Source organism: Anabas testudineus, chromosome 12 (genome assembly GCF_900324465.2).
Source record: "Anabas testudineus chromosome 12, fAnaTes1.2, whole genome shotgun sequence".
Classification (NCBI taxonomy): domain Eukaryota; kingdom Metazoa; phylum Chordata; class Actinopteri; order Anabantiformes; family Anabantidae; genus Anabas; species Anabas testudineus.
In genome coordinates this window covers 13,445,841-13,568,410 of record NC_046621.1, presented here as the reverse complement: position 1 = coordinate 13,568,410, position 122,570 = coordinate 13,445,841, and the positions used below count along the sequence as shown (strand labels likewise).

At 42.0% G+C, this 122,570-nt stretch overlaps 16 protein-coding genes across 26 annotated transcripts; 8 read left to right on the top strand and 8 right to left on the bottom strand.

Annotated features, from left to right (window-relative positions):
* Positions 1-13,151: 13,151 nt before the first annotated feature.
* Positions 13,152-28,039, bottom strand: clic4 (chloride intracellular channel 4). The gene is made up of 6 exons (XM_026355475.1): positions 27,654-28,039; positions 18,061-18,170; positions 16,130-16,255; positions 15,736-15,842; positions 14,616-14,797; positions 13,152-13,834 (listed from the first exon to the last, which is right to left on the bottom strand). The coding sequence occupies exons 1-6, from the start codon at positions 27,720-27,722 to the stop codon at positions 13,670-13,672; spliced, it is 759 nt and encodes a 252-aa protein (XP_026211260.1). The 5' UTR covers positions 27,723-28,039; the 3' UTR covers positions 13,152-13,669.
* Positions 28,040-28,508: 469 nt separating this feature from the next.
* On the bottom strand, positions 28,509-38,161 carry srrm1 (serine/arginine repetitive matrix 1). 2 transcript variants are annotated; one of them, XM_026354923.1, is made up of 17 exons: positions 38,057-38,161; positions 37,049-37,138; positions 36,734-36,856; positions 34,309-34,479; positions 33,998-34,098; positions 33,695-33,919; positions 33,306-33,491; positions 33,048-33,167; positions 32,715-32,923; positions 32,438-32,518; positions 31,653-31,739; positions 31,295-31,430; positions 31,080-31,166; positions 30,508-30,981; positions 30,212-30,398; positions 29,537-29,710; positions 28,509-29,325 (listed from the first exon to the last, which is right to left on the bottom strand). In XM_026354923.1, the coding sequence occupies exons 1-17, from the start codon at positions 38,075-38,077 to the stop codon at positions 29,215-29,217; spliced, it is 2,583 nt and encodes an 860-aa protein (XP_026210708.1). In that variant the 5' UTR covers positions 38,078-38,161; the 3' UTR covers positions 28,509-29,214. The 2 variants fall into 2 exon arrangements, with proteins under 2 accessions (XP_026210708.1, XP_026210709.1); XM_026354924.1 differs by lacking the exons at positions 36,734-36,856; positions 37,049-37,138; positions 38,057-38,161 and adding an exon at positions 36,362-36,636.
* Positions 38,162-38,771: 610 nt separating this feature from the next.
* Positions 38,772-42,482, bottom strand: tdh2 (L-threonine dehydrogenase 2). The gene is made up of 8 exons (XM_026355764.1): positions 41,748-42,482; positions 41,118-41,160; positions 40,964-41,034; positions 40,713-40,862; positions 40,460-40,632; positions 40,245-40,335; positions 39,887-40,156; positions 38,772-39,793 (listed from the first exon to the last, which is right to left on the bottom strand). The coding sequence occupies exons 1-8, from the start codon at positions 41,938-41,940 to the stop codon at positions 39,648-39,650; spliced, it is 1,137 nt and encodes a 378-aa protein (XP_026211549.1). The 5' UTR covers positions 41,941-42,482; the 3' UTR covers positions 38,772-39,647.
* Positions 42,483-42,616: 134 nt separating this feature from the next.
* zgc:154055 (PH-GRAM_MTMR9 and Myotub-related domain-containing protein) lies at positions 42,617-47,537 on the bottom strand. 2 transcript variants are annotated; one of them, XM_026355762.1, is made up of 11 exons: positions 47,035-47,537; positions 46,711-46,767; positions 46,177-46,285; positions 45,934-46,059; positions 45,088-45,261; positions 44,788-45,005; positions 44,505-44,666; positions 44,119-44,260; positions 43,230-43,450; positions 42,968-43,119; positions 42,617-42,835 (listed from the first exon to the last, which is right to left on the bottom strand). In XM_026355762.1, exons 1-11 carry the CDS (start codon positions 47,226-47,228, stop codon positions 42,735-42,737), a joined length of 1,656 nt encoding a protein of 551 aa, XP_026211547.1. In that variant the 5' UTR covers positions 47,229-47,537; the 3' UTR covers positions 42,617-42,734. The 2 variants fall into 2 exon arrangements, with proteins under 2 accessions (XP_026211547.1, XP_026211548.1); XM_026355763.1 differs by lacking the exon at positions 46,711-46,767 and having other exon boundaries at positions 47,035-47,536.
* A 1,320-nt stretch (positions 47,538-48,857) lies between these two features.
* fam167b (family with sequence similarity 167 member B) lies at positions 48,858-50,928 on the top strand. Its single transcript, XM_026353702.1, has 2 exons — positions 48,858-49,220; positions 49,595-50,928. The coding sequence occupies exons 1-2, from the start codon at positions 48,918-48,920 to the stop codon at positions 49,856-49,858; spliced, it is 567 nt and encodes a 188-aa protein (XP_026209487.1). The 5' UTR covers positions 48,858-48,917; the 3' UTR covers positions 49,859-50,928.
* A 2,169-nt stretch (positions 50,929-53,097) lies between these two features.
* On the top strand, positions 53,098-65,340 carry lck (LCK proto-oncogene, Src family tyrosine kinase). The gene is made up of 13 exons (XM_026354160.1): positions 53,098-53,331; positions 55,171-55,283; positions 55,736-55,796; positions 56,548-56,638; positions 57,422-57,520; positions 57,672-57,775; positions 58,307-58,456; positions 58,545-58,697; positions 59,850-60,029; positions 61,951-62,027; positions 64,082-64,235; positions 64,485-64,616; positions 64,741-65,340. The coding sequence occupies exons 2-13, from the start codon at positions 55,176-55,178 to the stop codon at positions 64,935-64,937; spliced, it is 1,506 nt and encodes a 501-aa protein (XP_026209945.1). The 5' UTR covers positions 53,098-53,331; positions 55,171-55,175; the 3' UTR covers positions 64,938-65,340.
* Positions 65,341-65,489: 149 nt separating this feature from the next.
* On the top strand, positions 65,490-69,613 carry LOC113158329 (probable histone deacetylase 1-B). Of its 3 annotated transcripts, none has more exons than XM_026354158.1 (13): positions 65,494-65,736; positions 66,362-66,474; positions 66,571-66,688; positions 66,779-66,853; positions 66,973-67,111; positions 67,292-67,433; positions 67,506-67,598; positions 67,681-67,789; positions 67,886-68,026; positions 68,582-68,690; positions 68,824-68,954; positions 69,052-69,204; positions 69,337-69,613. In XM_026354158.1, the coding sequence occupies exons 1-13, from the start codon at positions 65,565-65,567 to the stop codon at positions 69,390-69,392; spliced, it is 1,551 nt and encodes a 516-aa protein (XP_026209943.1). In that variant the 5' UTR covers positions 65,494-65,564; the 3' UTR covers positions 69,393-69,613. The 3 variants fall into 3 exon arrangements, with proteins under 3 accessions (XP_026209944.1, XP_026209943.1, XP_026209942.1); XM_026354157.1 differs by having other exon boundaries at positions 69,052-69,219; XM_026354159.1 differs by lacking the exon at positions 69,337-69,613 and having other exon boundaries at positions 65,490-65,736; positions 68,828-68,954; positions 69,052-69,164.
* Positions 69,614-69,737: 124 nt separating this feature from the next.
* Positions 69,738-74,292, bottom strand: tmem54a (transmembrane protein 54a). Its single transcript, XM_026354161.1, has 6 exons — positions 74,140-74,292; positions 72,697-72,893; positions 72,427-72,486; positions 71,921-72,106; positions 71,674-71,811; positions 69,738-70,714 (listed from the first exon to the last, which is right to left on the bottom strand). The coding sequence occupies exons 1-6, from the start codon at positions 74,150-74,152 to the stop codon at positions 70,580-70,582; spliced, it is 729 nt and encodes a 242-aa protein (XP_026209946.1). The 5' UTR covers positions 74,153-74,292; the 3' UTR covers positions 69,738-70,579.
* A 1,098-nt stretch (positions 74,293-75,390) lies between these two features.
* Positions 75,391-78,236, top strand: zpcx (zona pellucida protein C). The gene is made up of 9 exons (XM_026356346.1): positions 75,391-75,857; positions 75,937-76,049; positions 76,123-76,202; positions 76,319-76,490; positions 76,574-76,676; positions 76,774-76,859; positions 76,942-77,027; positions 77,103-77,955; positions 78,052-78,236. Exons 1-9 carry the CDS (start codon positions 75,438-75,440, stop codon positions 78,071-78,073), a joined length of 1,935 nt encoding a protein of 644 aa, XP_026212131.1. The 5' UTR covers positions 75,391-75,437; the 3' UTR covers positions 78,074-78,236.
* Positions 78,237-78,396: 160 nt separating this feature from the next.
* Positions 78,397-85,880, top strand: pabpc4 (poly(A) binding protein, cytoplasmic 4 (inducible form)). 2 transcript variants are annotated; one of them, XM_026356348.1, is made up of 15 exons: positions 78,397-79,020; positions 81,273-81,466; positions 81,699-81,814; positions 82,762-82,901; positions 82,991-83,085; positions 83,160-83,297; positions 83,386-83,481; positions 83,609-83,878; positions 84,211-84,301; positions 84,390-84,482; positions 84,622-84,752; positions 84,856-84,946; positions 85,027-85,157; positions 85,261-85,385; positions 85,477-85,880. In XM_026356348.1, the coding sequence occupies exons 1-14, from the start codon at positions 78,828-78,830 to the stop codon at positions 85,360-85,362; spliced, it is 1,881 nt and encodes a 626-aa protein (XP_026212133.1). In that variant the 5' UTR covers positions 78,397-78,827; the 3' UTR covers positions 85,363-85,385; positions 85,477-85,880. The 2 variants fall into 2 exon arrangements, with proteins under 2 accessions (XP_026212133.1, XP_026212132.1); XM_026356347.1 differs by having other exon boundaries at positions 78,399-79,020; positions 84,208-84,301.
* Positions 85,881-86,690: 810 nt separating this feature from the next.
* ppie (peptidylprolyl isomerase E (cyclophilin E)) lies at positions 86,691-90,161 on the top strand. The gene is made up of 10 exons (XM_026355829.1): positions 86,691-86,745; positions 87,188-87,286; positions 87,407-87,450; positions 88,280-88,306; positions 88,779-88,860; positions 88,944-89,044; positions 89,132-89,255; positions 89,381-89,566; positions 89,658-89,800; positions 89,984-90,161. Exons 1-10 carry the CDS (start codon positions 86,715-86,717, stop codon positions 90,050-90,052), a joined length of 906 nt encoding a protein of 301 aa, XP_026211614.1. The 5' UTR covers positions 86,691-86,714; the 3' UTR covers positions 90,053-90,161.
* Positions 90,162-90,480: 319 nt separating this feature from the next.
* Positions 90,481-92,680, top strand: LOC113159237 (gap junction beta-4 protein-like). 5 transcript variants are annotated; one of them, XM_026355835.1, is made up of 2 exons: positions 90,481-90,655; positions 91,144-92,680. In XM_026355835.1, exon 2 carries the CDS (start codon positions 91,174-91,176, stop codon positions 91,957-91,959), a length of 786 nt encoding a protein of 261 aa, XP_026211620.1. In that variant the 5' UTR covers positions 90,481-90,655; positions 91,144-91,173; the 3' UTR covers positions 91,960-92,680. The 5 variants fall into 5 exon arrangements, with proteins under 5 accessions (XP_026211620.1, XP_026211619.1, XP_026211618.1 ...); XM_026355834.1 differs by having other exon boundaries at positions 91,141-92,680; XM_026355833.1 differs by having other exon boundaries at positions 90,481-90,810.
* A 2,478-nt stretch (positions 92,681-95,158) lies between these two features.
* Positions 95,159-98,119, top strand: cx35.4 (connexin 35.4). Its single transcript, XM_026354781.1, has 2 exons — positions 95,159-95,466; positions 96,164-98,119. The coding sequence occupies exon 2, from the start codon at positions 96,234-96,236 to the stop codon at positions 97,095-97,097; it is 864 nt and encodes a 287-aa protein (XP_026210566.1). The 5' UTR covers positions 95,159-95,466; positions 96,164-96,233; the 3' UTR covers positions 97,098-98,119.
* A 1,481-nt stretch (positions 98,120-99,600) lies between these two features.
* Positions 99,601-102,721, bottom strand: hmgcl (3-hydroxy-3-methylglutaryl-CoA lyase). Its single transcript, XM_026354780.1, has 9 exons — positions 102,598-102,721; positions 102,265-102,348; positions 101,947-102,054; positions 101,702-101,797; positions 101,419-101,567; positions 101,253-101,316; positions 100,981-101,169; positions 100,774-100,899; positions 99,601-100,366 (listed from the first exon to the last, which is right to left on the bottom strand). The coding sequence occupies exons 1-9, from the start codon at positions 102,691-102,693 to the stop codon at positions 100,265-100,267; spliced, it is 1,014 nt and encodes a 337-aa protein (XP_026210565.1). The 5' UTR covers positions 102,694-102,721; the 3' UTR covers positions 99,601-100,264.
* Positions 102,722-103,516: 795 nt separating this feature from the next.
* zbtb8a (zinc finger and BTB domain containing 8A) lies at positions 103,517-107,059 on the bottom strand. Its single transcript, XM_026354776.1, has 4 exons — positions 106,926-107,059; positions 104,827-105,698; positions 104,456-104,625; positions 103,517-104,361 (listed from the first exon to the last, which is right to left on the bottom strand). The coding sequence occupies exons 1-4, from the start codon at positions 106,988-106,990 to the stop codon at positions 104,044-104,046; spliced, it is 1,425 nt and encodes a 474-aa protein (XP_026210561.1). The 5' UTR covers positions 106,991-107,059; the 3' UTR covers positions 103,517-104,043.
* Positions 107,060-107,647: 588 nt separating this feature from the next.
* On the bottom strand, positions 107,648-111,196 carry gale (UDP-galactose-4-epimerase). 2 transcript variants are annotated; one of them, XM_026354777.1, is made up of 11 exons: positions 111,035-111,196; positions 110,208-110,344; positions 109,952-110,067; positions 109,649-109,762; positions 109,221-109,397; positions 108,820-108,933; positions 108,660-108,726; positions 108,477-108,562; positions 108,293-108,370; positions 107,947-108,061; positions 107,648-107,849 (listed from the first exon to the last, which is right to left on the bottom strand). In XM_026354777.1, the coding sequence occupies exons 2-11, from the start codon at positions 110,326-110,328 to the stop codon at positions 107,785-107,787; spliced, it is 1,053 nt and encodes a 350-aa protein (XP_026210562.1). In that variant the 5' UTR covers positions 110,329-110,344; positions 111,035-111,196; the 3' UTR covers positions 107,648-107,784. The 2 variants fall into 2 exon arrangements, with proteins under 2 accessions (XP_026210562.1, XP_026210563.1); XM_026354778.1 differs by having other exon boundaries at positions 109,952-110,064.
* Positions 111,197-122,570: the final 11,374 nt, after the last annotated feature.

The following is a 122,570-nucleotide window of genomic DNA, read 5'->3' as shown; positions in this document are numbered from 1 at the left end:
TCTTTTGATTTTTCTTCTAACAAAGTCTTGTCCCCTCACACAAATTTATCTTCAATTAGTCAGAAAGATGAGAAAGATTAAAGCACTATTTATACATTTAAATGAGAGACAGACGTGGACAAAGGGACGCAGGAGACAGAGAGAAAAACAGAAGGAGAGAGAGGGAGTGTTTTGGAAAGAGCACAGAATTGTTAAAGCCCTCTCGTTTCTCATGAACACAGTATCCCGTGTCGCTTCTGCGGTACCTGCATACGAAACTCATTAAGGTCTCTTCTGCAGTCGCTGACCTCTCCTCCCCTGACCCCGTGAGAAGGAGCGGGCTAGTACTGGCTTGATTTGGGTGCCTGGTACAAGACCAGAAGTCTATTTTCTAACCAGACTGTTGGTGGGAACAGAGGCTGCCGTCCAAAATCAAGGTTCCCACAGATTGACCGAGAAACACAGGGGCCAGGGGCTAAGAAACCGCGAGAGCTGTGATGCAACTGTTCTCACACTGCTGACTAGTGCTGCTACACTGACACAGAGCTGGATGCGGATGGAGAGATGCAGAAAAAGAGAGAAAAAGGGCTCACTCAGTTCAGAGGGATCCCAATGAAGGTAGTTTCTCATCCATGCCGGGTCTACAGAGACCTCACTGTGTTACGATACGCCAGGCCGCTTCCAGTTCCCACAGTGGAGCGTAGCACTCCATGGGGCTAGGACTCGGTTTCTGCTCGGACCCTGAGGATCACTGACATCTTCCAAAAGGCACTTGCAGAAACAGTAGAATTGCAGAATTGCCACCATAAAATAAAGGTCACCATTGTGCATGAGACTGAGACCTGCTGCGTGACCTCTACACGCCAATAATATTAATACTCAGCATCTCTGCAGTTTGTTTTCAGCAGCACTCCAGCACCCCTCTAAAACATTAAAGGGGCTACAAGGCTATACAGCAACAATGTCAAGGTTTAAGAATACATATTAAATCTTGGGTCTCTCGCTGCTTCGTCGAGGTGAGAGTGCAGTTAGGAGTAAATCCATATCGTCTTCTTCACTGACTCTGGAGCTTGAGGTTAGCCCTGGTGTCGTCGTAACCAGTTTAGTGTTTCTGCCATAGCTCGGCCTGCCAGTGGGGAGCAGGAGCTAAGAGTAAGCGGTTTCTGACCGAGGGTCAGAAGAAGTACCGCATAAAGGCCTTTTGTTCTTTGAATTTGAAATCACCCAAAACTATTTCAGTAGAGGCCTAAAATAAGAACCTGAAATTATGCATAATGTGGCCGCTTTAAATATAAATAGAGGTGAACCGATTAGACTGTCCATTTTTTAATATGTGATTAATGGTCAGAATTATTCTTCATGCAGACCCTCTCTTGACCCAGCTTCTCAGTTGTGAGGATTTGTGAATTCTCTTTGCCTTTTCTTGCCAGTTGACTGAAGATATTTACACATTTTTAAAAACACCACCCGGGGCTCTGGATGATTAATTGAATAATCAGCGCGATAGCAGATGAACTAATAAAGAATTTGAATTCTACTGTATGCAATACAAACGTAATGATTAATTTCAATAATCATGAAAAATAATTTATCAAAGGCGAGAGGGTGGAGAGAAGGTTCCCCTGTGCTCACCTTACACTGGGGTTAAAGATGCATATGCACAAGCGTAGAGCAAGATATGTGACGTGGTGATAAGTGTAGTTCAGCAGACAAACTTACACAAGGGTGATGTGGCAACTTGAAGCCTCCAGTGCAGTGAGAATGACCTTTTTAGAGAAGTAAAAGATAACACTGACAATAAACAATATTTGCATAGGTTCTAGATCTTTAAATCAGGAGGAGACAAGTTTTTTTTTTTTTTAATGGGTGAAGATTTTAGTGGCGATAAATGTCCTCTGCCAAGAACAGTATTTATCTATGTATTAAAACATTTGTGTTGAGATCATTTCACACTATGTTGTGAAACATTTCTTTTTCCTTTTTTTTTTTTTTTTTCTCTTCTTCTTTGCAGCTGCAATTCAAAGAATTTCACAAGAGCTCTTACTCAGTAGCACTAATGCAAAAATCGGTTTGATAGTGCTGATAAGGAGAGTGTGATGTTCTGAATCTTCTGACTGGACTACGTCATCCTTCCTCACTCATCTCGCCGTAAGAATCCAAGACATGTAAATAAGTCAAAGCCGAACACAGGGCCTTTACAGAAACCCAACAGACCACTGCATGGAGGACCTGTGGCCTAGACCATGGTTAAATGGTATTCTGGCTAAGACCACAGCAGCTAACTTTCATTTACTGTAGATATCCTAATAGCCTGGATTTAGATTCTTGTCATTGTAATGGCCACACATAATTCAATTACTTCATTAGGGAAAGAGAGTAGAGCATATGATATGAACATACAAAAGCCTGTAGTGTTTTAGGGGTTTTTGTTGACTGGGATAATAACATGACATGCTTTTTAACGTTTGATTTAAGCTGCACATTTGCACTTTACCAGTGCACCAAAATATGTTTTTACTGAGAGAGTAGGGCAGCTTCCCAGAAACAATACTAGTTGTTTCCCATACAGATTCATGAGAATTGACACAATCTTTTTTTTTTTTTCTATCCTTCTTTTCTCACAGAAAAAAAAAATCTGAATAATGATCTCTACATGCGAACACTGTTTCCTCTATAAAACAGGAAATTAACACACACACACACACACACACACATACACACACACACACACACACACCATACGCTGCCAGGCTCTCCCCCATAACGGTGGGGTCCTGAGCGGGGAGGGGCCAGAGGAGGCGAGAAGGGGAAACGGGGATCCCTGTGGACCAGGTCTCTGTTCACTTCCTGCTCAAGCGAGGGGAACGCGCTCAATCGGCGGTTCACATACACACGTTCTATCTTTCTATCTGCCTTACTTTTTTCATCCATGTGCGCAAGCAGTGAGTAAAATGAGGATGATTGCTCAAGTCTGTTTTGGATCACGTGGGAGGCTCGCAGCCCGCAGGCCTTTTGGTTCCCACTATCGACTTTGAAAGCAGTAAAGTCAGATGCATTTCATGCCTTCAGTTGCCTAATTTCTTCGTCTCTGTCTCTCTAATAGTAAATGTCATCCTGGCTTTGACCACCAAACGAAATGACTACTATCTTTTAACCAGCGAGGACTTTTGTGGCTATAAAGAAATCAGTGTAAACAGCTGAAGCACCACAGACGTACAGCCTCCTCTGACTCATAAAGTGACAACAACATTGAAAACATCTTTTCCCCCATCCAAGTGTCACTGAACACAAGGGCTTCACAAAATGTCTGCATGTGGTCTGTCCTCTTTCTGCAACAGTCGGTCTTATTGTTGTTGCTAGTTTGGCACTTTGATCATCAGACTTTCTTGTCCAGACAATCAAAGCCTGGATAAATCAAGCTACCGCTGACACCCAATAAAGTGTCGGCTATTGTTCTTGTTAGACAGGTAAGGTGACAAAAAGCCATCACTTTGGTATTTCTGTCTGTAGTCTGTGTGTGTGTGTGAGTGTGTATATGTGTTACACACCCCCGTGTCTGGCCATGGCCGCCCCACAGGCCTCTACAAACCAGTTCCCATGGTTCCATGGTTCCACTATAGCGACTTTGGACGTCCTCGGGGGACACCTCCCACTCACTGGTTTGTTTTGATCCTTAATGGGAGATCATCTTACGCTCTGTACGGTGTGTGCGTGTGAAGTAAACAGTTTGTGTCTGTTTTTCTTGTTGTCTGCATGTGCACCTGCACGGACAAAGGCATTTCACTGGGTACGAGTGCGTCTGTGAATGTGAGTTTTACACACAACGATCCAGCAAAGCGTTGTGTGTGTTGGCCCTGCAGACACCAGACACCTTGATTTCTCCTCCTTTTGTTTTTGCCCATGAGGCAGAGAAGGAGATGAAGGAAGAAAAATATCTTTTGAGAGTCTGGAGACGTCTGTTAGGGAGCATTCATATTTAGGAATAATTGCTTTTAAGTACTGAGATATAAAAGCCAAATGGGCCGTGGAACAAAGAGGGTTTGTGGAGGGAGGGTGGAAAATGAAGCATTTACAGTACATTCTGGGTCTGGTAATGAGGGGGTTTTCCTGAGAGATGACAGTGAGGAGGAGGATCAGAGAGCGAGAGAGGTAAGACACAGAGACTGCATCAGATCAGGGGGTGGCAATTACAACCCTGGCTGTAAAGGCAGCTTCAGAGTGTGAAGCACTCTGGCCAAAAGATCATGCAAAAGCATATGACCCCCCCCCCCACACACACACACACACACACACACACACTCCACTAACCCCCCTCATGAAGCCTACAGGTGTTTGCGCTTTACGAGAGACCCTATACTTTACCTCAGCAGGCACTGAAACGGAACGGTGAGCCAAGCAGGATTTGGGGCTCTGGGACGTCTCGGAGGATTCGGCCACATCGTGAGGTGTGGCCCTCTGGCAGGCCACTCGCAGCAGGGCACAGCAGACCTGAACATAAACACAGTCGGTGCTTTAAAACCATCCATCAAACAGCTCCACCAGGGAGCAAAAATCCATCAATCTCTCTCACTGAGATTGACACAGACAAAGATTACTGAGGACATCACAGGGTATTATAGTATTTTGGTAGACGGGCTGCTCCATATGTAATATATATATAAAGAAGTTATTTATTGCTTTTACAATAACACATCTAACAATATATTTCTCCTTGTATTTTCCTGAGAAGTGCCATTCCACTCAGCCCCACAGTCACCCTGTATATTGCCAGAGTGGCCCTGCAGTTTACTTTTTGTGGTTTTTGGAAATGCCCCCACTTTTCCGGCCCTGCTCCAATTTTCTTTAAATACAACCGTAATTGGTTTGATTTCCTACCTCCGGCCTCGTGATGAGGGAGGCAGTAACAAGCAGTGGTGGGAGCTAGCGAGGACCAGGAAAAGGGGACCCAGCCCACAGCAGAAGAGCCGCATGCTTGGGTGGCAACCAAGTTGGACTACAGTGACAGCATGACTATTCCCGTGTTTAAAGGCTGTTTATGTGCAGATCCTGGAAGGCTATCAGTGGAAACTGACATAAATCAGCAGAGAAAAACACACCAGTGCTACACAGCCACACTGTATTCAGAAATGTAATTTCTAATACCTGAATGTGTCTGAATCGTGAGCCTTAACACCTCATAACTCCCCTCCGCAACGTTTCGCCTTTTGTCTCACACACATCTATCACACTCCTGCCAACGAATCTTGCGACATTATCACAAAGGCATTCCAGCCTCCAAATCAAAACCAGTCTTCTACAAAAAGTCTATTCTTTGTGACTTCTCTCATGGGCAGGCAGACAGAGAGGAGTGTGAGTGTGCTGCTCATCAGGCAGGCATGAGTAATCAAAAAGGAAATAAGACATAGCGTCTGGGAGAGGCCAAGTGGGCCCCTACTGATCTACAGCCAGCTCATTGTTCTGGCGTTCTATTGTTTCCTCTTTAGTGGCAGATCAGACGGGAACCGGCCAACAAGCAGCCAGCCAAGATCTGTCCTTGTCTTGAAGCTCTAGGGTATGCCTCAAGTGGCACTGATGGCAAGGGAAGAAAACCAGGAAGGGAAACCACTCGAAACCAATGTACTAGTCTAAGGACAGAGTGAAGATAAAAGGAGAGTGTGATGTCACGTAGCAGGTATCAGACCACAATAACATTTACTTTAATAGTGCAGAATGTCAAATGGCATCTATCCTACCAACCATGTCACTGACACTAAAGCCTAAAGATTTGAAGCTATCCATCTTTGTAGGCTAAAGACACTCAAGAAGGTAAGAGAGAGTTGAGCAGCACACACACACACACACACACACACACACCTCCTGATGACTGAGTAGACCAAGTGTGCAGAGGGAAACTGGATCTGCACACTGAAAAGTCTCAGTCTGGAATAGAGGAGGTGTTGATTTTTACTGTATCCAGCGGTAACCCATAGAGGACCTGTTATAGTGAGTCCAGGGCCAAACACAGCCTGTTAATATAAGATGAGGAGACAGTGGAGGAGTTTGTCTTCTTTATGATGGCTGGAAAAAAACACACACATTTCCAAGCAAAGCAAGATTTGGGGCTGTGTGGTCAAGCCTCAGAAGAAATGGACCCAGGAGGCTTCCGTAACTCGGTCGCTGATGCAGAGAGAACACAGGGACTCTTCCAAAAATGGCACAAAAGTGGCATGCACATATGCACAATGTGCAGCCTTCCCGGCAAGCGACAGTCATCTTGGTGGAAAAATATGGTAACCGATGCATTAAAGCCCAGGACTTTGAGGGATTGCAGGGATGGAGTGGCATTAAAGACACACAGACTAGTGGGAAATGCAGCACACAATATACAGAAAGCAGAGGCGTTTGTTGGGCACTGTGGGCCAGTGCAGCAGCACACACCCACAAGTGAAGGAGATTCCCTTAAATATTATTTAAACTCACAACATACAGTGGGAGAAGTATTTAGATGCATTTGTGCATAAACCTACACACATATTAGACATGCCCTTTCTTCAGAGTGGCCGTATGAGCATCAAATGCAGATCTACCCAATAATTACAGTGATTTGAAACGGTGTAGGCCACAGTCCCTTTCTCCACAAAAGAGAGGGACCTTGCCCATAAAAAACAACTTTTATAAAAACAAGATGGTTTGAGAAGCAGAACCAGAAAACAGCTCAAGTACAAAAAAAAAAAAAAAAAAAAATTCCCCACATCCCAATCCTCTGCCTTTCATGCTGATTGAGGTCTGTGGTTCTTTTGCCATGTGACACCAAGCAATGCCCTTGTAGCCTCGTTCATGCTGACACCCTTTCCCGGTGTCAAGTCTTAGGTCCCTCCTTGTTAAATCAACCGTACATATGTTCAGAGCTTGGGGCACTTCCTCAAGTTTGTCAGCCAGAGACAGGACTTTCACTGCGTACAATTTCACAGACACAACAAGTTTACGGGGTTAGTGAGCCACAGCGTTCACTGCTCAGTCAAACCAACTCCCAAAAGACCCCCCCCTAAAAACGAATCCGGCTCGCAGCTGAGCAAGAACAGTGCAGCCCGAGAAACACTCAGGATGACGGCAGTAAACCAGCCTTTTGGCTCTGAGATCTCTACTGAGCTGACAAGACAGAGACGTAACACTGACCGTCTTATTAATTCTTAAAACATTCTGACAGAGGCTTTTGTTACTTACTTAAACCACGCTGACTGCAACAACCTAATGGAAGTCTAAAAGCCATTAGGCTAGAGGGCTTAGCCAACACAAACCATGCACACAGTCTATGAAGGAGCAGCTAAGGGCAATCGATATATCTCCTCCTCCTCCTGCTTTCCTCCTCCAGTGTTAAAGCTAAATTTCATAGCATCCTGTATGGCTGCTGGCGAGTAAAAGAGACACCTTGGCTTAGATCTGAAAGAAGCCAGGGACAGAGGGCCGGCACCTGCAGCGTGGGCAGATCAGATGCATCCATTAACGCTGACTGCTAGTTAATTACCACTTGCTCTAGGCCTCCCTGCTCAGTTCTCTCTGCTGTGCTCTAATTTCTAGCACCTTGGTCGTGCACTTCAGGTGCGTCTGACAACTGTCTGAGGGCAGCACAGAAACAAAGTCAAAGAGCAGCTTTACTGTCAGTAAAGGGCACGTGAGCGCAGTCTGTTGTCATTTTACCATGGTGACAAGGCGGGGAGGAGCCAGCTGGGGCGGTTCTCTTTAACAGCCTCTGCAGAGACTGGCATGAAAAGAAAGCCAGCAAGCTGGAGATGGATGGCAGAACCAGAACTTCAAAGACCTCCTCTCTCTTCCCGTAGATGCGCTTTACAGCACAGGGAACCTGCTAGTTCACTTTAGCACAAAGACACACACACACACACACACACACACACCTGTGATTATCAGCACACCCAACAGACATTTCCTGATTCCATTTAAAAGGACAGGAGTATGGTTTGGTTATGAAAATACACACGTATAGATACACAGTCTTATACACATGCACTGCTGCACAGACACAGCAACAGCCCGGCACATACCAGACAGATATTCGCCGCAGGCTTTGACACATTAACGTAACATAAACTGCAAGGTAAATCTTCCTGTGTGTGTAGCTAAGGTGGGGGTGTGGCCGCTGACAGAGCAAAGCCTTTCATGTCTAATAGTTTTTGTCCGAGACTAAATAAAAAGGCTACTATTGTAGTCTCATAAAGAGACTAAACAACCTGAACACAGGCTCCTGGAGGCATGAAATACAGTACAGCGCTTGATGTCAAAAGATGTCCTTAAAGGACACAGCTGACGAGTACTGTGTGTCTCTTTCTCTTTTAAAGTACTCACTTTAAGACCAAGCCTTTCACACACTCACCTTCTCCTCAAACACACACACACACACCACTTCACTCATGATTCCTGTGAAGTAGTGCTGACTACAGTATGCGAAGGAGATGAGAACAAAACCCCCAGAGAACAGCCGCAGCCAACTGTGCGAGTTCCCCCTCTTCTAGCTTACTGTGACTGAGTACCCTCTAGTGGTGCTGATGGTGAAGGACAGTTCTCCTGCTTGAATCCGTCTCCTTAAAACCCTCACTGTGCCTCTTTACCAGCCAACAGCCGCAGTTAACCGCAGCTCTGCCACAGGGTGTGACTGCAGGACCCAGATGGGGCGAGTGGCAAGCAAGGGAGAAGGGGTGAGGCGGTGGTGGGCCGCCCAAGGGGGTCCACCACAGTCCCCTATCTCACCACCACAGTAGCCACCGAGCCCCGGAGAGAGAAAGCCACCCCGCCACATTTTAATGAGGGCTAAAATAAACAATGTGAGTACACAGAACCCACCCTGACTGGTTGACTGCAGGCGCTGGAGTGGAGCAGATAAGCCGGGCTGTTAGTCGGTGGTCTGGGAGTTGATGGGGTGGCTAATGCCACAGTGAACTCCACTATGAACTCCAACTGCGTGGTAGCATTAGACATGACAGTGTTTGTCACAGAGGCACAGGCTGTTTGTCCTCTTTTACACGAAAAGTATAAAATAGAAAGAAGAAAAAACACATGGAAGGAAAAGTCATTGGACAGACTAAAACAACAAAATGCTACTTATATAATATAAGGTTTTACTTTACCAATTGATCATACTTAACTAATAATAGGATTTTTTTTTACAATAACATTATACACTGGAAATAAATTTCCTACTCAATCAGAGTTTGAACTTAAATGCTTCACAACTATCGTCCAGGTGTTAAAACATCTTAAGTTCATGTCCAGGAAACCAATAATTTGAGTTAATATTTTTTGGCTCTGACAGGCTGCAACTGGGTCCAATCAGGACAGACGACACAGTGGAAGGCCCAAGTGCACATCTGTCCAAGATGACAAATCCTCCTAGAGAAACAGATACCTCACTAATCCTGAACTGGCTGCATTGTTGAAAGAAATAAGAGAGAAAGGTACTGTGTGTAGGACACTTAGGTCAGTTGGCCTCTACTAGGGTTGGCTAATCATAAGAAAACAATGATCTTAATGACTAGAACCAAGTCTTGTAGACGGATGAGACCAAGTTTGAGGTGTTTGGATACAGCTCAGAGCTCATGAAAAGATGATAGATGCCTGCAAACACCATCAGTACAGCATGGAGGTGGAAATGTGATGATCCGGGGATGCTTCGGCAACGGGAGAATGGGCGATCTGTATCATACGCAAGAAAACCTTGATCAGCATGGACACTGCTCCATAATGAAGAGTCACATCTGAACAAAAACAGACAAGCGTTTGTCTTGGTTGTCTACTGCTGGGTGATGGCTCGGTCAGCTCAGTCACCAGATCTGAACCACATCAAGTCGGTGTGGGTTTTGGAAACACTGATCAATCAGCACAGCAGGTCTTCGAAAAGTGCTGCAGGAGGCCTGGGAGAAAATCTCACCTGAATATCTGCGAAAAGTGAGCAGTAGATTGTGAGATAAGTCCGACAGGTATTGCTGCTATGTTTATGTTGTTGTTGTTGTTGTTATTCTGTGCTCAAATATGCCTGAAAAATGAATTGGACAGAAAACACAAGTGTACAAGTGTTTCAAAACATTTCCCTGCTAGTGCATCAACAAACACAATAGTTTGTTGTAATTTGGGGGGAACTGACCCTCTAGTAACATTTATGTTACAGTATATGGCCGAACTATTGATATTCATTGCATCTGAAACCCATTTAAACACACAACATATTGAAGACTATTCCCGAGCTCGGGCTCTCCTCCAGGGTGCCACTCTGCATCACCCTGTGCAGACTGATGTGTTTTTCAGAGCTAACGCAGTATATGGGCCTATTTATGAGCAAATATACGACACCAGACAAAAACCCTCTGCTGCAGCCAAAAGACACATTCGCCATGATGGGTCAGTGACAACCTGTACGGCTTGTGCGGAGTGGGTTTGGCAAAGAAAAACACACCTTGCTGGAGGATCAGCGCTGCTGCAAACCAGCCGCAGACGACGACGACGCGCAATTGGAGGCGAACAGATCATTTCTCTGGATAAAGGCCAACGCCGCTGAAGATGTAAGGCGCAGATAAAGCGCACGGAGAGGATTGGGAAGGAGGTGGAGGTGAGGCCTGCAGTGCTGCAGCCGGCCTCACAGGGATGCCTGGACTCCAACGCGCTCCAACAACAACAAGGACGCGCCGCGTCACTGGTGCCATGTTTGAAAAACCCAAGGTCCAACATGTGAGACTGCAAATATGTTTGCTTATTTTTCATTAAAACGCCCATTCTTTATTATCTGATCCATCCAAACATGTCTAATGGGAATGGCAGACCCTGATCATGCCAACGAATGGAGTAAATCAAACGCGAGGCAACTTAACAGCTACATTCAACGTCAGGTGCGCAAAATCCATATGCAAAGAAGAGTTGCCACACACTGCAGGTCCAAAAACTCAGCTGGCATATGACTATGTACACTTGAACAAGCTACTTTACCTGTGTAAATATTTAGCCAGCTGTATAAATGAGTGCAAAACCTGGAGCTGCAGAGACAGACTCCTGCCAAAGAGAAAAGGCCCCAACCAAGAAGCGCAGGATCCAAACTCATTTGTTTGTGCTTTTCAGTCAAATCATAATGGCAAAAAAAAAAAGTTGAAAAGGGAATTGAATAAAATAACATGGTTGTACCCTGTGTGTTTAGAGTTTAGCTGACTTGTTGGCTCCCTCTCATGGTGTGCAATATAACCTCGCTCTCTCAACACACAGTCAACATGTTTATGAAACAACACTCAGCTCCTCCTAGCCTCACCTTCATTACCCAATTACACTAATACACTCACCCTGTCTTGTAATGAGTGTGTGGTCTGAATGATAGCCAGCTTTGTTATAGTCTCTTACCTCACACACACACACACACACACACACGCTCTCTGTTTGCATCTGGATGGATTTCCTCCCTGTGAATCACAAGTGGAGACCGTGTCTCAACGTTCACCAGCGAGGGAGTACACAGTGTCTCGGGCTGAAACATGACACTTTAATGATCTGGAGAGCATCCAAAAACTGCACTCCCCCACGTCTTTCTTTCTTTTTTCTTTTTTTTTTTTCCTGCTCTTGCGAAACTTTTGCTGCAGACAGCCCTGCAGAATAGGCTTGTTTGTGCTACAGAACAGTAGGGACTTGGCTGAAAAACATTGTCAAGTTGACTGCGAGAGGGTGTCTTCAGGGGGAGGTGGAGTCCACAGTGGGTGGACACCCACATGAGACATTCCTTGGAGAGACAGAGAAAGAGCAGTAAACAAACATGCCGTGGCCCAGGGGCTTCCAAACGTCTGTATTTCTGCGCCTGTGGCCTCCACAGAATCAGAATCTGAGACCTAAATCTCTTAGTGTCCAACGCACTCGTGGCCTTCTTCGGCTGATGGAGTTATTTAATCACAAATGACTGTGGAGGACCACAAGAAGTGGTTAAAAGGTTTGAAAACAACATGTAAGTTGGTCTAATAGAATTAGTTACAAGACTTAAAGGGCAACTTTTAATTTGCTTATTGTCCTTCAGGCTTGTGGAGAACATATGTTCTGTATATGAATACACAATGTATTCCACAGAGTAGAATATCTCTCTGCTTTGCACTGAAAAACGTCTCCAGATGACATTTGGAGAGTTTGAACTGGCCAACAGCTGAATGTCCTATACTACATCACGACAGATGTGTATTAGCAACACAGGGTTTATACAACTACAAAAGTCAGAGAGCCAATAAGAAGTTTATTTGAATTCAATTAATAGAAAAAAAAAAAGCCACAACACAGCTTGGATATTTTATTTGTACACCTTCACACTTCCGTAATGAAATGAACTTGGGAAAACCTTCCTGCAAAAAACAAACAAACAAAAAAAAAAAAACCCCTTTGCTCTTTAAATGAAATGCATAAAATTTACACATTGAATTCTGAGCAATCAAAACAAATATTTACAATTCATTTTTATCAAATTTTTTCATAACAAATATCTGTGGCGATATGGCAAAAGGATAACAGCCAAACAGGTTGTGCTTTATCCGCACTAAAGCACTTTTGGAGCTACTGTATCATAGCGTACATTCACTACATTAGAGATCAGTCTACATAACAAAGACAAATGTGTTTCACTGCTACTCATCTTGCCTTTCCTGGTGACTGAACCAGGAAGCATCCTTCATTCTGTATGCTACAGAGAGCGAGAGCGTGGTTACTTCATTTTTGAGTTTCACTAGTACAAATAGTCTGTAATAATGTGCTCCTTTTTGGTGCACAAAGCAGAGTCTTTCCTTCATGCTTCATGAGAGCCGGCTACTATCTGTATGGATATCGTTACGATGGCTGAATATCTGTAAGCTACATACACACGAATATGTCTTAGAACTCAGGTTTCATTTTTCCTGAGTTGTTACTGGAAATGTTACTGAGCTACAAGATTGTTGCCCATTTGAGGCAATGAGGAAATCAGAGAATGTATACCAGGTGGCTTTACAATTACTTTGATGTATAACAGCTCAACAGTAAATAAAGCCTTTTTACTTGATATGTCAACCACTCAGGGTTGGATTAGTTGTATTATGCACTTGAACCTGTGGAATACTGAAAACACTATATCTTCAACACTGTTTACTCCTTTGAAAAAGCCAAAAAACAGGAAAAAAATACAAAAAAAACTCATCTCTCTGCGCTTCTTTTTTATATATATGAAGTAAACCAAGAAAGAGCAACTTCAATATTAAACAAACCAGAGGAAATTAACAACAGATTGTGACCTTTCTGCTGTGTGCACAGAGAAGGTCAGCTTGAAGGTCACTTATCAAGGAGCGTGTGTGATGAGGCTCCCAACATTGATAAGCACTGATACACATGTCTGCCGGCTTCTCCATCACCTCACACCATTAATCAGCCAATAATAAACGAAAATCAAAAGCGATTAAAGATGGAACATTTGTGACATTCTTATGTATCAACAAAACATCTTCATAAAACAAAATGATCAGGAAAGGTTCATGCATGTCGGGACAGGGGGGTCTGTAGGGGAGAAAAGAAGGAAAAGAAGTCCAGAGTTTGTTGTTTTTTTTCTTCTTTCTTGTGAATGAGCACATCAGTGGTGAGGACGTGAGATGTGGGGAGGGACTGTAGAAAGGGGGAGCTCATGAGGGTGAGGAGTGGCAGGAGGAGAGCCGGACGGAGGGGCCTATTTGACCAGCCTCTTGGCGACGTCCGCATACGCAATCTCAATCTCCTTGTCACTGGGGCAGGTGTTGGTGAACTCTTCGCGAGTGTAGGCATTGTTCAGGTACTTCCAGATGGCCGTCATCTCTTTGGGGATGTCAAAACCTCTGTACTTCTTTGTCACCACCTGCAGGTAAAGTAAAGCATAGGTCTCACAAACCGACCCACACATGTTTTTAACTGTGTTTTTAAAAGTAATCAGTGTGTGTATTAAAAGTAATCAGTGTGTGTATTAAATCTTTGATGTAGTTTTCTATAGTATCACTATAGAAACTAAAAAACTTCTGTTAACTTACAATATCCCTGTGTTTATTCACACATGTTGTTACTCCAAAGAAAGAAAATGAATTTGAAAGTATTTTAATAATCAATAAACACAGTATAAAAAGATTAAAAGGACTATTTTGTGATACTATTAATATTAAAGCGCTAAAACTATACAGTTAGAATCTTTTAAAATCATCACACTCCTAAACGTGTGAGCCACGTGCTTACAATAACAACAATGTCATTTCCTCAAAATGTGCTTGGCTACAATTTGTTCTTCCAGTTTTGCTTCCTCATCGTCGTCATTCACTCGTCTCTTGTTTTTGTTCTCCTTGGTTTATTGTTACTGGACTGTGAGATGCAGAATCTGATTAATGACGACAAGCGAGACATTTAAACAAACAAAACAAACCAAACAATAAAATCAACAACGAAAAAGCTAATCCTATCAATCAGTGAGAGATTGGATTGGATTTAGGACCACATATGTAAGTGGCCCATCGGATTTGGGTTTGGGAATTATCTCAGCATATCAATAGTTAGGTTTGACAACAAGTAGAGTCTGTACAGACACATGGAGTCAACACAGAAGTTAAAACGACGATGACTGCCTTCGTGGCGTTTGTAATGCGCTTGCTCACCTTAACTATGTGCAGCTTGGGCAGCAGGTTGCAATCAGCCAGAGTCATCTCATCGCCGTCCAAGAACCTGCGGTTGGAGACCTTGACGTCCTCAATGCTGTTGTGGTCGATCTCATCGGGCAGCGGCGAGCGAAGATACTCATCCAGCTTCTGCAGTGTCTTAAGCAGCCCACGCTCCAGAGCTGCACAGAGATACAAGTATCATTAAAAAACACTAGTACTGCTAGTACTGCTACTACTGCTACTACTACTACTACTACATACTGAAGTATGTGCAAACAAACGTATCCTGAAACCACAGATGCTTCAGCCATTTGCCAGACTACCACATGAGGGCAGCATTTCATCAGCAGACAAAACCTTGTGTGCAAATTGTACATGGTATATATTAGGTGTGAATATTGTGAACACATGTAGAGACTGATCATTTATCACTATAGCATTGTAAACAAGTATTGTCCTCAGCCAATATCCACCGCCATACGGATTATTTGCTACTACCACCAATTAGTGTGTGCTAATTTGGGCATTTCAACAGTAGAGGTGACCTGACTTTGGAGAGCACTTATCACTGAACCATGAGATTCAGCCTCAAAATCTGTTGACATAGCCTTGGCTTTCACATTCACCTCACTATGGTTCAATATTTTCCCAGGGTGGAGAACAGCCAACCAAAACCTGATACAAAATCCTGGTATTTGTGAATACCATAAACATCCTTCCACAAATGGTTTCACCCAGGAAACAGAATCTGTAAAACTACATATTTTTCATATTATTCCAATAATCTTATCTGTAAAGCTGACGATAGCGTCTCTCTCTTAAAGCAGGGGCTGCAGGTGCGTAAATCAAAGACAGGAAGTTCAGCACTAGTTCATTCTGCTCTGTGGTTTTCCAGAGTGTTCCACCAGGTGAGACGGAGCATGTGGACAACAGGAGGAGGCAGCAGAACAAAGGCTCCGTGTTCCTGATTCAGGCTCTAATCCACCAATCAGGGCAGGGCTATGAATGTCGCTTAGCAACCAGAGAACTGTGCCTGCACAATAGGATGGTTTCTGGATCTGTGCTCTTAAAGTGTGCGTGTCTGTGTGTGCATGTGTCAAAGACAAAGGTAGCTTACCCTCATTTGCATCTGGTTTTGAGTTTTTAACATAAGCCGAAAACTTGGCAAAGATGTCCATGCCAGCTGTGTTTGACTCGGGGTGTCTTGCACCAAGCTTGACATACCTGCAAACAAACACGCATTGAAAAAAACGTGTATGAAGTATTCTGTAATTTTTTTTTGTATTTGGGAAACTTTACATAAATATACTGACTTTTTTTTTTGTTTCGTTTTTTTTTTTGTTGACAGTAAGACCAATTAAAATGTGCCCTTTTCATTTCAGTGAACTCCAACTCTTTCATTACATTGCAAGCATGCATTAAAAACCTCCCAGTGCACTCATGACAGCAGCACAGCATGTTTGCAGTTTAGGTGTGGCAAGCTGTGGCCACGAGGGTAAGAAAACACTCACTTGGGTGGGCAGAGGACATCCTCAAGGAACTCTTCGATCTTGTTGACGTCAGTTTTGACCTCACCGTTGAAGGTGATGAAGGGCGGATGTGTGCCGGGGGCCAGGTTCTGAAGGTCTGCTGGCTTCCTGGAAGATACAGAGTGGGGGCAACTTTAGTGGACTGCAGAAAACAAAACCTGAGCCACGCAACCAATTCAAATCCAATTATAAAATGTGTTTGTTTGAGCTACTGTGTACAAATTGTTAGGTTGTGAAAGAAGATTTTATCCTGATATCCAGTTAGCGTACTAATGCGGTGTACAGTAATAATCATTTCTTTACAACTCAAATGCTGTAGCTCAGTGACAGCCTGCTGCACTTTGAACCAATTTTTCTAGGGGACAGCAGTCCTCTAGAGACCTGCTCCTTATCCAACTTTAGCTGCTTTGGTTTCAGCTGTGCATGTGTGTGTTTATCTGTCTCTTCTCTCTCCGTCCTTCAAATCGCACATTTTGTACCAGATGTCTCTGGTAGGCAGATGACACGGACACACACAACAAACAAAAATGAGCATGTGTTGAATGAGTAGTGTGAACAAACAACCGACTTGTGAAATCCACGGAACGCAGGCATTTATATCGCTTCAGTGGATCAACAGAACAACACATAATGTTGTGACAGAGTCAACAACTGCTAGAGTCTGGTAGATAGACTTAAGCCAACAGACTGTGGGACTCCTCTGTCAAACGAGTATAATTTGCCATAACATCTAACCACTCAAGGTCCAGTGTTGCAGTGTACATAATAGGTAGCTGAGTCCTGGGACAAGGCATCTAAGGGCACAGAAATGGGAAGTGATTTCAACTCTGGCATGTAAAAAGGAAGTGGCAACTCCATCAAGGGTTTTCATTGCAGATAAAATGCTAGGCAGACAAAACCTTAACATAAGGAGATAAGACACGTTGACTTGTGGCAGTGACATGTGACATTCATGTCCTTCAACACCCTGACAACATGCACTTTTCTTCCATTTAAAAACTCCAATAAAAAGAGCCATAAATTTGCAGTATAGTTATGTTGACTCAAGATTACAGACACTATATAGCATCGTAGGATCGTCCATCTAGAAAGACACAGAGCTGAACAAAGGGTTGTTAAAGGAGCAAGAGATAAACATACTCCGCCAAGTAGGCTGATGTCTTTATGTTACACACCCTCTGCCTGGAGAAATATATGCACTAAGCAGTCATATTTGAATGTGCAGGCATGCACAGACACTGCTTTTAGCTTTATTTAAAAAAAAAAAAGAAAAAAAAGAAAAGGGGCACAGCGTTTATCAAGTGCATCTCTGCTGTGTTTCGCCAGCAAGCAGTAATTTCCATGTCCCACAGGAGGAGACGCCCAGTGAGGACCGAGCTACTGCTTGGATGAACCATGTCTTGGAAACAAAATATCAGACATCTTTCATCTCTGAGCCAAATGCACATGATAGACACTAGACATCCATCCAATTGTTAAAAAAATAGCCGAAAATAAACCGGCACTTTCCCCTCCTGGCTCAGCCAGAGGAAAAACATGTAGGGAGCATTTAGATGAATCATAGTGGGTTCGCATTTTCTTGAAGCTGGACTGGAGGCACTATTATATTCGGATACCACTGGTGACAGATAACATGTCACCCACCAAAATCTAGGCAGGAAGTGAGCAGAGTGTAGAACCTTAAATAGCCTCTCCAGAGTTGGTGTGTTTATTTATTTCAGATTTTCTCTGACATGTGAGGGGGTCATGGGAAAACCACATAAGCAGTGGGGAAGCAGTGAGCTTATCAGAGGTGGAGCTGGATCTAAGCTTTACAGAACCACAGAGCCATTGAAAATGCCCAGAAAATGGGTGAAAGGCTTTTATTGGATGAAAAAGGATCATTTTTATTGTGAAATGGGAGCAGGACTCACCTCTTGAGATCCACTGTGGTGACGTTGAAGACGACGCCTTTAAGCCAAAGGATCATGAAAAGCCTCTGGGAGAAGGGGCAATTCCCGATGCTTTCTCCATCACTTCCCGCCTTAAACAGACAGATATCAAGTTAGGACAGAAGCACATCAACTGCCATGAATAATGTTTTAATAGGCTGAAGGTGCCACTTGTGAGTACTCAATAGAAGGACAAGGTTGGAACACAACAGGATTGATTAGTGCAAGGATAAGACATGAGAGATCTTAAAAGCAGGTTTCAGCCACGGATAGCACTCGACTTATAGCAAAGCACAACCATTATGGCCCGGGGCATTTTACAATTACTCTTTAGTACACATTCCAGGCTGTCCTCTGTAAGTCTTAAGAAAGAAGGGAAGAGTTAAGAGCCAACCTTCTTATCTCAAAAGCTTCAGCACATTTCCCCTCCATTATTCTACACAACTACGAACTAAAGGGCACGAGGAAACTCCTCGAGTGATCAAGACTCATGGAGATATAAGAGGAGATTTTAACCTTCAATCAAACCTGATCTGAAAGCAGAGAAACAGCCACATTCGCAGTGATTTCTTTTTCCCTCTCATAGACAAAGCAGAAAGGCGATGGGAGATATCTCCCGTCTTCCCAGCAATCACTGATCACTTTGTCATGTGCTCTCCTTTCTTTATTGTCCTGTTTTTGCCGAACTCAGCAACATGTAGGCCGTGAGAAGGTGCAGGTGTAGAGAGGCATAAATATGGTTTGGATTGAACATCAAGTCAAAATTAAGAGCCCTTCACATCTAAAGTATCTAAAACCTAAAACATCCACTGTATGTCACAACCTTCTACAGACTTGGCACTAAGACATACTGCTCTGTGGAAACTAAGCCTGTTGAGGTATGCCATTCTCCAGGCAAGGCAGACCAAAAGAAAGAATGCACTCTATTCATCTATTCACAAGGACAAGCGTGGAGGTCATTCAAGTAACTGCACCGGAGAATGCACCTCTTCATTCAGCATATTACTGTAACAGAGGCTCTGTTAAACAGCTCAATATCAGTGTTTTGTCTGCTGCTAATGTCACCCCTCACTCACTGCAGCTCTCGCCTCTGCACCTTTTTTTTACTTTTTTGCAACTGCAGAGTTAATGTGCAGTGTGTCTGTGTGTGATGAAAAAGATCCATCTACACTTTACACTCCAATGATGGTAGATATGTTGCAGAGAGATTTGTCAAGGAACGAATAAGATTCAAATAGGTTTGAACTAAACAGCTATCTAAACTAGAGTATTTGTCTAATATTCACGATGCAGGTTCTAAACTGTCTTGAATAGAGGACTTTGTTTAGGAGCATTGAGCTAGCTGCTCCTAGCTGGTGAGGACAGCCTGGCTGCTGTTGTTCATGTGACGCCCAGTGGGATGGCTCTGTTTGATGTGCCTGCTGGCTCCCATTGTACTGCCGCTGTCCTCTCCCTCTCCCTCTCCCTCTTCTTCCCTCTGCATTCAATATCTGAAAAGCATGGATTAGATCACTGCCTTTGTTCAGCAAATGGAAGTCCCCTTTTCACCTTACACAATTCAATTCCAAAATAAAGCTTCGGCAGTGAAGTGATAAGTGTATTGTGGCTGATGGCCGTCGCTGACTGGACTGGCATTAGTGGATACTCAGGTGATCACACAGACATCAGTGGGATGTTCACTCCATTTTCCCCAAGGCGCTAGACTTACAGAGAACCACTGAAAACCATGTCACACTCTTCCAATTGCCATGGGAACAGTGTGACATAGAGGAAGATCACACAGCATGAAAGGGATTACTAAAGCACAGGTAAACTATTGAAATAGAGCTCTCTTTTTGTCGGACCACACGACACACAGTCATTTGTAAATCTAAACATGTCTAATTGCTCTAACACAGTGACCTACTTAAAAAAAAAAAAAAAAAAAGTTAATTTAAGGTCTAGGCCAAAAAGAAAAAACACATCACATTTTTCTCTTTGCACTGACATGGCAGTGCTCCCAACCTCTGGAGTCTACAGCGGAGCAGACTGCAGCTCAACCAAATACATGGACAGGAGAGATCTGCTGCAGAAACAGAGAGAGAGTGAAAGAGGTTTTCCAAGTAATGGGGAGGGAATTTAGGATCTACTTGACATGAAGGAATAACAAGCAGTAATGGATGCTTAAACAGAGAGCTTCAGAGACTGTGTGCCATTTGGCACGCTGTAAGTTTCTTACTCCTCCTTCTCCTCCCCCACTTTATTGCTTTCCCCTTATCCTAGGCCCCTTTTGTGGAGAAAGGGGGGGGGGCATTTGGGAGGAGGGAGAAACTATTCCAGAAATGTCCTGTTACTCCAGCCGAAGAGGTTACTTTGTTTAGTTTAAGTGATGATGCAGGCTGGGCTTCATTTCCGCCGCCTGTGACTTTTAAACCTCTGTGCTGTTAACAAGGGCTGTCGTACGTTTCACTGCATCGACTCGAGTGAGGGGAAGTTGTTGCAAGGTTGTGCTGAATAGCAGCAGAAAGTAGCTCCTGAATCAATCATTAGTGATGGAAACAGTGTATTTTTGATGCCCATGATCCACAACCGAGGTTGAAGAGGTTTAGGACCCCTCTTCAAAACACTCTCCCGAGGGCCACGGTTATAATGTGACATTCAGAAAAGAGCTTCTGGAAAATCTGCTATACAGCAACAACACAAAGTGCTTTTTGTTTGTTGAGTTTAAAGCATGTCACCAGTTAGCAAGGGGGGTGGGGGAGAACACACCCCAATAAAACACACAAGCGAGGCAAGAAATTATTTTGAAGCGGCCCCTTATAAGGCAAAGACCAGCGGTTAAACAGGATGCTTACGACTGCTGGACTCACTAACGGGAACTCTTGTGCCTGTGTCGAAGAGAACTCAAATCTTTCACCGTCTTTCACAGAGATTCATGCCAAGATTCCCCCCCGATGTGAAACTGCTTTAATAAAGTGTGTGCCACAGAAGGAGCAACAGCTGACAACTGCTAACTGACTCCCAGGTTTTATTTAGGCTCAATGGATGGGCCCTGAGTCAACAGATGCTTGTTTATTTAATGCCCAACACACACACAGCTGTCTAGTGGAGGGTGTGAGTCAAGTCGGATGTAATCTAGGAGTTGGCGTCACCCCTGCAGCAGCACAATGACACTCAGTCAGCCCGTGGAGGGGGTGGGTCATAATGTTTGAAACACACTGCATTTTCTGAAACATGGTGAGGTCATTCCTTTTACCACTTCCCCTATGACTTTGCTCATGGAGCTGCCGCTACACAATTGAAAGTGGGAAGACAAAAAGTTAGGACTTCACAAGTGCAGTCCCAGACATAAAAGACATAAAATGTAAAAGCCTTTTAACTCGACCTCCACCTCTTTTACTTGCCCATTTATTTGCTGACAAATCTACTCATTTCAAACACTGATATTAGTGCTCTCTCATTATCTAAGACAAAGGTCCTGTACTGGTGTTGTGGGATCACAGCTACAGTAGCCAGCAGCAGTCCAGGATAATGGATTCTGTTCACGGTTCTCAGTCTCTGCTCACAGCCTAATTTTAGTAACATGGCGGACTGAGCCTCTCCCTCCCCAGCGCACTTCAAATTCTAAATTGGGTGGGCTGCTGAGCAAGTTCAAGCCACACTTTGACCGAATAAGGAACGGACGGTGTAACAGGCGCAGCAGCTCTCCTCCTCCTGCTCCGACACACAGCAGGAATGTCTGTTTGAGAGCGGGCAGCTATGGCAACGTCATGGCAACGTCTCTCCATGTTTGCTGGACAACTATGCAGCCTGGCTTTGGGTTAGGACTGTGACTAGGCTGGCTGTTGTACACAGGGTTCTCAGATCACGATGATCTTAGTCAGCTTTGCAGAAGTGAACCAGGTTGCTTCAGTATTTTAGACAGACATGACACACACACACGACACACACACACACACACACGACCATACATTGCTGATGCTTTTCTCAAAGTGTGTCAAGGGGATAGACACTAGATATCAAGACAGATGTCAGGCAGCCAGGTGATGAACATGAGGTACTGATTGTTTATACAATACATCATAACATTGATTGAATTAACAGACTGAATAATAACAGATTCAAGCCAGTGACATATTTTCAGCATTTACATGTCTGAACCATCAAGATAAGCATTTCAGGTGTGGCAAACTGAGTATCTTTAGGGGGCAAAACACTTGATATAATGAGCTTAACTTAGGTGTTTTGAAGCATTTTATAGATCATGTGAGAAAATAATCTCCAGACAATCTGCAATTTCAGTGATTACTTATTATAAAAATAAATGTTATTGCCAGTATGATAACCAGTTTTAGTACTGATATGAAACAACTTTTTCTGAAATCCTACATTTTCTAAGAAATCTTTTTGTTTTGCAGAAACAGATGGCAAACTTCTCAAATTGTCACCGTCGGAACACATCCAAAACATACAAGGGGCATGATTTGAATCAGAAACCAGATATAATGGATTCTAGTTGATAACTCAGTGCTAAGGGCAGATTTCGAGCATCACCAAGTTTGGCCTGCTGAGCTTGGCCTGTCTGAATGACTAGAGCTGGACTGTGTGGGTGATGAGTGTCTGATCACAGTCAGGAGATATGAATGTGAACAGGACTCAGATCATGCAGGTCCATGGAAACTGCATCACATCCTTGGTGTGGCTCTGACTCAGTGGAAATCATAATACTTCCAGTCAGACACAGGGCTACTGTACTAGAGCACATGAGCACTGTCTAAGAACCCTCACTTTGAGCGGAAAGTTGGAAGCTTAAATCTATGGGAGGCTTATGTAAGCTAAGTCAGTAATGTTATAACCACTGGGTTTAGCCTCAGTGCAGAAGAGATAAGACAAACAGCCAGTTTAAATATCTGGAGACACGAAATGAGTGTTTGGTGATGAGTAATACAAATGCTAAATGATGGAGAAAACAAACAGACAGCCGTGTGGGAGATCCATGCAAACCAACAATCACCCTCGCTCTGACTGTTGTTTCATATGTCAACACAAGCAGCAAACTGCTTTCACACCACCCATTTACACATACATAGGCCCCAGACAGATGACTCGGCCAGACTCACGCATTTACACTTCTGTCTTCATATGGGCCGTTTTCCTCACATTTGCATAGGAAGCATAGCATTTAAATATTGGTCATGAACTGAGTGATCAGTGAATCTAAAACGTCACCTTATTAATGGCTAGTTTCTTTCTACACCACAGCAAACCTCTGGTTTTACCCCAACTCAACCCAAGTCTCGTCTAGACAGCTGTGAGCTACTCTTTGGCACAAAGGCAGTTCCAGCATGCCATTACCACATATGCCAGCAAAGCCTGCACCATGGCCACACAAACACTGGCACCGTGAGTAATTCTGAGCAGACAGTGCGTCTCTCTCTCTCTCTCTCTCTCTGGCCAAGTCCACTTTGTCCTGCAACTGAGTGGTCTTTCGGTCCTAGCCTGAGACATGCCGCCTCACTTTTCACATCATAAGATCAAAACATGCAAAACACTCATGCAAACCTTTTACATTTGCATGAGTGCAGCCTTATATTTGTATCATATTACCACATATCAAAACAATAAAATAATGTATCTATACAGTATATTTAACATTAATATATACCCTTGATGTTACCCCCGTAGAATATGCAAAATTGCACTTAAATTATATAATGAACAATTTCAGCCGAACCCATGTTCGGGTGCTACACTATGAAGAATGCAGCACATGAAACACAACCAGACTAGATCATGTTGAGACTGATTGAGTTACATGTGTAGCGAGCAGGGCAGACTTTCCTCATCTAGAAGATTCACACAGCACCTCTAACAGCACAAATGATGTAACTGAGATAGAGGTAGATGCTTGTTTTTCCTCTGTATCAGGATCTGGGAGATTGTAACCACAGCACTAACCCAGACAATCCTTTTAGATAATAAGTAAAACTTGCTGATTAGTGATCTTTGAAGTCCCACATCTGTGTTGTTCTAGGCTTCACTCACTTCCCCCTTGATCAACTTGTAGGAGAAATGCCTCATTAGCCACTAGCTTCCTGGCCAGGCAACACAAATGAGTCAAGCTCTTCCTCCTGCAGATATTTTAAAGTATGTTTTTCCTTTGGATGTTTTGGCACAATGTGATTTTATGGAGGAGACATTTATTCAGGCACAACAACGAGTGTTGCAATGATCTAGCCCATAATCTTTGTGAGCATAAATAGATTTCTAAATATGCCGTCCCATAAAAATGCAAAGAATTACTGCAGAAACCGTCTTCAAATTGGTGTAATAACACACTGCCTCGCTGATTAGGCCTGCTTCCAGAGAGTCAGTCAACCACACAGCTACAAAGAAGCAGTGATAGGTCAGGTGCTGCAAAAGCAAATTTACAATGCTGAAACAACAGCCCACAGCAACAACACAGCACTCTACCGGAGTAACCAACCATTAATCTTTGTCCCCTAACTCATGATGCTGACTGCAGCTATACCTGTGTGCTTGGGAAAAATAAACTGCTCTATTGATTTTCCTATAAACAAAACAGCACTGAATTGCCTAGAATATCACCCAAGGGGGAGAAGGGGGTTGTATTTTAAGCTCAAATGCAACATCCAAAGAGTAAGTTAACCGTGTTTGAAATTAAAGCACATTAAAAGGCTTAGTAATTTTATTATTATGTACACAGTTACTCTGCTCCTGATTGGAGCATTGAAACAGGTCAGTGTAGTTTCATAAAACAATACATCACATGACATACAGTAAGTCCCATGTTGTAAATGATAGCACAATACGACATGAGCTCTTCCAAAGGTCTTTTAACAGAACAGCTCCCGCATCCACTGTGAATTCAGGGTGTGACACATTAACGTTATTTATCTTGTCCAGGAAAAACTATCTTCGTTGGCAAGAGTATGGCAGCCTGGAGGCCTTGCAACCACTAGTGTGATGTTGGCACAGTTGCAGCCAAGAGACACATTGACTGGAGTGCTTCTTGTAACTCATCTATATTCTGTTCATTGCGATACAGTCAGGTCATCCGCTGGGGGAGAATGACTAACTAGCCTGCCCTGAATGAATTCACAAAAGCTTTGAAAAGAACTGAATGAAAACACCACCAAACCTGTACTGATATTATCATATCAACATTGCAACACTGAACCTCCTTCGCAGATTTCAAGAAAGTCACCTAGCCTGATTCAGTCAAGCAGTTATATCAGTATATCAATTCAGATAAATGGAACTCAACGGAGGAGAGCACAGATTTCACTACTTGATGTAATGTAATTATATGATGCTTCACTTTTACCTTTTTTGGCTTCGTGTCAGACTAACATCTCAGAACTACCACAGCACATAAATACAGCATATTAGATTCAGGGTTTCATATTACTACCCCTTTAACCATGTGATGTGTCAAAGTGCCAAATGAAACAGACACACTGTAGGCGGACGCTGGGAAGACAGACTGTCGGGTTTGCCAGCACACACTACTATTCATGAGTGCAAAGCAATATTTAATCTGCCATCCTGTGTTGAGGACAAGGGTCGATCCTCCTTCTTAGAAAGTCATATCAGGCTCACTATAGGATATTGCCGTCAGCAAGTGTTGACGGCAATATCCTATAGATATATGACAACTGTTGCTATAAATATGAACTGCTGTAAAAACTAACATGTAGAAAAGTTTTAAGCGCCTCCGAAATCTCTCTAGACGGGACAGTCGGCTACTTTTACTGCGAAAATAGTGTTGCCGCTGCTCAGACTATCCAGAGACATTGTGGCAACTCATCCACCAGAATGATAATTAGTCAGTTTCGATATGTAGCAGTGCCCTAAGAGATCTCACACAGCCGTGTGTCGAGACCGCACACACCGTTTGTTATCAGCTGTTCCCAGAGGCCCAGCTCACAGCAGCGCGCCTATGGCAACCTGCATTGCTCCTATTGTCTCCCATGATTGTGTTTAACACAGCACAGTAAGAGCAACAGCATCAATAATAGATGTCATTATAAACATGTGAGATGCTGGAACACAACAGAGATCCGAGCTGGAGCGAAGAGAGACAAAAAGGCTAGCGCTCCAACACACAGATCGAGAAAAAAAAAAACGGTAGAAACTTCTGTACACAGTGGCCAGCGCAGTCCAAGGAGGGAGGGGTTGAGAGGGGAAGAGCTGGCCACATATGTAAACCTTCCCCAGGCAGGGTGATGTAACCTCTCCTCAAGGCTGTAAGAGGTAGTTAAGGAAAATGGTACTGGCCAGTTTGTTCCCTCTTGTTCTGCCTCCTCTGTAGCTCAGCAAACACAACAAAAGCGACTTTTTAAAGAGTCAAGATAGAACAACAGGAGCGGGACGGAGGTTTCTGTATTCCTACTCAGTGTAATCACCCTGATTTACAGCCACCGCAGCTAAAACTTGCTAAACTCCAAATCAGATGGAAACACAAGGATACATACACATAATTTGATTAAACTCAAATAAAGCAGATTTGCAGATAAGCCTGCAAGTAATTACTCCCCTATGTAGCGTTGGCAAATGTTTGTCCGAGCCGCAAGCAAGCACCATTACTCTAACTGCAAGTGATCTGATCAGTGACACCCCGCTGCTGCTGCACCACCACCACCACCACCCACGCTCCCCTCTCTCCCAGCCTTCTCTATTCAACCCCTGACTCCCCCTTTTTTTCCTGCCATTTCCCGCCCTGCAAAGCAACGGGCTGAAGAAAGGAAAGAGGCACTTCACAAGCCTCCGCCATCACATTCAGTCCAGGACCAGATGCAAGATCACAGATGATATGATGATATTAAAAAAAGAAAAACCATCTGTAAAGCTGATGGATCGGGGTCAAGACAATATAAAGCTACAGTTGACCCAAGTTTTGCCTTTTAAGTAAATAAAACTTCTATCACAGGAGCATCACCAAACCAGTCTGTGTTTTTTAGAGATATTTAAGACTCTCTGGTGACAAGGTGATCCACACACCACACCTACACTGAAATGAGTTTAATCAGGATCCATCAGCAGATGGACAGAGACTCAGTTAATGATATCAATCAATCAGACTACAAGTGTGGAAATACAACTGCAGCAGAGGGTCAATCTGCAGCTATACAGCACAACTACTACTGAGCTTTTGTTACCGAATGAGCGCCCGGTGTTCAGCATGGTGCAGCAGCGTGTGTGTGTGTGTGTGTGTGTGTGTGTGTGTGTGTGTGGAGGGTGAAAGCTGCATCCGCCCTGCTGCTGCTTGTGACACCGCAGGCTCCACATGGCCACAGAGGCTGTGGATGGAAAAACCTCCCGTTTACACTGAATACGACGACGAAAGTCCAGCGCAGGAACATGCGCGACTTTAAACCTCGGTGTGATGTTAGTGAGTGGTTTTAGCTGAAGAAACCCTGTAAGTTTGAAGGAGAACAGCCAACGCTACCCCCCCTCTCTCCCTCTCTCTCCCTCCTTTCCCAAAGCAGAGATGTGAGCGCCGTGAAGTGATGCGGGTTCAACAAAGTGCTAAAGCGTTAGCATGAACAAGTTGCGGGGCGCTGCGGTCTCACCTTCACAAACAGCTCGATAACGGGCTCGGAGTCCGACCTCTCGCCGTTCTGCGGTACCGACAGCGACATTTTGGGCCGCTCCCTCTTCAACTTTCACTAACAACGAGGAGTTTTCTTTGCTACCACGCCCGACTCAGCTCGGTCTACTTCTCCACCAGCCGTCTCCCCCCCCCCGTGGAGGACCCGCTCCTGGAAGCAGCGTGTGTTTAGCGGGAGGCAGCGCCGGCTGACAGATCCTCCGTCTCGGAGCAGATGTGTAACTTCAGGCTGGAGAAGCTACAAAGACATCGTGGGGAGACCGTGAGGGTCTTAAGCCTGGCCGGGTAGAGATGATGAGGACGGCCGGGAAGAAGCAACGGGAATATTTAAAGCCGTGATGTCATCTGCGGAGCAAAGACCAAATGCAGTGGGAGGGTTTAAGGAGGGGAGGCTCCTCTTTGGGAGGAGGGTGAGGAGGTGTGGGAGCCGCTCGGCGGTGACACAGGGATAATGTTTTCAGGTGCTCTTTATAAGAAATAAAATAAAATGCAACTAATTCCCTGTCCCTGTTCAGGCTTTCTTTTAGATATCAAATAATATGATTATAGTCCAGTAATACTAATCAGAGAATAACACCCAGCACTGTAGGAAATGTTGGTAATTGTATTTTTCATATGTATTGACAGAGACTAATAATCCAGTATTTAGCTTCGTGTCATGCAGATGTCATGTACCCAACTCCACAAGATGCAGTGTACTGTAGGTAACAGACCCAGAAACCAATTAACTACCACTTCTGCCTTTTAATCCATTTGCTGATAAATTTCCACAAAAGTAGAAATGGTCAAACCAGTTACATAGAAAACAACACAGAGATCCTATAAAAAAGGTTTTAATTTTGAAAGGATGACAAGAGCCAGGGTTACTAAATACAAATCAAACAGCAGTCCCACGGAGATTAGCTTGGTGTCAACATAAAATTGCATATCAGATTATTTGAAAAATTAAAGCATTCTCTGTTATCAGATTGTTTTAGTCTTAAAACAAGATAATGTCCAAGTCAGAAAACAAACAAACAAACAAACTGCAGGTTAACAATGCCAAACACCTTTACCGAGTTACAATATGGGACAAGACATTCTGTTACAGCCTCTAGCGATGCACACAGTGGTGCCACTGGTTCCACTAATGAAAGGCAAGAATAACAGTTTGTTTACTGTATATTGGTTTTTCCCCTACACCACATAGGGTCAGTGGTTCATGCACATCAGAGACAATCACTGCACATGCAATCATTTCTCACTGGAATCTACTGTAGGCTTTGAAAAATATTTTAAACCTGCACAACTTAAACCGTGTCCCCGGTCAACAATTTAAAATTATGGACAACACAAGGTTCTTTAGAGTTTAGAGAATACACTGACTAACTTCCTAATGAAACAATCTTCAGAATGTACCAAACCAGTAAAAAGAAAACAAAAAGACTCAAGGATTAACAATTTGTACATTCTAAAGCTGAACCAGATTGATGACAAACATCAAGAGTGAGTGGAAAACGCTAAAGTGAGAAAGTCCCTTGCGTTCAGGACATCTGTGATGGAGACATTTGAGCCTTCCTCATGGAGCGCAGGGCCTTCTCTCGTAGGTGCTTTTCCAGATCATCCAAGCTGTCTTCGACTTCACTGTCCGATTCCTGAATGTAAAGCAGACCAATAATTTCACTCAACATAGCCATATACGTATATACGAATGCAAAAAGTTGGTGAGCATCAAATAAATTACGACGACTATGTCGACTACATAAAGATTTCCTTCTTTCATGAAACAAAAAAAAAGTATTTTCTTTTTATTTATTTTTTTTTAAAACAAAGTTTTAGTTGCTAAAAATCACAAACACAATTTACCTTTCTTGAATCTCCATCCTCCTCCACACCCTGGTTTTCTTGTGCATCAACAGCCCCAGTGGCACCACTCTTGTCCTTCTTATGCTTCTTATGCTTCTTGTGTTTCTTGTCTTTCTTATGTTTCTTTTCCTTCTTCTTCTTCTTTTTCTTTCCACTGCCATCGACGTCAGAGTTCTGCAATAAAACAGTTTTATCAGGATAATGCGCCTGCAATTAACACTGCTTGCAAACTCACAGAAATAATGTGTCATGGGGGGAGGATTGTGCCACAGTGGAGTTTCCAATAATTTTAAAATATTGTCTGAAAATTTATTTTCGTCACTCAATATGCATTCAAGGGAGCTCATGTAGCCTAATTCATTGTTAGAGGAGAAGTTCACAATACTGCATACTTTTAATATATATATATCTCACTGAAAATAACAATGGATGTGATGTTACATCCAGAAAAGGTTATTTAAATATTGCCCCTTAAAACAAAATCACCCTGTGACAGACACTTACCTAAATCTGTGGGAATTGTTCAAATGCAGACTAATCAAACATATATACACAACATGTAATATGTAATAATAATAATACTAATAATAATACTACTACTAATAATAATGGTGTTACCCAACCCCATTTAAATACTATCTTAGAAAAGAAGGTTAATAAGCTCAAGTATCAAACCTTGCTTGGGGACTGACTGCCGGAACCACTGCTGGCCTTTTTGGCTGGTGGTGGGGATGCACTGGCAGAGCGAGATGGTGAGGGGGATCCAGATGCAGGAGCTACACGTCTCTGAGCTGCTGGTTGAGGAGAAACAGATCTCGATCTGGAAGACACTCTTCTCATAGGCTGGGGGCTAGGAGAGGGTCTGCAGAGAAGACGAGTCATCAGAAGTATGATCAAAGAGTGATTGCTCATGTACAAAATATGGTCTAGTGCAAAAAAAGAACAAAACTGAAACATTGCTTCTTCTTTACCTCTGGTTGTTGCGTGGCTCTGGAGTGCGGGACACCCTGCGGATCGGTTTGCCACTGCGTGAAGGGGACTGCTGTCTCCGCTGGTTAGTTGGAGAAGTAGATGCTTCAAAACGTCCCTGCGGACTTGTGGAACCCCTAACATTGCGACTACGTTTTGGAGGCGATGGGGAGAGGCGACTGGCTCCTCCAACAGGGGACCGTGTGTCCCTGTTTGGACGGACAGAGGACATCATGGGACTCCTCCTGTGTCTGGGAGGTGAAGAGGAGGATGGAGGTGTGCGTCTCCGTTGAGCAGGAGAACTTCTGCGTTTAGGAGACCTCGAGGGGCGACGCTTTGCCATTGGAGAACGTTTTGGAGAGCTAGACATCCTTCTTTTCTGTGGAGGCAAAGGTGATGGACTGTAGCGGCGCTGAATTGGGGGAGAATATCGTCTGGGGGATGGAGATCTACGACGGGGGGGTGGTGAAGGAGACCTGTGAAGCACATTATACGATTAAAAAAACTATTATGAAATGTCAATTATTAATATTAAAATGACAGCTCTACAGATAAAAACTTTCTCCATGTATACCTGCGCCTAGGTGGAGAAAGAGATCTGCGACGCCGTGGGGGAGAAGGGGAGCGACGTCTGCGGCCAGGGGATGGAGAACGCCTTTTTCTAAATAGTGAAAAAAATAAATAATAAAACACACACATAAAAAAATTGAAGAACAGAGGAGTTAAACTTGAGGTTAGAAGCTGAATCAGTCAGACAACAATGTGCCAATTCTGTCCTTTTTTTCTGACCTAGGAGAGGGATCCCTGTGTCGCCTGCGTGGGGAAGGAGTACGAGTACGCCTTCTTCTAACTTCTCCATTTCTGGCACTTGAGCCTGCTGCTGGTCTCTTGGGCCCCTCATCTTCTGAGGAGGAAGATCCTGTATCTGAAACCATAGACAGAGGACATCAACAACCATTTTATTTTAGCCTTTAGTGTATGTGATGAGAAAAGGAAAGAAAAAAAACACAAGGTTGGGATTAGGGCACAGCTTCAAAAGTCCATGAGACGAGTGCAAGAGAACATGGACAGAAACTTGGTTAGAGAGTAGAGAGACAGAGAACAGTTGGGTATGGGAGAAGAAAGAACAGGGATAAACGCTTTTAACCTGAAGATGACTGTTGATTCTGTCTGCGATACTGTCGTCGCTGCTGCACCGAATCTGCTGTTGCCCCTTTCTCATTTTTACCCTCCTCTGAAACGTAGAGCATTGAGTGTCCAATCAGTATTAGGAAATTCAGTAAAACAGACTGCCATGGAAAAGTGGACAGATAATAGAACCAAAAAAAAAAAGTTTTTATGCCAGTAAGATCCAAATTCCCATAATGTTTGAACATGCCATAAATTTACACCAACACAAAGTCAAACAGAAGCGATACATAAAAAAAGAGTTTTTATGTATATCATGTTTTTCCTTCACTGTTTCACTAATACCCTAGTCACATCAATACATGATTATTACACACAATCATCACAGCAGATTATCAAATTGAAACACCCTAATGTGGTCTTGAGTAATGACTTACTTTAACTTAACTAATCAACCTTCTTAGCAAACAATATCCAGTTGCTACTGTCCTGAGCCAAAAATGGTACTATTAGTTTCAGTCTTAGCCTGTAGTGCTTTCTGACATAACCCTCTATGTCATTGGCATCGCAAATAAAGTTGTTATTTTTATAGTGGGACATTTTGAATATACAAAGCTAAGTTAAAAAAAAAAAAAAAAACAGTGAAAATCTGCCTTTTGCAACATTCTGCTAAAAACAAGTGCCAGTGGGCTTAGGAGAAAAACAAATGGCCAATTTGTGACTGGGAACACCTTATGACTAGTCATTTCAATTTGGAATTTGGAGCAGGTGGTTCAGCTTTTATGTTACTTTAAAACAGCTTACCTGACTCAGACCCTTCAGACGGCCTAAGTTTGGCATAATCAGATGGAGAATCCCCTCTTCCTCCTTGTTTTCGCTTTATACCTAAAAATCAAGGCACAGTAATTTTACATTAATATTGCATACAATACTCATACCTCCTTGAACATATCTGTGAAACAATGACTTCTAATAATGACAAATAATTTGGCCTTACGACTTAGACAATACTTTTAAATGCAAAGAAATTATTTGATTTTTTATGTGCTCATACACAAAGCATCATAAAAAGATGACATACCAGATGATCTTGGTGGGGAAGCTGAGCCCCGGCTTCTTCTGGCCCGTGGAGATGGTGATCGTCTGTCCCTGCCTGCTGGACTAATGGAAGTGTCAGGATGATGGACCTGTTTTCTGGGAGGTGTGCTAGATATTCTTTTCACGGCTTTTTTTGGTGAGCGAGAGTTTGAGGAGCTGCTGCCTGACGATGAAGCAGAGCGAGAACGCCTCCTGCAGGACACAAATACAATAAGTTTTTGCATGGCCAAAAGTACCTAGTTTAATATAAAAAGCAATGCCAGTAAAACACTAATCCCATATAATAATCCCACTAGCTAGTAACTATCTAACTGACCTGCGGACAGGGGAGCGTCTATGTCTTTGTCTGGAGCTGGTGGGGCCACGTCTGGGGGGACTTCTTCGACGTGGAGACATTCTCCTCCTGGGACTCTGCCTTCTACGAGGGGAGTAAGATCTGTTGCGGCAGACATTGCAAATTAAGAAATGGTTAAAAATTTTAAGTTTTTCATTTTACACAAACATGATACGACTGGGAGACACCATATTATATTATATTATATTATATCTATTTTATATTAGAAATGTCAATTACCTAGAACGGGAACGCCGTCTACGAGTGCGGGAATGAGAACGGGAGCGATGGTGAGGCCTTTCCCTCCTGCTGTCTTTCTCCCTTTCCCGCGACCTGGGCCTTTCCTCTTTCTTATGGGGTTTCTCTGGAGAGGGCTCTTTGACTTCAGTCACCATGTCTGTGTTCAACACCTCCACAACTGTGTCACTATGAACAAAACATTACACAAAACCTTTAATATCCAAGAGTTTTCTAAGTCTATGAGGATTCTCAGTCATCCAGGTGAAGTTGTCTGGAAGTCCAGTTGTCATGCCTCGACTCAACTCCACTTTAAGAAAACTTCTCTAACTTTGAACTTTCTAACTTTAAAGACAAAATTTTGAGGTTTAGGTAAGCAGTATTCCACTAACCAGGTGGAAGAAGCTTCTTGAATAACCGGTTCTGGCATTGCTCTTCCTGATGTTTCCGAATCTGCAAGTTGCTCCATGGGTTTGGCTGGCAGCTGCATCAAGGGTGGAGGTGGTGAACTTCCACCAATTGGACTAGGTTTGCGTCTAGGAGAGCGTGAGGGACTCTGCTTCCTTTCCCGCTTCACTGGTGACCTTCGCCGTGGTGATGGTGATCTTGTTTTCCGCCTGGATAGTTTTAAAGTTGCTGTGATACACAAATCCAATCTTCATCAACTTATATAATTATCAAGGATATTCTCTTACCTCCTTGGGCTCTTTGATTGAGCCCTTTCTCTGGTGTCCCTGTCCTTTTCCTTCTTATCCTCATCACTCTTTTTCAGTGAAGCAAGCTTTTCCTGTTCAATCTGCCAGAAATGAATTAGTGATACAACTGTCCCACTTTTCAATCATGTCTTTATATCTATGGTATAAATATTAATGCTTATTTATACAATAATTCATATAATTACTTCACAATTTTTTAAAAACTTCCTTTTTAAACAAACATTCTCAGAGCCAGCAGTCATATCCAGAACTTTCCTTTTTATCAAAGTTTACATTAAGGACAACCTCACCTGTCTCTGTTTAATTTCCTCTTTCTTCTGTTCCAGAAAAGCAGATGGTATGCCAGCAATGTTCTCCTGGGCACTCAGCAGCAGGGGCCACAGGTCCTTCATGAACTCTCGGGCATTCTTCCCGTTCAGAAAGCCAGTCAGGTTGATCTGCATCACCTTGGCATCTGGGTGCTGCAACACACACGAAGGAGGGAGAGAAAAAAACATATTGCTATTGAAATAATGGTAGACTTAATATCTGTGGGAGGTAGGATCCCATTAATGAGGATTCCTACCTTCTAGTCCTCACTAAACTATACCTGTGACTATGCAGTTAATCCATACTCGAAATAAGTATGACACTGACTACAAGATTTTACGTGACTGAGACCAATACTGGACTATGTAATCCTATCAAAAGAAAAAAAGTGTTTGATTTAAACTGTACTCACAAACTCAAATTGAGAATGTGAGCTACCTGAGGGGAGACAGACCTAATGATATAGAAAATGCATGCAATACTGCATATATGTCCATATCTGATTTTTTATTCCCAAAAATAAAGCTATCATAAGAAATGCCACATCACAAAAAAAACAACTACTGTTCATTATTTACTTTCCTCAGTGCTATCCCCACTACTTTACATTTGTGTTCCCCCACCCACTTTTTCCAGTCTCCCCACAGTCTACACTTCAGGAGTTAAACATGTAGCCACAATACAGAGTGCATTAAAACCCAACACTGCAAGTACAGTTCCGGTGTCTTCAGTGAGTCCCGTGGGATCAGTGGGCACGGAGCTCCCTTGGCTTGCTTCCGCCTCCCTACTGCTTGAGACTCAACCACCTTGAGCTTAATGTTATATCATTTATCTAAATTGCAAGAGACGAACAAGCAATAATGAGTACACAGTCACACAAAAAAGGAGTTTTATTTCAACAGCTAAATAATTCTGAGATACCGTAATCTCAATTTAATTACCCTGTCTGAATGAAACAGTACCCTTAAACTTAGCTTCAACAACAAGAAAAGCCATGGCAAGCACAAGATAAAATGAAAAGACATATATACATATATAGTTTTAATGTACAATGTTGGTATCATTTACCATTATTAAATAAATTAAGTTTCAGCATTTTTTTTGGGATAATTAAACTCATTAACAAGGGGTGTCCACATTTACAGGTACAGTGATGGAATCCTATTAGTAGTTTAACATAAGTCACTGTATAAATTATTTTTGTTTTTTACCCTTCGTTAGGTCGTTTTCCCATTTCCAAAAGTAGGTCTGTGCAATAGAAATGACCCATTACCCAAATGTCTCATGTGGGTTGACATATGAATAGGGCAGTAAAAAAAAGTTTTAGATAAAATTAACGTATATAAATAAAGTAGCGTATACCCTACAGGAAGAAAAACATCTACAATTTAGACTTCAAAACGAATTAATATCCGCGAACCTCTGCATTACCGCTTTACTGGCAAGACATATCATGTTATGGTAAAAAACATGACCACTATAGTTATTTTAAATAAGAGCGAAACTTTACCGAGCTGTATGTTCATTTCAGTTGCACATCTGACCACATCATGCAACTAGGATGCCGAGTGCAGTCAGACTAGACACAAAGTGAATCAAATTGAAAATCTTGTTTTTGCTGACCTCCGGCAGTTGAAGTTCTCTACTTGCTATGGCGATGTAGTGATGGGGTGGTGTGGTAATGACATCCTCGCATCACTATTAATAGTGGTTACAAGTGCAGAGGACTCTGCTGATCAGACCCAATAGATTTTCAACCACAGGTGATCAGCAAGACAATACTTATATCTGTTTATTGTTAAAATACTCTTAAGATTCTCTTTAAAGACTGTAAAGAAAGAGATACATTACTCTAAACAACACACAGTGAGAAATCAATAAACCTTCCCTAATTTCAGCCTATAACTTTATTTACATTCATGGGGATTTGGGCAGTTCAATGATGCACTGCAAATACCTACGGAGTATGATTATGGTATTGTTCAGGTGTGTCTTTCACTGACATGATATAGGTGATCCCTGCATATAACTCACCTCAAACAACACACTGCATCATGAAGGGAGAGTTGGGCTCAGTGACTTTGGGCTCAGGAGAGAGCTAATTAGGTGTTGGTGCTATACTTCTGATGCAAGGTATAACATCCATATTGGTTCAGGCCTTTTAAATCATAAATCACATCATCATTAGAAGACTGCTGAATAAAGGCACGTTGTCACATAACAGCAAAACATGGTTATGTCATTATATATCAGTTTTATACCAATTCTTACTTTACCCATTCAATTTTAACTTGACTAGGATGTGCAATTATTTGATTGTATCCCTTCTTACTGACTAAGCAATGCCCTCATATATAAGACAGTTCTGAACAAACAAAAAAAGATAAACACAATTAAAGAGATTACCTTTTCCTCAAGCTGGTTAAATATGAACTCTATCACGACGTCATCCTCAAATCCCAGTATCTCCGTTACCCGCTGAGTAATCCAAGGTTTGATGACTTCTAGGTTCACTTTGGTCATGTCCACCTTAGAATGAAACATGCCACCATCATTAGTTAGAGAAGACAATTAATGACTAAAGGTGTCCACTGTTTTGTTCAATCTAAAACAAATGAACATGCAAGCTATAACATTTTGCAAGGCGACAATGTGCAACAGTTATAGGAGTACTAACACGGTATCGAACTACAGTAAATGTGCATGTGATCTTCTCCTTACCTTCTTGTCCAAACATTCTGCAAACTTCAGCTGTTTCAGTAGTTTCTTGTGCTTGTTGCTGAAGCGGTTGTCTTGCTCCGCACTTGTGCCCTATGGAAAAAAAAAAATCTTAATTAGCTTTGTTCAGTTTACACTGAAAACCTGCAATTTGTTGCCAAATCTTCTTCGTGTTCAGCCAATATAGTTCTTGGTGTACTACAACAAACTGGACACTCTAGTGTGTTATCTGAATAACACATAAGATCACCAGGTTTAATTTGTGCTATCAAATACTGATACGTTAAAATAATTGGTAACAGTAGCTCTAGTGACCACAATAACAATAACATGTTAAATTTAAACCGTCATAGTGATTCAAATGACATCTATACAATTAAGCCCAACATTAGTTAAGCTAGCAGCCTGCTTAGTTAATCCTCCAATGGAAACCAACACGCTCATATTAGCCACAGAAGCTAATATTAGCGACCGGGAATATCGTTATCGCTGACATATGCAGGATATCAGAAGTTAATTTGGAGTCGCCATTCAATCTTTATGTCTACTTTATACTCGCTAACGTAAGCGTAGCAGTGGTCGTGACTAGCTAGCAGAGACAGAAACGATGCACCGCCCGGGCGCCATCTTTAGCCGCAGCAAATTAGCAGTGGCTAGCTAGTTAGCAAGTTGGCTCGTATAATTCCTGCAAAAGTGTCTAGCCCATGTTAACATTTAAAGACTCTGAAATATAAGTAACATAACTTAACGTACGAACATATGGTTTGAAACATCACTTTATGCAAAGACGTGTAGCTAAATCCTGGGAATAACACATTTAATACACGAAATCGAAGAATGTTATCAGTTGATAGACGAAGCCCTAGCCGTGCCGTTCCTGACTGTGTGACCCTCCACCTCCACGTTAATCTAAACGTATATGGCAAATTAATGTTCTATAAAAGCAGCATATTGCCATACAACATTGAAAGAAAGATGCCAAAAACATATAAATAAGTTTAAAGCTCTTACGCGGAAGAATCCCGCGTCCATTATGGGGGAAAAATGTTACCAACAGACGCTGTTGCAAAAGACGTGTGCGGCTCCGGTGATATTCTGAGTGGCAGCGCGAGCCGGATGAAGAGAGCGCCCCTACAGGACGCAGCGGGCACTGCGTCTACTGTAATGGCCCCGGAGAGCAGCATGAGCATGAATAAAGTAAAAGTGAGAAATGTTTACCAATTTTATTTTATTTAAAGCACATAAGTATATCCAACAAAATGCATTTTAGAATAAAAGTGTTTATGGTAGCGGAGGTCGCAAGTAACAAAGTGCATTTTAGCCTAGATCACTTACATTGTACTTGTATTGTACTAGTGAATCTGCATTTTATGTTACTTTTACTCTTGCTCCACTTCAATTCACAGGAAAATGCTGTACTTTTTACTTCACTACATTTATTTGACAGTTTCTTCTTACAAAAGTCAACTGATAAATTCATTATATCACTGCATATTAACCACCTTGCTGCACATAAAGTAGTTAATACTAGCTCAGACTCTGTTCCACACATTTAAAGTACTTGTACTTTTGTGCTTTAAGTAAATTTCAAAACGTGTCTGGAGTAAATTTTCTTTTAGGTACTACATTCAGTATGGCAGGATGGATGTAGTAGATGCAATAGATTGTTTAAAATAGAAATACTCAAATACAAGTACCTTGTGACTGTGCCTAGTTGTCACCACAATCAAGATTCTTATACATTCTACATGTAGAATGCAGGAAGGTCAGCATTATACAATAATCACTGCTGTTTGGGTAAATGATCTCTTTATTATTCAAGGTCTGATTTAAAATACACTGCATTTTTATACACTGCCTACCTAATCTACATTAAATAAGGCTTCATTTGTCATTGGTACTCAATACCAAAAATCACACTGCTGCCAAAAAAGTAAAATAAGGCCTTACTGTTAGATGCCACAGCAAGGGTAGTAGGGGCCATTTTACCATTAGAGAGAATTAATTGTCTTAGAAAAGATTGTATCATAAAACTGCCAGAATACTTGTAATGTAATGTGTCATTACAGTCCAGAGATTACTGAGCCAGCCTTTTCAGATGACCCCAGAAATCAAAGTGTGCAACAGATTTTAAAATGTGTGGCTGCTCCATATTGTATTATACATTTGTAATAAACAATGTAACAGACAGTTCTGGCTATGCATTTGATTCACAAGACATTTGAAAATCTCTACACTTTCAGAATAAGTCATTTTCTGTTCCATCTGAAGCAACATACCATTGTGTAAAGTGGTGCTTAAACCATGAAAACAATTAAAACAACAAAGATGAAGAGAAGGTTTGACAGTATTTCATTTGCTGAAAAAAGGCTAAAATATTTCTGTGCGTGTGTGTGATGTTTCACTGTCCACTGTGTAGTCGTGAGAGGTCCTGACTGAGGATTCCCACTTTACAAACAGTTCCCTGTTCAATCGTGTTCCAGAGTAACACAGGATAGTAGCTGACAACTTATGAAGGTGAAAGGAAGTGTACTGTTGGTAAATGCAGGGTGAAAAAAGTCAGGGGCTACGGCATTGGTCAGTCTTTGTGGAGCAGGTTTTGCTAGCTGGATGGCAAAACTTGCTTGGTCCTCTTGTCTCGAATGGAGCTTAGCATGTCTGACACCAGCTCTTCAAGTCCAAAGGCTGGTGCCCAGCCCCAATCTCTTCTGGCGTTTGTGTCATCAAATCTCACAGGCCAACTGTCTGCTGTAAAGTGACATGGAACATGAACACATTACTTCCACCCCACCACTTAAAGTAATTATTAAAATCCCATTAAGTATTTAACTGAAGTCATACCGATGGTCTGGCGGACAGAATCAGGATTGTAGGTGACCTTGAGGTGGGGAAGATGCTTGCGGATTTCTTGGGCCACCTCTTCTGGAGTGAAGCTCATGGCAGCAATGTTGTAGGTACGCAGGGACAGCTGGCACTCAGGAGTCTGCATGAATTCTACTGTGGCACGGTGGCAGTCAGCGATATGCATCATGGGAAGGCGGGTGTCGGGTCGCAGGTAGCACTCGTGGTGACCTGTGCTGAGAGCATCGTGGAAGATTTGAACTGCATAATCTGTAGAGACAGAAGAGTGTTAGGTCGGGGGATCCAGTTGAGAACTCACATACTGTTTATGTCTACATGAGACAAACAAAAACAATACCTGTTGTCCCTCCTCCAGGAGGTGTGTTGACCGATATCACACCTGGGTAGCGTAGACAGCGGAAGTCCAGGCCATACTTATGATGGAGATACTAAAGAAAGAGAAAGAGACAAACTCTGACAGTTGAAATGTTATATATCTATATATATATATGCATTAATATCATCATGAATGTCTCTGTATTGTGTGTATTTTTTGATCATCTTCATCATCACCTCCCCCATCAGTTCTCCATGCACTTTGGACACGCCATAGATGGTTCGAGGTCTTTGGACACAGAGGTCAGGGGCCGGGTCACGTGGAGAGGAAGGACCAAAAGCTCCAATGGTGCTGGGGACAAAGAGGCGCAGGCAGTTTTCCAAGGCCAAGTCCAGCACGTTATGAAGGCCTAGATAGACACATTCACAGCAGAGGTTATTCATAATAATAAAAAAAAGGTAAAACATGTGTCTGCAAACTCAAACAGACCTGTGATGTTGATCTTGCGTGCCAAAGCCACATTAGCCTCCCCTACAGCGCTGAGCAGAGCACTGTAGTGGACCAGCCAGGTGACTTGATTATTTACAATCAGTTCTCGGAGGTGTTTGTAGTCCAGCACATCAGCATATACAAATGGACCTGATGTGAAAAGAGGAGGGGGTGGCGATGTCATTTGAAAGCAATAATAATATCTTAGAAAATCATAAATTGTGTGAGAAAAACCTAAAAACTTTGCATACCACTATTGAAAACATGAGGTGGGGGCTTCTTGATATCTGACAGGATTACATTCTCGGTTCCGTAATGTTTTCTAGACACCAATATAGATAGATACATTCAAATTTCAGATATTCAGTCGAATTTTGATGTCTCAGAATTGTCTAAGTTTCTCACCTCAGCAACTGAGCAAGCCCCACACCTAACTGCCCAAGGCCACCTACACATGGAGACAAGGTTTCACATTTTATCTTTGCAAAATGTTTTTGAGTGTGTTATGAAATTGAAATCAGTGTTATTGGTGCAGCTAAAACAGGCTTTTTGTTTGCTCCAAAGGTTTATCCTGGGACAAAAAGTGACAGCAGACTATTATTCTCCCCACAGCCCCCTCTCATTGGCTCTTTTATATCACTAGCACTGTCTGCATGCACTCTATTATGTTCAGTCAAAATGGGGTCCCGTTGCTAGTGTACAGGGAAAACAACTCGAAAACAAACAAAAACAAAAAAATAACAACAGCACGCACACATCTGTTCATGCCATTGATGCCACAGCGATATCACTTCATCCTAAGAACACTGATGCATTTAACTTAAACACCAAAGATGGAGTTCAGTGTTTAACTCTGTCAGCTCCTTTAAAAGCTGTTCTTTAAAGGCACTTTGCTCATTTTGTAACTGCTCTGTGGAAAATAGGATAAAACAGCAACTGAACAGTGCTAGTGGTAGAAAACAGCAGTAGCTTCACGTGTTCTAACTGTACACAAAACACAAAAGTCAGGAAAAGCTGTTGACAGATGCATATTACCTGTGATGAGGACACGAGGGTTTTCCTGAGGAGGTGGGGAGCTGCAGGTCTCCCGGCTGTTCCACCTGCTCATCTGCCTCGGCAAAGTACTAAATCTGCAACCGGGCATATTTTGCGCCCTGTTTAGACAACCTCGGCAAAACAGGCCCAGCACTGCCGCAGTGGGAACACAGGCTCGCACCCCCGGTTGCATGTCCAGTAGCAGCCCTTCAGCAAAGTTAAATAAAATGTACCCAAACTGATAATAACGATAAGGATGCCGGGGACGTCTGTGCACTCACTGAATCCCAGACAGATGATTCTTGATCCCAATCCAGGAGATGCAATTGAGTTGATCCAATATTATTCCCCTACACTAAATTACAAAATAAGAGCTCACAAGACAAGCCATTTAAGTGTTAGAATTTAAAGATTACCATCCCGATTGATCACCATTTCAGTCCACACGGTAACCAGTGAATAAGTAAGCAGGTGTAGAAAGTCATGCTGGGCTATGTGGTTCTTGCCCAATTTGTATAATCACCAGGGCTTATGGCTCTTGACTGAACAGGACTACAGTCTCCAGCTTGCAAAGCTCCATGTGTGCAAACATGCTGACTTGCTGTGCACAGGGATTTGTATTGTGAAGAGTGTTTAGCTGAGCTTAACAGGACTGAGAGGTGCGTCATTTAGTATACAGCCTTCTGCTATTCATAATATTTATGAGTGAATATATGTCAGAAAATAATAATACTGCCTAGAAATGATACAAAACACAGGATATAATTCCAAAATATACAGTATTAGACTCATTAAGAGGTATTAAAAAGACCACTAAACAGCCATGTTTTTTTCTAATACAATTTTTATGAAAGAATAAAAATTCTGTACATTACAAACTAGAGTGTTAAAAAGTATGATAAAGGAATTACAGGTTGTAACATTCCTCCTCAAAACGTGTTAAACCTGTTCAAACTGACGTGTCAAGTTCATATTGTTCAGAGAGTATCAGCTGAGTTCCAGCTTCCCCCATTTAATGATCATGTTTCTTATTTCCTCCTGAGCCTCTTCAAGAAGACGAGTTTGTTGAGTCCACCTCAGAAAAAAGCCTGAGGATCGGGGATGAGCTTGAGTTAATCAACTTGAAACACATTTTAGCAAACTGCCGTAAGCACCGTGATTATATTAAAATCAAAAAAAATAATGCTCGGCTTTGAATACGTGTGTCAATCAAAGCTCACCTTTCCATAGCTGCAGGGACTGAGGGTGGACTGAAGGCCAGATCGCCAGCTCAGTGCGCTCGTACAGGGGGTTGGAGTAGTAGTCTCTGTGCTTGGGCCTCAACAGGGCCTGGAACAAACAGTGCGTTTTCTCCTTCACCTCTACAGCGCACCTGAAACAGAAGATCTGAGATATTAGAGATGAATATTTGTTTGAAAGAAAGACACTATTGGGTTTCATGTTAGCCATCAGTGCCCAGTCGCTCTGAGAAGTACGGCTGACCTCTCCTGATCACTGTTGCACAGGAAGGTGCCGTAGTCAGAGGCGTAGGCCTCATTCGCCAGCCTCAGGAGCAACGCCTCAGAGAAGCCCAAAGCTAAAGGGAACTGACGCCACAGCTGCCACACACAGTCCAGCAGCAGCAGGAAGACGGGGGACTCCTGCTGGAGGCGAGCATGGGAGTAAGCTGAGTGGGCACATCGCTGCTGGAATGGATGTCCTGCCTGAGAACGGAAACATTTTAATGTTCTGTGTGTGTGATTCAACATTGCACACACTTTAGCCAGGACTTTCTTACTCATGCAGGAATTTCATTGTGATCACTTACCATGTTTTTTAATTTGTACATTTGATCAGAGCAACGTTTCCGTCCAGAGTCAAAGATTCTTTTTTATCATGACACTGACTGATAAAGAATGCTTATTTGTGGATAATAAAGTACAGAGGGATGATATCTGTTATTTATCAACCAACATCACAGTGTATTTGTTCACGAGTCTTACTTTTATAAGGCCATGTCATATTTTAATTTCTGTCAGTGGAAACACTGAGAGCGACCGCAGCCAAAAGATGATGAGAAAGATGAGAAGCAGATTGCTGTGTTAGTTTCTGATCTCTACATGCATTTTCAATATTTCCTGTTATCGTCAAAATGTGGAGTAGTATCATCGTCTCGCTATATTCACTCAGTGGCCATGTTAGTAGGCACACCTGTACAATGTAATGCGGTGCAATACTGTAGCTTTGCCATGAAATCTACTCTTACAAGGTTATAATTTCTTCATAATTGCTGTCAGAAAGGTCACAATTACATATATACATATTTAATACATGGGTCATAGTGATATTAAGAGGTGTTTCCCAGTCTTGGCATTCACATACAACACCCTACCTGTACCCACTCCCTCTCCAGCAGAGCCAGGAAGCCCTCCAGCGTTCGGCAGCATGGATCCATGATGAGCTGAGCCAGAGTACTGATGAGCAAAGTGCCATCTGTGCCATCAGAGCCATGAACCAGAACTGAATGACCGTCCCTGGAAAAAGCCCACACAGTCACACCACAGTCAACACAGTCACAACCTAACTTATTGTTATTTATTATTATTGTGTCATCTGGCCTTCCCTGATATTTTCTCTTTCTCTTTAAGTTAATAACTCATTTCTATTAGCAGATTTTACTACACTAAAGTTTTCAAAGTGAAAGGTTGCACAGCCATGAGTGCACACCAACTGTGATGCCACCACAGACACACACCAGGGGTGTACAGTAGTTCCTACCTCTCCACACACTCTGCCAGCAGGCCAGCCGTTGACAGAGCTGTTTGCACGTGAGACAGCCACTTTGAGTTCTCCAGCTTACTGAGCCAACGGTCCATACTGTTGGACTCATCACCACAGGCCTCCACCAGTTTGATCAGACTCTCCTGCAGCGCTTTACCTCTGTTCACAAATGTAAAAACAAAATGAGGTAAAACTGTTTTTTAACATAAAAAGGTGACAGCATCTACATCCACTATCCACACACACACACACACACACACACACACACACACACACACACCTTTCCATGTGCCTGTGCAGCCTCTTCCAATTGTTATAAAACGATTTGGACTCAAAACCTCCGCCTGTCATACGAGCCTGTTGCGCCTGCTGACTGGAGCGTGTGTCGATGACGTAGCCTTTGTCTGAGCCATCGATCACAGCTTGAAGTAGGCTCTCATCTTCCCTGCAGCGCTTCTTATTGGCTCCCGTCAGCGGCTGACTGCTGCGCATGATCACCTGAAAAGAGTGAGTTTGATTAGAACGGTTTAGTTTGATGTGAAAACTGTGGGCTGGTGGAGAAAGGAGAGCAACACCTCACCATGCCATTCTTCCTGTGGTAGTAGCAGAGGACAGGGAAGCGTCCCCCCTGTCTGAATTTGGCCACCTTAACCAGCATGTCATCACTGATATCCTTAGGAACAATGACAGATTGGGGGTAGGTGGAACACACTGAGTAGTCTCTGTTCACACTGCTCAATCTCCACCTATTATGCTGCAAACACAGGACAGAGAAGGAAAAACTAAACAAAAATAGCCACTTGACAGCGAAATTAAATTCCTAAGAGCATATAACCCACTAAACTCCACTGAAACCACAATGGTTTGGTTTTACAGGTCAGTTTTTGTTTGGACTACAAATGACTATTATATAATATTATACTCTATGCTATTTATTTCTTGGTAGTGCACAGCGATGTTCTGTGGTTCCCTTCAGACGTCAGAAAATTGATGAAAAGTACAGATATCCCACGTGTGCTGGGCACATTGTGTCTGTACAAAACATGCAACAATGCTGCATTCAGGGTTCACCCCTCACCATAGCAACATGCTATTCCCAGAGGAAGATGTCTGTCTATTAAGCATGAATTCAGGCCATGTAAAGCGCATTCTGAAGTTAAGGGAAAACAAATGAAAGCTAAGCAACTGGGATATCCTGAATTGTGACTCCTACATTCATGTTTCCCAGGCGTTTTCCTGTCATGTGAGTGCTGGGACATTGTTGTTGGAAAAAGTCACCACAAGATCTGTGTGTGTATTTGTTTTTTTACACGAGAGAGTGGAATCTTATTCTGTACCAACAAGTATAGAGAGGTTTATATATATACTTTATATATATACATATGTATATATATAAGTATATTATATATATATATATATAGCTTACAAGCTCTGCCATTTGACTGTAGTGCTTTTCAGGGGATGAGAGACCCCACTGGTCCTGCAGGTTGAGTTCAGAAGGTCTGTAAAAGAATGGATACATCTCCGACACACAGTCGAGGCAGGACAGGGTCTAGAGAGTCACAAAGAGAAATATTATTTAATTAAAAAAACAAAAAACAGAAGGATTTCTATATTCGTTTGTCCTGTATTTCATGTCTGAGCAGGACGATTAGGTTGTTTATTGTACCTCAATAGAGTGTGCAATGTTGAGACACTGCTCCATGCCTGGGATGTCAAGCTGGAGCACACGCAGATCTTTACACTTGATGGAAATTGTCCCTGAAGATACAGATGTCCTACGCACACACACACACACACACACACCACTATGAATCTTGCAGAACAATTGAACACTTGAACACAACAATGCCCCATGCTTTAACTCCACCAGTGCAGAAAGTTTGACTTGCAGCAGAGAGGGAAGGCAAACCCAGCCAGTGGGGCTGTGCAAGGATCAGGGGAGGGGGGGGGGGTTATGTTGCTGGCAAGTGGGTGTGCAAGCTCTGCTCTCTGTTACCAAATATATCAGGCGGTTTCAGCAACGCTCAAGCGCTCACGAAGCTAAGAAAAGGCTGTTAATTAGCAAGCAACCCACAGCATGAGTGTGTGGAGGGTGACAAGAAAAGTTGCTGTAATCCTGTTTGCAAATTTCCTCCCTTCAGCACTGTGGGGAACAACAGCAGCACACAGTAGACACACTGCAACACAAACGATGTCCAACCTGTCACTGTGGCCTGCATTAGAGAAGAGGCCGGAATAGCCCAAAAGGTTTTCCACACTGGTTCAAAAGATTTGAGGAATAAAGTAGTTAGACATGAATGATATATTCCCACACAGTGGAGACAGCTTGATGTTGATTAGTTGTTGTTGATCAGTGTGATTATTTGTGACCAGCCCCCAGTTAGTGATCATAATCCTCATAATAAATAAATCAGCGTTGGAAAAAGATGCTGGAATTTAGGTCTGTTAAGGGGAATTCACTCCAAACAAGTGTGGGATCTGTTGGCAGCTGGGAGGCTGAACGTGTATCTCTCCCTCACCTCACCTTTTCTCAATGGCATCGATGTTCCTGAGCAGCAGCAAAACCTGCCCAGATCGGCCCTCCTCTGCCTCCACCCTGTCCGAGAAGAGCAGGTGGTGGCCGGTGATGCACAGGGTGCCTCTGCTCGGCGGGTGGAGCGGCTGACGGAGCACAACATCCTCCACATTGGCGGTCTTGATGTGCTCAGAAAACTCCATCTGGTCCCGGTCGGAGACGCGAAACCACCGCCGCGCAACTTCAACTTGGACTCCACTTCAGATCGCTTCCTCGGCCCTTTCTGGAGCCGCAGAGACTGAAAGCAACACACCTCCCTGCTGTGTCTACACTGCTGGTTGGACAGTTGCGCTCAGTTTGTTTGACGATAAGGCGTCTATAAATAGATTCACCTTTTTATTTTTTTAATTTTTTTTACACAGTCTTCCGCTAATGTAGCTTCAAGTTTACAAAGGCAGGTGGCTGAGAGCTGAGCTACCCTGGAAATGGAAAATGTGTGACTTGGTTTCACCAAAGAAAAAAAAAAAAAAAACGGAAGTGCACGTTTCCTGAGAGACATGTGTCACATATTGCTGGTATAAGTTTTCTTCTTGCAGAGAGAGAGAGAGAGAGAGAGAGAGAGAGAGAGAGCAGCAGTGATATGCCTGGTGTGTAATAATAAATGACCGCTAGGTGGCGGCAGAGCTCAGCGCAGTGAGCTGGTCAAAATCACGACGCAGCTCACACTCGAGTTGGTGGAGGAAGAAATATTTGAGTCATTCCCTTAAGCAGAAGTTGCAATACCACAGTGCAGAGAGACTCGGTCACTAGTGGTGGTTCACCACACATTCATTTGAAGTTGGATATCCGGCTGAAAGCGATCCGCCGATCTAATTTTTTTCACATTTGGTGTTTGCTACGTACCACGAGAAATTCTCTACATCTATAGTTCACTAATTGAATTAAAGTGAGGACAAAGAAGATACGCATAAATAATACAACTGACAAATATAGCAACATACACACATATTATCAAAATATGTCGCATGACATGGAAGTTATTGAGATATTATATTAACGTAGAATGACAATTTGCAGACGGTCCCTAACTCAACCCTGTACAGAGGAGGTGCGCTTCTTTTGTCCGACTCGGCTGATCTGGTTCCCGGAGAAGTTTCAGCCGAACATCTAACTTTAAATTAATTTCACCGCGGTTAGAGACCCTGTATTCAGTAGATATCATTTAATCGGTAAAAGGGAAATTAATTTTAGTAATGCAGGATGCCTTACTTCAACGATAGGCTTATTAATAGAGACAATATAAAGACTGCATGGATTAGTTTTATTACAGCAGCAACGTGTGAGCATCAGTTTGTTGTTGCTTTGGTTCGAGCACAGTTTTCTCTACAAACTCATACTTTACCACCTAAATTACCCACTTTTACCTGTCGTTACTTTCCGTCTGCTGATGGGCTGTTTCTGTTTTTCCACTTCATTCACATTTTGAATGCAGGGCTCTTGTACTACACTGTTGTAATGTTACCTTTTCTTATGTATCACTAAATACACCACACTAAATAAGGTTTTACTTAAATTAAACATGAGCACCTCCTCTCCAATATCTGAAACCATTTTATTAGCTTGAATTTATGAAGGGATGGTTATACCTCTATTTTATATTATGTTTGTGTGTGTGTGTGTGTGTGTGTGTGTGTGTGTGTGTGTGTGTGTGTGTGTGTGTGTGTGTGTGTGTGGTCTTCAGGAAGTTCTAGGAAACCTGGCTTCCTTATATATTATCCAGCCTCTGCGGGATGGGCGGTCACTCTTTCTTATCTCCCTATAAATGAGCTCGAAATCGCCAGACCACTAATGAGGAAAGCGATCTTAACGTGCACACCCAAAGACTGCAGGCGATGGATTTGAAAACCTTCAGAGACCTGGAGTCCTCCGAGGGAGACGCGGAGGATCTGGACAGCGTGAAAGCGCTCACGGAGAAGCTGAAGCTGCAGACGCGCAGGCCGTCCTACCTGGAGTGGCAGGAGCGGGTACAGAGTCGATCTTGGAAAGAAAACTCTTCCGCGGACAGTGTGAGCTCTGGGGGGCAAGTGGTTTCCCCGCCTGCGATTATAAGAAACGAGAACTCAGAGCTCTCTGTGCGAAACATCTGCGGTTTTGAGACAATTGATGATGCTTTTGAGTTCCTGAGGAAAGAGCTGGTGAGTGAACATGTTAATGTTATGGATCTGCTGTGACACACGGAAATAGAAAAGCATCTGTGTAGGCTGTGACATATACTGACCCTAACCTCACCTTTAAGGGAGATAGACACATCTCCAGGTGTCTGTGATCCACCCTGCATGAATGTCTGGCTTTGAGAGACTGCATGATTTATGTCTTGCACTTTATCACAGGTCAAACAAAGAGTTTGCGAAACTATAAAGTCTGTTTTCTCACATTATCATGCTTCAACCTGCGTATTCCTCATAACAGTGATTTACACTCTTTGATAAGGAGTCAATCAAAACTCCCCTGTATTTTTTTTTTTTTTTGGCATCTCACTGTCTGTTCATCTGCAACCTCACCACCTCAGAGGGAGATGCAGGTCCAGGACAACCGCCTGGCCCGTCAGCTGATCGGTCTGCGAGGGGAGATCCATAGGCTGAAAGTGGAGCAGGTGTGTGACCGCCACAAGGAGATGCTGGATGATGCAACCTACGAGCTGGAGGAGTGCGGCGAGGAGTCTGATCTGCTGTGTGACATCCCCATGAAGGCTGCCTTCGCTCTGTCCACCCCTCTGAAACACCTGGGCCTCACCAAGATGAACATCAACTCAAGACGGTTTTCACTGTGCTGAAAATCTATATTCTTTATTAATGTTACTGAGAATATCCCTAAAGCCTCCTCTGTGTTTATCTGCACATTGTTAGGGTTATTTCCTCCTCTGAAGGGGTTTTGATGACATGAGTGATGAGCGGCTGCCGCATATTTGTGCAAGGAGTGAAAATGAAAATGACTGCTTTTGTGTGCACCTTGTATTGTCATGTATGAGGAAGCTCCTGTGTGCAGGCACACACCCTTAATACCAGCACGCCTCGCTGTTGGACCGAGAATGTGCTGCTGTGCAGCTGGTTCTTCCTTGCTCAGTACAATGTGAATCACAGTAGAGAAACGAAGACTAAAAGCTAGACTGAAATGTAAAGGTGGATACGTGATGGCTATTGTGTTAAATAGCATGTGCCAAAGAAGAGCAGAACATCAAGGGTGACAGTAGCACTCTATAGTCCACACAAAACAAAGTGCTGGGAAGCTTTCTAGTACCAGTACAAACACTTTGGACATAATACTTGACATTAGTGGTAAAATATTTTCTGAGGTTGACTGAAATGAATAGGAAGGAAGACACTGTGCTCTGTGTGGTCATGTCAGGTTGAGAAAATCTCTCACTTGTGATAAAATACAGTGCAGCGGTTAAATAAAGTGACAAATTCAGGCTGCTGTATGCAGCTGGAAAACGTCATCAGGATCAGGGTAGTTCCACTGCCAGGGTCGTTACAGGAAGTAAGAGATCACATTCATTTTGATACTAGTTGTTCTCAAGCCTGAAATATCTATGTTTAGAGCGTATATAAACTCACACCCTGCAGTGACAGGACACAGGATGCTGGGTCTACTGCTGCAGAGCACAGGCTAAGATAAAAATGACTGGACAGTGACAGAGTGTAAATGGTTTACAATTAGTAGCAATAGAAAATAGAGAGAATGTAATATATTTTTTGTGTGTGTGCTGTAGTTTTGATAAATGCAAATACATCTACTGATATGTTTCCTGATTCTATGTAGATTGTTAAATCATGCTACTGTAATATGAATGTGTATCTATGACAAATGAGTATTAAAGCAAAATACCTTCAGTGTCAACTATTACCTCCTGCTCATGTGACCCAAGATTGCTTAAGACAATTGAAAAATCAAATTTTAACAGCACACAGATAAACAGAAGTTTAACATAATAATGAATCTGATAGGAGAATACACTTTGGATTCGTTTTTCACAATCAGTGTTATCATGGCTCGATGTCACCGCACGCTTCATCAGCTGCATCTGCAGACGCTTGGTCACAAAGCCACTCACGCACAATAGTTGTCCTTTCCCTCCACAATACTTTAATGACCTTGTGTGGTAGTCCCACCTATGGATGAGTTCCCAGAGGGATGTACATACATCTTTGGACGCAATTAACACGAAACACAATATGCCTAGGCAGAGTGTAAAATGAGAGCGAGTTGAAATTATTATAATAGAACGTACGTCAGGTCATGCATGGCGTTAGACGGTGACAGTGGAAATGAGTAACATGGAAATTGCACAGGGTCGAGGTATGATAACTTGAGGCCTTATTCTTCTAGTGAATGCTTTTACAATTAAGCACAACAGACTTGTGCTTCTTGTGGCTCTTAGACCTGGCCTGCAGATAGTTTCCCATGACCTTTTCCCCATATCATACCACATGTCATCATATGACCAGAAGCTGATGTCAACATGCAAATAAAGCGCCCATCGGTTTATTTTGAAAGCAAGCAAACTTAAAAATGCGGCTTGTGTTAAAGTAAATATGAACAAGCATAAGCGTCAAACACAAGCGGCAACTCGAAACACACGAAAGAGGCCGGCACCTGCATGGTGAAGCAGGAGGTGGGAGGGTTGGAAAACTTTATGCATATTGATAGTATCGCAATGTGATTGCGTAACAGAATGTGATTTCCAACCACATTTGGAAGTAGTGACAACTGTGGTGCAGAGGAAAATAGGGATACCCTCAAAGCTTCAGAAAGGCCCGCTAAAAACTGATCTCCTACTATGATGAGGCTTTGCTCACCATGTGCCCAGTGATCCAGTGTGTCATATCATCATGTACATGACCGTGACTGATTGGATTTTATACTCAGAAAAGAATAAAACACTAATAATGTGCATATGTGTCTTATTGTGTAGTTGTCTTGCTGAAATCAGCGCAATAAAAGACAAAATTTAACATGTTTCACCCACTAACTGTCAAAAAGAGAAACTTTTTCACCCATCCTTCTAGATTTACACTCTTTACTTTAACGGAAAAAGAGTCGACTCAGGTGGTTTCTTCGCAAGTGAGACTTAATCTATCCTGTGGCAGTCTTCTGAGCACATATGTCTGTGCGCTTCCTGTAAAGTTTGGACTGACTTCCTGCCAGTGCATGCTCTGTAGCAGCAGCCGTTCACCACAAGAGAAGAGATGCGGTCCACAGCTATAGTTGCCTGAGCGGTAGAAAGAGCGACAGCACAGTCTCACAGAGAATCTGACAGTCTTGGTATTTCGTCTCTCCTCCGAGGGCTTAATGTGACCATGGTGTGAGCCATGCAGCCAAGCAGCTTTGGTTAGAATAATGATTTGTGATATTGGTCAGCCACCAATTTACATTTGTTGGTTTTTTTCACTCTGTGAGATGTTTTGGCTATTGACTTGACTCGACCCTGTGAAAACCAAGCTATTTTTGAATGGATAGCTGGCCACAAATTACTGACATGAACCACATGGTTGTTTGACAAAAAAAAAAAAAGCACTTTGTAGTCAACAATACACTAAAGCCTTAAAGCCACAGGTTACACAGTTGTCCCGAATTGCCAAAATAGTCTTAAGAGTGGCATTAAATACAAGAAATTAAAAAATAAGAAATAATTGATGCTACCATTAAGTCTTAGTTACTAAAGTTGGTCTATTTTTAAATCCCCTGCCTCTTATTTGATTGATACACTTGTTTTCTCTTTTTTAAATTTCACCTTAAAGGTCACTGATTCACAGATGTTACACACACAAGCAGCACGCATGACATACAAATATAACCTCGCCACTGTCTCACAGCCTACCATATCTTCCTTTCTCAACTGTATTGGAACATTCACGTTTCGGGAAAGGTGCTTTTCTGACCCCCTTTTACCCAAGAAGCCCATAACGTTCCCCTCTGCTCACACACACAGCTGCATGGCGAGCACCTGTTAGAAGCCTGCAAAGCAACCCTCAACCTTTCAACGACAGGAAACTCTCTGGTTCACTCTCCTCAAACTGCGTGTGTGTATGTGTGTGTGTAGATACACCACATCAGCACGTCTAGCATTGTTAGTTATATTACAAGAAGCGGATGATGACATCTTCACACCCAAGCTACACTGGTGAAAAACTCACTTATCGCTAAAAGGCTACTAAAGAAAAAACAAACAAACTTCATAAAGAATATATCTATGGCGGAATTTCAAATGTAAAATTGTTGGACATTCAGAGGGACATATTTTAAGAGGTGAGTACCAGACTTCTTCTTTACGTGTTAGAGAAGTTTACAGTTGAGAAAGAAATGACTGTGACCAAAGTACTATTATACAAACATGATTGTTTCCTTTTACATCATGTGTATTACAGCGAATATGCTACAAGAAACCGTTTAATGGTGTCGTGTTTGGATCTTTTGATGTTTGCATTAAATATGTTGTAATTTGAAAAACAATGTCAATGAGGAATTAGGTGCACCACCATATGTAATGGAAACTTTAATAACATCTATATTTAGTTTCCATTTGCATTCTGTAATTCAACATACAGGCTCATAACAACACTTATTTACATACTGGTTGTGTGATCGTCATTCTATTAGAAAGAAGACCACATGAGGTGTGCTTTCTCATTAAAATGGAGTGCGTGCTGCGTCTTATTAATCCATTCAATTGGCTTAAAACTCAAAACAAAATATCAACGTAAGGTATTTGTGTGCTTGTAGACTCATACCTGTGACATGTCTACATGTGAGACAATAATTATGGCAATTGGACGTCCAGTCCCAAATCTTATGCGAAATGTCACATTAGAATTGTTATTCACACTACAACTGTGATAAAGGTGCAGTTTTTACATTAAAAAACGTGTTTTTCATGAGGGGACGTTACTTTCGTTTATGATATTTTATGATGTAAACTAAATGCCATTTGAAACACAGCCTATGTCAATTCACAATCTTCAGTGACAATGTCAGTCAATTAGGCCAAATGTTTTTTGTGACTTAATTCACCCTCAACTTAAATACACATAAACAGTAACATAAAAAACATACAGTATTTGTTTTAAAAAGCTTTGAGCTGCAGATCATAATAGGAAGAGGGCAGCCCCTCAGTGGAAAACGCTGACTTTGTTTGCATGACTCCATGAGTACGGGCCAGTAGGCGTAGGCGTGCTAATAATTCAAAAAAACCTTCTTCGGGCCCTGCTGATCCTTCTGTGGCTCCTTCCTTGGGGTCTCACTATAGTGGTTAGTTGTTATTGCCAGGTCAAGGCCTCGGCAGATTTTTCTCACGGCTCTGAGACTTTGGGACAGATTGCTACTGCGATTAGCCCACTGACCCTGCTGCTTGAGAAGTCCAATGGGAGCCAAGTGATCTTGAGAAAGCCAGTTCGTACAATGCACTAGTGTAAAGTCCACAGAGCACGTGCAGACACTGGATTAGACAAGATTAGTATTTGCACAGTATTATAGAGCCTACTATTATTATAAGTCTGAATTAGAATTAGAACATGTTGAGATTTGCTGTGCTGAAAGTGGTGGTGACACCTAAATATTGGTGTCAAAGTTCTGTGATGTGATACATGCGACTCAATATGGTTGTTGGTTGCTGTGTGCCTGTTACATACGGTGTTTAAACACAGTCTAAAATAAAATCTTAGTTTAGAGCCCGAGCCACCACTGAGCCTCCATTTTGGGGCGAGGCCCTCAGATACATTTAAGCAGTTTTCGAAAACAAAACAGTTCTGCGTTCTGTTGGTGTCTTCGACCTATAAAACTGAAAGTTCACCAAGAAAAGAGGCTATTTAAAATAAAATCACTAAAAAAAGATTTTATTTAATTTTATTTTTATTTTGTTGTTTTGTTTTGCACAATTTAAACTGAAGGTCATTATTTTGAAACTATCTTACATTGGTGTACGATACATTTATTTCTAAACACTTTGCAGCACCGCCGTCCAAAACGCTTACCAAAAAGTAACAAAAATACACGTGATGTTTTCCTTTAAAATGAACAATTATTAGGTTATTCATGTTTTTATGCTCATACGGCGTCTTCATAAAAATTACTGGAATTTCTAAATTGCAGAAAAGATGGGATGTAACTGCAGTTCGGACTATTCAGACAACGACTGGATTGAAAACTTGGATGAAATCTGCGAACACTGTAACTGTCCCATACCTCCTCAGTCATGTAATCCAGTAAGTACCGAACATATATACACATACACAGAAGTAAGTATTCTTACTACGAGTAGGTGTCGGTGTGTACTTTGGCATGAATGGGTTATGATTTGTGTGGTTGAATGGGAATGACCACTCAGAGGACGTACAGTACAGATTTTAAGTGCACTTCTCATTTGGTAACATTACATGGGCTAACACAGTTCATTTCATGTTGAGTAAACTTTTCCCACAGAAAATTATAAAGCACAATCTGCTATTGTATGTTTTAGTTTTATAGCTCACACATCTACAAGGGAACATTTCTTTTGTCTATGTATTTAAATGGGAATGTAACTTTTTCCTTAGTACAGTTTGTTGCCACTGTGTGATTAGATGTCCCATGAGATTAGAAATAGAGGAGGAAACCACCTGTATGTGGCAGAATGTTTGCAGCGAGCTGAAGTCTAATCTTGTTTTCCTTTCGACAGTACACAGACCAGCTGATTCCATACCCATCACAGCATTCACCTCCTACATCGCCTTTAGCAGGTAATACAGAGAAGAATATATCTATGGTCACTAATCATTTTTTTAATATAGCCTAACATCGTACATCGTTTTTTTACAAAGGGAAAAATCTAAACGTAGAATTTGTAATATGCAGAAACTATATTGTATAAATAAAGTAAGACATATAATGCAACGTATGTATAAAGTGAAGAAAGTTAAAGTACATTTTACAGGTCATATATTTATTAACATTTTAATTATTAAATGTAGTTAATTTTTCTTTAGGTCCCAATTAAATGTATGTATAAAAAGCTGTTTTGTTTTGCATTGCACCATTGCAAGTTATTCCAGTTATTCCATGAGTGGAGTTTGATCCAGGAGACACTTACTGTTTTGCTGTTTGGACAACAGCGCTGGCTAGTTTTTGTTTGCAACAACCACTTACCTACATTAGACATTATTATTTAAATTGAAATAGCTTATTTTAGCCTTGTTTCATTTTAATTATGCTTTTAGTGATGTTTTGTTTGTGGGCTTCACAACACTGCAGCTACCCACCTCGATTTCCTGTATTTGCAGTTTTATATTTCTGTCTTGAAGTAAAGTAAATATTATTGTCCAGTTTTCTCACCATCACCATTGATACATTAGCAGCAGCCATTTGTCAAAAACAACTCTTTCAACCCAGTAGAAAACACAAACCCATATTCAACAATCACATTTGTTATTACAATAAATAAATTGTATTTATGTGTTATTTAACTAAAATGTACAATATTTCTCCCTCAAGACAATGTTGCTGTGGCCATATACAGCTTTGAACCCGACCGTGAAGGTGACCTGGGCTTTGACAAAGGAGACAAACTCAGGATCCTCAACCAGTAAGTTGCTGTTGAGCAAATAGTGACGTCTGGTAAAACAGAATTATAACATTTCAGCACATCCCTATAGCACTTACAGTGTTACAGAAGTGTGTATCAATATGAATGCATCAATGTAACCCACAAGCATCACTTCCAGCCCTGTTAACCATCATTTACATATCTAAAGATAAACCTGTGTTTTTATAATGGCCTAGTCTAATGCACATGTTGTGTATTTGCAACATTTGCACTTCATTTTTTTCATTTCCGTTCTCTCTTTGTTCTCAACCTCTGAATAAATGCAAAAATGTAGAAAAAGGTTTGGCCATGTGATTAACTTGTGGGTTCCAAAGAGGAAACCCATACGCCTGTAACAGCAGGGGATAAAGGTAAATGTCAGGCTTCTAAACCAGCATACTTATTCAGCCATTAAAACCTTGAATAACAAGCTGTTGGAAAAATGCATGTGATATGCATATTTAGCGTTCTAACCAATATAATGTAGGATGATACACATTTTAACAAAGAAATACAACAGAACATTTAAATTAATAAATAAATATAATATGGAGCTACACAATAATATCTTGGCTGGAAATGGGTTCTGCAACGGCACAAAAATGTAGTAATTAATATAGATTTTAACTTGTGTGCCAGAAAGAACCTATTTGCCAATGGGGACTAAATAGAATCTGGTTTCCGATTGTGTTCCCACTAATGCCAGGAAGTCTAGACTGCTATGAGGCATCACAGATATGTAATCTCACTTGTGTTTTCATCATTGTCTCTTTTGACATGCAGGGAAGATCCAGAGTGGTATTTTGCGGAGTCTCTCACCACAGGCCAACAGGGCTACATCCCATACAACTTTGTTGCCATGTCCACAATGGAGACTGAACCGTACGTCATACAGGAAACAGAATGACACTGCTCCCAACACTAAGTCACTCTGCTTCTACACAATCTCATCTCATGAAGTGCATACTGTGTCCCTCAGGGAAAGGAAGTGGTTAGCTCAATGAGTGACGCTTACTGTGTGCTTGTGCTGCAGGTGGTTCTTCAAGAACATTTCTAGAAATGAAGCCATGAGGCTCCTCCTCAATTCTGGGAATACACAGGGCTCCTTCCTGATTCGAGAGAGTGAGACAACCCCAGGTGAAGTGGTCTTTTTTGTCATCATAGCACTGACTCATATTCTGTCTACTCAAAGTCCAAGTTTCTATTTCACAAGAATGTTTCTCATGTCTTCTACATGTTACTTTGTCCTTTCACTATTACATTTGTTTAAAGATGCTACAACATGACTGACATCTTCTGCATCTCTCTGTCTTATTATGACATTGTTCTCTAATGGATTTTAGCAGTGAACTCAAAACATCACTGTGCCTACACAAAGCCTCACAGAGCAAATATGGCTGGGTTGTAGGCATTTGTCTGCTAGTATCAGAATTCACACTCTAAACTCTGTAGGTATAATTTAGTTAATGGAAACACACTAGCGTGGTAGACAAAATGGTAGTCTTTCAAAAAGTAAGATAAAGAATAATAATGTGACAAAATGACGTAAGTTTCGAAGTTGTGCTATCAGTATTATTAACTTTGAAGAGGGTGGTGATGACACTGTGGTCTGAGGGTAGGACCTGAATTCTGCTCCTTCACAGTAGATTTGCTTTCAATTTGTTTCAGGCTCATACTCCTTATCAGTCAGAGACTTGGACCACAACTCTGGTGAGGGCGTCAAGCACTACAGGATTCGCAACATGGACAACGGTGGCTTCTACATCAATGCCAAGATATCCTTCAACTCACTGAAGGAGCTTGTCGAGCACCATTCACGTACGTACGCTTACTTGAAGCATTAATGAAGATTGCGAGTTGCTTTTCTTGTTGTTTTCTAATTTGTCTCACCCACGGTGTCATCCAGGTGATGCAGACGGATTGTGCACGAAGTTGATAAAACCGTGTCAGTCAAAGATACCACAAAAGCCCTGGTGGCAGGATGAGTGGGAGATTCCCCGTGAGTCACTGAAGCTGGAGAGAAGGCTTGGAGCTGGACAGTTTGGAGAAGTCTGGATGGGTAAGTGACAGAGACAATAAATAAAGTGTTGTACATTTACATTAAGTCATTTGGCAGATGCTTTTATCCAAAGCGGAGTATTAAATGGAACAGGAAGGTAAAATGCTGTGATCACATTAGGGTATCAGTTGAAATAATCTGTGCCGCAACCCCCTTTTTATTCAAATAGATGGACTATCCCCCCTTTCTTTTTCCATCCTCTTTCGCCAGCACAATCCAACATCCCAAACAAACCGCTGCAGTAGAGCTAAACACTGCCAACCGTGGGGCTCGCTTGCATTTCACATTCACTTTCTATTTATAATATCTTCTTGCATGTAGTCTGGGGCACACAGTTTGTTTCTTTATCCTCATCATAACATTGGTTCAACGACATACCATGCATGAATAATGCGAGTGACTTTTGAATCGGCTATGAACAGTGCTTCAGCGTTAGTTTATGTGAAAATATTTGCAAATACTTCTTCACTGTAGACTAGAGAGAGGGATAAATGCTTTGAATCGTGACTATTTTTTATTTCTTTTACTGGGCTACACTTCACCTCACACTGTATGACGTGAGATGCTAAGTCTGCCATGTTACTAAAGTTAAAACTGGTTGGCTGTGGGTTTAGTTGACGATAAATAACAGTGATTGCATGTGAGACAGTTGATAGTTTAGCATGTTGTAGTAGATGGTTTGTCATAACATTTAAAAAGACTTTCATTTTTCATTTGGTGATCTCTGACTTTTCTTGTAAAACCATCATGAGGTTGAGATTTTTTGTTATAATCGAATATATAGCAACCAGTGGATGTACTACCTTTTAATTTGTAGAAGATAGTCCCCCAGATTACTTAAGATGACTTTTTCCTGTACAATTCTCATGTTACATGGGACAGGTCTCAATTGGATTAGCACAGAAAATGCACCCCACCCCAATACCAGTTTATATGTACAATACTTTAATCTGTGACTAACTACCCACAAAACTAGTCCTTCTGGCTTCAGTTGTACTTGTTACCATCCTAACATGCTAAACTCAGAGAACATGCACCTACTGAAAAACAGCGCGTTAGCATTGTCACAAGTTGCTGACATGGCTGTACACGTAATTTAGTTTTACTCAGTACTTTTCAAAGGCCCACTGACATTTAACTATGTGTTTACAGGTGTCTACAATAATGATAGGAAGGTGGCAATCAAGAATCTAAAGATGGGCACAATGTCTGTGGAAGCCTTCCTGGCAGAGGCCAACATGATGAAGAACTTGCAACATGCTCGCCTTGTCCGCCTCTTCGCTGTGGTTACACAGGAACCAATCTACATTGTCACAGAGTATATGGAAAATGGTAGGTTGAAATACAGTATGTGTCACATCCAGAGGCATTTACTAACAACGCCAACAATCAAGATCAGATATCACTGAATGCACCAAGAAAGATGGAAAACCTAGAGCCTGGTTATCGCCACAAAAAGAGTGCTCATTTGAGGATTAAAAGGAAAATGCGTTCAGTTCAGTTTAGTCAATGAAAATATGTCTAAGCATGCCTCAAATCAACATCACCTTCATTTGTGCCCCATTACACAGAACACCAAGTGCAGGGTGTCTGTGCCTGGAGCAAAGACAAACAAAGTATGAGTTATAGTCAGTAAGTGTGTTATAGACGTTCAGGATCAAACATGTTAATCTGTTCTCAGACCCTGAGTAAGAGCTCATGTTTCAACAAAGGATTTAGTTGTCCCATGCCTTTCACCCTTTTCACGAGTCGCAGTGTTCTCACGTCTTCTTCACCTCACTAACTCTGTTGAATTACCTGAATGTCTTTCCATCGTGCGATCACTTTAGCATTGTTATTTGTTTGTTTTTGATGCAGCATATGATATGAGATACGCACTGATGGAACTACGCAGTACAATCATCACCGGTGACTGCACATGAATGCAGCTGTGTGAGCACACCTAAATAAGGGAATAGCGTGAGCTCACGTGCGCTGCCTCTCGAAGCATGCAGCTCTGCTGAAGTGGTCTAGCTCCTGATAGGCTATTTCCAGTTTCTCCTCATGGTCCTCCTGTATTCACCGCTCATTGCACTTCAGCGTTTCAAAGCAAACATGAACTTTCACTTCTTTTCGGACAGGTTATTGGTGTTTACACACCAAGGGGAAGTCTCTCCTGGCCAAGAGAGAGTGTTAAAATACAAGAGGGTGATTCACCATGTTATTGTTCACGGAGACCCCTGATGAGGCCTGGCTGCTTTCCAGACACTGTATTAGGCACACATGTGAGCAAATATTGACGGGCTCTAAGGTAGCAGCAGTAAACAAGCTTCGACAGTGGTTGTTTAGCATCTTGCCACGGGGCCTTCCTCTTTTCCCCTGCCTTTATCCATAACTCAGCAGCAAACTGCTTTCTACAGCTCAAGCAGTGAAGGTTTATTTTTGCCAAAATGCGTCATGTGAAAGTGATCGAGTATCTGTTTCAAACCTCAAACGTTTGCTGTTCACTGGGAGGAACAATAATAAAATGCATACAGAGATGTCACAAGCACAATAACTGCCTTACAGCTCAAGTGAATTGAGAGCCTTTGCGTGGCTTTTGTATGAGTGACCTGTAAACCACCAGCTGTGATTCTACATGAGGCTATTGCTTTGTCTGGGATCCACGTATGGACGGGACACAATTGTCGCCTCTGTTGTCTAGAAAAGGGATGGCTTGGAGTCTCCGTCCTTTCACTTTATCCCTTCTTTTTTTATTACCAAAGACAACAAAGATGGAAAATAACAGGCGTGTCGGCCCAGCTTCCCTTTGTGACCTTGACAAAGAGCGTTCCTCGGCCTTTAAAAGCAGTCTTCCGGACTTAAGCAGAGGAGCAAATGCCTCCTCTTTCCTGGCACAGTCATTTCTCTTATTTCCTTTGGTTAGACTTGGTTGGCCGCTGTGCTGAGTTATTGTTCTGTGCTAATCCTGCTCAACAAAAAAAGCTTACTGTCAGAAACCATGCATCACTTTGACTGATGCTTCTTGTACTTCCTCACTGTGTTATGTTCCTCGATATGAACTGCTATTCTGGTCCTGCTTCATCTATTTACTGTGCTGTATCTCTGTGGGGAATTCTCTAAATCATTTTACCTTTTCGTGCATCTGTAATATTTAGCATATACTGTTGGTAGCAACCTATGTTATTTGTGGAAATGAAATACCAATATTTTGTTTAGTAGTACCAAGATGAACCAGTGTTTTATGATATAATGTTACTGTGATTTCTTACAGGTAGCCTTGTGGATTACCTAAAAACGACAGAGGGAAGCAATTTGCCCACAGGAACTCTGATAGACATGGCGTCTCAGGCAAGACATCTCTATTTATTCATCAGTGTATTGGCCTTCTTACTTCTACACTTCTTTCCCACCACATACCAGATTCCCTTTCATTTTTTATTCTCTCTGCATGATCCCTACAGACAGGAAACTGGCCACCGTTGTAATGAGACTTACATTCAGCACTAATCTTTTAATAACAACAGAGTTGGGTGTGTGTGTGTGCGTGTTTTATGATTTGCGTCTAGCCTAGATACTCTGGCACAAATAAAACTGTGTACTGACCAAACAGGCCTAATAGCTGGCAAACTCAAATTCCCTTTATTTTATCATGCTACATTGTTTTTATTGGATTTGCAAAGGTCGCTCTTAAATCTGTCAAAATCAACGCGTGGCAGGCAACAAAACTTGAAACTGAAGGACTGAAGCCGATTTTCCACTCAATTTCTCGGAGTGAGCTGTTTTTTTTTTTTATCAACATACAGATCTTTCACACCACTGCCACAGCAATAAACATTGTGTGGTTTCATCCCTGTGAAAGTTAATGTTATAAATGTGCCACCTAAACACTTTAGATTATGAATTATCTGTAAGCAAAAAATTAAGCGACGAACAGCAGCTGATTAGCACAAAAACTGGAAACATGGGCTTTTAAATCAGTTGGAGTCCTTGGTCTCCAGAAAGTCACAGCCGGTCCTACCTAAACATCATAAAATCATATTATGTTCTAATGTTTGAACAGATATATTATATTTTCTAGAGTTAGGCTACTTTCTCCCCAATGTTTGTTGATGCTAAGCTAAGTTCATGTTTGATCCTGCCTACTTTTTAGATCACCGATATGAAAGTGGTATCAATCTTTTCATCTAACTCTCAGCAACAAAGCCAGCAGGCGTATTTCACAAAAAAAAAAAAAAAAGCGAAACTCTTTCTTTAGCTTTTACCGCACAGACTTATTCATTAAGAATCTTAAAGCATGCCCACATCTACGTCTTGAACATAGGTGTATTGTGGGTGTGGGAATGGAAAACACAACCACAGGAAGGCAGACTGAAGGCAGTCTAAGAAGACCAAAGAGTCTTTATTCGGAGTAGGCAACTTCTCCGCCACCTTGGAGTTCGGTGCTGAGAAGTAACGTTTATACAGAGCTTTGTAGTGAACATATTTTACGCTTTCAAGCCAGTCATCATGCACTGATAGAGTTTGGGGAAAAAACAAAAAAAGCAATAAACTCTAATCATCCTGTGATGGACAAAGTGATTAACAACCTTTATTTTGCTGCATAATTGGAAACTCTGTTCACACCCTTTTACCTTCTCCTCGAAATTGTACACATTACCGTTCAAAAGATTGTTTTAAGTCCTCACTTTAGACCGGTAGTGTATATACATGTAGTGTATATACATTTACATGTATATACACTATCAAATGAATGGACTGTACCGTAGAGTAAAAAGCTGCTAGAGTGGGAAGATGTCAGACGTTTATGAAACAAACTAAAAAATGTCACATTCATCACACATTGCGCACATATGTGAGAAATTCTTGTGACTGCAGTATGCATCATTGACTGTGGGTGGGGAATTCTGCGGAAATGATCAGCATTTTTCAGCTTAAATATCTCTCACACTAATTTCCTCATACATTAGGTGTAGTATCAATTAACCTCTGAGGTCAGCCTGCATGGAAATGACTCATGTAGAATGTGATTGAATCAGAAAGTCATTTACAGGATTATTCAGCCTGCATGCAGTGAGGTAAAGGCAGGATGGCAGGTTTAAGAATCAGGAAACAGTGATACGTTTTAGCAAGCACAGCTGTGCCCTGGGGTGGAGTATGTGGGAGGAGTACCTGGTAAAAGGTTATAAGGCACTGACCTGGGGAAGTGGTAAACTCCCTGGTTTTGGATCTTACATAGTGCTAAAACACACACAGCCCACTCACAGTCATGTATGTTATGCTTGAACACACACACACACACACACACACACACACACACACACACACACACACACACACACACACACACACACACACACACACACACACACAAGGCTTGTCTGATGAAGTGCTGTCCCCTGCAGGTGGCTGATGGCATGGCCTTTATTGAGCAGAGAAATTACATTCATCGAGACCTGCGAGCTGCCAACATCCTAGTATCTAATGAACTCATCTGTAAGATTGCTGACTTTGGACTTGCAAGACTCATTGAGGACAACGAATACACAGCTAGAGAAGGTAAGAAATCCTTGTAGAGATTTAGGATCCACCATGTTTCCTTTTGAGTCGTTGAAATAATCTTAGGCCTATATATCTTATTGGTTTAAATGTGTCTTTATACATTTGTTTTATGTGTTTCTCTTTCTTGTATTTTATGAAGTGCAGAGACAGATCCAGCTTTATCTGTTAATCATCGATCTGTGTATCAGCGCCACCTTGTGTTCAAGTGTTTTTTTAAGAAATAAAAGTTTCCACCTTTGTTCACAGGTGCAAAATTCCCCATTAAATGGACAGCCCCCGAGGCTATCAATTATGGCATCTTCACCATAAAATCAGATGTGTGGTCATTTGGGATCCTGCTAACAGAAATAGTGACATATGGCCGCATCCCTTACCCTGGTAAATATTCATTTTTATTCAAAACTGCTCAATAACATGACCACAATTCACATTCAGCACAGTTTATCATTTGTGAAAAACATCATATTCATTGCCCACTCTGCTAAATTTACTTGTCATGCAGGCATGTCCAACCCGGAGGTAATTCAGAACCTGGAGCGGGGCTATAGGATGCCAAAGCCGGAAAACTGTCCTGATGGGCTATACAACGTCATGTCAATGTGCTGGAGGGAAAGCGCAGATGACAGGCCCACCTTTGAGTACCTGAGGAGCGTACTGGAGGATTTCTCCACTGCCACAGAGAGGCAGTATCAGGAATAGCCCTGATAGGGCCGAAACATATACAGATATGCAACAAGTTTACTCAAACTAAAGGCACAGCTTTTTCACATGGATGCTGGGTTTTATTTTGTTCGCCGAAGAATACTCCCCTTTATATCAATAGGGCACAAACTGCAGTAAGAGCCCTTTTCTGCATCAACCTTATTCTGATGTGGCCACTTAGATATGATACAATCACATGGAGCGTGACCTTGAACTGTGACAGCTGGATGAGGCAACAAAAAGGAAGAGGAGAGAGGTCAAAGTGCTTCTGGGATGAAGTGGGGACTGATGGAGCTGAATAAGTAGCTGCTCTCCTGGTGCTTGTGATTAAGATGTAAATACTGTCCATTGGCTTCAGCTGTGTTTTACCTCTGCATTTTGAATAAATGTTTTCAACTTGTTTGATTTCCAGTAAAAAAGCTTTACACATACACACGTGTTTGGTGTCACAGTATATTAAGAGGATCCTGTCTTGAGGTAGGCTACTTTGGTTGTTATAAAGCTTGCTGCTTACACAATCAGTGAATGTGTTGCAACAATCTGCAGCTTTTGGGAATCGAGCCAGCAGCTGACTCAAAACGACATGAACTTTTGCAGGATGAAGGTAGGTGTCACGTCGTAAACATGAGGACAGAGGAAACGCCCTCCGTTAAAAAGCCGCTGCTGCCTCATCACCGTGACTGGACGAGTCGCTCGCTGCTGCGGTGTGTGGTGAAAGTCAAAGTCGGACAAAAACTGACCACAATGGCGTTTACCTCCCAGGGATACAAGAAAAAAGTTTGCTACTACTATGACGGTGAGTGGTTATGTGTGTGTAGTTGGGGTTTTGGACGCACTGACACTTTAACCGAGGTGACTGTGTCAGTAATCTGCTGCTAACCTGGGGTGACGTTAGCTAGCTGAGCCTCACTTTTTACTTTTACAGTTTTTACATTTATGTCATAATATCTAAACCTGCTGCTACTCTGTGCACATGTCTCTAACTATTTACCTAAACCATGTTAGTCCACCTTAGTAGCTAGTAAGCTAACAGTGGATAAATAAGTAACGTTAAGTTACTTAACTAACTGTGACCGCAACACTAAGCTAACATTTAAAAAAATAGCTAATGTTCATCTAGCTTCAAATGCGAGTGTAAGATAGTTCATGTTTTAGTGGACATTAGTCTGTGTGTGTGTGTGTGTGTGTGTGTGTGTGTGTGTGTGTGTGTGTGTGTGTGTGTGTGTGTGATTGCAGTGTTTTGATTTGAGGATTGACAGGGGTCCTGTTGCTGGATCATAACAAACATATATTCAATTACAGTGTCACTGAATGTTATAGCACTATTATCAGCACAGACAAACAAGTTGAAGAAGTGATCCCTGTTTACTTCACGTTTGAATTTTAGTAATCAAATAAAATAACTTTACTTCTCATTTTAGGTGATATTGGAAATTATTATTATGGTCAAGGTCATCCCATGAAGCCCCACCGAATCCGCATGACGCACAACCTGTTGATCAACTATGGCCTCTACAGAAAGATGGAGATATATGTATGTTAAATTAAAGACATAGCTTCCTTGTTGGATTACAGGAAGCCCTCTAGCTTTTCGTGTGTGTCAGAAGCTCATCTGTCCTCTGCGTTTCAGCGTCCGCACAAAGCCAGCGCAGAGGAGATGACCAAGTATCACAGCGATGAATACATCAAGTTCCTGCATGCAATCCGACCAGACAACATGTCAGAGTACAGCAAGCAAATGCAGAGATGTGAGTTTGGTCCGAGAGGTCAGCTGTGTAGGTTTGTCAACTTTGACATGAGCGCAATCCTGTGGCTAAGTCTCCACTGTGGTTTTGCAGTTAACGTGGGCGAGGACTGTCCGGTCTTCGATGGTTTATTTGAGTTCTGCCAACTTTCAGCAGGGGGCTCTGTTGGTGAGTTATTTTCCTTGAAGTTACTGCTCAGACAAACATCATGTTTTGGACAGTAACCGTGATGTCACTGCCACATCAATGTGATAAGTTCCCTATAAACAGTTAATTATCTGCTCCAGCTGGTGCTGTAAAGTTGAACAAACAGCAGACTGACATAGCTATCAACTGGGCTGGGGGCCTGCATCATGCCAAGAAGTCAGAGGCCTCTGGGTTTTGCTATGTTAACGACATTGTTCTGGCTATTCTTGAGTTACTAAAGTGAGTACAAAAAACACCCTGACACTAAAATTAGTATTGATTGATTGGATGCTGCTCTACATAAACATTGCTGATGGGTTTGGGGTCTATTTTTTTCCCAACCAGGCATGTGATTTTTGTGCATTTTCACAGACCACTCTTTTCAAAAGTTGTAGGAAAAGATCTTTTCCTTCTTTCTAGATACAATCAGAGAGTCTTGTACATAGATATTGACATCCATCATGGAGATGGTGTGGAAGAGGCCTTCTACACCACAGAGCGTGTTATGACAGTGTCTTTCCACAAGTATGGAGAGTACTTCCCTGGCACAGGTGACCTGAGGGTAAGCATTGACATTAGATTCACATCAAACTCTCAGAATAGAGTGACTTAACTTTTATCTTGTTCTCCACAGGACATTGGCGCTGGGAAGGGCAAATATTATGCGGTGAATTATCCACTGAGGGATGGGATTGATGACGAGTCTTATGAAGCCGTATTCAAACCTGTGAGAAAATAATGTTTGTCATTTGGAGTTGAAAACGTCCCTGTGGGCAGAAACATTTGAGAATAGATTTTCGTTTGTGTAGGTCATGGCAAAGGTGATGGAGATGTACCAACCCAGTGCAGTGGTTCTGCAGTGCGGTGCTGATTCTTTGTCAGGAGATAGGCTCGGCTGCTTTAACCTCACTATTAAAGGTAAGTAAACTGAAACGTTTTTGTTCTCATGATGTTACAGGTCTGTACGTTTACCTAAAAAAACACTTTTCTCACCACAAGTAACTCTGTGCTTAGGCCATGCCAAGTGTGTGGAGTACATAAAGAGCTTCAACCTGCCACTGTTAATGCTAGGTGGAGGAGGCTACACCATCCGTAACGTGGCACGCTGCTGGACATACGAAACAGCTGTAGCCCTTGACTGCTCTATCCCTAATGGTAAGTGGTTTTCATTTGAAATCAGATTTTTCGAAGCTGATAATTATATTATTATATATTGTACTGATATTGTCTTGTCTTAATGTAGTGTATAACAAATGCACCATATATGATACTGTAAACATATTAGAGACAAAATAATTAATTTGTCAGTTAATAAGAATGATGACAGCTAACGTCCACTTAAATCTTTCAATTTTCTAAAATCATTTTCAGATATTTGGTAGTAAAACATTGTAACACAACAGCAGTTATTTTAAGACATATCTTTGTAATATCATTTTTCATTATGTATGACGTTCTATGCAGAACTGATAATCACTTAAATGGTGGTAATAATATACCAATAATATACAACATACACTCATTTGTACATGCCTGCTAAAGTATATACACTGCAAATACACTAAATTTGAATTTGCTGGATACAAACCATGCATTTAATTTCATACCAGATAAAGAATAGAGCTTGGTTTGAAATATTTGTAATAGAACCTTTTAAAAGAACAATAATAAAAATGTATTGATCTTGTAAATGTCCTCTCAACCCTACAGAGCTCCCATACAACGACTACTTTGAGTACTTTGGGCCAGACTTCAAGCTGCACATCAACCCTTCTAACATGACCAATCAGAACACTAATGACTACCTGGAAAAAATCAGGTGAGTCTATGAGAATCCAAATGTGTTAAGAAGTGTCAGGTTGTATTATGTGCATTTTGCACAGCATCACCTGAGTTGTTTTTAATGTGTCTCTGTAAGTGTCAGTATCTTAAACCAGCTGTCTGTCCCATAGACAGCATTTGTTTGAAAACTTGCGTATGTTGCCTCACGCCCCGGGAGTTCAGATGCAGGACATTGCAGGGGACACTGTACAGGAGGACAGTGGCGATGAAGATGAGGAGGAACCCGACAAACGGATCTCAAGTAAGAACCGCATGCATAGCTGAGGTCTCTTGCAGGGAACCCTCCAAATAGGCACATAACATGTTTAAATGTGACCCTGACTTGTGATTATGTGCAGTCCGCACGCATGACAAGAGAATAGTGCGTGAGGAGGAGTTCTCTGACTCAGAGGATGAAGGTGAAGGAGGCCGCAGAAACACAACAAGCTTCAAGAAGGCCAAGCGACCCGAAGCAGAAGGAGAAAAAGAGGGAGAAGAAAAGGAGAAGAAAGGTGAGGAGGTTAAAGGTATCTATTCATTTCTTCCATTCTCATCTCACACTACCATATTTTAGCACCTATGAAGTCACATTTGTTGTGGTTCATTATTGTGATGGTCATTTTTGTTTTTCGGTATGTTCTTAGAAGTACAGGAGGAAGAGAAGGAGGCTGAGGATGAGAAAATGGACACATCAAAGTGAGAAAACGCTGCACTCACTTATTGACTGTTTTGTCCTGGAAGTGTTACTCATTTCCTTACTCTGGATCCTTTAGACCAAAAGAGGAGTCCTAGACACCTTGAGGTCATTTGCACACAATAGATGTATCTTAAAGTGAGTTGTTTCTCTTCTTATAATTCATCTTTCAAGGCTGTTGCTGTGAAAATCGGTGACAGACTATTCCTTTGTAATGAGGGACCTTTCTCCCTCAATCTGGTACAGGGTTTTAAACTTGGTTTTCTAGGATACCTTTTCAACTTGCTGTTTACACACTGGAGTCAAACCTTCATTAGTATTGTTTTTGGATGCTTTGTCATTTTTGTCCCAAGCCTTTTTTTAGCTCAGTCGCCTTTCTTTGTGATCAGCACTGCACAAATGGCTTGGTAGGTGTATGCTTTTATATAAGTGGATTTAAATTATTTAAATTGGATATTTTGGATACTCTGTTTAATGTCTTTCAGTTGCACTTTGCCCTGTGCCTTTGAGTACATAGTTGATGCTTTTTCTGTAATATATTTGTGTTACTTGCCTGCTAAGGTCACTAAAAGAGACTTGTCTAAACCTATATACCTCTTATATGTCAGGTTACTGACACATGGCCTTTATTACATTTCTGTCCTGCCTCACAATATTGAAAACATTTGAACCCTGTCATGTGACAACTGGTGTCAGATTCTACTGTTTAGTATTCAGTCAAGACAAATACCAGAATTCATTTAATTATTGTGGATATATTTGTATTCTGTGAACATGAGTAAAAGAGCTTTATACAAAACACCAATATAAATACATATGTTGATTATGTATAAAATGTCTTGTTTGGTACAGTAATTATGATATGATTATATGAAATATATATTTTTAAAATTGAATCATTTAATAGTAAAGGCACAGATGACAGTGTGTATTATATGTAAGACTATCAATTTAAACATTACATTACACAACATTATTTCAAACCAATAGCAGTATTTTATCATATTAAAAACTCTTGGATATACAGGGAATTAAAGTACTATTGCTTTATCTGACACAAGTCCCACAAATGTCTTCCACCGACATTTTCTATGTGTAACAGACACATGAGATACAACATCTTCAGAGATCATGTTGCACCATATCAAGTTGAGCCCGGCAGTTTCCAACCTATGCCCTTAGGTTTAGCTGGTTCAAAGCCAGTCACTCTGCTCCACTGCAGTGTTATGGTCCAGCAGTTCGTCCCGCTCTGCGGGGTCAGCATCAGCATCTGTCTCTGACTCTTCTACTGGTGGTTTGAAAATTTCAACACTTCTCTGGATTTGCACCTGAAAGAGTGCATGATTTGGGAGTGTCATAAATACACTACCTCACATTCATGACCTCAGCTCGAACATGTTTTGACGATGACCTGACCTTTGCCTTTTTGGAAATAATATTCATAGTATTAGGAAAGTGACATGTCAACATCTCCAGTTTCAACTACAAGCCATGACTTTTTGAATATGTTGTGTGTTGGAACAAAGATGTTTGGCAAACTCCGATTCTCTGAGGAATAGGTAGCATTATTACAGTGTTGGTAATACATAACAATAGGAGGAACATATGACATTCTATGTGCATTTGAGGACAGGATGATGTGGTGATTAACCTAAGCCAGTGTTTTCAGTTTAAGCCATGGGACCTGAGACTGCATGAAATGAGGAACACAGACACAATTTCTATAGTGCCCTGTTCATGCTCGTCTCGTCAGAAGGTCTAGTCCATCACCTTCCATTTGTCTGTATTAAATTCGATGTCACATTACTATTTGTCGATGTGTTGAAGCCAGGTCAGTTTACTGTTGAACCTTCCCTTGATCTAATGTTTTTCTTACTGCTGTTATGGTAGGTGTAACTTAAACATATAATCAGATTTTCAACAATGAATTTTTAAGACATTTATATGTAATGTAGTATGACATTCTGAGGAATAGAACCTGTGCTTTTCTTAATGGACACTTCAGTGAATCCTTTCCTTTTTCCATGTGTATTTTTCTGATTTGCCCAAATTGTTTATCCTGCTTTGAATACTTCTAGCAGTTCAGTGTTGAAATTGAGTTCCTCTTTGAGAACTTCCATTCACCACTGTACTATTTACATGTATGCAAAGCAATACATATCCAATAAAGTACTTGTCTAACTGAAATTCATGCTCTTGCACTACACACTCATTTCCTGCAACAAGGTCTGCAGGAGGTCTACCTAACGTTAACACTGATAAAGTTAGTAATCTGATAGGAGCTTACCCTCTTAGCCTGGGTCGGCCTCTTTCGGCACGGGCAGAGGTAGAGAAATGAGGTGCAGGCAGCAAAGCAGTGGAAGGAGAATGCCATTTCCACCACAGACATGAAGACGAGAAACGCCCACAGAACGACTGTGGTTGTCTGATCAACAAAAAGATGAAAGCACATAACTGATCAATAACAATATCTTATTGCATCAGTCGAAGTCAGTGTTAAAACAGCTAAAAATAGATACTTGTATCCAACTTACATAGACACGGGTGGGGTCAAAGGGGCATTCGTAAGTGACGCTTGCAGAGCTTGCAACATCGTACTTGCACTTTAGTAGACCCTGTCCTTTATTAATAATGGCCTTTACCATGGATGCTAACAAGCCCAAAGTAGAGGCAGCTGCTAAGAGACCTGCTAAGAAGCCGAAAACCAGCAGGATCCACTGCTGCAAAGACAACATGGTAACAAGATATATTTTTTTACATTATTTCCTAAGTGCAAATAAAATGTGCTATTTATCAAACTGCTTCAGGAGATATGGGAGAAAATGTAGGAGCACGAAGAAGAAATCAGTTGGGAGTGCAAGTTCTGAGATAGCACATGAAAGATTTGGAAGAATCATGTTTATTTGCTTTGTTCAGATCGCCACACTAATGCACTTTGTCAAAAACAGGGCAAGTTCTGACAGGAGCCAGCAAATGACAGAAGTGAGTGAGTTAATAGAGGAGTAAGATGCTCTGCCCTGGAGAGGGGAAGTGTACTTACCAGGATCTTGCTTTTCTTGTTTTTGGATAGAACGATGGCCATTATTCCACCGACAATTCCCTAAAAGGCAGAAGATGACACATGTTCACTGAAGAAAACACAGATCCATCCATCACAATTACAAAAATGGTTTAACATTGCTAGTTAAAATTGCTCCATTCAAGGATTAATGATTTACACTAAAAAACTTTACACAACCTGCAGATAAACTGTACATGGTAATAAATGTAAATGGGCTTGTGAGTTCTTCATGTGTGTCATAATACTTACCACCAAGCCTGCCACAATAGCAATGACATTAGAGATTGCGTACATCAGGGTCTGGGGCTCAGACAGTATGGAGATGTGCCTGAGCACAGCGCCATGCACCAGCGCTCCAAGAAGAAAGTTAACATGGCCCACCAGCACCAGCCCCAGCCCCATCTTCATCAGGGCTTTGTTGTCTTTGAGGCTGGCACAGCATACTCCTAGAGGAAGCAAAAATATGAAGTTCTGACCTTATACTTTTTACTTTAGCTTTAAGCATTGTGGCCTTAATGATAAATCCACATTGACATGTGTCTCTGATGCCATAATAGAGTAGGGAAAACCCAGTTGTGTGCACATCTGAATGTGGCAGGAACTCTATTATAAGATGAATAATAGTTTGCTGAAGACGAAGAACACAAATGCATTAGATGTTATACTTATTAACTGAGCTGTAACTGCCATACACTGAGAACGTGTGCGAGAGCTGACTTTGTTACAGCGTTGTGGTTTCAGCAAAGCAAAAGGAAGCGGGCCAGCGGTTAACACACCGCGTCAACACTCAAGACTAAGGCAGTTACCACATCTCCAGCAGAGATGGCTGAAGATCTGATCTAAAGCGTGATGCGAATTGGTGCAGCTACGGTGACAGCTGAGAGAAGTGGTCTGAGGAGGACCGTGTTGCAAGAAGATGTGTGGAGGATGAAACAACCGCCCACGAGGGTCCCTCCTCAACCAAACAGGACAAAGCTTTGGGTGGGGTGTTCAAACATCCACCACCACAGTTACTCAACCTGAGGGGTCAGAGACAAATACCTTCACCTGGCCTGTCACATTCGTTCCTGCAGGTGGGTGCTGTGGAATTAACTGCCATGTTTTTGGTCATAATACATCCATTCAAGCACATCCATCCTTTCATTGTGTCAAGCTTGTTCTCTCTCCATTCAAGAACCTTTTCTCACATATTGTCACACAGTGTACAGACCCGAACAAAAACACCATGATATAATACTCATAGCAGTCTGCATCTAAACAGACGTGATGTATCTGCCAGTTTATTCTGCTGTCTCTCTCATTCATTCGTCACGCTTGGTAATGTCTGACATATAGTGTAGGAGACAGAATACACTGTTTGGTCTGCATGGTATCAGACCTATCAACATCCATTAATCACAGATCATACAGGTACTCAAAAAGTTTCACTTTTGAGTTAAACTCAAAAACAAAACAGTAAAAAAAAACACAACACCAACCCAAGCTGGGTGGGTTTTTATAAACATATACATTCAAAATGGGATTAATAGATAAGTAATAGGGCGTTACATTGTTCCTTCAGGGAATTGCCGAAATAAAAACATGCAGATTCCGTGTTTTGTCCGCAGAGCTGTGCGCGCAGACCACGCCTAAAGCTGTAGCGCGCAGCGTCCTCACACGGAGCGTCAGTGAACACACGTTAAAGTTACTCACCGCAATATACCATGGTGGATTTCCTCTCCTCTTAGTGTACAAGTTTTATTAAAGTCATTTTCCGACAGCTTCTCGATTATGCGCTTGTGGTGGCTCTTATCTTCGTCTACTACCGCTCACCTGCGGACGGACAGACCTTACCTGTGCGGAAGCTCCGCCCATTTCTCAAGTTTCTGTGCACGTAATTTAAGCTCGACTTGACCTGAAAGCCTCAGATGAGGAAGTATAACGTAATAAATACAAAGCGTTATTTTGTCAGCCTCACATAAGCTGGATTTCTGAAATCTATAATATAATCTATATAATCTACTTCATATTAGAGTTGATCATCTTAGCAAAGACAAATCATATCTTCTTTTATTCTTCTGCACAGACTGATAGAAAGATTTGTGCACAGTCAGTGTTTGTTTGGGATAATGCAGGGCGTTCATTTTGAAACTTGTTCTCTATGATAAACTGTGTTTTCTGTTCTTTGGCTTCTGACTAAATGAGAAAATGAGGCTGATTTTAGAACCAGAGATTGATCAGAGTACAGTTTAGATATTATTAATGTTGTAAACACCTATGGTAACTTGAAATTAATGTTATTTTTTAATGGAACATGATACGTACAGAAGCCCACAGTGTTCCTTAATGTAAGTTTAAAAGACGAATCATTAGAAAACCATTTAGGTTAGAGCTGTAACAAGTTGTCAATGTATCGATTAGTTATCAAACAAAAAACGGTTTGTCAGCTATTCTGACTATTGATTAAGAACATATACAAAACATTACTGGTTGCAGGTTTGATTGCCATATACGATAGTGAACTGAGCGCTTTAGAGTTTGAGCTCATAGCTGGACAAAACGGCCTTGAGCAATGAGAAATGATTATATGCACATTTTACTTTCTTTCACTATGTACACTATGTGAACTATTTTATATATACCATAAAATATTACAGAGTAACAATACTTTATACTTGTGTAGCCAGCTGTTGGTGTGCATAGTTTAGGCACAGTAAAAATGACGTCAAGTGAATGGGGAGGACTAAAGTTACTTAAAATATCTTATATTACAATATGAATACATATCTTCCTTAACATTTGTTCTACATTATAGCTGCAAAGCTAAACTGGATCCTAACTCACAATAAAACACACTAAAACAATCCTGGTTACAGTGGTGTTAAAAGAAAACACCATGTGAACCTGTCAGCCTCATTAGCTTGATGGCCTCCAGCTGTCCATGCTCCTTATTAATGTCTCACCTGAGGCAGGACGGAGGTCAGAGTGGTTGGTCCACTTTGAGGTTTGCAATGGGCACAATCAAGCTATTTCTTTGCATTTTCGCTGGACATTGGATCACTGTTCAGTCAGTAGCAAGCCAGCAGGATGCCACGTTTCCCCGGGACTCTCCAGGACTTTTTGATAATCAAGCACCTTTACTGCTGGAGGACAACTTTGATTTCAAGCCGTATGACACCATCTTTAGCTCCTGGCAAACCGGGACCCCTGACTTTCACATGCTTGCTGAATTACCTCCCATGATGACTGGGCCTAGAGTTCAGGTGTTCTGCGACAGGTCTCAGCTAATCTTGCTAGTTGATAAAAGGTCCAATGGTGTCGCACTGACTGCAGACGAGATACAGTTGGGTGATGGCTGCTACAGCAACAGAGAGCTATCAAACCACTTTATCTTTGTTTATGGCTACGATCAGTGTGGAACAACTCATGTGGTAAGTTGGTCTTATTCTTTCCTACTTTCCTTATTTCCACATTTATGAAAGGATTTTCTGACACTACGCTGTCTTACAGATGCAGAACGGCTTGAAGATGTTCACCAACTCCCTCCACTTGAATCTCAAGAAACGCCGTCCCACTTGGTGGCAAATTCCTGCCACATTGCACATCTCCTGTGCCCCTAAAAGGTCTGTAGTAAATTACCAAAACATCTGTCTGTGGTCATAAATCATCACCCTAAAGGCTAATGTGTGTTTTCAGGTCTTATGATGATCCAAACTACTCTGCTTCACCTGCACTTCCAGAGAATGATAAGAGCTTTAACATAAAAATCATGAATCGTGAGTATCACATCAAAAAGATGCTCTTAAGGAGTGAGACGCATTTGTAGAAACTGGTTTACTTTTAATTAATTAATTAATTTATTTATTTATTTATTTATTTATTTTTCCTGCAGCATCCTGGACCAGCTCTTCAGAGTCTAATGTCTATGAGAGGGGACAGCTTCTCAACATCCAGGTTTCTACCCAACCCAGACCTGGTCAGCAGCTTTTCATTCAGTCATGCTTTCTCTCTACGTCCCCTGATCCTCAGACTAGATCCAAGCATGCAGTGATAATGAATAAAGGGTAAGCAGCCAGTCTGGCATTTTGTCATCTCCATCTTTTGTCTAATTTAATTTTATCATCACCCAAGTGTTTTTCTTTGCAAGGTGCACGGCCTCCGCTTCTCTTCATGCTGTTGTACAATTTGTGGCCTCTGAGAGAGCAGATAGGGTTAATTTTGTACTGAACACCTCTTATTTAATTTCTGAGGTGAGTGGTCTGTTTTTGTTTGTTTTTAACTCAAAGCCCTGTTTTGTTTGTTCTGCCACAACTAATATGACCTTATGAACTCTCTTTACCTCTAAAGTATTACATCCACTGTAATGTGCTCACCTCAGACCAGGGAGTCACTTCAGGCTCCAAATCTTGCAACTACAATGTAATCTACAAAAGGTACAGTACCTGTATGTTAAAACAGGATTTTTGTGACTTTTATTACTTGATACATGTTTTTTTTTTTTTTTTCCTCCTTCAGATGGGAGGAGCTGAGTGGGGATGTAGGTGTGTGTGAGTGCTGTAGATCAAAGTGTAGAGGCCTATCAGGCAAACGCCTTTCTGAAGGTTGGTGCCTTGTTTTTGTCCAACTTAAAATGGATTCCCCTCTCAAACAGTAACTCAACAAGTGTGTCATTTCAGATTCCAAGGCCACTGTCAGCACTGGCCCTCTAGTCTTTGTGGACAAATATGTGTCTGAACAAGCAGTCTCCACCAGTTTCCCTATAACAGAGTCCATGCAGCCTGATGTGTCCCCCAAGACTGAGGATGCCATTGTTTCTGGTGCTTCTGTATCAAGAAGCCAGTTCTCCTCACCCCCACACGGTGTAGTGGTTGTGAACCAGGATCCAGTTGCCAGACTGACCTTTTGGCTTCCTGGACAGATACAAGATACTGAACACAGCCACAATATTGAGTCTCAGTCTGAAGACTATTTGATACATGAGTTAAAGCCAGATTATCTTTTTGAGCTTCCAACCGCAGACGAAGAGCTTCTCTACCCACCCACAAATGAGATCAACGGACTAAGAGAGCTAAAAAGTGACCCTTCTTTGTGGGCTATGAGTTTAGTTGATGGATGGCCACTTCCCCCACAACCAGACAGTCCAGTTATTGTAGAAGAATTGCAGAGAAAAAACAGGCTTGGAAGATCTGGGAGGTTTGACACAGTCGTTCAACAAAATGACAACACCCCTGTGTCAGCTGAGATGGACGTAAAAGACATTGAGAACGACTTCAACCAAATCAGAGAAGAGCTGGGTCAAATGCAGGCAGACGCACCTGTGGCGAACCCTGAAGCAACAAATGATGCTCAACCGATGGTCCGCTCAAAAATTCAGCTTTCCAAAGGCGCGGATGGGTCACAGACGCTGAGTTATGAGGAAGAAATAAAAAGTAATGAAAGAAAAGGGGTGATCAGAACATGTGGGATGCACTCTTTGAACCAGGGGTCTGGACAGAAGGGACTGTACTCAACATTCCTGGATTTGTTCAGGTAACATCTTTGATTTATTTATTTTATATTTTTTGTTTCAGTGCTGTAAATCTCATGTCCCTTGCATTATGAGTAACTTATTTCTCTCACCTTCAGGAGGATGCACAACGCAGAATAATGCAACTTGTGAAGATTTTGATACTCAAACAGAATAAAGTCGTCAAGCATAAATAAGGTTGTCTGTATTTGAACATTAGCTGTACATGTAAAGAGACACTACAGTGCATGACTTGCTCTGTATTCCCACCCAGATGTCGCTGTGGGGAGCTGGGCTCTCTAGTTGGGATGGGGGTGTGCTCTCTCTCTCTCTCTCCCTTTCATTCCGCATGCTCGGTTGTTTCTTTTCGTTTTTTTTTTTTTTTCTCCCCCCCCCTCCTATCCCAGATTTGACCCTGGCCACTGTTTCCTCCGCACCGCCGCTCTCTATAAAGTGGCCATGCTTTCCTCACGCAGTCTCTTTCCCCGGCCACAAAACAAACCGTGAGTGTCTAACTCACTGTTGTTGGGAAAAAAAAAAAAACTTAAAATAAAAATCAAATAAAAATATATAAAACACAAAATCTTCATTAAAAACAAATACCTTAATACACTTAAAGAAATAGAAACGTTTAAAAAAAAATAGCAAAATAATTAAAGGAAAAAAAAACAGGAGGCCTCGATCTTAAAGCGGAGAAACACTTGAGAAGAAGCTTTTTATCATCATTTTTTCCAACTTTGACATTTTCTCAACGAGCTGCAGCAGACAGACAAGCAGCTGTCCGCAGCGTGGACCCGGCTCACACTTCATCTCCGCATTTTTATTATTTTTTTATCTGGCTTGTTTTTTTTTTTAAGGGAAGCGTTACATTCATTTATTTAGTGAAGTCCGAGATATGAACACAGCGACGGGGAGTTATCCGATGGCTTCTCTCTACGTTGGCGACCTGCACCCCGATATCACGGAAGCTATGCTGTATGAGAAATTCAGCCCAGCCGGACCGGTGCTCTCCATTCGGGTCTGCCGAGACATGATCACCCGGCGATCCTTGGGTTACGCGTACGTGAACTTCTCCCAGCCTGCTGACGGTAAGAAGTGTGACATGTGAAGTGGTCGCTGGTGCGGTTGGAGCGCGGTGCTTGCATGCAGCAGAAGGCGAGAAAGCATGCGTCCCTCTGTTGTTGACAATGTCACCGTATGCTTTCAATGTCAGTTGTAGAACTGTCCCTGCATTCAAACGCAAAATCAGCGAGTCACTGGGCCAAGCTTTCACTGAAATGGTTGATCCACTGTGTGTGTGTGAGAGAGAGAGAAATAATCACAGGACAGGCATGGCAGCTCTTCAGCCTGGATGGAGCTGTCATCTGACCCATATAAGCCTGTCCCAGATCTGGTCTGCTCATAGTAATATATGTCACTACTATAGTTAAGCTCCTCAGAACAAAAGAGTTTGAGATATGCTCCAAACTTGACAATGAAATCACTGGCTTTGGGGAAAGTACACTGCTTTTACAGAGCTGACTTATTCTGCCCCAAAATGACCCATTTCTGCTCCTATTTAAAGGGCCACTGAGTCAGACAAATCCCCACTGCCCTTTGCTGCTACGCTCACTGGAAGCAAGAAAAGGGACAAGCACAGCTGAACAATAACCCCTGCACTGCATACTTGACATGCCCATTATGTGTATAGTGGTGTAGTAGCTGCACTAATATCTATTTGGATCAGTTGAATTACATAGCTTTATCTGCATCATGTTACCCACTTAAGCTATTTGATGACTGTTAATCTGTTAGGATATGGTGCCTAAAGTACCTCAGCCATAAGTGTCTTTATTATATTTTATATTTTCAATCAGGGTGACCAAAGAGGTGAGCAATAGTAGGCCTATACGGTGCTGTGGCTATCTTTCGAGGCCAGGTGATTCTGTTTACATTGTGCGGCCCCATGTATCAACGTTAAACACCTGTCACGACTTTTGTGTTGGTTACCAAAAGCTGGGGCGACAGCTGGATCAATTCCAGAAAGGTACTATCATTTACTTGAACAAACATAACAAGAGCCACGAGTGAGAAGACAACATTTGTTGCTGGTGCCGGCATAGTGGTGGTGGTTGGGGGGGGAGGGGTGTTTAAATGGAGTCCTAGCAAGTGTCTGCGGGGAAACAGCATGCTGCCATTAGAATACAAGCATAGTTAATGAAAACTAACTTGTCATAACGGGGGGATTTCAGTGTGAGCATTCTGGTCTGAATACGTTTCTTCCCCATCAATGGTAGAGAATGTGCTACTCACTCTCCATGCCAGCGCATACCTCTCAGGACCCCTCTCTAAATATAGAACATCTTTCTGAGCAGCCTAAAAGTTGCCTGCTCCGTAGTAGCCTACTCATTAAGCTCTCGCATGACAAAATGGCCAAATAATTCAGCACATTTAACAACGCTGCTTCACTAGTTCCCACCATCTAACAACTAATTACAGTATCTCACAAAGGTCGCTTTGACTTTTCCCCTCTGTCAACGGTCCACATGTTTGACAGCGATCACACACCTTCTCTGAGCACACGGGATGTGAAGTACAATTGCAAGCCAAACTGCTGATGCCAGCAGACGCAAGGCAGCTCAGTTTTGTTTACCAGACACTTTTGGCTGGAAAGCCTGGCGTGTGTGTGTGTGTGTGTGTGTGTGTGTGCTACTGTAGAGTGACTGAACAAAAGGACGTTTGGCATTTGTGGCCACGTGGACGTAAGAGCCTATGAGAGAATCAAAGCAGTAGACAATAAACAAAATGATGTATAAATAAATCAACCTCGGACTGATTTGATTATAATTATTATATAACTATTCCCTAAAACCACAGTTTGAGCCCACTTGTGTTATCTGACGACCAATACACTGCAGCAGCAACTGGCCTGGGTGAGACGTGGCCTAGTAGCATGTGGTGAGTCAGAGACGAGGGCCATGTGCTCCCAGCTTGTCCACTGCAGCTGCCCCCAAACACTTGTCCCCGCTGCTTGTAGACTGTTCATCAGCCACATGGTCTACTGCAGTATCTTATCGTTCACGCTACACGTGCTCTGTTTTAACAGGCTGGCAGCAGGGATCCTCCACTGTGACACACAGCATGAGAGGACAAACTGTTTTCATAGCCTCTTCTGTATCCTCGTGTTATTTCTCTAGTAATTTTAGTAAGTTTGTTACTAAAGGCAGCTGCATTATAATCATGGTTGCGTCATAGTATTTAATGAATAGAAAGAATACAGTACATAACTAGTGATTCACGGCTCCATGCATACAACCACCTTTAACCTTTCCCTCCACATCTCTGCCCCTCCTCCCTCCAGCTGAAAGAGCCCTGGACACCATGAACTTTGATGTGGTGAAAGGGAAGCCAATCAGAATCATGTGGTCCCAAAGAGACCCCTCCCTCAGGAAGTCCGGCGTGGGCAACGTGTTCATCAAGAACCTCGACAAGTCCATTGACAACAAAGCCCTTTACGACACCTTCTCCGCCTTTGGCAACATCCTCTCCTGTAAGGTATGAGTTGTTTTTGAGATCTTGGAGAGACAGGCATTAGAACAGGAGTGTTACGTCTTGTTGTAGTGACAACAGGAGTGTAGGAATTACGAGTTGTGGTTTTACAGGTTAATCTTCTAATCTAAAATAATAATAATAATAATAATTTAAGTGCAAAGGTTAGGAACTGGGTTTAATGCAGCGTGTGAAAACCTTTAAAATTCATATTTACCGAAATATTCTCCCGCTGCAGGTGGTGTGTGATGAAAACGGCTCCAAGGGCTACGCATTTGTCCACTTCGAGACCCAAGATGCTGCTGACCGTGCCATTGAGAAGATGAACGGCATGCTCCTGAATGACCGCAAGGTGTGAGTGTCTGATCACGTAGGAGCACACACCGGAAGCTGTGTCTTATTACCAGTCATGAGAAAGTCTTTAAACACTCAGATGATGGACGTCTTGTTTGAGCTATGAAATTACTTTTCAGTATCGGATGGCACCACAGTGATGAAAACGTTTTGTCCAGATGTGCTGATTGATGCTATATTCTGTCTGTATGTTTAAACCTGAACTAATGCAGAGTGAACTAACATTTTGTGTCTTTTTTTTTCCAGTTGGTGAGTTTGTGTGTGAATAATATAATTAACAAGCTCATCTCTCACTACCACCAGTATGAAGATAACCTCTAAGCTGACATGTAACAAACTAAAACCTCTCGCCTATCTTTCCTGCCAGACGCATTTTCTGTTGCCTCATTTGTTGCCACATGCTGGTCACCCGTTGTGCGTGTGTGTGTTTGTGTGTGTGTGTGTGTGTGTGTAAACGCCCACACTTGTGTGTTTTAGTGATGGATCGAATACAGGAATGCAATACTGGCTGGCAGAAGGGGAGAGGTCGTCCTATCAAGGTATATAAGATCATTTGGTCCTCCTCAGCTTTCCTTTGTTCTGTGAGACTCTGTTCCTCCATCCCCTTCTCCATCCACCTCCTCATCAAGTTTTGGACCAAGAGTTATGATGGTTGTCCCTGTGTTGCCTTGCATGCCAACATATGTTGAATACTTTTCAACGACGAGTCACGTGATGAAGTGTAGCTGTGAACTTGTGTATGTTGTGTTTTTGTATAAGGTTGTGTTCTCTTTTACCTGCTTGCATGATCAGGTGTGTGCAGATCTTTCTTTACCTAGGGACCCGGATAACCAGTTTTTTAGTTTGGAAAAAAGGGAAGGCGAAACAGGCGGATCCTGGTTTGTTCGCTTGGCTCAGTCAGTATTGTTTTACAAGGGTGTGTTTCGCTGCTCTCCCTCTGTCTTTAGGTTTGTGGGTCGTTTCAAATCTCGCAAGGAGCGGGAGGCTGAGCTGGGCGCAAAGGCCAAGGAGTTTACCAATGTCTACATCAAGAACTTCGGGGACGATATGGACGATGATCGGCTGAAGGAGATTTTTGACAAATATGGTAAACTAGGACGATTCATGTGCATCATTTCAAACCCTGGTGTGGTCTAGTTCTAGTTTGCATCCACTTATCAGACCTTTAACATGCAGGTAAAACACTCAGCGTGAAAGTGATGACAGACCCCACTGGCAAATCCAGAGGCTTTGGATTTGTTAGTTATGAGAAGCATGAAGATGCCAACAAGGTACTTTAGTCTCATGAAACTGTGTTAAGTGCATCTTTGTCTGTTAGAAATGATAATTATGGTTTGATCCTCAGGCTGTAGAGGACATGAATGGCACCGAACTCAATGGCAAGACCGTGTTCGTGGGCCGAGCTCAGAAGAAGATGGAGCGGCAGGCGGAGCTGAAGAGGAAGTTTGAGCTATTGAAACAAGAAAGGATCAGTCGCTATCAGGTCTGGAGAAACAAACTCCTAAATCAGATTTAACCAAGCAATCTCATATTTAAATTTAGTTTTACTAAAGGAGCGTCTTTGCTTTCAGGGTGTTAATCTTTACATTAAGAACCTGGATGACACAATAGATGATGAGAAGCTGCGTAAGGAGTTCTCTCCATTCGGATCCATCACAAGTGCTAAGGTGAGAGAAATCAGGTTGCTGACACTATGTATCATGACTAGATGTAAATACACAGTAACAACAGTTATGAAAATAGAATAGTTGTGTGTTTTAAGCTAACCAGTAATAATATATTTATATATTTTAGGTGATGCTAGAGGAGGGCCGCTCCAAAGGCTTTGGCTTCGTCTGCTTCTCCTCCCCTGAAGAGGCCACCAAGGCAGTGACTGAGATGAACGGACGTATTGTGGGCTCCAAACCCCTCTACGTGGCTCTCGCCCAGCGCAAAGAGGAGCGAAAAGCCCACCTCACCAACCAGTACATGCAGCGTATTGCCGGGATGAGGGCCATGCCGGCTAACGCCATCATTAATCAGTTCCAGCCCACCAGTGGCTACTTCATGCCAGCAGTGCCACAGGTGTGAGAATCAAAGTCTGAGGTGGTACCTGAGAATGGGTTACATGGCTGTGTAATGAAAGTCTGTTGGCTTGTGGTATTCAATTAATTATAAATGGTGTTTTAGTCTGTTTCTCTTCAATTACAATAATGTTTCCTTTGGTTATGGTGTAGTTATGCAAAGCAGATATAGTAAGTTAGATTTCGGGTAAGGGTTATGCACTACATCTGAACTGATAATAAAATCTGAATAGAGATTCTATTTCACGCTACCAAACACCATTCTCATCTCTCCTGGCTTAGTATGAATTTTAATGGCATTAACAACACATTTTACTTTACCGTGTCCAGCAGGCCCAGAATAGGACTACATATTATGCACCCAATCAGATGGCCCAAATGCGACCCAACCCCCGATGGCAGCAACAAGGTGGCAGAGGTCAAGGTGAGCACAGAGAACTCTATGACGATGTGTGGATCCGTAATTTAATAAACCCAACTATTATAATAATGCCTACTTGTATCATCCTCAGGTGGTTTCCAGGGGATACCAAGCTCACTGCGTCAGCCAGGACCACGTTCAAACTTGAGACACATGACTCCTAGCAGCACACAAGGCCCACGAGGTGTGTTCACCAGTGACGACCAGAACTATCACAGCCAGTTCACTGAGTCTGGCTGTGGAACTTTATTATAGGCATATAAAGATGTTATATTACGCTGTGTGGTGCTATAATCTGCTACATCTGCCCTCATTACTGCCAGCTACTGGACAGTCCATGGCTCCTCGCCCCTCAGTAGGAGTCCCCGGTCCTCGTGCCATGCCTCCTTACAAATATGCTACAGGTGTCCGTAACCCCAACCCCCCAGTGGTGCAACCTATTGCCTTACAGCAGGTACGGGCAAAAGACCAATGAGATCGCCTTGTGTTTTATTCATGTCTCACTCCTAACCTATGATTAATTTTCCTTACTACGTCCTTTACCTGCCCTTTGCCAGGCTCAGCCAGCTGTACATGTTCAGGGTCAGGAGCCTCTCACAGCTTCAATGCTGGCTGCTGCACCCCCTCAGGAGCAGAAACAAATGCTGGGTAAAACATTGCATTTTATGGTGAAAATTAGTAATGCTTTTTAGATTTTTAATCACTTATTGTTTTTTTTTCCAAAACAGGGGAGCGTCTTTTCCCTCTGATTCAGGCCATGCACGCCAACCTGGCAGGAAAGATAACCGGCATGTTGCTGGAGATCGACAACTCTGAACTGCTCCATATGCTGGAGTCTCACGAGTCTCTGCGTTCAAAGGTACATAGCTGCCTCTACCTCAGCTATTTTGTCAAGTAAATGTTCTCCATAGTAAATAAATTATCCTTATACAACAGTCTCTATTGGTGTAATGCTTTTTCAGGTGGAAGAAGCCGTTGCCGTACTACAGGCCCACCAGGCAAAGAAGGACGCCACCCAGAAAGTGGGCAGCATGGCAACTACTGCTGCTGCTGCCACATCTTGAAGACTGTGTACTGTAATAAATTGGTATGATAATACATAATCAATCAAGTTTGTTATACTTATGGGTTTGGTTTATGTTTTGTTATACTAATGTAAAGTCATTGTGTTTTTACAGGACGCAGAAAAATGAGCAGAGATGTGGAGCGACACAGTCAACCTACTCCAAACACCAGAGTCTATGAACAATTATAGCAAAACAAAAATAAAAACCAAGAAAAAAAAAAGAAAGAAAATTTAATTTTAAAACATACTTGAACATTTTGAGAAATATTACAGTTCATAATTTTCTAGTTCTGTAATACTTTTAAACTGCATACCAAAAGCAATAATGTAAATGGATCTGTAATGGAGGCCATTCATTTTGTGGTGAAGGAGAGAAAACCATTTTTCTAAAAGGAAAACTAGCTTTTTTCTTTGCTTGATAGTTTTATGTTTGATTTGAAATGATCAACTCCTCCATCCTATCATGTTATGCTGGGTGTGTGGTATTCTCAATAAAGGGATGATATATCAAGGTTACCACTTGTGTTATTTCACTGCTTACAGCTAACTTCTTTTAACCTATAACACTTACCTAGGCAGGTTTGTGGCAGAGAAGGTGAAAGCAGTGTAAAGCTACAAGGACATACTTTAATGCTAAATATAATATAGTTTATCTGGGTGAAATGCGATTCAGTGTGGTCACTCTTTGAATAGATGATTGATTCAAACAATGTAATGGAAACTTTACAACAAGAAAATCCCGTCTGATTAGTTAGGCCTGCTAATAAAATTCTTTGGTCCACATTCTCTACTGCTCCTTTCCCAAAGACCAAAGGTCACACTACTCATTCGCTATGATAAACTCAGGAGCCTTTATTTTTTAAAAGCTTGATGCTGGTTGAGAATAAACACTAGTTATATTTTAATATGTAATATTTTTACAACCTGGTAGCCAATATCTATTTATATTTTGTAAATGAACAACAATAACGCTTTTACAGAGATGAAATTTAATAAACATTTATGAAGGCTTACTAGAAAGTTTTACCTAAAACAAAAATATACACTAAATTATATATATACTGCACTGAAAGAGGCTGTATGGCGGCCATGTTGGCATTACAGTGGAAAGAAGCACATATGTAAATATTGAAATATACAACTTCAATTAATTTAGCTATTAAATCATTATGATTAATTTAAAAAGTCTGGGTCTATTTAGAGTTTAGTTTAAAAGTCTGAAAATGAGACCGGCTGTAATAGCGTTTGCTCCCGCAGGTGGCGCTGAAGCGGCTGGACTAGAGGCGGGCTTTAGCTTTCACTGAACCAATGAGAAACAGTGGGGGTCAAAGTTGAGGGATCAAATCCAATATGGCGGCTACCAAACGAGTGTTGTATGTTGGTAAGTTATTGTTGGTTTTCCACTAAAAAACGTTAGTTTACGTTGTTTCAGTAAATGTAAGTGTCGTATTTAGGACAGTTTATATAAAGCAGACACAGTCAAACATGAAGAAAGTGAATATTAACGTTACGTTCAGTGGAAATTACTGCTCCCGGAAAAATATGCGCTCGACACGTCAACTCTAATGTTGATTTTAACACATGTTGCTGATCGTAAACTTCAGAAAGTGTTCCCATCGTTGTTTGTAAAGCACATTGTGTCAGGTTATGGACTAAAAGCAAGTTAAATGAATCCGCAAATAAACTAAAAAGCTCCAGTGTAGATCACTCCCTGTCTTGAACGCAACACGCCTGTTATTCTCAGTCTTCTCATGAACATCTTTTCATTTTAGCATATTTTAATGCTCATCAGCTCAAAATCAGGGTCTGTGTGTTTCTCTCAGGTGGCCTGGCGGAGGAGGTGGACGAGAAGGTTTTACATGCGGCTTTTATCCCGTTTGGAGACGTCACAGACATCCAGATACCTTTAGACTATGAAACAGGTACAACCAGCATTTTACTGGTAACACATGTGTGGATGCAGTGTTTCTGTGTAACATTAAACATTATGTGTGAGTAAAGGATTAATATAGATTATAATGCGTGGTCTGTTATGTTTTCAGAAAAACACAGAGGATTTGCGTTTATTGAGTTTGAACTGGCAGAGGTATGTACACAAGGAACTAACACAAGAGGGAGGATTTTGATATTAAGCAGTTATTAACTGTTATAATAAAGATCACTAAGTTTGTGCTGGAAACAGAAGGATTTGAAGCTTCAAGACTTAAAAAAAAATAAAATAGCGACATCTGCTGGCTTCTAAAGCTGAAGGCTCATTAAACACTTAATAATCAAAGAAAAAGAAATAATAATTGATACTTTACTAATCGCTCAGTGATTTTAATAGTTTAGTGTCTTATGTGTGTAATACTGGTTCAATAAGCCACTTGTTATCATTAATGCTTCATTTAAAGAAAATGCTTGTGTGTGTAAAACAGTGCATTGTCAAAAATGACCAGATATAATATGTTGTTGGTGCCATTTAATATTAGTGTACTTTAAAATATTAGCGTAGTACTGTGACTGTTTTAGATTGTAAGAATCAAGTGCAGATATTTGTGGTTACATATTGAAGCACATCTAGACACAGAGTTTTAACTGCAACACACAGCAGTGCAGCTGCTTGATTAAACTTTTTGAGTGTACTGTTATCTTTTGCCATAAAACATTAAAATGTGTTCAGTGTATACCACAGTAGCAACATAAAAACATTGGCAAAGTAAGTGGGATTAAGTTAATTTTGATGGTTGATTCACTGTTGTTAATAAGGATATGCTCTGGAATGCAAACATTAATATGACTGGATGACATTTGTCAGTGTCCTGTATAAACTGTTTAACCGAAGTGATGTTTTAGAATACAGTTAATGGTAGTCTGGGCAATTCATTGAGGTTATTCTGTGTGCACAACCTATTTATTCTCTTTGTCTTCTGTAGGATGCTGCAGCAGCCATTGATAACATGGTAAGTGGATCATGCTGCTGTACACAGCAATATTTTATTACTGTTTGTGAGATGTACAGTTGTACACCTTCTATAATGGTTGGTACAAAAACCTTGATATTTGCAATTTAAAAAGTAAAAAAAAAAAGAGTCCACAGTGTCAAGTTGAGTGTGACATTGAGATTACAGCAGTCTTGTTACATAGTCCTTTTACTTCAGGGCGCCGTGATGCTTGAAACAGAGCAATGTTGAATAGTCATGTTTGCATAAACTTTGCATGCAGTGACTCATGTCTATTCAAAGTTTATTACTATTACCATCAGCAGCTTACCCTTTAAGAAAATCTGAGAATATGTACTCTAACCATATGCTTTTTTGAATGCAATATTAAAATAGTGGAGTCAGACAAGTGATCCTAAACGTTATGAGGGTGTTGTAGTTTGACCAGAAGGTTAAAAAGAGAGATTCCTGATTGTTTTCTTTTCTGTGCTAGAATGAGTCTGAGCTTTTTGGACGAACTATCCGGGTCAACATCGCTAAACCTATGAGAATCAAAGAAGGTTCTTCTCGACCAGGTGAGTGACAAAAACCTGTTTATGGAAGCTTGGACTTTATTTTTAGATTCTTTCTTCTGATTTTAACCCTGCCTTTTCCTCAGTGTGGTCGGATGATGACTGGCTAAAGAAGTTCTCCGGGAAACCTTCAGAGGCTGAGGCGGAGGCAGCGGGTGGAGAAACAACCAACACTGCAACACAGGAGGTGAAATTGTTTTATTTGTCTAAAATGTATTGGTGCTTCTTATTCTTAACTGTAAAGATAGTAACAGGGCATCATTTCGTCTTGCAGGATCAGCCCCCAGCTAAAAAAGGAAGAGTTAATCCACAAGTCTACATGGATATCAAGATTGGGAACAAGCCAGCAGGGAGACTACGCTTCCTCCTCAGGGCTGACATTGTCCCTATGACAGCAGGTTTGTATCATAATAATGGGTTTAAAAGGCACTAACCTGACTTTAAATGGGCAAAAACCTTTGCCCAGTTAAAATTAAAGCATTAGAAGACAATAACAGCTAACATTATTTCTAACACTGTACAGAGAACTTCCGCTGCTTGTGCACACATGAAAAGGGCTTCGGCTTCAAGGGCAGCAGCTTTCATCGCATCATCCCTCAATTTATGTGCCAAGGAGGCGACTTCACCAACCACAACGGCACAGGCGGGAAGTCCATTTATGGCCGAAAGTTTGACGATGAGAACTTTGTCCTCAAACACACCGCTCCAGGTGAGGAGTTTCTCTCAGGAGCTGTCTGTGAATGAAGTGGTTACCAGTAGATTTTGAAGCTAACTGGGCAAACTTGGTCTCTTGCACACAGGGCAGCTCTCCATGGCCAACTCCGGACCAAACTCTAATGGCTCCCAGTTCTTCATCACCACTGACAAGACTGACTGGCTGGATGGGAAACACGTGGTGTTTGGAGAGCTGGTGGAGGGCATGGACGTACTTCGTGCAATGGAGGTAACAGATGAAGTGGTTTACTATTTCTGTTTTCCGATCCCACTGTGAAATAAATGATTACATTTATAATATCACTAGTAGTAGTGAGATTTGTGATCACACTGTTTAGACAGGTTTTGCTGATCATACTATAATTTTCAAGCAATCACAGTACAGTGTAAACGTGTTGTTTTTCTTCTGCAGGCTCAGGGAACAAAGGACGGGAAGACGAAGCAGAAAGTAATCATCTCAGACTGCGGAGAATATGTGTGAATGAAAAGGAGCGTGTGTTTGTGTTTGTTAGAGTATTCACCATCTTTTGTACTGTTAATCCCTCATCTTTTGCCATGTAAATATTTCAATAAAAGCATTTTTTAAAATAAAAAAATCCTCAGCTTGATGCATGTTTTCTGGGCAAATTAAATAAAAATTGTTCTAATAGTTAGTTTATTATGTACAAGTTAAATAAGTAAAGGAAGAATTTATTTCCACATACAAGGATCAATGTGTCATGTTGTTCATTCTGTTGGTCTCATGCTAAAAAGTTTAGGTTTTAATGCTTTTAAAGCAAAAACAAAGTTATGATGTAAGAGGCACAGCGCAGACGAGTTTCATCACCTCAACAGGATCAAATGAATCTAACGTTAATCCAGTGAGTGTCATTCTTTGGCGTGTGGAGGTGCCACACCTGAACAGGTCTGAGTGGTGGAGGAGACACAGCTGAACAGGTCTGAGTGGTGGAGGAGACACGACAGGCAAATAACTCCACCCCTCCAATCCCGTCCAACTGAAATGTTCTGAGACTTCCAGTGGTGAGATACAGCTCCAGCTTGTTCCTCTGCTCCGACACTGAATCAGGGCAGCGAGACTGAGCGCGTAAGTTTTTCGAGTGGATATGTCAAGAAATCCAGATTCAAGTAACGCGAACTGGTTTGAATGTGTCTGATTTGGGCGGATTTGGCCGTGTGGGTATTTTGGATACGCGCAGTTGCGCACGGAACAAACTGACTTGAAGAGTTCAGCGGTCGCTGGTAAGTAAGTGTGAGTTGACTCAAGCTCCAGTTGCTTCAGTGAATCTTCACACAGCGAAGACTTTAAACTCTCTTTAGTACCAACTCTTAAAAGTACCTTTAACTCATGGATCGATTTACTGTAACGCTCAGGTCACACTCTTTTGTCATTTGTTGGTCTTGAGGATATGTAAACACCTGAATTCACATGTCTGTGGTGAAGTTGGCTTCTTTAATGCCCTGCGGTCTTTGTTCAAGTGTGACATAACTGTGTTTTCAATCTGTTTAATGCTGGTAGATGGTGTGCTTGTGCCATTAAAGCCTGAAACAACTTCCTCTGTATTCCATCAGCAGGAAGAGAAGACGGGCTGAACAAACCACATCATGAACTGGGCATTCCTCCAGGGTCTCCTCAGCGGGGTGAACAAATACTCCACAGCTTTTGGCAGAGTGTGGCTCTCTGTTGTTTTCCTCTTCAGGATCATGGTGTATGTGGTGGCAGCAGAGAAGGTATGGGGTGACGAACAGAAAGACTTCAGCTGCAACACGGCTCAGCCCGGGTGCCACAATGTCTGCTTCGACCACTTCTTCCCCGTCTCCCACGTCCGGCTGTGGGCCCTGCAGCTCATCTTCGTCACCTGCCCCTCATTACTGGTGGTTATGCACGTGGCGTACAGGGAAGACAGGGAACGGAAAAACCGACTCAAGAACGGTGAAAACTGTCGCACTCTCTACCCGGACACTGGCAAGAAGCGCGGAGGCCTGTGGTGGACGTACATCATGACCCTGCTGTTTAAAGTAGGTGTGGACGCCACCTTTGTCTACCTCCTGTACCATCTCTATGAGGGCTACGACTTCCCCTTGCTCATTAAGTGTGAAGAGGCGCCCTGTCCCAACACGGTGGACTGCTTCATCTCCAGGCCCACCGAGAAAAGAATCTTCACCATCTTCATGGTGGCCACCAGCCTCGCCTGCATCCTGCTCTCCATTTTTGAAATCCTCTACCTGGTCGGCAAACGCTGCTGTGAATGCTTCACCTCAGGCCGTCACTCTCATAAGATCAATACTGGCACAATGTCCAGCGGGAGCACCCTGATGGAGTCAAACGCCATAAAGCTACCAAGCAAAAATGGAATGCCTGCACCCTCGTACAGCGTGGCCATGTCTTGAGAAACTGATGAGAAAGACAAAGACTATAGGAAAACACTAAGACTTGGTAGAGGACAGATGCCTGTCGTCACTTCCTGAAAAGACTTGTCAGCAGATGTTTGTATATTGTGAGACTTAACTACAGTTGTATTATTTCTTTACCGTTTCTGTGTTCACAGCGAAAGACATTGTGGACTGCGAGTCTATGCTACTGCAGGCATGTGTCACTCATCTGGAATGTGCCTGGTGTTGTAGGTTGGGGTCAGAGCATTTTCAGACATTTTTACTGAATAACTATAACTATATTAAAAAAAAAAAAAACGAAATTTGCAATTGTATGTGATGCTGTGTCAGTTTTAGCCTAAAGATTAATTACATGAGTCACTCCATGCTTTAGAGAAACACATGTGGTTTTACTAACGCATGTGGTTTCCTGAGCAAGTTTTTCCCTTCGCTCAGTGCCCAACCTCAGACTGTTTACTGGAGACTGTGCTGTCTTTTCTGAACTCACACATTCTCACGTATAATTCTTTGTAAAAACTGTATTTTGTGTAATTTATGAAATGTTCTGTAAGATTGTGCTGCTGTGTATGTTACTGTTTGTCATTCATCCAAATAAAGCAATTAACTTTACATGCAGTTTTGTAAACATGATATCAGGGTTTGTATATTTCACAGTACTGAGGTGCAGCGCGGCTGCAGAGTTGACACTATTTTTCAATAAAGATCATTTTTTGAAAAAGTTTACTCTTCATAATTGACCGAACACACAATGGTGCAGTGTTGCTTTAAGTTCTGAGCATGAACTGCGTCGGTAATAAGCAGTTGTACAGTTTGTGAGTGTCTTAGGAAATGCAATAAAGAACAGTGCAAACCAAAGTCATTTCCCTTTCATAAAAAAGAGAAAAGGGTTTGTTGATTTAGCACGAGGTCATTGTGTTCAGGCTTTCTTCACTTGTATTTTTTTTTCTTCGTGGGTTTCATAATGTGCTTTCTCCCTGCACGGGCAGCACAGATCACCCTGTTGCTATGAGAAACCCTCTCATTGTTTAGCTTGACTGGTGCTTTCAAATGGGCAGAGGAGGAGTCTCCACTCCCCGGTTTGATTCATCTCGCTGATGAGTGGAACCACCCAGCCCAGGAATTTCTACGTCTGTGTAGGCCCTGAATAGATGATTCCAGTATTTACACTGCAGTGTGTCTAAGAGGGGCATTAAATGTATACAGAGAGAGGGGAAAAAACATATTTTCTCACATAAAGTCTCTCTTCATGCAGTTTTATTCAGTATAATATTTGTCTGTAACTTCTCCTTGACCACCAGCTCAATCAAGTGAATCCTTTTTTTTTTTACAGTGCCACTCAAAATACCATGAGCATCTTCACGCAAACACACAGCATCAACTGCAGGCACCACTGGTTTCTCTAATACTCAACCTCTATGGTATTTCAGAAGATAGCACCCCCAGTGAAAACTCTAAAGACTTGTTGATTATCATAGAGACAAAGACGAGTTCAGGAAAGACAAGTTGCTGCTTGAACTAAATTATGTGCCTGCAGTGTATTGGTGGGTCGTAGCAGGAATGTCACACCCTGAGCAGGAAAAAAGAAGCGAAAAATACCTGAGAGATCAGAAACTGCAATGAGCAAAATGTACAAAAAGGCAAAACCGGCTCTAAAAATATGAAGAAGTTGCAGTATGTTCAGCTGTGTTTGTCTGTATTGTGTTTGTCTAGTTCAACGTCGTTTTCGTAATGAGACCCTCCCCACCGGGTTGTTATCTTTCCTGTTGCCATCCTCTCTCTGCTCTGGCACATTTCCTTCCTTTCACAGTGCCCACACTGTGCTGAGATTTGTTTATGCTGTCGTGATGCCCTGTGTTGTTGAGACTTGAAACCGTTGAATCACGGGGCCTCATTCCTCCAGGTGTGTCGCAAACTGTCTGTACGTGTTTCACGACTGGAGCCAAAAAGTTAGCCCCGTCTGGGTGTCACACATCACAACAGGTGTTCTGTCGCACTCCTCAGAGACAGAAACCCTAAAGCTGTGTGAAAGTACATGTATTATTACTTTAGTTACTAGTATACCTTATGTGTACCTCTTTATACAAATACTGACCTTACAGGTTTACTCTTAGCTTGTAGTACTGTCACGTTGAACAAAGAGAACTTAAAACAGGATTTAAATGTGCATTTTAGTTTTACATATTCCATGAATACTTTCAACCACAGCGCTTCAGCTGCAAATAAATATGTAACACAGTTATTCCCACTGGAAGTATAATGTAGTACTCTATTAAGTAATTAAGAGGGAAGGACGTGTAAATACTTAGCTTTCTTACTCACAGCTCCAAGTTTATAATGCATCATTTAATTAGCTACCATACTTACTCTGTTCAAAACACCAAACACCATGTCACACAGCAATCTGTGAGAAATTCTACTTTCCCAACATCAGTGGTTTTCTCCAAGTTAAACCGCTGAAAGGCATGCTGGGTATTTCTGCATACTTCAGTTCACTCTAGTTCAAACTAAATTTTGTCTCCTTTATCTTTGATAAGTAAATGTAAAGTATGCTCGCTTATATTTAGTTTTAAAGAAGAATACTAGTGGTGTACTTGAATGGGCTTCTTCTTCATGAGTATTTATCCTTTTTGTATTAGGCAAACACAGATTTCAACAGCTTTGCACACAGGGACTGTTCTGCAAGATCTGACACGTTCTGACACTTAAGTTCCAGACAATGATATTCTTTTACATAAAAAACGGAAACAAAAACGATGTAGGAGAGAGGAGGGATGGTAAAAACTGAAGGCCGCTATCTAAAAACAAGGGTCCTGTTGCTAGTTCATGAACTGTGACTTTGTAAACTGAGTAGAGATTGGGTTTAAAAAGAATGGAGGAAACACAACAGACCTTTTTTGGCATTTGAGGGTGTACTGTGACAAGGCTGGAAAAAATGTATTGTGCATGGCGTGAATGAATGAGGAACAGTGAAACAGAATAAGCTTCTGATAACACATTTCCTGTGCTTTCTTTCCCCATAGCTCCTCTCCTCACATCACTCACTCAGAAGATTTTTACATAAAAAATGTTGTTGCTTAGGTGTCCTGATACTTTAGAAAACAAAAAGAGGCTCATGGCTTACACAACAACACCAGCGTGTTCATCAGGGTGTGTCTACCTCTTGGGTGTACCGAGGTGAAGAAGAAAGAGGCTTTTCTGTTCCAGAAAACTGTGGCTGATGGTGCATGTTTAGACCAATCTCCATTCGGAGACTGTAGGTATTTGAACTTGCGTGCCAATAGAATAAAAAAAAAAGCTCCACAGGAGAGGGGGGAGAAGAAGACGAAGAAGAAGAACAACATCTGGGCAACTCAACTCCACCCACAGGCGCTCAACGCTATACCTGTCTCAGATCAGCAAATCTGTGCGTCAGGGGAGAGAACTGATTTTCAAGCCACGACAATTCCTCTGAAAATACACCTAGTGAAGCGTGTGTTCACCGGCTGGGGGATCATGATCCTTTTGGTGAGTGAAAAACAAACATTAAGGAACTTTGATGGTCTTCGCGAATCGTCAAGTTCGCGTTTTCAGCTATTTGAAAGGGAGCGTTTTTTTTTTTAAATATGTGGCTTCACTGGCTCTTATAAAGCAGTATATGATTTTCTAATCCACTAGTGGTCGGGAAAGAAGCCTCGTGTAAGTAGACAAGTCGAACTTGAACACGACGTGTGGCCAAATTACGCAGCGGCTGTGCGTAAAACGCTGCTCTGTTGTCATTAAAAACGCCAAGTCTTAGCAAGTTTTAGCTCAAGATATACACAGCTGATTACTGTTACTGTTACTTAGGTTTCTAACATATAAATATTTGCATTAAAGCTCTAAAGTATCTCTACTGCGTTTTCCAAACCTCCCCCGAGTGTGTTAATAATGTCGGTCTAACTTGTTTCCTTTGCGAACACTTTGCTTTCAGGCCCACTCGTCACTGTGTCACTGTTAGTTCTTGTTTCTGATGGAGTTGATAAACGAGGCGTTTGGAAGTTTGTTTTTACACTAATTCACCTTTCTGCATATACTGCTGATTTGAAAGGACAGAACAATAGGTTGTTTGTTATACAGTAAAAGCCACTTGGAGTAAGTAAGAGGCCACTGGCGTAGAGGGAAAGCAGAAAGTTCAACAGACAATAAAAACGTGTTCACTCATTCTTCATTCTGCCACATCCAGGTCTGAAGATAAACCACCACCACTAGGTAAAGATATCCAGACAACAGCTACTTGACTGCCAGCCAAGGACATGGACTGGAAGACGTTCCAAGCCCTCCTTAGTGGGGTGAACAAATACTCAACAGCATTTGGGCGCATATGGCTGTCTGTGGTGTTTGTCTTCAGGGTGATGGTGTACGTAGTGGCAGCAGAGCGTGTGTGGGGTGACGAGCAGAAGGACTTTGACTGCAACACCAAGCAGCCCGGCTGCGCCAACGTCTGCTACGACCACTTCTTCCCCATCTCCCACATCCGCCTGTGGGCCCTGCAGCTCATCTTTGTCACGTGCCCGTCCCTCATGGTTGTCATGCACGTGGCGTACCGCGACGACCGTGAGCGCAAGTACAGGGCCAAGCACGGCGAAGAAGCCAAGCTGTACAGCAACACAGGCAGGAAACATGGCGGCCTGTGGTGGACCTACCTGATCAGTCTCTTCGTCAAGACGGGCATTGAGGTCTCCTTCCTCTACATCCTACACCGAATCTATGACAGCTTCTACCTGCCGAGACTGGTCAAGTGCGAGGTGTCCCCTTGCCCAAACATAGTTGACTGCTTCATTGGTCACCCCACTGAAAAGAAAGTCTTCACCTACTTCATGGTTGGCGCCTCGGCTCTTTGCATCGTCCTCAACATCTGCGAGATCATTTATCTCATCTTCAAGCGCCTTGTCCGGACTGCAAAGAAGATCAGGAATCGCAGACCCCCGATGACTGTGCATCACGACGACTACCACGACGACCCCTTCAACAACCGCAACCACCCACTGTCAAAAATGGCACTGAAGGAAAGGCCTCCGTCCTTCAGGACTGCGAACAAGGGTTATCTCAATCCACCGACGCTGAAGATTGAAGAGAAGATACGTGCTTCTGCTCCTAATCTGACGGTGGATTTATGATTGAAAACACAGCCAAAATCTAAATCAACAATACTTTAGGGTATAACCCAATAACAAACCTCAGAAAACAGACTCACAACTGTGAGCCAAACTGCAGTATGTGCTCTGGAGGTTGAGTCATCAGTACTGGACTCATCCTGTGGGCCACTGTGGCAACATCTAAGACTGTCGCAGAGTGCATGAACTTTTCCGTTCAGTGTTTCCATGTCAACATTCACAATATTTACAAGTTAGCCGGAGACCATATCAATTTTTTAATGAATGCGAGTTTCCTTTTTGAATACAATATCCAAAGGTGCTTGTGCCTTTTCAACTTTAGACTTCACCCCCACTAGAACATTACAGTCTACTTTAACTTGTACTGTCCTTCTTGTGATTGTAGTTTTGTCATGGGAGGGGAAAGGAAGTGCGCACAGTGAGAGAGGACGCGACTAGCACAAGTGTTCACCCCTCCCTTCCAGTTTCCCCAGTCGAGTTAGGGTACTCCTTATTACTGAATGATACATGCACATTTCAACTCATCTCCTGTCAACTGAAACAAATCTAAGTGTGTACATAATGTTGCTGCCTTGATTATCCAAACTCATTTAAGAATGGTAAATTATGTGTGAGTGAGGGGTTCTTAATGTCATTACTTGAAAGTGTGTAAACTGACAAACACTAAATTTGTTATAGCCTTTAGTTCTTTGTAAGATGCATTAAAGTGGCAAAATAAATTGATTTTTTAAAAAAGTCTGTGCAGGCATACATGCTTTCTCTCAGGTTTATACAGCACGGCCACTCGTTTCACATACTGACGGCCTGTGCTTGTACACAACGTCACTTCATCCAAGACCACTGTTGATTTAAATGAGGCGAAAGGAATGCTGCTGTTTAAGTCTGTGTTGGCAGAGCTGGAACAAAGTGGAGGAGGTGGGAGGATGTTCAAATAAAAAGATGCATAAGGTGGAAATGTATTTTCAGCTTGAATGTTTTATAATTTTGTATAACTATAAATAAAATAAAGATATTGAATATATGTATCTGTTTGGTGTCCTGACAGAGTATTATTACACCCCCTTATAAAATGAATCTAAACCTTTAACATTTCCATGGAAATTACTATAACCAACCAAATCTCCGCTAAGTTTGACTAATGTATTTTACTGATGCACTAATTTAAAGCAAGAAAAAACACAAGATAACAAGGCCAAAAGTTACTAGCCATCATGTGATTCTTTTTTTATGCTTTTAATATACATCTGAGCAGTCAATCAGCTTTGACCTTCACCTAAGGGTCCCTATAAGCAGGGCTAGTGGCATTTAAACAGGCAACTTTTGAGGGACTACTCCTAAATTATTATGTAGGAAGTTACTTTAGTTCGGAACTCAGAAAGAATATAGTAGCTGTTGAGCTAATGCAGGATATCCGGCCACTTCCACGTTTTTCCCAGCCGTCTAGAAGAGCTGCTGCACAAGGAGACTAATTCTGTTTGGAAAAGCAAAAGCAAAGGCCTTTTCTGGAATCTTCGAGACTGTTGTGAGGGCTGTTCTTTGCGGTGGGACTCAAGGTCGTCGACCAAGAAAAACTCATCAAAGCCAGACTGAAATTTGCCCGTGAATACTTAAAACATGGGGATGAGTTTTGGAAATCTGTTCTTTGGTTTGAGGAAACCAAACTTGAGCTGTTGCTCAACATGTTTGGCGAAGGATGGTAGAGGCTTTCAAGTCTTCCCAGTTTAACATGGTGGTGGAAGCATGATACTGTGGGGGTGTTTTGTTGCGTCAGGCACAGGGAGCCATGATTACGTGCATGGGATCATGAACAAAGAATATTATGTCGACATTTTAAAGGATAATGTAACGAAATCTGCTGCCAGTGTAACTTCAGGTCACTGCTGGGTCTTCCCACAAGAAAATAACTTGAGGCCTATGTTCGGATTGTCCAAAAACCTTTGAAGGACACCAACATGAAGTTTCTGGAATGGCCCTCTGAGAGACCAGATCTCAATCCTATTAAGTAATTGTGGCAGAAGCTCAAGGTTAATGTTAATGCTCAATCCTGCAACTTGGATGACCTCAAATATTGTGCTAAAAAAGAAGTGGGTCAGATTCAGATACATGCCGTTCAGTTCGGGAACTAAAAATCTTAAATTGTCAGTTGGCATCTTATTAATTTAATGTGCGGTAATCACCGTGACAAGACAATTTGCTTTCTTTGTACGTGATGTGATTCTTCTACGTGCTAAAGATCAGATTTGCAGTTTCCCTGTCAGACTTGACAATCTGGTTCGTCACATGTGGCAAAGTATGGTTTTCTTTGTTCGGACTAATTTACGCAACCAACTTTGCATGACTAACAGTGTTAACAACATGATGTTGCTGATAACGTTCTCAGTAGGAAGGGTGGACATTACACATCATGTCTGAGTAATCACAATAAAGTAGCCATAATTAATGAATCTAACTGTTTTCAGACCCACAGTTTCCTTAAAAAGTTGAAAAATGTACATCGTGGACACACTAGATTCACGAAAGTGTTTATTTTTTTTACACAATCTATTCGGAAACGATTTAAATTAAATACTTAAACATATGAAAGTAAAACTAGGTATGCTACATATGTAAAAGAAAAAACATAATAAATTAAAATCTCAGCTTTTCCACAGTTTTTCACAAGCCGGCATGATCCCAAATACGTAAAGACTGTTCATTTACAGACGCTCCCTAGAGTCATTAATTTGAAGAAAGAGTTCACTGCATACAAAGATGATCAAATATGAACACAACACCTGACATCTGACATCAACAGTGAGTTAATCTCACATCACATCTCCAGAACACTGGGGACATATTAGGACATGGTGGATTCATTCAAAAAAATACAGTAAACCATTTTGGTTCACCCAGTGCCCAGAATGTAGTGTCAGAACCCCAATAAAATAAGCAGGTGTAGTCTTGAATGATCTCTATGTTTAGACTGACTTTACATAAGGCACGTTCCAGCTCTTAAATTATATATTTTTAAGCAGAGGGGTCTGTACCATCCAAATGTTAAAGTAGTTTTCTCATACTGGTAGATGACAAATCAAACGGAAATTAAAATGATTAGAACTTAACATACAAAGAATGATGGTTCTGTTGTGCTGTAGCGTTCAGACTGTAGAGGGTTAGGCTTTGTCTTTTGTCTAGAGTTTGCATGTGGCCTGTGCTACTTTAGAGTTGGACTTTCTGTTAAGGGTTCGACAGATGAAAGCTCCAGCATCTATCAGCTTTGAGAGGTCCACTCCCTGAGATGAGGAAAGAAAATCAAAGGGTCAAACATTTCAAGAGGAAGCTCTCACTAAATACTGTAAGTAGCACTTATCACAAACTAAAATATGCTAGGCTCCATTAGTTTAGCTGGAAGAACATTTTAAAGACATTTACATTACATTTTACATGCTTGCGATTGCTGCAATATAGTTTGACATAAAACATGTTTTTGTATTTAAATACTTGAGGGGTTTCTTTCTCAAAAGATCAAGAATATATTTTTATCTTACAAAAAAGACTAAAATATATATGAAAATTAAATGAAAGGAGAGTGAATAATTTTCTTCTAAACACAAATTCAGATGCAACTAGTGTAATCTCTACTATAAAGGACCTAAAACAGAGAACTAGCCAAAGACAAACATTAAGTATAAATTCTTACTGTTTGTATCCCAAGTCCATGCAGCATATAGATGACATCTTCAGTGGCTACATTCCCAGAAGCTCCCTGGGCATAGGGACAGCCGCCCAGTCCAGCTACTGAAGAGTCTACCACACTGACCCCCATCTGCAAAACAAAAGCAATGTTCACCTTGAAACTATGAAAGTTTATGCTGCACTAAATTTTGTTATACTATGCAAATCTGACCTGTAAGGCTACAAGGATGTTAGCCAGGGCCTGGCCATAGGTGTCATGGCAGTGTACTGCCAAGGCACTGACTGGCACCTCTCTGCTCACTGCCTCCAGCATTTCAGTCATGCTACCTGGGGTCCCCACTCCGATTGTGTCACCCAGGGAGATCTCATAACAGCCCATGGAGTACAGAGACTTTGCTACCTGCGAGGCAGAAGCAAAGCTTAACCTTGAATGGTTGTATTATGGCTTGGGTTGCCAAAGGGTTGTATTTTGTGTGAACTCACATGTGCAACTTTTGCAGGTGCAACCTTGCCTTCATATGGACATCCAAGGACACACGACACATAACTGTGGTGACAAGAAACACAGATGAGACTCATGCCGGAATCAAACTAAAATAGCAGTGATTTAAAGGTCTGCTGACAGTTAAGAGCAAGCCAGTATTCCTACCCTCTAACTGGCACACCGGCTTCTTTGGCTGCTTTCATAACCTCGTCGAAACGCTGTAAACTCTCGTCCACTGAGCAGTTTATGTTCTTCTTACTAAACAGCTCAGATGCAGCACCAAATATGGCTACCTCTGTAGCTCCTGCCTCTACCTGCAGTGAGTATGAAAAATAAAAGTATATTTTGATGGACATTTAGCACGGATGTGAGATAGACACATCATAAGTCAAATATCAAATAAGTATATGTGGTTTTGGGAACGTGTGATATGATGCTTGACACTGACGGCTGCCTGGAAGCCCTTGAGGTTTGGAGTAAGGACTGGATAAGATACTCCTGGTTTCCTGCAGATCCCCCTCATGACTTCCACCTGGTCTGCCATCTGGAATTCAGGCAAAAACAAACAAACAAACAAACAAACAAAAAACAGAGACCAATTAGCTCTGCATAACAAAAGCCATAGTCACTGCTGCAGTTTCTGTACTGCTCTCAGTGGGGTGTGTCAACACTGTATATTTTTCACAAACTCACCTGTGGAACCCATTTTGGTGATACAAAACTGGTGGCCTCAATGACTGGGAGCCCAGATTCTGACAACATGTTGATCAAATGAATTTTTGTCTCTGCGGACACAATAGTCTGAAAACGGAAAAATGGAAAAATACTTGGAAAGACTGACGTCACTGAGATTCCTGCTGGTTTCACAACACACCAGGTATGCACCTGCTCCACCTCAACACTGTTAGTGTAACAAAACAAAAAAAAAAACCCTTTCCTGAGCGGGGTAACTTTAAACTGAGACATTTGCTGACTGCTGGTACCTTAAAGGATATCTTAGATGAGAGTTACCTTCTCATTTTGAAGACCATCTCTGGGGCCCACCTCCACTACTTTCACCTTCTCAGGAAGAGCTTGCCTTGCTCTTACACCAGCCTACGCAAACACAAACAAACACTTTTAAAACAAATGTTAGGGCACATTAAATAACTTATAATAACTTTAAATTACAAATATCAGGCCTGCTCTTGTATATTAATACCGAACTAACTTGCTAACTGTCTGAGTTTCTTAGCTGTACTGTATGGGATGCTAGCAGCCAGCTGACAGCCAGTAGGACTGTAGGCTGCTGGTTAAACATGAACAAAACAACCTGCGTAAAGATAAAAGCACAACAAAACGTACTGCTTTGGCCTTCGCTGTGGAGCTGAACGCCAGGTACTGCTGACCCATCGCTGAACCCAAAGTGCTTCTGTTGACAAGCCTTAGCACGGCCGCCATGATGGTCCAGCCGCCGGTCTGACGTCACTTCTTCCTCGTCCGCGCAGCTGCGGAGTAAAACAGCGCGAACACCGCCATCTACCGGTGGAAGGTGTGTAGTAGTTAAATGAAAGGTTGAGTCACAGAGTTTCCACCTTCTTCATTATGGTTCCAGTTTGGGGTGTGTTTGGGTGTAACGTCTATATAAAGTTATCATAGATGACTGAGAACAATTACACTTTTATCTTCCCTTTCTGCGTTAAAATATCTGTCTGTTTATGGCCATAAACTCCTCTATATAACATAATCTGGAGGAACTTTTAGGCTTTTAAATTTAGATTATGGCACTGGCTTCCTTATAGTATGGAAGTGGTAGTTTATGTCTAGCGGCTTCTCCATAACTCCTCCAGATGACAAAATGTGAACCAAACACTGCTCCCTATGACACTTTATTTAAGAGACAAAATGCAGGGTGAAGTTTGACACTATTTATATTCAATACATCTACTGTGCCCATTCTGTATTAATGTAGATATTGTTAGGAGAAACTGATTGATAAAATTGGTTTTCTAGTCCAGTGCTTTATGTTTTTAAATACTGCAAACATTCATGTGAGATGTACATTTCCTCTACTGAATTTGAATCACAACGTGTTTCTGTATGACTTGGGTCAGATCTTATGTATCCTTTTACAGATCTCATATTGCCATATGTGTAAGGCAATGATTTAAAATTGCCCTTGTTTATGATGAGGATAAAAGAGTCAGACACAAAAAAGTATAAAAGTATTTTTAATGTGTAAAAAAACAAACAAAAAAAAACAAATAAATTATAATTTGCTGTATACCATAGTGCATTTCATCATCAAATATAATCTTAAAGATCACGCCAAGGGAAACTGCTCTTTTCCTCTCTGACGTTCCCTAAAATGACTAGCAGTCATTCTGTCACTTGTTTTGCTTAAATGCCAATTCTTATTATCAGAGCACAGTCGACAATTTGACATTGCAAGAGTTCCTTTCTAACTATAACTGAAACAGAGGACACACTGAATATGCATGCTTTGGATACTGCATATCTTTATCAAGTTTAACACAAAGCATTCCATTTGGTCACAAAGACCCACAATCTCTTTGAAAGGAAAGAATAAAGTAGTTACATTTAACTAATTGACAGTTAAAGATATATCATAAATGTGCGTATTTACATCAGTGGATCACATCTTTTATGCATATATTCTCTTGGTGTATGGCTTTAACACACAAACACGCGCACACGCACATACACACACACACACACACACACACACACACACACACACACAGAGTCAGTATCCATGCATGCTTCTCACACACACACTTTGGTCCAATTTCACTGCAGCTCCTCATCACTGTCATCCACTTGTTGGATGATGAGGTCAGCCCCCGAGTCTTCAGCCAGGTCGTCCTCGTCGTTTACCATCCAGCTCCTCTTGGTGTCCCCCTCCTCCTCCCCGTCCACACCCAGCAACAGCGCCGGCTCTTCGTTGGTCCCCTCCAGACTGTCCATGGGGATGTTGTCGCAGCCCACCTCCTGGATGCATGCGGTGCACATGCGGTAGCGTCGGGTGCCCTCACACACAACGTGCCCTGTCTCTTCTGTGACCTGGCACTTGCACTTCCTGCACACAAGCTTCCTGGCTTGATGGATCTGTGAAGCGGCAAGAAGGACACAAAGAAGTAAAATGCATTAAATATTAATGTAATGTCTGTCACATTACTGCAGCAGGTGTGAATAAACCTACTGTCTCGAAATGGCTACGAAGATGCTCCAGGCGTGTAAAGCGTTTATTGCAGGCCTGACATGGGTACGGCCTCTCTCCGGTGTGACAACGCAGGTGGCGCTTCAGGTCTGCTTTCCTCTTCACTGTGTGTGTACAGAAGGGGCATTTGAAGCGCATTATGGGGTTGGAGTCTGCAAAAAAGAAGAGGAACATATTGACATTTAGCCTTTATGTGTAATATATATATATATATCTTTTGGATAGAACAGCGTTCTCCTGAGGGGTACACTCATGGCACTATGTTTAAGATGAAGTATGGTATTCCTTTCCTCAATTCTGTATAGATAAAAGAACAATTTATTCTCCATTTTCTCAGCCAAAGCACAACTCACCTTTATTAAAGTGTCCAATCACACCGACAATCTGTGGAAGAGTAGCATACAGCTCCTCTGCCTTCTCAGCCTTTTGTGTCCTCGCCTCCTGGATGTCCAAGTCCTCGTGCTGATTGGAGCGGGCACTGTTGGGCGCTCTCCTCTTTGTTCCCCCTTTACCTCGTCGGCGCTCTGCTCCAGGCAATGTGTAAAGAGGGTCATGAGGGTCCTGCAGGTCCTCTGCCTCTGTGTTAAGCTCATTAGCAGGGCTGTTTGGGTTAGTCAGGGCTGAGGCGGAAGCTTCCTGGTCTTGGTCTTTCCCTATAAAGCCAGACTGGGATCTGGAGTTGTCCCTGGTCCAGAGTGCAGGTGGGGGGCTGACAGAGCAGGGGCCTTGTTGCTGCTGCTCAGAGTTTTCTTCTCCTGGTCCACTTGTGAAGCTGCATGTCTCAGATATGCTGAGGCATCTGTCACTGTCTTCATCTTTCACACTGATGTCCAAAGAGGATTTAATGAAGTTCTTGCAGTAGTTAATGACATTGTTCATCTGCAAGTAGCTGGCTGCAGACATTACCTCAATCACATTGTGACTGGAAAGATCCAGCTGGCCAGAGTAGATGAAATCCAGGATGACGGTGAAGGTTTCTGGGCTGAAGACATCAAAGGTGGCGTTGACAGAGTCGGACAGCCCGTTGGGCCCCTGGGATAGCAGCATGCGGAAGTAGCCACTGCTGGCGAACAAGACGTTGCGGTGGGCCCTGAAGAGCTGGCCCTCCACCAGCACACTGCAGTCACAGAAGAGCTCCTGGCGGCGCTGCTGGTTGAGCTGCTTCAGAAGGCTGCTTTGGTGAGCCACTGTGATGTCAGCAGCGTTGAACCATCTCTGAGGCTGCCTGCAGGACAAGAAACATGAATAAGATAATAACAGAGAAACGGACTTTATTTTGATGATGATTTAAAAATCTATATTTGAGCATTTAGATTTGTGTATGTGTGATTTCTTTTTTTACATATGAATGAGGAAAAACACTGGCTGCTAGAGAGCGAATTACTGAGTGACATCCGTAACTATCAGTTAACTTTGGCAAATGATTATACTATAGAGCCCAAATATTAACTCCAGGTCACATTACAAACACAGGAGCGACACCCTGTTTATGCAGTTGTCAATTACCCCGTCTTTGTCGCTGCTATTGGACCAGCTCCGCAGACGGCCCGCCCACAGTTAGTCATTCTGCACTGCCATTGGCTGGACGCGCCTTCAATTACAATCTTCTTCTAATGGGCTACACCCGACTCCAGTCAGAGAGCATCGGGTGACAAAATCCTGTAATCATACCTGAGGAGAGCTACAGCGCGCGTTAAATGCTTGGTGAAACACGTCACAGAGCTGGGAAAGGAAAATAAAAAACAGAGGCCGAACATTATATCTAAAAAGAAAAAGAAAGAAAAAAAAAATCTGCCGCAGCCTCATTTGCAGAAAGAAGCTTGTGTAGTAACCTATTTCTCCATCCTCATGGTGCCACACTCTGAATGACACGCGTTCATTTTGAATTATGCGATGCTCCCTGACAGACTCTGCAGCGCCCGACAACCCACGGTGCGACGCCCGCCCGTGCCACTCCAAAGTGCTCCTCATGTCACGCGAAACCGAGTCCCGCATCTTAACCGATGGATCCCCTGTTCATTCAGGCATCGGCCGACCTACAAAACGACACGAGAGTGCTGCAGTCCTGCGAGAGAAAAGCGGGCAGCGGCGCACCGGAGCAGCCCAATCTGTCCTGGAGCGACGCCCACTTCAGGCTCCAGCCAGCACACAAAAGAAAAATGGACACAAACCTCCAGCACACGGAGCACGCTGCGAGCTGACAAATAAAAATCCATTCCCGCGGCACGTCCGCCTGAGAATAAGACGCGCTAACACGCCCGGTTTCATCCTCAACACCACCCCCCCCCCCCACACACACACACTCCTCCGCGGAGGTCCGGAGCGCAGCGAGCAGCGGGGAGGATTTGCCTGCTGCCCAAACCCAGCGACTCTTTCTCAGGCGTGAGGTGTCGGCAGGACCCGCTTACGCCCCACACCGTGATACCCCCGACAAACATCCATCGATACTTACTGGTGACTGGATTCACCCGGCGCCCGATAGAGTCTACTCGCCCCCAAGTCTGCCACCATATCCATTTTTAATTTCTTTCGCCTCTTCTTTTCCTTCGCTCTCTCCTTCTCGTCCAGGGTCCACAGTGAGGCACTTCCTGCTCAGCCCTAAAGACCGAAACCCGGTTAGAGCGACTGGAGCGCTGTGCTGACGTGGGTGTTTATTAACTGGGTGCCCGAGGGTTCAAGGAGCCGTTTAAAGCCCCAGTGCCCCGTTTAAATACACTGGAGTAAGAGAATATTAATACTTGTAATAATTGCATTTCAATACAATATTTGTGGCAGATTTATATTTATATATGATAATCAAAATCTTTTGACCTTATCCTACTGATATCATGGGATGATCGACTGTTTCTAAAGGGACTTGCAATGTTTCAACGTTGCTTAATAGTAAGTTCACATTATCTGGAAAAACCATAATCTCATAATGTGGTCTTCACTGCCTTTAACTGATTTCACACCCATTTGAAAACAACCCAGCGATATTTAGGCTTCAGTTCAGATTTTAGTAAGAAAATTAATTTATTTTTTCCATGGTTATGGCTTACAGATCAATACATTAATAGAGAAAACCCCCCACTGTTAAATCTTACATAATGACATAGAAAACAGTATGACATTTGTACACAATTATTTGAAAATAAGCTAAGCGTTAATGTTCAAGAAGCAGGAAACGAAACATGACAAAACATAAAGTGTGCAACTTTTTTTGAGGTCTCATCATGTGTTTACGTGATATGCAGAAATGAGGAAGTTTATGGTTTGCTTTGGCCCCGTGATTTAGAAGAGGATTTAAACAAAAATAGGCTGGAGTTGCATCAAGAGGCTGTGCCATTGGAAAATCCAGTGGGGTTCTTTGACTGCCAGCGCCACAAATCTTCACCTATTGTGGTTGTAAAAAAAGAGAAAAATTATTACAACAAATAAAATACATGGATTATTTGAAGAATCCTATGCTGCTTCAGTGTGGCTGTGCTTACACATTCTATCCAGGTCAAATTTAGCCTTCCAGCCCAGCTCCTCCTCAGCCAGACGAGGGTCAGCGTAGCAGGATGCTATGTCTCCTCCTCTGCGTGGGGCAACCTTGTATGCGATCTATAGAGAGGATGCATTTAGCAAAGAATTCATTAGCAAAAATGACAGTAGCTGGAAACCAAAGTAATTCAGAAACCAACTTTTATAGTAAATGTCAGCTTGCCCTTTCACAGGGTAACATGCTGTAGTTCAGTCACTACACCAATTCACTTCAATTACTCTCAGAACACGCAATACAAACCCTGTTGCTGCAATTTACATTGGAGAGCAAAGCACTCCTGTATCACTTACCTCTTTTCCAGATGCCTTCTCCATGGCTTTTACCATCTGCAACACAGAGTAACCTCTTCCTGTTCCTAGGTTGTATACCTACAGACACAAACGCAATAATGCACAAATGAACTACTAAATATCTCAAGTATGTACAAATGGGCACAAAATGACTGAAAATGTGTTTTGGTTTTTCTCAAATTACCTTGCAGCCACAGTCATCCTTCAGCTTCTTCAGAGCTGCTATGTGTCCCTTTGCCAAATCTACTACATGAATATAATCTCTAACACCTAGAAAAGAGAGAAAACATCTTCTGTACATGGTTGTAAAGTCTGACACAAAACGTCAGTAATAATTTAATTGTTAAAATAATAGAGAATAAATTACCTGTGCCATCAATCGTGTCATAGTCATTCCCAAATACATTGAGGCACTCTCTTCTACCAATGGCCACCTGTACCAAAGAAAAATTAGGTTATGCAAACAATGTGAAATAATCCAGTGGAGCCTCTAATGTAGCTGTGTATCTGGCAGACAGTAGATGTACCTGGGCAACATATGGCAGCAGGTTGTTGGGGATACCCTGAGGGTCCTCTCCAATCAGGCCAGAGAAATGAGCTCCAATTGGGTTGAAATAACGCAGCAGCACTGCATTCCACTTCTGCTTAGACACAACAATGAGACACTTTGTATACACTCACTGGCCACTTTATTAGGTACACCTGCATAATCTAATATCATCCATTAATATTATTAATATGCCTTTTTACATAAATGAGGAGGCCAAAATTATAGACGCAAAGTAGATATATCACCTTTCTGACAGTGTCAACAACAACTTATATTATAACCCTATATAAGAATTGTACAAGTGTAGCTAATAAAGTGGCCAGTTTATGTGTTTGTGCATGTGTATCCATGACTTCATTCCAACCTCATGTTTAGTACCTTCTCTGCCTTGCAGTGGTCCTTAATCATCTCCTCAATGAAGAACTTAGTCTTGCCGTAGGGGTTGGTGCAGCCACCCACAGGATGCTGCTCATCAATGGGCAGATGCTGAGGGTCTCCATAGACTGTGGCAGAGCTGCTGAAGACCAGATTGTGCACCCTGTAAGCCTGCATCACCTGGGATACATGCAGATGCACACATACATGGCACACACAAACAATCAGCAATCAGCATGAGATTGCAGTCTACACAGGCACATACACTACACTAAGAGTAAGTATATCGGATGCAGTGTTAGAATTTGCCAACTCAGTATCAAATGACCACACTGTCATGCACTCAGTAAATAATGACCACGATTAGTGCAAGTAATGGCCAGTTAGGAGTAAAGCAACACAACTGTTTATTGACAAAAGTTGAAACTTACCTCAAGCAGATTCATGGAAGCAGTGAGGTTGACTCTGTAGTAGCGCAACGGCTGCTCCACAGACTCTCCAACAGCCTTTAGTCCAGCAAAGTGCATCACAGCACTGAAGGAATGCTGCAATATAGTTATAAAGATAAGCATGCACGATGGTGTTGGCCTGTGTTTCCATAACTAAACTGTATAAATTTATCAGTCGCACATTTCAATGCTATTTAAGAAATCATGGTTTCCAGCAAGAACGTTCTCGTCTATAAACCACATTTTTTCGACTAATTGTTCATAATTTGGTGAAAACCTCCTAACCTTTTTGAAGATTTTTTCCAAGCCAGGTCGGTCCAGAAGGTCAAGTTCATGAAACTCAATGCTGGTGTCCATAAATTTTTCTATTCTACGTATGCTCTCTGGCACATCCCCCTCTCCTCAATCGACAGCAGGATGTAGGAAAAAAAAAACCACACACACACACAGTAATACCAAATATAAGTATGGCTGCCCTAAACAAACACACAGTGAAATGCAGAGGTATTCATTAGTCTGTACTTACTGTAAGGGAGCTTACCTCTTACAGCATTACTGAAGTCATCTACTACGACTGGCTGATAGCCTGCTTCAATGAGCTCCACCACACAGTGACTCCCAATGTAGCCTGCACCACCTGTGACCAGCACTTTCTCTGCCATTCTCTGTACCTGTCCTCTACAAAATACACATAATATACATAAAAATCAAGTCCATTTGAAATCATGGTGTGCTTACTATATAATATCTTGCATGCGGATATTCAGGATTTAAGCAGAAGGCAACATGCCAGACCTGCTCTGTGAAAACCAGGATATGCTTTTGTCCTTTGAGCACACCTGAATGGTTTGTTGGGCCATTTCAGAGATATGAGACCCACCCATATTGTCACACCTCAGCTGGTTCAAGCCTTAACCTGTCTAACCACTTAAAACAATTACAGTAGTTACTGATACTTTTTAATGTTGGAAGCCATTGTTAAACACACTTGTCAGACTAAATATGTCGTCGGTTTCTTGTGCAATGCATATTAAAGGATTGTGACATAATTCAGTAATTCAAAACGAGTTCCGTGAACACATCATAGCCAGTATTAATTGTTGCATGGTAATAGTTTGCTGTGTATAGCATACAACTAACAACACACCCTCCAAGAGTTAACTAACATTCTTCTTATCCATCCCATTACACAGTTTTAGTTAGTTAGTGAACTTGAGAAACCAGACTATTGCAATAAATTACCAAATACATGTACCGTGTGTAACATTAGCTCTGTCTGTAAGTTTAAAGTCTACGAGTTCTCTAACTATGTGGTGTCAACTACAAAAGGACTACTGTGTAACTGAGAATATGTGTGAAGATACTTACGAAATCTCCCGATAAGTGTGTAAATAGTAGTGTCTGGCAGAGTGCCTCGGTACGTCTGGTCTGGACAAACAGAAAAGGTGAGTTTGAAGGCAGCAGGAAGGTTTTATTCTCAGTTCATTCACTCAAGTTTCATCTCCTCTTTCTACTTGTCTTTACTTCCTGTAAAACGTGGAGTGCGTCAATTTCACAGTAAACGCGCAGCTTCCTGAACGGAGTCCTTCAAAATAAGAGCGCAAATATTCCCACAATGGCATTACAGAACATTAGTTTGAAATTCCACCTAAACCCATTGATTACATGTTGATAAAACACCTAGAGTTGTTCCACAACAACTCCCGAACTTGCGTTAATCTTTCCGTAATTCATTTTTTTCAGGGGATCATTTTGAAGTGCAAAACGGAAACACACTATGTCTATTCGCTAACTTCACGGTCCTTCTTGATCCCGGGTGCTACGTGAGCGCCTCACATGTTGTGACGTCACTGGCGGCTCACACAGGGAGGTCATTGTGCTGAGTGTCCACCTCTGTGTTGGTTTGTAACACACCGGGTGGTAAAGGAGACGTGCCACGTCACTTAGAGAGAAGACAAACTAAAGCCTTGTGCACCATCACATACACTATATTAACATACACATACATACACTACAACATATAGATGCAGCATACTTTGTGAAAAACAAATCTAGATATTCTACCAGCATTGACTTAATGTGTAATCTTTTGTATTTAGCCTATACTGTTTAGTTCGTGAATTCAACATTTGCCTGAAAAGTACAATAATCTAATACAATATGCATTATCAGCTGATGTGATAAACTCTAGCTGATTTAGGAATCTTCCCCTCCACAAACACTCCAAACACCTAATTATGAGGAACAATAACCTTATAACTAAATTGACATCATTTAAAGTCTTCATTTCAGATTATTGGCTGCACTACATATTTCCCATTTACAAACAAATACTCATGCTTAACCTCCAGGAATAATCAAAAATCTGAATTAGATTCTGAAACAATAGTGACAATAGTAAAACTGTTTCTAATAATACTAATGCTAATAATAACAAATAGAAAGAGAAACAATATGCAAGAAAACCTGCAGAAATTTTACACTGAGAGCTTCTATCATAAATACTGAATCCTAAAGATCCTTGTATGCTTGATAATACATGGCAAGCATTGGGATCATGCAGTGGATACATACAGTAAGTTGTTGTTTTCCCAAAATGTTTGCATCAAGTGCAGATTGAGCAGAATTCTTTTGTATCCCGTCCTAATATGGAAACCTGTGTGCCAGTCCTGGTCCTTCCCAGAGGCACTGGCACATGAGGAAAGGCAGCAGACTTGGGAGGAAACAAAGATGAGATGGGATGAATACCTGAGAGATGAAGATTGCTCGCTTCATTCACTGCAAATGCTGCCTCTTTGTTAGAAAGCACTCAGAGCTGATGAAGAAATCTCAAGGAGGAAAACAACATGGCAAAATAATTTTGTGGTAATAATCACAAAGAAGGAAAAAAAAAACAATCCAGCCATTGAGAAGAGAGAACAGGAGAAAGGGGACAGAAGGAAGCATTTAAAACTCAGAGGAGGAACAGCGTGACTGTTTGATAGAGAACAGCAGGATGCCGGGACCGCCTGTCTTATAAACTGGATTTGTTTTATAAACACTTACAGTTCCATTTTGAATCAGCTGTGCTGTTACTTTTCTGACTTTGTGTGCTGAGGCAGGTTAGCAACATGGCTCGGCTTTTGCTTGTGTGTCTGTACGTGCATGTCTATGCAGCTGTACAATTCCCCTCAGGTGTCTGCCACAGCATCGTGGGAGGCTCCTGCTGTGAGAGGAGGGCGAGGGCTACAGTGAGTGCAACCAGCTCCTCAGCCCCCCAGTGCCCAGAAACTGCCCTGCAGGTTGAGTGTAGGATGACTGGATCCTGACAACAGTGTGGTAACATCGAGGGCGGCAGTGGAACCTGAATGGGATCCAGAAGTTTTATAGCCGCTGTGAAAAGGGACTTGTGTGCCAGCAGAAAATATCAAAGAGGGACCACAGGATTGAGCTACAGCCTACATGTGTGTGCCAGGACACGGGATGTGTGTGTTGCTCAGATGGCTGGACATATACAAATGTTTGTCAGCACACAGAAGCTGCCAGGAACCGTAATACAACCATTAAGCTCAATGGGCAAGAACACTGCTTTTCTGGTTACTGGTCTCTTTTCTTACATGAACTGTATTAATGGTATTAGCACAGTTAATAGTTAACAGATTGTACTGCATGGAGATACTGTAACTGTGCTGGTACAGAACAACATTAGGAGTAGTAGTAGTATTAAAGCTTGGGTTCTCCTTTCTTTTTGCTGCAGCACAGCACAACTTTGAGGCCCTAGCAACCTGCCCAACTATACAGGGAATGACACCCTAACCCTAACCCTAACCCTCTAACCCTTTTTCTTCAGGGAAGAGGGTAGGGAGATGATCCTCACATGTCATTCTTTTTTGCATGTGAGCTCAATGTTACCTATTCATTCAATGATGCAAAACAGTAAATATAATTTACTTGTAAACTCACTGAAAAGAAAACAATATTGATAATAATACAAAAGAAAAAGGTAGTAATGGTGCAACACAATCTGTTGCATACATTTCTTACATCTAAAACAGGCTGTAAAGATTGTCTGTTTAATGATGTCTTTTTTCAGGTTCAGGCATTACACTGTTTCTAACTGACTGCAGATACACGAGCTCTATGTCTCTGTCACTGCGTCTCTCTCAGTGCCTTGGGAGAAACATCTGTATCAGCTCATCTCCTAGTATTGAGACAATGTGAGTCTCTCAGCATCATACAGCAGATTTGTAACTGTGGCCTTTGGTGAATGACTGTAGATTTTCCTTCTAAAGCTGTTTACTAGAACAGAAAGATCATAGTTTTAAATGAAGGACTCTTCTCCTAGTTATGGGAGATGACTTTGTTGCAGATACATACAGATACAAGTCTACTTGAACACAGTTTGTTCACTGAGTGATGGATGAAGTCAAAGAGGGTGTGACCATCCACTGGGTCTCCGTCTGAGTCGCTTCATCTCTCTCCATCTGAGTGCTAGTTAATCCTCCCCTCATCCCCCAATTCCCAGCTGGATACATTGGCTCCTTCTGAATGGCAAGCTGCATTATCGCCAAAGAACTTTCCCCTGCTGTCTGTTAGTCAAAGCTGATTGGAGATTACAGGCCTGTGGTGAAAACATAGCCTTCCATCTCATCTCAAATCACTTTCTACCCCTTCCTGTCCTTTAGCTCTCCCCCTTCTCTTCATTTCTTTATCTTCTTAATCCCAACTCTCCTGCTTTTCAATGTCATCGGCTATCACTTACCATTACATTTGTACTCTTTTGCATTGATCTTTTTGACAGCTGAATGACAAGAAAGATGAAGAGGAGGAAGGAGAGCAGGGAGGAAAAAGCTTCCCCTCCTGAGTGGAGCCAGAATTATGTCATGGGGGCATTTGTCCTCCTGGTGTGGAGGCTTCCCTTCCTCTGCTAATTACCTTGTACAAACTCGAATCTGATATGGCGGATATGAGGCCCAAATACAATTATTGTGGGCTAACAAAGAGATATTGAGATTCAGGGAATGAGGGAGAGACTGCAAGTGAGATAGAAGGAAAGACACGTGCACAGCGCCACACATGCATGCACACACACACACACACACACACACACACACACACACACACACACACACACACACACACACACACACACACACAGAGCAACTACATGCACGCACACATACCCACCCACACACACACACACACACACAAATACAACCACTTGTCCTTCCCCTCCATTCCCTCAGATAGGCTAATGTTATTACTGGGGTAATTATCCTCATTAGTGCCAGCAGCTGTAGAGAGCCCATTGCTTGCTGTTCAAACTCCACCCCAAACCTTTCTGTCTTCACATCCCTCTTTGTATTCCCTAGATCTCATTTAGAGACTTTGTCTCCATCCTTTGCATGCTAGATGGAGGCAGTTGTAAAAATAGAGACCATCAACTATCTAATAAGACAGTTACCCCTGTTTTCTGACCTCCCATTGTGAAGATTTGTGTTACTGTGTAGAACTGCACTTGGATAGCATCCTGAAAGAAGATGAATGTGCAAACAGGAAAGTAGAAAGTAGAAAATTGGTCAATAATAAAAAAAAAGTTTATAATCTGCAGTCAACAGACAAAGATACGAACTTTTAGTTGGTTGGGATACATAGATATAGTTTTAGTATCTAGTTTTTCTTTGTTTTTCCATTCAACAATTGAACACAAGATGGCACTGTTTAGTCAAGCATTTCCATAGCTATTACAACACTGCTCTCTTCCATCATCTGTTCAGTTTTTCCTTTTTACTTTCTCCCCCCCCCACAAAAAACCCAATTTAACACAAAAGAAACCATTGTTGCCCTTTTCTCTTTGACACTTCTACACTATGAAAATTTGACAACAACTGCGCTTGCAGGACTTAAGGTATTGCCTGTTTATTCGCTTCCTGTTTATGTGGAGACACTTTTAAAAATGATTCCCTTCATGCATTTTAACTTCTCGCTCTGTTTGCACCTCTACACACATATTATGAGATCAACAACCGAAAGAGGCGGCTTTACACACAGCACTCCCCCCAGCTCTGTGAGATTGCCTTGTGTTTTATTGCCAGGGGCTGGTGTGGACAGTAGGTAACCTGCATCTTGCTAAGCCCTGCATCAGGCGCTAAATGTCATGCATAGCCTGTTTTTATTGGCTGATATAGCCTGTTGTGCCCTTCTCCTTTTCCTGGAAGCCATTGTTAAAGAGCTGGTTGTTAATGCTGCTGACCAGATGGGCTCCTCTCCCTGCAGGTCTGACTAAGGGTGTTTACCATGCACTGGGCTGTGGATAACAGGTGAGACTGCTGCTGGCCTGTCAACCAATCAGAGTGCAGCAGATGTCTGGCCTCTGCCTGTAAACCTTTATTTGGCATTTGGGGCTCTATGGGAGTGGGTTAATGATAGTGAATCAAAGTGAGTTCTGGTTTATATGTTTTTTACATGTGGCTATTATCTGCAGTGGTCATGCAAGTGGTGACAATAAGCTGCCTACATATTAAGCCCGCTGCTGTTAAGCTTCAATGACCTCATATACTGAATAATTTATTGCAGCAAGAAACTTTGGCAAATAAAGCTCAAGTATCTTTGGTATATGCAACACTTCAGATGATAAACCACCCAACCATTTAATTTTCCCTCCATAAAGTTTAAACCTCATTTCCAAAAATGTCCCCCCGTCCCCCGTGTAACAAAATGTTTCCAGCATTAGCAGGACAAACAATGAAATTCCTTTCCCTTTCCATTGCAGGCCAGCTTGAATTACTGCAATTTCGTATCATGGCAACAGCAAAGGTAAGGCCAGGCCTGGATTGTTGAGGAGTAGTTTTTTTTAAAGCTTTGAATCAATCCACCTTAATGGATGACCTGTGTCTAACATGCACGTATGGATTAGTTTGCCTGGAGCACCTGTCCCTGTTCTGTCAACAGCAGATCAGGTTACTGGCTACACATTCGCATGGCTGACACAACTTCCTGTGATTGACAGTACACCAGCAATGCATGAAGAATTATGAAAGTCGCAGTAATTATCTAGGGACAGTCAGGTGATCTAAAAATACCATCTAGGTTATATGTGTAAATAATGTGGATAACAACAACAATCTTTAGGTCAAGATGATATGAAGTAAACAGACAATAACACTGAAATGATATTTCCCCAAACATTTCTGATTAATGTCCATCTTCTGATTTCAAGATCTTATTCTAATGAGACCTCTCTGGTTGATTATGGAGTTAAGCTGCAAGAGTGGCCCAGTGAAGCAAGGCTGAGGCCGGGCTTACAATCTGTCCAAGGGCAACTTGCATTTAACACCAGACTGTAACAGGGAAACAAAGCTCAGCCAGGAATAGGAACTTTGCTCCTGAGTATTGAGATTTAAAGATTATATTATTTATAAGATTAAATTATAAATAAAAACAGTTTTCTTTTGATATCCAGTCAGATAGTGTGCAGTCTTGTGATATTGAGAAGCAAACAGGGAAATTAGTGTTTAGCCGATTGGATATGAAGCAGATCTTCTTCACACTAGATAAGTTTTAGTCTCCCAGCTAGAGTGGAGTTCCTCAGAGTGTAATATGGGGAAAGTCTCCTTAGATTTATTCAGAGCTAAAATTTGAGGATTCATCTCTTGCCAGCTTCGTACACTCATGTGTAACCTTTGACCTCACCTTGCCTGTATGTCACACAGCTAAACTGCAGTGCAACGCTCTGTTTGGGATGCTTTCGTCTTTCGTATCTTAGTCAAACTAATTTCATCCAGCTGGCGTAAAGCCCCCTCGTGCATGGTGGTAGCTCGTGGGGCCGCCTACACTGCTGCTCTGCACTCGCTGTCATCTCCATTATCTTCCTGATGATAAAACGATTAGCTAGCAACTGTTATGCTAACCACAAAGCCCAACGAGTGATGGATGGGAAAAGTGATAGACTTAGGCACTTGGTTGGGGGGCTTTGTCCTGGATCTCTGATACCTTCTATCTTGTGATCTATCCAACCCCCAAATCCACCCTAGTTACCCCCACCAGCTGCCTCTGACCTCACATCATAGCCTTGCCTCTGTTTGCCATGTGCTGGGAGTCAAAAGGTTCCCACCTATCGCTCATCAGAATGGAACCCCACCATCTCCTGCCCCGCGCACTAAATCACAATCAATCGCTTGGCAGACAGAGATGGATTGGGACATCCCCGACCCTGTATCTTCCAGCGAGGCCCCCCACCCTCCAAAGGGCTGCTGTCACTGACAAATAATAGAGGTGATTCTAGGAGGAGTGAGCAGGTCAAGTCTGCCACCCCTGGAAGGAAGTTATCACAAAGCAATGGAGGGCAATTCTTTTCTATTTGGGAACAAAAGTCACAGCATGTCTGACAAAAGATTGTATGGTGGATGCTTTGATGCTATAAAGATGATTTTTTAATAAAATCTAAATCTATCCAAATGTCATTTGGTGTTCATTTTCCAGTGACAATATTCTTGAGGCTAATTTCTGAGGTGGATCATACATGTTGGTTTATTCACTGTTTATCACGGAAGAAAAATGTGTCCGTTGGTAGATTTGTAAATAAAATGAAGCCTTTTAACCTTCTACATTTGTTTACTACTGAAACACAGTTACAGGGTTGCGCCTAGGCAGCATGCGATAATAATATTTTTAGCTGCCTCAAGCTGAAAGCTGTTTCTTTTTTATTTAGTCACATCTTTTACACTGTAACCATCTGTGTCTCATTAGCATGCACATTTCAATACTAGATACACACGTGAATCAAATTATGCTCCAGCGCCTCAGTTAGATGTCCGTTAAATGTCAGTATGGCTCATGCTAACCATTAGGTAGCCAATTAAGTAAACCTATAACATTAGCTGTCAACTGAAAAGGTTCAAAAGTTAGCCATGGATATTATGTTACTCAAGCTTATTAAAAATGAGGTGTATGCGGCTGATGCTGCTGAAATTATACTAGCCCTAATTAATGCCAATGAACTAATTAACCCTTTAAAGTTATACAGTGATCTGTTGAGCGGTTGGCTACCAATATGTACATATACACAAAAGCTTATTGTAGAATAAAACTACATACAATTGTGTCATTGAAACTGTGACACATGCACTTTCTAGTAGACTACTGCACATTTGATTCCTTATCTACTTGCAAGAAGCTGCCTTGCTCCTCTCTTTTTGGCACTCTCACAATAATACTGCGTTGACATTCTGGCTCAAATCATCATATGTGTTTGAAGAGTTGCTGTCTAGTGCTTCCTGATTTGCTTCACAACAGACTGCGTGATTGCATCATTCACATGAGCATTGACAACAAATATCATTCAGACATGCAAAAGTCTCCATGATGCCATAACACGATGATTGGGAGTGAAAGATCTTATTCTGCATTCACTGCCAAGGACTCAAAGGAGTATCATTCACATGTAGATGTGTCCTTCTGGAAGTGCCTCGGCTATACAATTTCCATTTAGATAAGGTGTATACACAAATAAAGAAAGGACATCGGGTTCTTCATTTGATTAACTAATCATAGTCTTTGTAATTCCACTTGGAGACTTTGAAGGGCAGTGCCGGGCTGTGCACCCTGATTAGCCTATGCATGATTGCTGCAGCTATGGCACAAATCAGTTCAAGTAACTCAGCTCCGTACACTACACAGTTGCTGTGATTAAACAGGCGATTAAGACATAGAGAGTTTCTGTCTATTTAATCCCTTGTCCCCTTGTCTAAATAGATAGTCACAGTATAGTCCCTGATCAACAATAACTGGACACCACCAGAATTGAAGAGGGATGTGATTAGGGTCTTTAAAGGTCCCTGGAGTGTGGATGCAGGTTGTCCGTCATTAGCTTGAATTTGAAGGTACATTCTGGTCTTATTGCCTCCTGCTGGAGCAGGGAATCCATTATCTGATGCTTAAGCCAAAAGGAAGGAAACACGCACACACACACATACACAGCCTCGGGCCAGAGGTAACGTCTTTAAGTGCAAATGGAATAATCCACATTTGTGGCAAAAAAAAAAACATGCCAAGTGAGGAAAAGATTCTGGTTCACGGCATGCTGACGAACCAAACAAAACACTCCTCAACCTCCCAGCTCAAGCCTCAGATCTCAAACCCTCTTCCCACTACTCTGCGAGCCCTCTTCATGCAGTGCAGTGGTGTCTGTGTATCATCTAAAGGCTGTACAGAAACTCTACAGCCCCTCTCCATGACTGATCTCTTTTGATAGAGCTCATTATGCAAACTGCTCCCAACTCCCGCCGCATAATTAGTGCTTAATTAATTTGAGTGAAATCTTTCATCTGTCTGTGTCCGGCCAGCTCCTTCCTTCCATTTACAACATGATATTAATTTCTGAGGGGGGAATGGTAGCCCAGCTGATGAAAAGGCTGATATAATTAATCAAGTACTGTATCTTTTTCCTTCATTTTTTGCAGGAATAATAATAAGTGTGATGAGCAGAGTCTGATTAACCCTATTATGCTCCCTAATTAGGGTGATCATTTAATAATCAAGGAAGCAGCACAATTATAAGAGAATGCAAATTATGCCATCTAATGAAGAGTGTGCCAATTCTGGGAATTCTTTGTTTGGAAAATGTGGCATTCCAAAATCAAAGGTCAAGAAAAAGTTCTTTGCCTCGTGTACATAATGTTAAGGATATACTTACATACTTGAGCCCTACATTTTTCAAATGCTTTATACATTTCTCGGGCAATTCTCTACGGAGAACAGCAACAGCGGAAGAAAAATGGCTCAGATATGCATGTACATAGTATGTAGCACATTAGTCACTAACTGAAAGGTCTGAAGTAAAGTGACAGTGTGGCATTGAAGGAACAGTTGAACATTTTGTGAAATGTGCTTGCTTAAAGTTAGACCAGCGTATGGTTAATATGTAGCTGCAGATAAAAAACAAACAAACTCGGCACTGTTTGACTAAATTGAGCATTTCTTTTTTTTAAAAATGTAGCAGTCAGTTAGCGGAGCTTAGCAAAAAGACCTTGGTTCCTTCGATCTGTCCAAAATACAGTGTATAAACAACTGGTTGTGGTATGTGCCAGACTATTTCCTAATAGTTAAATTCATAATTTGCCATTTTTACACTTTTATTTGTCTGTGGAAGGAAAGGAAAAAAGTGTAATGAGAAAATAAACGTGTTGACAAAAATTTCTTTCACGGGAGCATTACTATTCATCTGAGAGCACAAGTGAGATAAAATGCATGCAGCTACTTGGTCCTAGCTTTTATTTCCCACTGGCCCTGTGCATTTTATAGACCATGAGACACCAAGGGGAAGCTGCCACTGTAAAGTCAAGGGCAGCGGTTCAGTACCATGGACAGCAACCAGTTACCTCTGGTGAGATAACGCTCAGTGGACAAACACATTTCAATTTCAAATTATGTATTCAACAAAGAGTTTCATGTATTTAAAGCTTGACGCTATGAGAAGGATGATCAGTGTCTTGCTCTAGATGTCGATATATAAAGGATATGGCCCATTAGGTCTGCCAGAGTCCATCTTTCATGCTCCTAAATGATACAGCTGCTGTCCACGCTTTCATCAAGATAATGGTGACCTCATATATGGAGTCTATGAGCAATGGCCCTGATTTCATTTTTCTTACACACAGTCATTATAAATATCATTACAATCTCAAAGGAGCCAGTGAGCAACACAGGATGGACGTATTTTGTTGTCTACTTGTGCGAGAAATGCATTGAGTGCTAAGCCAAATGCCTGTCACTAAGATCCCTTATATGCTGGCTGCTCTTGCTTGTGTGTGTGCCTCCTCTAGGTCTTTGTATTTGTGAGGTGTGTGTGTGTATCTACATGAATGTACCTCAATTTACTCCTCTTCACCCCCATAGTGCAGCTGTGCCTCAGAGAACTCTTATGAAGTAATTGAATGAGCCGGGGCAGGGGGAAACCTGTGGCAGCGAATGTGGAGCCCGCTGGCCTTATTATCTGTAATGCGGCAGCCGCTCTGCCTGCGCTTTCTCATCCGCTCATGAATACAGAAATGAATGTGACGGACGTCAGAGGTGAACGCAGAAGGGAGAAACAGGCCACAGCCCGTTTTAATCAGCTCCCAGATAGAACAATCACTTTATCCACCTCCACAGCTCAGAGGTGAATTAGTGTTTAACATTCCAGGGCATGCTTTCTGACAGGGGACTCCACCCAAACAACCAATGGACTGAAGAGATTATTGAGAGACACTCTGATGTTTTTTATGAGTAAATTAGAGCTAAACATGCCCCTGGGACTCCAGCAACTGATATGCCTGATACGCAGGAAGGCCTCTTTTAATAAGAGGCTCTTTACAAGAAAAGAAAATCTAGTGTTGTCCCTTTGAAGCCTTTGTTCATTCGCCTGTGCACATGTTAGATTTAGCCGTCTTTGGCTTTCCTTGAAGTCCTTATTGCAATTGCTAATAATGCATTTCATACTTATTTTGCAGTGGATTTGATCATAACCACAGTAAAAATACCTGCTGAAGCCCTGCAGGAAAGACTTCGCCGGCCAGCTTCGCCGAACTTTATCCCAAAGCCCAGAAAAGCCCACAAACATCTGTCCTTGTTGTCAGAGTCATCAGCATCATTGTCAAAAGTACAGATGACATCAGGGACATTCACAGTCAACACCAAGGTCCATTAGTCCAAAGCTCAGAGCTATACCACTTTACAGGGCTTTTCACAGTAACCTGGTCTCGTGGGCATCCTTCTAAAGTACACTTTAAAGTCTAGACAGTGACCTCTGTGCTGCTCTCATGGCCAAACAGACAATTTCCCCATTGATTTTCCGGGTGCTACAGTCAGACTTATTTTCTAGAAGATTGGTACGAACCTTTCACTATTGTTGCTCTTTACAGGTGCAGTTTGTCTGCTGTTTACATGG

What these genes read in the sequence shown, in the direction of transcription:
- clic4 (XM_026355475.1), bottom strand. Translation starts at nt 27,722, where the DNA reads ATGTCGCTGTCGGTACCGCAGAACGGCGAGAGGTCGGACTCCGAGCCC. An exon ending in TTATCGAGCTGTTTGTGAAG is followed by an intron (nt 18,171 to 27,653) that starts GTGAGACCGCAG and finishes TGTCTGTTTAAG; the next exon opens with GCGGGAAGTGATGGAGAAAG. An exon ending in ACCACAGTGGATCTCAAGAG is followed by an intron (nt 16,256 to 18,060) that starts GTGAGTCCTGCT and finishes TGTATCTTCCAG; the next exon opens with GAAGCCAGCAGACCTTCAGA.
- srrm1 (XM_026354923.1), bottom strand. Translation starts at nt 38,077, where the DNA reads ATGGACGCGGGATTCTTCCGC. An exon ending in AGACGCTCCCCTGTCCGCAG is followed by an intron (nt 32,924 to 33,047) that starts GTCAGTTAGATA and finishes TGTGTCCTGCAG; the next exon opens with GAGGCGTTCTCGCTCTGCTT. An exon ending in GCAGTCAGTCCCCAAGCAAG is followed by an intron (nt 29,711 to 30,211) that starts GTTTGATACTTG and finishes GTTTTATTGCAG; the next exon opens with AACTCTGACGTCGATGGCAG.
- tdh2 (XM_026355764.1), bottom strand. Translation starts at nt 41,940, where the DNA reads ATGCAACCGGGGGTGCGAGCCTGTGTTCCCACTGCGGCAGTGCTGGGC. An exon ending in GGGCTTGCTCAGTTGCTGAG is followed by an intron (nt 41,035 to 41,117) that starts GTGAGAAACTTA and finishes ATTGGTGTCTAG; the next exon opens with AAAACATTACGGAACCGAGA. An exon ending in ATGGAGAACTGATGGGGGAG is followed by an intron (nt 40,336 to 40,459) that starts GTGATGATGAAG and finishes CTCTTTCTTTAG; the next exon opens with TATCTCCATCATAAGTATGG.
- zgc:154055 (XM_026355762.1), bottom strand. Translation starts at nt 47,228, where the DNA reads ATGGAGTTTTCTGAGCACATCAAGACCGCCAATGTGGAGGATGTTGTG. An exon ending in ACAGTCAAATGGCAGAGCTT is followed by an intron (nt 45,262 to 45,933) that starts GTAAGCTATATA and finishes CTGTGTTTGCAG; the next exon opens with CATAATAGGTGGAGATTGAG. An exon ending in TGCAACAGTGATCAGGAGAG is followed by an intron (nt 43,120 to 43,229) that starts GTCAGCCGTACT and finishes CTTCTGTTTCAG; the next exon opens with GTGCGCTGTAGAGGTGAAGG.
- fam167b (XM_026353702.1), top strand. Translation starts at nt 48,918, where the DNA reads ATGGATTTGAAAACCTTCAGAGACCTGGAGTCCTCCGAGGGAGACGCG. An exon ending in AGTTCCTGAGGAAAGAGCTG is followed by an intron (nt 49,221 to 49,594) that starts GTGAGTGAACAT and finishes TCACCACCTCAG; the next exon opens with AGGGAGATGCAGGTCCAGGA.
- lck (XM_026354160.1), top strand. Translation starts at nt 55,176, where the DNA reads ATGGGATGTAACTGCAGTTCGGACTATTCAGACAACGACTGGATTGAA. An exon ending in AAACTCAGGATCCTCAACCA is followed by an intron (nt 56,639 to 57,421) that starts GTAAGTTGCTGT and finishes TTTGACATGCAG; the next exon opens with GGAAGATCCAGAGTGGTATT. An exon ending in AGAGAGTGAGACAACCCCAG is followed by an intron (nt 57,776 to 58,306) that starts GTGAAGTGGTCT and finishes AATTTGTTTCAG; the next exon opens with GCTCATACTCCTTATCAGTC.
- LOC113158329 (XM_026354157.1), top strand. Translation starts at nt 65,565, where the DNA reads ATGAGGACAGAGGAAACGCCCTCCGTTAAAAAGCCGCTGCTGCCTCAT. An exon ending in CTTTAACCTCACTATTAAAG is followed by an intron (nt 67,790 to 67,885) that starts GTAAGTAAACTG and finishes CTCTGTGCTTAG; the next exon opens with GCCATGCCAAGTGTGTGGAG. An exon ending in TGACTGCTCTATCCCTAATG is followed by an intron (nt 68,027 to 68,581) that starts GTAAGTGGTTTT and finishes TCAACCCTACAG; the next exon opens with AGCTCCCATACAACGACTAC.
- tmem54a (XM_026354161.1), bottom strand. An exon ending in TTGACCCCACCCGTGTCTAT is followed by an intron (nt 71,812 to 71,920) that starts GTAAGTTGGATA and finishes TTTGTTGATCAG; the next exon opens with ACAACCACAGTCGTTCTGTG. An exon ending in GGCCGACCCAGGCTAAGAGG is followed by an intron (nt 70,715 to 71,673) that starts GTAAGCTCCTAT and finishes GCACTCTTTCAG; the next exon opens with GTGCAAATCCAGAGAAGTGT.
- zpcx (XM_026356346.1), top strand. Translation starts at nt 75,438, where the DNA reads ATGGGCACAATCAAGCTATTTCTTTGCATTTTCGCTGGACATTGGATC. An exon ending in ATCTCCTGTGCCCCTAAAAG is followed by an intron (nt 76,050 to 76,122) that starts GTCTGTAGTAAA and finishes GTGTGTTTTCAG; the next exon opens with GTCTTATGATGATCCAAACT. An exon ending in CCTCTTATTTAATTTCTGAG is followed by an intron (nt 76,677 to 76,773) that starts GTGAGTGGTCTG and finishes TTACCTCTAAAG; the next exon opens with TATTACATCCACTGTAATGT.
- pabpc4 (XM_026356347.1), top strand. Translation starts at nt 78,828, where the DNA reads ATGAACACAGCGACGGGGAGTTATCCGATGGCTTCTCTCTACGTTGGC. An exon ending in AACCTATTGCCTTACAGCAG is followed by an intron (nt 84,753 to 84,855) that starts GTACGGGCAAAA and finishes GCCCTTTGCCAG; the next exon opens with GCTCAGCCAGCTGTACATGT. An exon ending in ACGAGTCTCTGCGTTCAAAG is followed by an intron (nt 85,158 to 85,260) that starts GTACATAGCTGC and finishes ATGCTTTTTCAG; the next exon opens with GTGGAAGAAGCCGTTGCCGT.
- ppie (XM_026355829.1), top strand. Translation starts at nt 86,715, where the DNA reads ATGGCGGCTACCAAACGAGTGTTGTATGTTG. An exon ending in CAAACGAGTGTTGTATGTTG is followed by an intron (nt 86,746 to 87,187) that starts GTAAGTTATTGT and finishes TGTTTCTCTCAG; the next exon opens with GTGGCCTGGCGGAGGAGGTG. An exon ending in ACGTACTTCGTGCAATGGAG is followed by an intron (nt 89,801 to 89,983) that starts GTAACAGATGAA and finishes TTTCTTCTGCAG; the next exon opens with GCTCAGGGAACAAAGGACGG.
- LOC113159237 (XM_026355835.1), top strand. Translation starts at nt 91,174, where the DNA reads ATGAACTGGGCATTCCTCCAGGGTCTCCTCAGCGGGGTGAACAAATAC.
- cx35.4 (XM_026354781.1), top strand. Translation starts at nt 96,234, where the DNA reads ATGGACTGGAAGACGTTCCAAGCCCTCCTTAGTGGGGTGAACAAATAC.
- hmgcl (XM_026354780.1), bottom strand. Translation starts at nt 102,693, where the DNA reads ATGGCGGCCGTGCTAAGGCTTGTCAACAGAAGCACTTTGGGTTCAGCG. An exon ending in CCACAGCGAAGGCCAAAGCA is followed by an intron (nt 102,349 to 102,597) that starts GTACGTTTTGTT and finishes GTGTTTGCGTAG; the next exon opens with GCTGGTGTAAGAGCAAGGCA. An exon ending in GCCGGTGTGCCAGTTAGAGG is followed by an intron (nt 101,317 to 101,418) that starts GTAGGAATACTG and finishes TTGTCACCACAG; the next exon opens with TTATGTGTCGTGTGTCCTTG.
- zbtb8a (XM_026354776.1), bottom strand. Translation starts at nt 106,990, where the DNA reads ATGGATATGGTGGCAGACTTGGGGGCGAGTAGACTCTATCGGGCGCCG. An exon ending in CCGGGTGAATCCAGTCACCA is followed by an intron (nt 105,699 to 106,925) that starts GTAAGTATCGAT and finishes CTTGTCCTGCAG; the next exon opens with GCAGCCTCAGAGATGGTTCA. An exon ending in GATTGGACACTTTAATAAAG is followed by an intron (nt 104,626 to 104,826) that starts GTGAGTTGTGCT and finishes TCTTTTTTGCAG; the next exon opens with ACTCCAACCCCATAATGCGC.
- gale (XM_026354777.1), bottom strand. Translation starts at nt 110,328, where the DNA reads ATGGCAGAGAAAGTGCTGGTCACAGGTGGTGCAGGCTACATTGGGAGT. An exon ending in CTTCAGTAATGCTGTAAGAG is followed by an intron (nt 110,068 to 110,207) that starts GTAAGCTCCCTT and finishes CTGTCGATTGAG; the next exon opens with GAGAGGGGGATGTGCCAGAG. An exon ending in AGGATGACTGTGGCTGCAAG is followed by an intron (nt 108,371 to 108,476) that starts GTAATTTGAGAA and finishes TTGTGTCTGTAG; the next exon opens with GTATACAACCTAGGAACAGG.